Raw genomic sequence first — 144,179 nt, 5'->3', positions numbered from 1 at the left:
AATTCAATTCCCGCAACCACATGAAGGCTCACAACCATCTGTACAGCTACAGTGTACTCATATACATAAAAATAAGTAAATACATCTTTTAAAAAAACTCATTTAAAAAATTGTGAAAATCTGTAACAGGTGGAGACCCTGGCCTGCAGATGTATTCAATCTGACAGGCTGTTGAGAAAGCTCTCTGACCTGGAAGGTTCCAGGCGCCCTCCAGTGGTCAGATACAACAGCCCTACCAGAGTCTCCAGGACTTGACAGGGAAACCTTGGCTCTGCACCTGGCAAAAGTGTGTTTCCCAGGAAGAAGGAGCTGCAACATAGAAATTTGGGAGATGGCCTGCCAAAGAGCCTTCAGGGCAGAGAGTCAGGTGGAGGGTGATCAATACAGTAGTTCTTGATCTGGGCCCAGGACCGGGGCCACATCCTTTACTTTACCAGACACAACCACCAAAAAGAACCTTCTCAGTTGTTTTTAGTTCAGTGTTTCCCGTTCCTTCTACAGTGCTGCTCTTCCCACAAGGGTAAGACAGTAAGCACCCACGAGAGGTTAGCTGCTCTCTGTGCAAGGATGAGCCCACCTCACGTGCTCTTCCCTGAGCCCGCTGCTCTCTCACCTTGTCGCAGAAGACCTTTATCTGGCAGTAGGCCCGGTGAACCGGCTTGTTGCTGCGGTTGTTATAGCTGTATGTGTCGATTTGAATGTTGAGTGGCAAGCCCTTCACACCCTTCTGAGAAGAGAAATCTGTGCTCAAGCAGTTCACAGAGATGAAGACCTGTGAAGAAGAGAAGGCTCCGTGAGGGGCAACTCCAGCAGCTGGCCAGGCCCGGCCTTGCAAATGCTGACATGACAGACACTTGAGACTCTCCTGAAAGCCGCCATTTAGAGGCAGCGAAGGACTCTTCTAGAGAGCAGTGAGTACAGGTGTGCAGCAGGAGAAGGAGCATGCAAGCTCTGTTTACTCTCAGGGTGGCTCTTGGGTATCAGCCAGGACAGTGGACAATGTGGCTGTCATGGCTGGTGTCATTTTCCTGGGACACCGTAAAATGTCTCTTGGCTGCTGGGGACAACTCTGGAACTACCTGTACCTCTGGTGTCACCTTTTAGGATAGTCTGTAGCAGCCTGTGTACTTTTAAAACAAAAGCTGGTGTCTCCTAATCTATAGCTTGACTATAAAATTCCAGCAGAGTTCCCTTGCAGTACAGCCCACTTATACTAAAATGCCTTCATTTCTCTCTCTTGGAGGTATCTGGTTATAGAATCACATTGGGCCAAGTCCTCAGAGAATAATTTAATTCCAGTGATGTCTAAGACATTTTTTTCTGGGTAGCCTTTCATAATTTAACTGTAATCTGGATTCACCACATGTTTGGGTAGCCACTGCACTTGGCAAAGTTTTTCACAGGCTTTAATTATTATGCTGACCTACTGAACAGTCACAAAACACTACCACATTCCTCACTGAAGGAGACGCCACAGAGATGTGGTTGAAACATATAGAAGCCATGAAGACAATGTGCTGGGTTGGGAAGCCTTTATAGAAGGGAGAAGACAGTAACTGAGTAGGCCATCAGTGGCCACACTTCCACCAGGCAGTCACAGGGCACCCCAGAGAGCAGCGGACAGGTACTGAGGTACCTGTTTGTTTCCTTTCACCAACATCTGAAGGACCACTGACCCACACAGACAATTTTTATAGACTATGTCACTAAGCCCAGCGGGGTCGGTGGCCCTTGAGCCACAGACGAGATTCTCTTTTTTGAAGAGGAGGCTGGAGGGTGGCCCACCTAGCCCCACCCCCTGTCCTGTCTCCCATATGTTCAGTCACCCCATGTTCACTGTCTAGTGGGCTTCCTCTAAGGGTTAAGCAAATGGAGACACCCAGTAGGTGCGACACAGCAAACTGTTACTCAGTGCAGACGGTGCAGCTTGTGTGGTTGGTGAACACGCTCCACGCCCCACTTTCATGGTTCTGTGCTTGAAGATGTCTAGCATGCTCAGTGCTTTTGATTTCCCAGGCCACTGTGGGCCTGGAATTTATGTATGGACACCATACAGTAAATAGTATGTGAATCAGGTTTTTGTTTTTTAAATGGGGAGTTTCAGAGATTCAAGACCCTTGTATCCAATGACCAGGACTCCTTCCAATGACCAGGCCCCACCAGTCAAGAGCATCAGCCCTTGGTTGTAAATGGGTATGTGGTGGGGCCTGTGTGGCTCTACGGGGGGATCGAATGGAAGAGAAGCTGGACAGAGAGAGAATTAGCCCGACTGTAACAAAGAGCCAGTTCTAGGCTATATGGGTACATACTCGTGTAAGCGGAGAAAGACCGGACATCCTAAATAGACAGGGAAATGTCCAATTACAGATCTGAAGATCACCCCTATCTTATTCTCTCACCAACTCTCCCCAGATCTTTCTCACCATCCCTAGGCACTGTGGGTCCCCTCTCTGCTGATCTGACCCTGCCAGCTTCTTTACTGATCTGCTCAGGTCCTCCCCAGGTCTGCAAGGGTCCCATCGGATCCTGTCCTCCATGTAAAGCTTGTCTCTTCAGACAGGCTCAGGCAGATGCCACACACGTGCTCCGGAATGGGACCAGGCTGGGCTCGGTTGGTACGCGCTACCGAGCTATCCCTATGTCTTCCAGAAGAGGGCACTATTTCCACATTTGAAGCTCCAGAACTGCTAGGGCTGCCCCAGGCAGGAGGAGCTCATTCAGGGCTTTCCAACCACGGTGAAGCAATCGCTCACTTCCATAACCACCCTATCCCACAGACTGTATCCTCTGATTGGAGATCTGGATGGAGGGTGCCCAGGTGTGCCCCTTTCTCTAGACTGTTCACACCCAGGCACTGTGGTATCTTGCTTCTAAATACTTTCCTAATCATTTCCAGTAAATAAACAAAATTACTTGACTTTAAAAAAAAAAAAAGAGGGCTGGAGAGATGGCTCAGTGGTTAAGAACACTCACTGCTCTTCCAGAGGTCCTGAGTTCAATTCCCAGCAACCACATGGTGGCTCACAACGGGATCCAATGACCTCTTCTGGTATGTCTGAAGACAGTGTACTCATATACATAACATAAATAAATAATTATTTTTTAACGCGCGCGCGCGCCTGTGTGTGTGTGTGTGTGTGTGTGTGTGTGTGTGTACATCTCAGGTGTTATCCTTTGAAATACCATCGAGTACCTTTCAGACAGGACTTCCATCGGCCTGAAGCTCAGCAATTAGGCTAGACAGGATGGCCAGGGAAGGCCAGGCACCTCTCGTTTCTGCTTCCCCAGCACTGGGATGACAAAGGCACACAACCACACCCAGCTTTTTCCATGGGTGCAGGAGGCCAAACTCAGGTACTCGTTCTTGCAAGGCAAGCATTTACTGACTGAGTCACTTTCCCGGCCCCTGCTTTCATTTTTTTTTAAAAAAAGACTTAAGTCTAGATACGCAAGCAGGAAGTGGCTCACGGGATTTCTGAACTGCTTTGCAGAAAGATCTGTGCTTTGACTTGATGCCTTCTTGTACATATTTAAAAGAATGTTTTATATTAATCTGAAAATATGCACGTGAGAGACAGCAGACAGTCTATAGAACAGGGGCCATTGAGATGGTTCGTCAGGTGAAGAGAGGGCCTCACTAGGCTTGGTGACCTGGGTCACACAGTGAAAGGTGAGACCTCTGACCTCCACAAACATGCTGTGACATACACACACACACACACACACACACACACACACACGAGAGACAGAGAACTCTGAAAGGGGAAAAATAAAACTAATAAGAAAACAAGTTTTAAAAGAACTTTGTAAGCATTAGAAGTCATTTACTAAACCACTGTACATTTTACCTTCCGGTCAGATGGAAAATCTAAGCCTCTGTCATTCTGGGCCACGTGGCACAATTCCCAACTCAAAAATGGCTGCCTGGGAAAGTACACTCTAGCTCACCAATTCCAGGAAGTCTCTGACCCAAAGAGCCATTCCCCTGGCAAGAGGATTTCACAGTAATCCAACCCAAATCTGCCCTCCCCTTGATCCCCCGCTTCAAGTCGGGCTCAAAGCAGGAGCAGATGCCAGGATCAGCCTGAGTGCAGCGCCTGAGGGGAGTGCTGCCTCACACCCTCGCTCCATGCCTCATTCGGAAGCATCTGCTTTCTCATTATGAAAGGGCTTCCCAACTTAGAAGGCTTCAGAAGTTATCAGGAAGGCTGACTCCTCCTAACTGGGCCTCCTCCATCAGATGGACACAGACACACCAGTGAGTGGGGCCAAGGGAACAGATGCACACGGTGTGAAGGACAGCAAAGACCTCCAAGAAAGCAGCATGGCTCTTACGACAGCTCACGCAGTAGCATCGTGGAAGAATACACTGGACCGTCATGGGCATCCTGGGCTAAGCCAAGTGGTACCCATGCTAGTTTAGGCATTCACCAAAGGCTAGCAAGAAGGGCAGCTTCTCCCCTACCCTCTCCTTTCTTCTGGGCAGGGTAAGGTGCTCGACAGAGGCAGATTTGATCCGAAAATCAAAGCAACCAAGTGTTCCACAGCTCTGCCCAGTAACTAGCACTGTAACCTGGGACCCTGCTGTCACATGACCAGCCAAGGCAGAAGAGCTCTTGCCCCCTGTGATAGTCTCTGTCCACAGTGGATGAGGAGGGTGAGCCCCAAACCTTACTGCCATTACTGCAGATAAAATGATTTGAGTAATTCAGGTACCAGCCTAGCAGCACTCAGGAAAACCTGAATTTGGTTCACAACTAAAACCTGGGCGTGACATCGTGGACTGTAAGCCCAGTGCTGAGGACGCAGAGCCAAGGGGATACTTGGAGTTTGCCCATCCTTACCAACCGAGATGAGAGTTGGTGAGCTCCAGATTCAGGGAGAGACTGTGTCAAGATTTATGGTGGAAAGTGATAGAGGGCGAAGCCCAGTATCAACCTCTGGCTTCCACACACATGAGCACACATGTACACATAAACACACACACACACACACACACACACACACACACACAGAAATACATAAACATACATACATTTACCAGTCTACTTCCTATAAATACTGTTCCTTTAAAGGATGTAACCTCATTCAACGTGGCCTGGGGACTTGCTAGACAGAGCACTCTTGCCTCCTTCCTCCTCCCCACTGTCCACAAAAGCCCTGGGAGCCTCTCTCTCCAACACTGCTTTACGCCACAGCCATGTCGGACCGCTCATGTCCCCAAACCCACAGTGACAGGCCATGTGGCTGGGGATTTGGGACACCTCAGCTTGGGTGGTTCAGACACCAAAACCATCTTCAGGTGTTCCAGTTGGTGCTCACATGCCCAACCAGGATGATGCTACCCTGTAAAGGGACTGGTCTCCTACATGCCAGCACGCTTCAGTGCACCAAAGGTCTCCTTCAGCTTCAAAGCTTGAAGATTATAAAACCTGTCTTAACACGGGGTTTCTCCCGTGAAGAGTTCAGCCCCTCTTGCATGAATTTTTAATTGAAAAAGCATTTTGCACAGGCACTGACCTATGAAGTAGGAATATCCACTATCCACAGATCCTGCTATTCCATGAGGTCATATCCGTCCTCAGGTACTCAAAGTTGTTAAGAAATTTTCTCAGGATTAACAGCTCGGTGTGAACCCCACGTGCTCTAGTTGCGACTCTGCTGTATGGTACGTGACCTTTTGAGATCACACCTCAGTCACCTCTGGGAGACGTAAGTAGTTTGTTTTTGTTTTGATCTGTTGTTTGTTTAGATAGGGACTTTCTGTGTAGCCTTGGCTGTCCCGGAACTCACTCTGTAGATCAGGTTGGTTTCCATCTCAGAGATGCATCTGCCTCCCAAGTGCTGGCATTAGAGGTGTGCAACACCACTGCCCAGGCAAAATATGTTGGTTTGGGGTTTTTGTTTTTTCACTTATTTGGGGATTCAACCCAGAGCCTTCTGCACAAGAGTGAAGGGTTTTACCATTGAGCTACAGTCCCAGCCCTTGCATATGTTTTTAATAAAAGAGAAGACATAGAGTGTGTGCTTTCATAGGTCAACATTTCCACTTTCAATAAGCTATCCAGTCTGGGCTTGAGAGGTATCGCAGAGTCGTGGAGCCACGCCAACTCTCTGTCAGTCTAGCTATACTCAAAGGGCTGAGGGAGAACTGAAGGAAAAGATCAACCCTAGCTGTCTCTACGCTTAAGGAAGTGGCAAGACAGCCATACACATAAAGGAATTTAGAAAGCGATCGAGTCCACATGCTGAGTGAGACCAAGGCAACCAAATCTGTATAAAATAAGCTGCATCCAAGAGTTCTTCTGAGGCAGACAAATTCCCTCTGTTGATATGATCACCAAAGTCTCTTACAGAAGCCATCAGAGGGATAAAGAGTGAGATGGATAGCTACACACCCAGTGTCTCCTCCACAAAACAAGAGTGGATGCACCTGAGCGCGAGCAAGCACACACACACACTCATGCACGCACGTACCACTTCCAGTTCTGCTACTGCTAAGTTCTTCAAACAGACTGACTAACACGTTCCCTTCAGCAGAGTGTTGGGGTGGGGGATGTCTCTGCGTACTGAGGTGGGGATGTCTCTGCTATGGAAGGAACCTGCGATGCTAACTTTTCTGTTTCTACACTTCCTTGCGACTTCTCCTGAGGAAAAAGTATGATGTTATTCAACTAATCAAAACATTAATCACAAAAGATTGCAACTAAAGTTCCCACCCAAAATAGTTATAAGAGAAAAAAGAAACCTAACCACAAAAATCAACTACCAAACAGGCCAAAGATGTTCTGCAAGATTCTTTTTAAACATCCAGGCCATTTTTTTCTAGGACAGTTCCTCATTCCTGGCCGAGAATTCATGCACTCAGAATATTTCAGAAAGATTTCAATTGGTTGTAAAATGCAGCTTGAAAGCAAGGGATGTATGTTAGCTGAGGGTTTCATGTGTGTCCTCTTTATATCCTGAACTGCTGTATAAGGATTCTCCCAGAAGCATCTTGTGAGCCTCATGACACTGTTCGCAGGGCTGGCTGCTCCTCCCATGTCTATCCTCAAAGGAAGGGGAACAGAAGAGACACAAGGAGGCAGAACACTCAGTCAGAAATGACTGCCCAGGAACAAAGTAGAAGAGATGAAGAATTAAGTTTGTAAGTGTCTGACTAGTCCAGGTCAGAAGGACTGTGAGAGCAAGCCTGGTGTCCAGACCTGGTACGTGTCAGAAGACACCAGGTGTGTTATGTGGAAGGGGAGGACAGAGGCCGCCAGTGATGTGGGGCCAGAGGCAGCACAGTGACTCTCCCAGGCCACTTGAACCTCATCCTGGGAAGAGCTTGTCTCTCTGCAAGGTCTGATGGCATACATCTCTTACCTGGGCTCTGAGGATGGAACACAGGCCCTCACACTTGCAGAGCAAATGCTATACCCACTGTGCTGGTCAGTTTTTGTCAATTTGATACCAACCTAAACTACGTGGGGAGGGTGAACCTCACCTGAGGAATGGCCTCCAGCAAGGCTTGTGAGCAAGTTGGAGGCCATTTTCTTAACGACTAGCTGATGCAGGAGGGCCCAGCCCACAGTGGGTGGCATCATCCCTAGGCAGGTAGCTGAACAAACCAGAGGAATAAGCCAGTAACCACTGTTCCTCTATGGGCTCTGCTTCGGTTCCTACCATGGTTTCTCTCGATGGTAGACTGTAACCTATAGATGAAATAAACCCTTTCTTCCCCACTTTGCTTTTGGTCATAATGTTTCTCAACAGCAACAGAACTTGAACTAGGTCACCAAGTATACCATCTTTTCAGCTCTGGACTTTTCTTAATAATTGTGCTGGCTAGTTTTATGTCAACCTGGTATAAGCCAGAGTTACCTGAAAGAAGGGAACCTCAACTGAGAAAATGCCTCCACATAAGGCTGAAAGGCATTTTTTAAATTAGTGATTGACGGGGGAGGGCCCGGCTCATTATGGGTAGGGAATCTTCCTAGGCTTGTGGTCCTGGATCCTATAAGAAAGTAGGCTGAGCAAGCCACTGGATACAAGACAGTAAGCAGCACCCTTCCATGGCCTCTGCATCAGCTTCTGCCTCCAGGTTCTCGCCCTGCTTGAGTTCCTGTCCTGACTTCCTTCAGTGATGGACTACAGTGTGGAAGTATGAGTCAGATAAACCCTTTCCTCCTCAGCTTGCTTTTGGCCATGGTGTTTCAGCCCCACGATAGAAACCCTAAGACTAATTTAGGACAGGTTACCCCATACCCCACCACAGTGCAATTACAGACAGGCTAAGGAATACAGCTCTCCCCATCTCCAATGTGATCTTGAAGTTGCAGAAGACAAGTCCACCATTGTTTCTCCATCCCCTATGCCTGCTGGGCCCCCATGTTAGCTCCCTCTTCAGACTAGGCTCAGTTGTCTCCTTCCCACCTAAACTCACAACAGGTACTCAGAAAGGTAAAGTCCAATTCAAATACGCTTTGCTGGAATATTCAGCAGCCAATGAATCACTGGCTGAAAACGCATCTTCCTTGGAACTCCTAAGAACATGGTGCTTGGCCTTGCTGATGCCAGACCCAAGAACACGGTTTTGGCTTTGCTGATGATCCATAGTCTGGAGAATGCCATTGCTTCAAGCCAGGCTGCCTGATCCGGTATGTCTGTCCCCTCCCGGAGCTGCACAGCTGAGTGACTGGCCAACTGACCATACAGTTAGGGAAGTGAGCTTTTTGCGATAGGGCCTCTCAAGCCAGTTCTTCTGCCTTAGTAGCAAAGCATTGACAATGTGTGTAGAATTCCCTGGAAGGACATTAGAAACGAGTCATACCTGTCTAGGGAAGTTCAGGGGTAAACCAATGGCGCTCTGCCCTTACACTCTGCCTGACTTGGGGGAAAGGCTTGGTTTCAGAGCTGAGAGCCCCTGGCTTACTTGTTACCTATGCATAAAGATGCACTTAAAAAGCTCTGACTGCCTGATACACATCACAAGAAAGACTCCAATGGAGGGGAAAGGACAGAGATAAGTAAGGGGTACAACTGGGGAAGATGCTTAGGTAAGGTTACCATGGTAACTGAAGCAGCCTGACATTCTCCATATGCACTGATCCTCAATGTCTCCCTTCCCATGGATGCCACACACTACCCATGGTGCCTGGCTCTCATAATCTCACTAGAGACAGAGATGGCAAAGCCCTATTAGGGCCCAGCTCCCAGGACTCCAGAGCCAGACCATTCCTAGCCCCTCATGGAGAGCCACCTGTGTAAACCTGGAGACGTGGGAGGGTAAGGGGAAACAGACACCTACACAGAAGATGGAGCCGAAGGTCACCTTGATCATGAGGCATGAATTAAAGGTCTCCCAGTTTCAAACCAAGCAGATTGTCTGTGCCAAATTCCTACTTGTTGCAAACGAGCTGCAGGACTTAGCTGATGGCCACATGGCTCCAGGAGACACAGAGACAGCCATCTTGGATACAATCCCAGTGGCCTCTGGGACTCTCCTTTGTTTTTATTTTTATGTATCAAAATTCAACTTAGTCAAATACAGATAATATCTATAAGCTACTTTCTAGAATGTAATCTATCTTCTAAAAGGAAAGTAGAAACTATAGGATAAATTCAAGTTTAATCACCCAAATCAGTACAAAGGTCTTTCTAAGTAGCTCTTCATGGGGAGAAATTGTCCAACAGATGAAATGAAAACGTTGGTAATATTTCCCCCTCATTTCCAATAGCACTAACTAGACAGAGTAAAATCACCATTTTTTTTTTCCTAGTATATGTCAAAGAGGCTAAGTACCTGAATTGAAGCTGATAGTGTAAGATTTTAAACTGTAAATCAAGATCCAGTTCTTGGCCAAATGTCTAATTAGTAGGGATCATTTATTGGGCTTTACACAGCCCTCCCCCAACCTCCACCAGAACAAACAAATAAACCTGCCCTGTCCCCCCACCCCCACCCCGTGCACCTCCTCTCCCTGGCACCCCACTTCACGTGCAGTTAATGAGTGTATGGAGCCGAGACAGTATCGAGACTGAGTCACCCACTCGGCAGCATTTAGTTCCATTTCTGATGCTCCAGATAATCTAGGTGCGTCACACTTGCTCCCTGCTCTGGTGGGAGGTGACTATGCTGTCCTAAAGACACTACAACTACAAGAACACTGTCACCAGGAACTGCCAACTGCTCCAAGGGCTTGAAGGGCGCAGCTGAGCATTTTGGTAACTTCTCAGACTATCAAATGACCATCAAAAGAAAAGAGCCGACCCGGCAGGAAGGGGTGGGGCGGGCAGGGACGTGGGAGGAGAAAAAGTACTGACTCGCAGGCTTCCCACGGCCAGGAGGGGCGTTCCCTGAAGGGGAAACAAGCTCGAGTCAGCACGCTGTTGCCACAGCCGCTTCCCACACCGCCCACACAGCGTCTCGGTTTCTGTGCCATGCAGAGAGCCAGGGGAAAAGTCACCGAGATAAAAGGGAGGCACGGAGGAGAAAACCCTTGGAGGGACCTACCTGCTCCCCTTCCCTCTGTTGTGCTCCACGGCCCAGACTTGGTGAACCTAAGGACACTTGGCAGATGCAGTGATTTGGCACTTGCTGTCCCAAAGAAGCAGAATGTGTGCTCAGAACTATGCAGAATTGGATGGGGGCGTGACTAAAGACAAACACAGACCACATTCCATCCCACGGTACAGAACAGGACAGGTGAGAGAGCACATGGGTCACAAAGGAGACTCAGCAGCAAGTTGACTGCCAACCAAAAGTTCTGGAAGCACGAGAAGGGCTGAAGGCGAAGTCTGTGGACTAACAGAGGGGTCAAGTCCTCATCTGCTTAACAAAAGGCTGGGGAGACCTGTGGCTTCCATTTATAAGAACCCCTGACTCTAAGGCCTCACACCGCCTCCAAATATCTACTCCACAGCAGGCCAGAGCCACAGCTGTTCTGCTCTGTTTTAAAAGTAGCAAAGATACAAAAAACAAAACAAAAAAACAAAACAAAACAAAACAAACCTAAAAAACAAAACTAAACAGGCATGGCAAAGCCAACTGAAAGACAGAGCAAGCCACAGATGGGATTTTCAGGAAGGAACACGAGAAGGAGGGTTAGGGTGACAAGCTGTCAAATGAGAAGTCTCCACAGAGGAGCTCATTGTTTCCTGGGAGTGGCAGAATGGAGGAAGGGTAAAAATTTGCTCCACTCCCCACCCCCCCAAAGAAAACACCTAACTCAAGCAACAACACCAACAGTGGCTAAACAGGCATGGGTGCCTGAAACTCCTTCCACAGGACGCAGGTTTCACTACTAAAGCGAGGCTTTCTTCAGCTGCCAAGTGTCTCCCTGGCAGTCAGAGACACCTTCAGCTGGCCCTCACCCTGAGGCACATGCTGAATAAATGCTCGCTATTGTTACCTGTGGGCTCTAAAGACCTGCCACGATTTGGTGTGTTTCAGTTTACTGCTTAAGACTCTGCAGAGTGTACACACCTTGGAACATTGGTGCAACAAAGCCGCAAAGACCTAGTGTTTAAAGATGCCTCACAGAGGAGTCACCCTTGCGCTAGTAACCAGAGCAGCAGCCGCCTCAAGGGAATGGGCTGTGTTTCTAACACCGCTCTGCTCTCAGACGCCTCACTCCATAGAGGCATGTGGCTCTTTGTTTGTTGGACATACTTTTAAATTTTTTACTTTAGTGTTTTGTTATATGTACATACGTTTATATGTATGTATTTATTTATTTTTGTTTTTTTCAAGACAGGGTTTCTCTGTGTTACTCTGGCTGTCCTGGAACTCATCCTATAGACTAGGTTGGCCTTGAACACACAGATCTGCCTGCCTCTGCCTCTAAAGGTATGACCACACCTGGCTGCCGGGTTTTATTTTTATTTATTTACTGTGTGAGGCTGTTGGTGTGTGCCAGGGAGGGAAGGATGAATTGTGTCCTGCTCTGTCAACACCCTGTCTTATTCCTTTGAGATAGGGAGCTCTCCCAAATCTGGAGCTAGCCCAGCAACAGGCAAGCCCAGCAATGGGCAAGCCCAGCAGTCCTCCTGCCTGTTGCTCAGACCTAGTGTTACAGGTGTGCACAGCCACACAAGGCTTTTACTGTGGTACCTGGGGTGTGAACTCAGATCCTCAGGCCCTTTACCCACTCAGCCATTTCCTCACCCCAAAATATGTACCTTTAAACTGCATATGTGAAAACCCTTGTCCATGAACATCAAGCAGATGGCTACCCTGAGTGCTGCTGGGAGCAGAAGGCTAGGCATGTATAGATAACCCAGTACAATCTAGTTAGCTACAGACTTGGCCTAGACTCAAAGTCGCCTCTGTGATGTAATATTAGGAATATTTATTATTTAGTGTATGTATGTGGGGTTGGGGGAGGTCAAAGGAGAGAGTGTGGGGGCCTGTTCTCTCCCTCCACCTCGTGGATCCAGGTAACTGATCCAAACTGTCAGGCTCTGCAACAAGCAATTTGCCTGCTGAGCCACCATGTTGGCCCATGGCCTTTCAGTTTCACAGTAACAGTGTTTCCTGACCAGGCCTAGGCAGCCCAGTTGGTTCACTTGTAATTGCAATTAGATGATGAGCGAGGGACTTAAGTTTTAAAGACTTAAGTTTTAAGTCCCTTGCCCATCATCTAATTGCAATTACAAGCACAACATTTGACTCATTTCTCTCTTCCCTCCCGCCCTCCCATTCACGCTGGAAATAAGTTGTGAAACAAACCAAACCTGTCCCAGCTTAATACAAACAAACATGGCACCGCCTGATTTTAATGGCACCCCATGGATGTTTCACTAGAAAGGAATCCTTTTAAATGCAAGCAATGTGTTCAGTCCCTTTAAAGACATTAACAAACAACCAAACAACCACGCTTACAATGAATCCCAAACACTATGCTTAGACAAAAAAAAAAAAAAAAAAGAATGAAAGAAAGAAAGAAAGAAAGAAAGAAAGAAAGAAAAGAAAACCAAATGGCCATTAAACTCATAAGCCCTGCATCCCACAAGCACACGCAAAACATCCCAAGTTCAAGTTACCAGAGTGGCTACACCCCTTTTACAGCCTCCAGCCTTGATGGCCCCGCCCCAGGAACTCCACTTGCTCTTGCTAAGCCAAGGAGACAAAAGGAAAGATGCCACTCCACCTAAATACAAGAACCCTCATGGTGAAGTTTCTGGGACCTAAAAGTAGGCGTCAACGTTCTAATCCTTTTTCTTTTGTAACGTGAGCCTTTCCATGACAGAAACCTGTGTTCCATAACAACCGTCCAGATCCCTTCCCAGAGCGGCTGGACTATCACAGCATACAGTCCAACCCTACAGCTCTTACATGGATAGGATGCCGTGCCTCTGTCTGTCCTTGCCCCTGCCCTAGCTCCTCAGCCTAAGGCCCTGCATGGAAGGCAAGAAATGGGAGGAAGTGAACTAGAAAGAGATAAAAAGTGTGTTGCCACTGGTGTGTCACACACAGAGAAGGATCACAGCATGGAAAGATGCAATTCCATTGGTGAGCGAGCAGCCTGGTCACATACCGAGACTACACAGCCTCCTGCTAGAGGTCTGACAGCAAAGCACCAGGGGCTTTGCAGCCTTAAGCCATGGGAGACACAACACACAAAGCACACCAGGCTCTCTGCAAGCATTTCCCTGGTATGGCCCACTCCAGGAGCATGGCCCATGCTTGACTGACTTCTTCCTGTGCCATTCTGGTTGTCATCAGAGCCACTCCCCAGCTGCTGCTAGATAACCTTCCTTGGTGCTGTCCAGAATCTCTAAACTCCCGGGCAATAGCTCTTTGGTTTATAATTTCCACTCCTCTGCAGCAGATTATCATCTAATATAAACTCTTTGTTTAGCAGCTAAAGTGTTTTTCTAGAGTAATTTCTCTGCAATGCTGTCCTATCGGCAATAAGAGCTTCAAACAATACCCGGCCCAGAGTGTTTGCTATCCAGCTCAGGGTCGAGCACTGGTCTCGCAGGTGCCTGGTTTCACCAAGCTGCACACAGGCTCCGAAGCAGGTTAAGCACCTGTATGGTGTATGGTGTACGGTTCTGGGTGGGGCGTGAGCAGGGCAAGGCACACCAGCACAGCACTGCCCGGGACAGTCACCCAAACAGTTTGGTTCTCCCGCTAACTTCTCTTCCCACTATTCCTTTTTAGATCTCTAGGTTTCTCCTGCTTCCTAATCAAATCTCAATGCTGCTGTAAATGTAAACCCGTAATTAAGGCTTATGAGCCAAAACAGATAAGAGTAGATGCTAAGCCAGGAGCTCCAGCAGAACCACAATTCTTCCCTCCAGTTAGGACTACTGCAGAAGAGAGACCCTGATTGGAAATGTCAGCCTCCACATTCCACGTGTAAAGTAAGGTGCACAGTCTCCCTCGACAGGGCGATGCTATCCTTAAGATCTTAGGCTACTCCACAGATGTCCATTTACCACGTGACCTATGTGAGCTGCAGTCCTAGTGATGTAACCTGGAACCCCAGAACTGGAGTTAGAAGTCTGCAGCTAGCCATGTTAGTAGCCTCAGTCACTAGCTGGATGAAGTCTGGCTCCTGCAGGGTGGAAGGAACCTGCCTGCACAAGGGGACTGTCCATGCAGGCGAGCATGCCATGTACCCACCTTGTTCTACACTTGAACTTTACCGCCTGTCCTCTCTTCTCTGGGTGAGAGCCCCCTCGTATCTTACCCTATAAATCCTACGTTAGCGTCTTGCCTATCTTTTCAGGTCCAAATGCAGGTGCTGCCTCTTCCTGTCGAACTTATACTCAGCAGCCCAGCTTGGTTACATGGTGTTCAGGAAGAAATTGGGGCTCCTACCTCCTGGAAAATCAATGGCTGAATTGTAACCTGTCTGTAGACTTCTGAGCCTCTAAAAGATGCCCAGCTGCCAATGAATGTCTGCACTACACAGCTGGCCTGGGACTTGCTATGTAAACCAGTCTGGCTTCCAACTCAAAAGGTTTACCTGTCTCAGCCTCCTGAATGCTGGGATAAAAGGAAGGTATGTACTACCACACCCGGACGTTCCTAGTTTTCAAAGTAACTTCTCTTTCTGCTGCTCCTTTAAACATGGACAGCTCTCCCCTCGATGCTTCCTTCCGTGGCTCCAGCAGTCCCTGCTTGCACCCATGACCTGCATGTGCAGAGGCGCCAGTGTGAGTTGAGTCCAGGCTGGAGCAGTGTTTTCCCAAGCACTGCATGAGCCATGAGCCAAGACATTCGTGATTTGCCTTTGTTTGTTCTCAAAACAGTGACATCAAAGTGAGAGGCAGAAGCCTATATATAGGAGCGTACATAGGTATAGGACCCAAGAGGGTACTGGGTGACACTTCTGGATTTACTCATACTGGTATGCCACAGAGTATAAGTGTTACCATTAGAAATCAGAGCAAAAGAGTTCCACACATTGTCCAGCAAAATGGATGTCTGTGGGAGAGAATCAGAAATTAACATATTGCTGGGTTAGGGTATAGCTTGCCTAGCATGAAACCCTGGGTTTAATCCTTAGCACTACTAAGAAAACAATGAATTAATTAAAAAACCAAGTGAGAACAAGAAAGGGAGCCACTTAGGACGGTAGATACTTGCATAAAATAAGTAAGTAAACAAAACACCCGACTGTACAGGATTCTGCACGAACACCTACTCACTCTAGTTACCTCGAGGCATTAATTACTTTAAGCTTGAAAACAGAGGAAGGGACTTGGCTGGGGAAAGCTAAGAATCTGCTTGCTGAATCCCAACCCAGGCTTAGAACTGAGGTCTGGTGTCAGCTTCAAAAGGGAGTAGCTTCATTAAGAAATGGCACACCACCATGTCCAGGGAGTAGGAGAGGGCTGAGTGTGGGTTCTGAATTGTGTGCAGGAGGGCGCCACTCTGCCTGCCTCCCTGTTTTAAGTAGACTGAAGACTCTCCTCGGAGAGTATTTGTCTCTGGTGTAAGTACCTGTCAGCCTGCAGCACACAGCCCGCTGTCCCTGTTTTCTCAGCCCTGTTACTCCTACCCTCGAGAGTGACACATCATACAAACAAAGCACCCTGCCCATATGCAGGTCCTTCCAGCCAAGAGCTCCCAGACTCCGACAAGTGCTTATTAATCCTGGCCACACCCAACAGACAGCAGAACTGGCCCCGTCCGCCTTTTGCTTTTTCAGTGGTAGCAAAGGTGCAAAACAAAAACAACAACAAAAACAAAAACAAAAAAACAACAACAAAAAAACCTACAACCAACCAAACCAAAAGCACAAAAGCCAAAACTGAGCTAGGGCCTTCCATAGGTCTCACACGAGTCAGAACAGAGTGCTTAGCGCTTTACCAGTAGCTAACCGCGTCACTCCCCGGCTTTCCAGTGTGAAGCAGGAAGCAACTCTCAGGGGCCTGAGACCAGAAGCACCCAGAGAGCATGGCCATCTCCTCTAACAGGGCTTCTTAGAAGCCATGTGCTAAGTCCTATTGCAGTTTTAAATTTCCACACAACTGAGACAAACATTCAGGAAGTGGCAGCAGCCCCTCTAAAACTTCACCTGGTACCCAGCTCTGGATGGAGCAGCTAGCTGACGATTGCATGGAGTGGTGTGGGCTGGCAGGAGAACTGTCACAGCATTGGCGCTTCCTATAGACTGTCTCCTGTAGTGGAAGCGTGTGATTGTGCCTAAGATACAACCATCATGGACAGGAGACAGAACAAACTTCATTCACCTGACTCTCAAGAACCTCTCAGTATTTGATATCTCTCTCTCTTCCTCCCCCTCTCTCCCACCTCCCCCTTCCCTCCCCTCCCCCTCCCTCTCCCCCTCTTTCTTTTTTTGAGATAGGTTCCTACTATGTAGTTCTGGCTGGCCTGAAACTCTCTATGTAGAGGAGACTGACTTGGGACTCATAGTGATCCCCCTGCCTCTGCCCCATGAGAACTAGGATTAAAGGTGTGTACCACCGCTGACTGGCAAAACTCTAAAAATTTTAATGAAGAGAATGGAGAGACCACTGTGGGAAGGGAGTTGCAACTTAAGAATACCCTTGCTTGTCCCTACAGGGGTCGGAAAGTCCCAGAGAATCATGCAAGTGACCCTCTGAATCTGACACCTCGTGCACTGCACGAGGGAAAAGCAACTTCTATTGCTGTTTGGTAACTGCTTGCAACGTGGATTTAGCCTCTGTGCAGGAACCTGCCTGGCTGGAGGGATGCTGTGGCACTAATCCGTCCGTCATCCGTGCAGGAGGGAGGGGAAGGTGCAGATGCTACTGTGCAGATGAGGAAGTAAAGGCAGATAGATGAATGAGGGCCTGGGTGGGACTGGGGATCAGACAGGAGGCACTGGCAGGTGACAGCTCAGCCTGGAGGGTTCACATGTGTGTTGAGGGATGACAAGAAGCAGCTTTGGAGGAGGGTGGGACCTGAGAGGAGAGTTGCATAACATCTAGGAGGGAAAGAAAGGTAGAACTGCGAAGCAGATCGGCTGTGAAATCTTGAAGCTCCTCCCAGTTTTTAGACAGCTGGAAGGGGCGAGACACACCCTGGACGTTATGACATACCTTTGCCTCATCATTGATGTCCCACGTGAAGGAAATGGCGTTATAAGCTATCTCCTCAATGTTGCTGATAGTGTTGAAGCTTTCTTTGTAGTCAGCTATGTGAACAACCAACAAGAAAAAGAAAGTCATGATGGTTAGTTTCAGGGTGAGCTCGTGGCAGGTCTACAAATACTCAGTTCTCTACATCATCCTACGGATGACTTAAGTGAGGATTTTGCTGGAATGAAGGAAGTTGAAAAATAAAGGAGGAAAAAAAATAAATAATCACAAAAATCTTAAGTTGAGGCAAGCTTAGATAGAGTTAATTCCGTATCGCTGGGTCAACATTAGGAAGTTTTAGTCTAAAAAGTTTAATCAATGGTCCCAATATCTCAAAACGTGTCTATGGAACCAAGACAAGAACTCGGTTCTTCTAAGCTGGGTGGGGAGGCACAACTTTATAATCCAGAAATTTGGAGGCCGAAGCAGTTAGAATTTGCTGTGAATTAAATGATAGCATGGCTATGGAGTAAGTTTGAGCCCAGCCTGTGCTAGACGGAAAGATTTTGTCACAACAAATTCAGCTCTTCTTATTCTTACAAAAAAGAGAGCCCGAAAGTTTAAAAAGCCACCTGGGATGAAGGTGATGGTGGTGGGTAAGACTGGAAACCGACCAGAAGGGAACAGAGGTGCTGTAGAGTTGTACCCTGGGCATCCATCACTGGGCTATTGCAGATCAACAGGATGAGCAAGCTAGCTCAGGGTATAGCTGAGAAGGGATTTCTTTTGGTCCATTTGGAAATCTCTTTGTCATTATCTCTACATAAAAGCCAGGTAATGAGCTAAAGAAGACATTATGCCTCTCAAAATGTGCAGACTGGGTGGGGAATGGAGCTCTGTGTGCTTGCCTGCCATGTGGGAAGTCCTGGGTTCCACCCCTGGAACAGCAGAGAAGGCCGAAACGTAGGCTGAAAGTGGGACACTCTTATGCTAGCTGGCTAATGTTCCTGGCTACAGAGTCACATGGCAAACCTCTGCCTGGGCACGGGCCCCGTGGAGGAAGTAAGGACAGAGCCCTGATTCCAAGAGCCACAGGACACTGCCTGGAACACATCTGAGGCTGGCATCAAAACTCAAATGCTTTCGGCAGGAAGTTCATTATTGCCAAAAGTAATTGGTTTTGGCAAGCTGGGCACTGGCGCCTGGTGGGCTTCTGGGCCACTCACCAATGTCAATGCACCTCTGTTTGGCCGTGTGCTGACGGGAGTGCCAGTACTTCCAGTGTCTCAGCTGGTCTTCTCTGCTTTTGTCTTCAGCAAAAACCACCATGATCACACTCTGGGAATGAGAAGGAGGTACAGCATAAGGACCCCAGCGGGCGAGCAGCTTCAGGGAAAGACCCTTGTTGTTAGATCACAGAGTTAAGGCTTAAAGCAAGGCTGTGGGGGACTCGGGAGATTGCACAGTGGGTAAGGACCCTTGCTGCTCTCCCAAAGGACCCGAGGAACCCAGTGGCCTCCAAGGACATCAGTACTCATGCTCAAACACTCAGAGACACAGGAAGAAAAGTAAGAATAATCCTTAAAAACAAAGCACGCAGCACAGCCTGGCACTTTCCCGCCTTTATTCAGTTACAAACACCTGGACCGAGCAGGGCCGGGAGTCACGTGACAAGGCTGTCTGGAGGACAGAGTCAGGCGTGGAACTTACTCGAACTTTGCTGATAGGGTGGTGAATCCCTTCATTGCTGCTTCCTTCCTTTAAGGTGACAGGATAGAACTGGCCTTTATTCAGGTATGTCATAGTGCTGTCCCCTTGCTTCTGCCGCAGTGACTTGGAGGCTTCCAGGGTATACTCAAAGTTGTTCCTAGAGGACCAAGAAGCAACAGGTCTGGCCTAGTCTTTTGGAAACTTCCTGGACACTTTAGGGCAGTCCTAAAGTGCTATGGTGTGTGTGTGGGTTGGGGGGGGGTGTCCTGAGACAGGAGACCACCAGCAAAACATCCACCTGCTTGTGCCACATCAGAAGTAGCACTTGCCCCGTCTCCTGCCCCGGGTCCATCCCCCCCCCCCACACACAATCACTTGATAAGCAGGATCCTAAACCCAAGGGCCTAGTGACTGGAACCTCAGTGGGCTACAAAATACTGATTACAAGTTCTGATATAATATTATCAATTAGACATCTGGACACTTGGGCTATAAGAATGATATCAGGAACTGGGCAGGCGGTGGAAGGGACCTCATGGGGCTTGTTGCCAATCTGGAATCTGTGGAGCCAAGGCTGCAAACAGGGACTGAGAGTCCTGATCCAGCCATTTAGCTGCCAACACACTCTTGTTGTGTCGGCCTGCATGCACTCTGTCTCTACGCAGGCCCTCCCCAACTGCCTATGTTCCCTGTTACTTTACACAGCCACTCAGAGCCTGCCTACCCTGGAGACTGGCCAATTATACCCACTTGCTTATGCCTTATCTGTGGACCCCTTTTCATTATGACATCAAAGCTGGATAGTCAAAAACCTATGGAGAGGCCACAGAATCTAAAATAATTACTATCTGACATGTCATTGAGAAGCCTGCCAGCTTTATCACAAACCCTAATGCTTGTGAGTCTGTGAATCGTGTACTTTGGGACATGCTTATAAAGGAAGTCTAAACACATCAAATGAAAAAATGGAATCCTGGACTTTAAAAAAAAACTTGAGTTGTTTTTTTTATTTCTCATGAACCTAGAAAGTGCTCCTATTTCCAGAGTATGGTGCAATTTTACAAAGCTAAAACCAAGTTGCCAGGTCAAGGGAAAAATTTACATTTGTTTATTTGATCATTAACAAGGACAATAAAGTTCTCTGTCCACTACATTTACCCCTGTCAGCTATGTGCACGTTTTTGGGAGCAGAAGGGTCCACAGCGATCTAACTTAGTCTCCACCCCTCCCTTCAGATTCCGTCCCTCAACGCCACAGAAGGGAACCAAGGAAGGAAGAAGTATCAACCAACACCAGGAGCTGAGGAGAGCGAAAACCAGAAGCCCAAGCTGAATCACCACATCCAGTGTCCCCTGCCCAAGACAAGGCTACAGCTGGCGGAGTCACAGGAGGGCGAAAGCGCACCAAAGCCACCTCAGATTTGTCAAGACCGATACACCAAAGAGAGAAATGACCAGAGATGCCGAAAATCCAAAAGTCAAACAAAAAGACAACTATTACCCAGAAACATTGTCAAAGACATAGTCCTCTGAATTCATGCCCGGCATCCGAAGGCTGAGTTCCGAGGGGAAGAAAACCTGAAATATCAACCAAGTGAGCCTGGAGCATTTAACTATCGCCATGGTTACTAATGTCCGGGGGGCTCATTTCTAAACAAAAATCCTAAATCTATTTTAAAAAATTAAATTAAAAACAAAGTAATTATCAGCCAGGCAGTGGTGGCACATGCCTTTAATCTCAGCACTCAGGAGGCAGAGGCAGGAAGATCTCTGTGAGTTTGACACCAGCCTGGTCCATATAGTGAGTTCTAGAACAGCCAGGGCCTATGTAGACAAAACTCTGTCTTAAAGAACAAAACAAAACAAAACCCATAAATAAATAAATAAATAAATAAATAAACAAACAAACAAATAAATGAAAAAAATAGATAAAATAAAAAGTAAATGTCTAATTTTACATACTATTCATCTGTATCTACACACACACACACACACACACACACACACACACACACACACACACACACACACACTCCGGAGATGCACTCTTTCTCTTTCCTTATCTTTCCCATATCACATGTTGGGAGTCTAGAATCTGCAGCCAAAATACAAGGGCCATGAGTCAAGTCTGCACGAGGACTGGACAAGCCTGCTACCCTTCCTGGGGAGTGTCGGTTTCTACACCTAAAGGACTCTGCAATGCATTAAGTACGGCTTCCAACACCCTACGTGCATGACCAGACCCTTAGAGCTCTGCAGAACTCATCTGTAAAGTCTACAGGGTAGATGTGCCAAGGACCACCTCTCGATCCGATTCTGGATCACGCCACTAATCGGGCAGCACCCAGCAGGCACATGACAGAGCTGCCACGTTAGCTAGCTCCAGGAGCTTGCCTGGGTCTAAGATGAAAGCTGAAGAAAAACTATGAGGATGCACTGGAGTCAGTGGAAGATTACGCACGGGCTCCGTTTTTCTCTCTCTCCCCTGCAAATCTCTTAGCAGAAACCATAATTGTTAACTCAGCTGTTGGTAAGATTACCCATGTGCCCTTGATGATAATTTTTGGATTTGTAGGTTTAGCTTACAAATTATACCTACAGGCCTTTCTCTTAAAAAAAAAATCTTTTATTCCTGGTCCACTCATTCTGGGCTAAGTTTCAAGCTTACATAACCAGGAAAAGGTGGAACTCAATACTTAGACAAACATGCCGCTGTCTTAGGAAGATGTTTTTGTCTTTTGTACCTCCTGAACGCCCTCCTTGAAGGTCTCGGAGAAGGTGGAGTCTGGAGTCCTCCGCTGAGCATTGGGGGGCTGAGTGCCAGAGCTGAACTGATCAGTGCTGAGGCTCCGGTCAAAAACCACCACACGTTCGGTGGGCTCAGAGTGGTACACGGCTGGTGGGATTCCCACAGCAAAGCCGTGCGGCTGGATTTCTGTCTTGATGGAGTGGGTAGGCATGGTTGCTATGGAGACAGTGACTGTTGTATCGGGAGCTGTCAGATGGCCTCTCTTATCAATGCCCAGCTGGTTGCTATGGGGGAGGACGATGTTGAAGGGCACGTTTTTCAGCACTTGCACCCTGTTTTCTCCAGCAGAAATGAGGGGCTGCTCCGTCACATTTGGTATGCTGTTTCTTCAGGAAAGAAGAAAGGACATTGTAGTTTCAACCTTGATGATACGGTTGAGCAGATCTTGGGGCTCAAACCCAGGGCTTTATACATACTCAGCATATGCTCTAGGATAGATAAACCCACACCCTGATGATCTGGGCTCCCCACAATAGCAATACACTTGACAGAAGTCAACTAGGTAGAAAATGGAGTATGGGCTCATTCCTGGTCAAGACATCAGTCAAGCAAACCCAAAAGCAAAAGCTTTTCATGCTCTGAAATGCGGGGACCCAGAGCTCTCCTCCAGGACTCCTCCCAGCCCCTGACACAGATCCTCGTATTTTATTATAAACCTGAAATTTTAAGTGCAACTCATCAGTTGGATTAGAACCACAGATCCTGGAGCAAGATCATCTGAGTTCAAATTTTGCGTCAGCTTGAGCAAGCTATTTTGTCTCTCAGGACTCCATTCTAATCTATGAAAAGGAAAAACAATTGGTCCCTGCTTGCATTTCTGTTGCTCTGATAAAACATGACAACCAAAAGTAGCGTGGAGGAGGAGAGGCCCACAGGTCACACAGTTCATCATCAAGGAGAACCATGTCAGGAACTCAAGGAACCCATGGAGGAACACTGCTTACTGGCCTGCTTCCACTCACCCAGCTACCTTTCTTATATAGCCCAGGTCTGCCTGCCTAAGGATGGCACCACCCACAGTGGGCTGAGCCCTCCTACATCAATCAACTACCAGCTAAATGCCTGCCCTAGAAACATGCCAGTAGGCCACTCTGCTGGAGGCAATTCCTCAGCTGAGTTTCCCTCTGCCTAGGAAGGTTTGTCTAGGTTTGCATCAAGCTGACAAAAACTAACCAGTGCAGTAGGTGTCTGTCCTCTCAGATGGGTGCTGAGGATGGAATTTGGGGAACAACACGCACCACACAAGTAAGCATCACTTTCTAATAGAGATACTGTCGTTCCTAAGGAAAACTCATTATCATACTTTATCAATAGATGTTTTATAGAAAACGAATTGTGGTTTAATATTTGGGTAATATGCATGATTAGTTTTAAAAATATTCATTATTATTTTGCGTGTGTTTGTGTATACCTTTGCGTACACATGTGTGTACTTGCATATGTGTGTGTGTACATGCACATGCACAAGTGTGATGTATGTGGCAGCCCACTGAGGTCAGAAGGCAAGTCTGTGGAGAGTGCTATCCTTTTCCCTTTAGCTGGGTCTCACAGAAAGAACCCAGGCTAGCATGGCCTTTACCTGCTCTGCTGTCTCCCCAGCCCCAAATGTGGAGGCTCTTTAAACATTTGTTTGCTTTGTCTCTTTTCCCTGATACTGGGATGGAATCCAGAGCCTTATCCATGCTTAGAAGTGTTCTATCACCAAACTTCTGTGGTCCTCGACTGTGTTTCTAAAGGCCCCTGAAATATTACAAACCGAAGGAACATAAAGGAACAAAACAATGGTGGTTTTACCCATCTCAAGATCAGCAAAACTTATTCAAACCCTGAACTGTAAATCCACTCCTTCTGATTGATCCTAATGAAAATGTCAGGAAGCTGAGTCAGGAGGACTCGAAGCCCCAGGACAACCAGGACAACTTGGGACAAAGAACCAAAGGTTTCACTGAGGCTCTGTCATTGTAAAAGACTAGACATGGCTGCAAAAATAAGTACATTTTGAGTCTGTTTCAGGACACTCCAGCAAAAGGACATAAAATAAAATATGAAATAATTTGACTGTTAAGAAAGAGAGAAAAAGCCGGGCATGGTGGCGCATGCCTTTAATCCCAGCACTTGGGAGGCAGAGGCAGGTGGATTTCTGAGTTCGAGGCCAGCCTGGTCTACAGAGTGAGTTCCAGGACAGTCAGGGCTACACAGAGAAACCCTGTCTCGAAAACCAAAAAGAAAAAAAAAAGAAAGAGAGAAAAATTTCAACGGTACAGCTGTTGAGCCTGGCAATGCATATATGCTGGTGTCTACCATTTCTCCTATTTTTTGTGCTTGAGAAGATTCATAATAAAAAGTAAAGAAATAGATAAAATCTATAAGCCACGGGCCAAAAATAATTATTAAGATTTAAATAACAATATGGAAAATATTTATGAAACAAATTAAGTGGAATAGATGCATACTTCCAAAAACTATCTGCAATTGACTACAACCACAGTAAAGAGATGATTGTCCGGAATGTGGAATATGAATCGTCACTCACTCCTTACGTCAGTTTCTGTCATTCTCCCCAACCCAAGACGGAGTCTAGCTACATAGCTCAGGCTGGCCTTGAACTCCTGCTTCAGACTCCCTCGGATTACAGGTACAGGCTACCATGCCTGGCTGTTTTAGTCTTCATTACTAATAGGACATGGGTCAATTTGGGGCTGGCGAGATGGTTCAGTGGGTAAAGGTGCTTGCCCCCAAGACTGACGACTTGTGTTCCATGCCTGGAAGCCACTTAGTGGCAAGGGGGACCTTCCTGTAAGCGATTCTCTGACTATTGCATGTGCACCTTGGTATGCACAAACAGATTTATGCTCACAAATAAAATGAGTGTAAAATGTGCCTTTTAAAAACATTTCACAGCCATACGGTTGAGTCTTAATTAATGTATGAAAGCTGTGACCTAAATATTTAAAAGGCGCCTTCAAGAGGAGTTCAGACATTAATTCCTTGAGTTTTTAACTAAGACAACTATTCCAGAGCCCCTGGCACTTCACTTCTCTTGTTTTTTGCAGATCTGGGATTGAACCTAGCACCCTGCTTCGCACGGGCAACTGCTCCGTCATCAAGCTGCACGCCAAGCCTTGCTTTGTCTCCAACAGGCTCCCCCAAGAGTCCAGGCTAGAACTCCTGAGCCTCCTGCTTCTACCTCCCAGGTGCTGCGGTTACAGGCATGTGCCACCACACCCAGGTGGTTTTGTTTTGTTTTGTTTTGTTTTGAAGATACATCCCTGGTCTCATCTCCTGTTAGAGGGTCTCAATGCAGATGAGCAAACACTCCAGGCTTTTATTAAAACCTCCCTCCGGACCAGTAGAGGTTGGTGCTCATGTTTTCTGGGAAGGGGAACACAGACTAAATAAACATAACTTCTCAGAGGCAAATCAGCAACAGAATCTGACCCTGAGGTGACAGAGGTCCCTCTACGGTCTCACCCACCAGGAGCTTCCCGGGTCTGCTTGGCAAAGCCCTGCCTCTTCACTTGTCATCACCTGTCTGCTGCTGTGCTGCTGTAGGGAGCACTCACCTTTTGCTGTGCTCTGGCTCTGGGTGCTCTCCCTCGGGCTTTACGGCTGATGACCGGCGCTCTCTGGGGACCTAAAGTGTCAACATCAATGAGAGGGACTCAGTCCTTATTCAGGGGAGAAGCCTTCTTCACCTGAAGAAGAAACCTTTCATTTCTCAGGATGCTCTTTGGTTCACTCATCTCCTGACTACCTGCTGAGCCCTGGGCAACATCTGCCCTCAAGGAGCCAACAGTCTGATCACCACAGCAACCGGTAAAGAGCAACTGCCAAATAGACTTGTGGGATCACAAACTTACTTTATAGTGGGAGTAAAGATTTCTTTCTTCTTTAAAATTTAAGGTATGTATTTTGGTTTTTTCATGTATGAATGTTTGGCCTGTACCTATGTCTGTATACCACATGTGTGAATGGTGCCCAGGGTCAGAAGAATGCATCGGATACCCTGGAACTGCAGTTAGAGATGGCTTTGAGTCACCATGTGGGTGCTGGGAACTGAACCAGGGTCCTCTGAAAGAGCAGCCAATGCTCCTAAATGCTGGGCCATCTCTCTGGCTCCATTCCACTCCTTGTCTGACTCCCCTTTTCTTTGCCCCAGAGCTGAAAAGCTGGAAAAATGACACTGGTACACCGTGACATTAACCCAGCTGAGACATGGTCCAAACAGGCACACACGTATTGCTGAGATGTGTACAGTGTTTTGCCATGCAAGAATTCTTTCATATTTCACCATTAACAACAAAATAAAGATGGCTCATTGGTTAAGAGTGCACAATGCCCTTGCACAGGAGTTTGGGACCTGACACTCACAGTAGGCAGCTCACAACTCTAGCTCCAGGGAATCCAACTTCTTCCAGTTTCTGTACTCATGTACAGAAACGTGCCTATACATCCTCATATGCATACACATAACTAAAATTACATAGACCTTTGTTAAAAAAGATAACACCAAGTACTCTTGGATTGACTAGCAATCTGTTTAAAGCACTGCTAGTTATCAAGTAATAACAACTGATGCCTAGGACCAACCAGTTCAAATGGCCATCCCTGGGCGTCTGCTGCTGGACAACGCCAAAGAGAAGGTGAACGCAGGCCACACCCCAGCACTGGTCTGTGGCTGAAACCCTAACTGAATGCATCCGAGCCGCTGGGCTTGAGAGTCAAAAGTGACACACAGGCTGGCCTTACATCCTATGCCCAGTATGATACAGGTCACCAGTGAGTGGCAACTGAATTACTAGAATTCCATTAAGAACCATCAGGCAGAACGGTATAAAAAACCCACACATGGTGCACTTGAGAGTGAAGGCTAATTCAGCTGTCTAGCAACAGGCAAGAAAATGTATTCTGCGGGCTGGAGAGATGGCTCAGTGGTTAAGAGCACTGACTGCTCTTCCAAAGGTCCTGAGTTCAATTCCCAGCAGCCACATGGTGACTCACAACCATCTGTAACGGGATCTGATGCCCTCTTCAGGTGTGTGTCTGAAGACAGCAACAGTGTACTCATATAAATAAAATAAATCTTTAGAAAAAAGAAAATGTATTCTGATCTTAGAACCAGGTCCCAGAATTGCAAAAGTGTGTGTTTCCCCCAGCGGCTCCCAAGGCTTTGTAAAAGCAGCTACAGAAAAGGCGGTCACACTGATCACTCAGAAGGGGAGAGCACAGGTCAGTCAGCAACAACCCTTCCCATGACACCCGAAACCAAGTCTGTTAAAATACTCAAACTGGGGGAGACAGGCTACTACCTCCTTTTATTAGCAGCGTCTCCTTCAGCGAGGGCCAGAGCAGCTGTTTAAAAACCACCCTTTGATTCTATGATCGTAGATGCTCAGCTTTGAACCACCAAAAGCCGGGGGACTCGTTAAACTATTTATAGTCACTAGAGAAGCAAGCATCCTGACATTCCACCAGCAAATGACTGTTTTATAGGCTGCTGAATCAGGTGCGTCTGAGCATGGCGTTCGCAGCTGTAAAGAGCCCGCAGCCTACCTTGTAGTAGTCATAGAGCAGGCCCAGCGCAGCCGCGCTGTCTTCGTCTCCGTTGATGCTCATCATCGCTTTGGTTGCCGCAGTGAGAGGGTTTTCCAGGAACGACTTCCAGGCTTCATCCTCACTGGTATAGGAGCGCCGCTGTGGGTAGAGGGCTTCATTCTGAAGTACCAGCACGGGCCTTTTGCTTCAGAGGAAGAAATTAAAAAGTTAAATCCATACTTCCTACAGCCAGACAGCTTAGAAGCTGTATAAAAACAAAACCCATAAAACCAAAAAAAAAAAAAAAAAAAACCAAAACAACAAAAACCAACACCCAAAACCAAGCTAAATAAACAGTTCTTTGACATTCCTCTAAAATAGGACACACGGCCCTGTGCCAGAGCAACTGCTTAGCATGAGCAAAGCACTGGGCTCCATCTCCTGTATCAGAGTCAATTAAATACCAACAGCTTCTGAAGGTCTGTCTGAAGGAAACGCAATAAAGTTAGTGAAATGGCGTCCACACTCCTCTTAAAGATAATTTTGGAATAAATACAAAAACATTCAGAAAATTCAGATTTGGTTTACAAAACACTTTTTCTAAAGGCGTATTTTAAATCACCCTGTGTCACGATAGCTACATCAGTAGCCTTAGCTTTAGTAAGTCAGATGAAGACAGGCTCAGAAGGCAAGGCAGAAGGAAGCCCCCCCCCCCCCCCCCCCCCGTCAGAAACACTGAGATAATACTACCTGTCAAAATCCAAAACTAGTCCCAAGAAGACACGGGGCTATTTACATATTTATAACAGCACATACGGGATACAGCGAGGCATGGATACAGTTTAATCACACTCAAGCAGGCTGCGACATGTGACTTCCCCCTTCCCCAGCCAGGGCCATGTCTTTAAACAGCTCCTTCCGAGAAACAGGGGCAGGAGGAAGGGACGGAAAGCAAAAGGGAGATTTCACTTAATCCTTCAGGGTATATGAGAAAGTTAGAAGACTTCTGTTACCAGCAGAAGGAGACTGGAATGTAGCCAACGGGGCCTATAAATCAGTAAAGCCGCCTAATCTTCTGGCATGGGAGTGAACTGCTCATCTTAGAGATAAACACTCAGCCTACAACAGACGAAGGCACAGGATGAAAATCGGCCTTTAAGAAAAACAGTGGACAGTTAGGATTTTAAAATCTTTACATGGGCCCAGGGAAGATGGCTCAGAGGTAAAGGCACTTGCTCATGAGTCTGATGGCCTGAGGGTCCATCCCTGGGACCTACATAGTGGAAGAAGAGAACAGATCCCTTCAAGTTGTTCTCTGATTCTTAAAGACACACACACACACACACAGAGAGAGCAAATTAATCACTTAAAAGTCTTCATTGGCTGGTAAGATAGTTCAGCTGATAAAGGTATCTGAGTTAAATTTTTAAAACCCACATGGTTGATAGAAAGGCCTTGCTACAAGTTGTCCTCTGATGTGTGTGTGTGTGTGTGTGTGTGTGTGTGTGTGTGTGTGTGTGTGAGAGAGAGAGAGAGAGAGAGAGAGAGAGAGAGAGAGAGAGAGAGAGGGAGAGAGGGAGAGGGAGGGAGAGGGAGGGAGGGAGAATATGTTGGGAGGGTGAAGGGAGTGCCAACACCAACTCATAAAATAAAATAAATAAAATGTAAAAAACCTTTACTAGGCTTTAGGATTAGAGGGCCTGGCTAAGGTGTTGTGCACGTGACTTCTCTGCTCTGGGTGAGGGGGCTTCCTGGGCTTAATCTCCAGTGCTCCCTTCCCCCCAAAATAAATACAATCTTTATTAGTTTTTCACACCAGGCAAGGACCATTTCACATTAACAGCGCAGTTTGTGGGAAAAATCCAGAAAACGAATGGTGAATTTAGTGGCGCTTTACAGAAGGTTTAATTTAAATAATCCAAGCAAAGTCTACTGATTCCAGAACCTGGAAATGTCAACAGTCTCAACAACTGTCCAGCCGGTACTGTTTAATAAGTCAATAGAAAGAAAAAACGGAACATTGACTTCAGCAAGACGAGGCAGTACTTTTGTGTGTGTGAGGGAACAAGAACGGAGGTGTCTGGAACTTATCTGAATTATGGCTGTCCTGGCCCAGGTCTCGTTGCAACACACGAATGAAATATGTAAATGGCCTGGAGGTGACCTACCTTTTCTAAAAGTGAGTGGAGAAAGTCTGATTATCTTCTCAAGTAATCAACAAAGGTTAGGGCTTGGCAGTCACCCAAATCCTTCAAAAACAGATATAGGTTTAGAAGAAGAAAAAAAAGGACATCTTTGAAAAGGGGAGGAAAAAAGACGAGTCTGAGGGCTTACATCTGGAAGCAGCTTATTATTTTGAAACATAAAAAGAATCAAGAAGGCTTATCTTTATAAATCTCAAGTTTTATCCGAAGAAAGCAATACACAACCTAGCATTCCCCGCAAGCAAGCCTTTGGGTCCTGAGGCCGATAGAGATGGCGGTTCCGGTTCCGTGGTGAGAGTCTCTGGTGTACTGCTGAGCTATTATTAATAGTCTAATAGCCACTTCCAGAAGACTCTGACAGCAGTTGGCTCGCTCAACAGTCGTAATGCTAGTTTTTCAAGCTTCCCTTCTCCCATCCCATCCAACATTGGTACAAGCATCAGAAAATAAATATTTTCCAAGTGGCTTTATGTCTGCAATTACCCTGAAGGCATTTTATATTTCCAAAGTATGCCTAAGGCCAAGAGGCTGGCACTGGGACTTTTGCCTAGTCAGTAAGTAGAGAAATAAACACATGAACAATTGCAGCCCACTTCTTCAAGAAGAGCAAGTTGTTGCTCCGGCCCTGAAGGTTCATGGGTGTTTTCAAATGAGCCTCAGACCTTCAAGAGTTATAGGTCAGGATTCTAAAAGGAAAGCCGAGCACTACCTGAACTTCATTTTCTACAAGACAAGATTAATCTCTTACTGATTCCACACTCAGCTAACCTTCATCAGAAAACAAGCATGAGAAAAATCCACCCTTAACAAGTTAACTATGAAACCAATTCTTCACTCCAGATTTACTGAGCCGAGATAAGACAGACTTGATCTTTCAGAACATCTTCATATTTATAGAAAAGTTGCGAGTAAAATCGAGAACTGCCCCCACACAAGTCCTGCCAACGTCTGATCACATCTTACATCATCACTGAACATTTCTCGCTGCTTTCTTATGTCCCAAACTCTAAAAAGCAATCCCGATTCGACAGTGGTCTCTAACTTTATCACCCTGCGTGCAGTTTCTTCCTCTTGATATTCCCAAACGGCAAAAATAGTCTTCTGTAATTACCATCGGTGATGCAAGGGCCCAAGAACACCCACAGCAGATTTCTCACACAGCAGCCGGAGTGAAGAAAACGCGCGGGCAGCGGACACTTCAACCTTCCCCTAGATCTCTCGCTCCGGCAGCTCCGCAGGTGACAGGAGGCTGCCCAGGGTCCACCCGTCCCCACCGGTCCATGAGCGCGGGGCCCGGGAGCCCGGGAGCCCTTAGACGACAGGCCGAGTGTCCCCCCCCACCCCCTAGCCTCGCCCCACCCAGCCTGTCCTCCCAGCTCCCGGAACCCGCGCCGTCGCCGCGGCAGGTGCGGTGGCCCCCGGGCCCTGGCCGGACTCGCGCCCGCGCCTCACTCACTTGTCGTACTCCTGTGTCATCGCGCTCGCTCGCCGCTGCCGGGCCGCAGAACTGGACTTTCGGGTTGGGACAGTACACCCGATCCGGGGGGAGGAGGCGGCGGCGGGCGGCGCGCGGCGGCAGGCGGTGGGTCCGGAGCGGCGGCCCCGACGGGTTGGGTTCGCTTTTCTCGCTCTGAGCCGGCTCGGCGCGGGCTGCGCGCACTGGGCGCTGGGCTCGGCCTCCCATTGGCTGGCGGAGCTCCGGCCCAAGGCGGAGCTTCTGGAACTGGGAGGAGGGAGCTCCTCCTGATTGGTGAGATGGAGCTCTGGGGAGGAGCCTGGGGGCGGACCGGAGGGCGGGGGCCACGCGGTGCTCGGCGGTGCTCAGCGGCGCTGGGGAGCTTGCGCGCGGCTGGCCCCGGTGGCGCCGGCCGGTAGTGCCGCCGGCGCCGAGAGGCTTCGGCGCACACCCGCGTGGGCGCGTTTCACCTTCCAGTTCTCTCTCGCGGTCAGTTCTCCGGCCCCAAGGCCTCTGCCTGGGAAATACCTAGGGAATTTCTTTGCAGCTGTGCAGGTTTGGAGGTTTCCTTCTGGTTCATCTCTCAGTGCCCACCATGTGACAGTCGCCAATCTGCACAGCCTCTTAATAACCCACGTTTCCCCGGCCAGCGGTCCCTGTTTATTGGGCACCTATCAAGTGTCAAAAGCATCACTCTAAGACACCTTCCCAAGCCCCAGAGGTCCCCACCAGCCTCCTGAGGGCATCTGAACTTGCTTGGCTCTTCATCTGCCCAGCGCTATATTTGGACTTTAGCATCCTCAACCCCTACCTACTACCTGTGTGGTCTTTCTGTTTGGCCAGCTCCAGATTGGCTTCCACTTTTTCCTCCCATATCCTAACCCCTTTTTAAACCATTTTCCTATGGGTCGGTTTCTTTAACCTCAGCCTCAGGCCTACAACAGTAGAGACAGGGACCTAGACAGAGAGGACAAGGCAGAGACAGAGCAGGCAAATTTTCCTGCCTCCTAGAGCGTCCTACTTTGAGAGTCACGGTGACTCCTTTGGTGTGCGGAGAGAGATGGCACTCTTTGCAGGTGGATGGGGAAAGTAGAGTGGAGCTCTCTGGGTTTAAAGATGTAGATGGCGAGGGGGTGGGCATAAGGGTGAAGGCACAGCTATAGACCGTGATAGAGGAGACACGAGTGTGTCCACTGAGGAGCTAGGAAAGCAGTGTGGCCAGAGAGTAACTGGGCACTGGTGCAAACTGTAGAGCCCCGCGGGTTTCTGTAAGGCCTTAAGTGAGGAAGCTTTGAAGGACTTGCGGTAGGGCATAGACAGACTTCACTCGTGTTTTCAAATAATCTGGTCACTGAATGGTAGGGAATCAGCAGGAGGCAATTTCAAAAGAGACAAGCAAAAGATAAATAGTAGCCAGAAGCATGACCCGGGGTGATGGGACACTGAGAAGGGTTTGAATTCTAGATGCCTCTGTGTTCAAACGAACAGGATTCTCTGAGACCCAAAGGGCAGGTTAGAGAGCACCTCTGACAGATGGTGTGCAGACAATCCCAGGACTCAGGAGTTGAGGCAGGAGGCTCTCCAGTTCCAGGCCAGGCCCAAAGTGAAACTTTGACAACAGCAACCAAAGTCATTCTTGTTCAGAACGACCAGAGGTTTCAGCTGAGCAGCTGGATAGAGTGACTGCTGCCTCTGAGATGGCGAGGGACAGCAGACATAGCAGTTTATAAGTGGGCAAGGGTCCTGTTTAGGATGTGCTAAGTTTAAAATTCATTTTCCTTCTGAGTACATGAGTCACGCAGATGGATACTAGACTGGAGTTCCAGTGGGAGATCTGGACCAAAAATTGACCTCTGGGCAAGATCATCCTGAGGGAAGAATTCAAAGCCTTGAAATGGCTGAAGCCCTAAGGCAGGGAGGAGCCCCTGGGTCCTGGAGCCTCCAACATCAAAGGCTCAGAGGGAGAAGAGCCAGGAGAGCAGAGAGGGCAGTCAGGTGAGCTGGGAGGCCACTGAGAGATGATGGACCAGGGAGACAGGTGTGTTCTTGCTAAGGGCTGACCATGCCTTTGTCCTGTGCTAGCTGCCTCTCACCTCCCAACCCTGTGTTCTCAGTTCTCTGAGGTGCTAGCGCTCTAGTCAGTAACCACAGACATGATGCTCAGAGCGGTTTCCAGCCTCTGTGCTCAGCCCTGGGGCAACTCTGGGGCCTGGGGCCTGTTCTTTCTTTACTTGATAGTTTCAAATTTAAGAAAATTATATATGTATGCATACACACATAAGCACAAATGCACACCAACACAGACATGTCTCCATACTCTTGCCAGGGTGGCCCTTCCTAAAACACCATCCTATGTCATCCCCAATAAAGCCTTCCCTTCCCAAGTCAGCTGATATCCTGGAGGTTGGCAGACACCACTTTGCTCAGACACCACAGACTTGGGAGCACTTCCACACCCCTATCTGGCCTTCCCGAGCCTTGGCCCAGTGAGCCATCCACAATGCTGACAGCATAGTTCCAGCACGTTTACCATGCCCTGTTTGCCATGTCTGAGATCTTATGTGAGCTTTCCCAGAGAAGGCATTGTTTTGTCAGTGCTGGGTCCCCAGCACTGGTGTGTATATGAAAAATTTCCTGGAGACAGTTATCAAATGGCACAGTTTTCTGTAGGCCCCCAAGACCCTGGATTTGTCTCATTGGCCTATCTGTAGGGCTAAGTTAAATGACCCTCTAGTATTGAGGACATCCAGGAGCAAGTGTCTGACATATGGTAGGTGACAAATATACAGGTCTAATGAAGACAGGCTAAGCCATAAAATCAGAAACAGAACAGGAAGGTCCACTGGTATTAGATCATAGCTATAGTAATTTAAAATATAGGCCTTAGGTATGGTGGTATACAGATGTAGTTCCAGCACTTGGGGGGTGGAAGCAGTTGTTCTTATCTAGATAGAGTCTCAGGCCAACCTGGACTACAGGAAACCCTGTAACAAAACAAACACTGAAAAAAAATAGGTCTTGTAAGTAAACTTCAAGATAGTTTTATTTTGTTTATTTCTAATGTACTCTGAAATTCAAGTCCACATCTGTGAGCTGTTAGCATTATGTCTTTATTTTTATTATAAATTATTTACTCGTAGGTATTGGGGGTTCATGTGGGAGCACGAACTGCAGCATGTGTGTGTCGATGAAAGGACAACTCGTGGGAGTCAGTTCTCTCCTCCCATCATAGGGGCTCCAGGGATCGAATTCAGGTCCTCAGGTTTGGTGACAAGCTCCCATACCCACTGTGCCATCCTGAAGGCCCTTATTTATACATTAACATTATTTCTAATCATAGAAAGTAATACATACAGTTCAAGATAAATAAACTAAAGAAACAAGTAAGGAAGGGAAGAAAGACATTTAAGCAATAGAGAAGAGCTAGGGTTCAAACAGGCTGTTTCACCCACCATCCCCAATGTCCTGAGAGAATGGTAACTATTGTGTGTATAGTTCCAGATTTCTCTATGTGATTGCAAGCATATGTCTTAGCATTTTGCTAAGACAACTTATCACTTCTTACGGTTTCCAATTTTCATGTCGTTGTGGTGAAATCTGTATTTCTTTGATTTGGTGTGTGTCAGAGGCTAGTGGTGAGTAGTGAGTTTTCTCTGAGCTTTTCACAATCACAAACATTCACAATAAACATCCTCCCGAGCACATTTTTGTATGCTAGGCCAAGTATGGTCATAGGATGGATTCCTAGAATTGGAGTTGCAATTTTAAAATTAACGTTCTTACTCTTTTATGTCTGCGTGTGTGTGTGTGTGTGTGTGTGTGTGTGTGTGTTTGTGTACACGAGCACAGATGCTAAGGTACATGCATGGCGATCAGCCGACATTATGAAGTTAGTTCTCTCCTTCTGCCTTTATTTGGGTTCCAGGGATGAAACTCAGGTTTGCAGGCCTGTGCAGCAAGCTCCTCCCGCCATTGATCTAGCTGACAGCAGCCCACAGGTGGACTGTTTTAGATCTTTACAGACTTTACTGTTTCTTAGTTACGAGTAGAGCTTATCTTTTAGGAGGGCCTTCTTAAACTTAAGAATGGGATAGCGCTGTTGGTTTCTGCTTTGTTTTTCTGAGATAGAATCTGGTGGTTGTATGGCCCTGACTGGTCTCAGTCTTTCCCGCCTCAGGCTTCTGAGTAGCTGAGTCCAGGCATGTAGCAGTACACCCAGCTGCCTCCTTCTAGTTATTTATTTTGTGGGAATGTGCTTGTTGCTTTTTGCTCTTTTTGGCTTTTTGTTTTTGTTTTTTGGGACTCACTTTGTAGATCAGGCTGACCTCGAACTCACAGAGATCTGCCTGCCTCTGCCTCCCCAGTGCTGAGATCAAAGGCGTGTGCCACCACTACCCTAATGTGGCTTGATTTTTTTTTTTAGGCAGGGTCTCATTGTATACCCCTTAAACTCATGTTTCTCCTGTCATAGGCTCCTCAGGAGCTGGGGTTATGGAAATGTCACAGCACACCCAGTCAATGGCACTGTTTTGAAAAGAAGATTGTGTCCTAAGCATGGGTGTCAGAGTAGGGGACTCCACTGGACCTCTCCCAACTCAGTGCAGATTGTATGGTAACAACAAAGTCTGAAAACACTGCGTCACGGTTGGCTGCACATTGAGAGGGTCTTGGCACACATGTTCCTCCTGGCTAGTGGTTTGCTCACAACACAGTTTCTTTTCTCTGGGCCTCAGTAAAAGAAAACTCTTGGACAGGTCATGTGTCCCATCCCTGTGTCCCAGGGCTATAAGATTGGCTGCTGCGACCAGAAGCACCCTGGCTATTGCAGTTCCTTTCCCATCTGCCCCCAACATGCTTCTTAATTGATACCCCAGTTGAAAGCTTCCAGCACACTGTATTCTTATTACTGTGTCCTCTGGGCATGTGTTGAGTTTTAGCATCTTTTCCTGGCTTTAAAGGCCAACTTGCTATGCCACTAGAATTACTCCCAGGGTTCTGCTCACTGTCCCTCATTAGAGATCACAGCTCAGGCTGCTCTGCACTCTCATAAGTTCAGTTCCACACGACTATGAGAGACCAGGATTCAAATCCTAGGTCAGCATCTCCTTCTGTCTTGAGCAGGCTGCACCCTCATGGTCCTCAGTCTCCATTTGGAACGTGAGGGAAGTAGTTTTGAGTGTTGTGGGTTAACTGGAATGATGGATTTCGAGAATTCCCCACAGTGGAGGCTGTGTGTGAGAGAGTGTGACATCAGTGCAGAAGTGAGGCTATTTGGGAGAAGGAAGTGATCCAGAGAGGGGACAGTAGGGGGGAGCTGGCATTGAAGGAAAGCCGAGTGACACAATGTATGAGAAGGTTACAATGAAGCCCGCACTTGCTTTAAACATCAATAAAGATACAGTTAATCTTAAAAATCTCACATTGCCTGACACATGGGCATTTAAAGATGGTTTCTATCTCCTCTAAAGATCCTGAGCCGGCTGGAGTGTAGCACAATAGTAGAGCTTGCCCAGAAAGTGCCAGGGCTGGCATTCAGTCTCCCGAGTACTCTCTCTGCACTCCAACAACACAAACATTGTAAGAGCAGGAACCTATGGACTTAGTCCTTGGGAATGCCACCCTTTGCCTCTGAAGGCCATTTGCGGGGTTCACTGCCTTCAGTGATTTTAGGCCAGATGGAAAGGCAGGTAAGGAAGGGACAGCTCAAGCGGCCCAATAAGAATGGCAGAGCCTCTGTGCCAGATCTCTACCTGCCCCACCCAGCTCACCGTCTCAGACCTCTGCCAGCCAGAGATGAAGGACTTTCCACTCCGGGGAGCAGGGTGTGGGAGGCAACGGAGTTTGACTTTCCCCACCTTCTCTAGCTTGAGATGTAGGAAGCTGCTTAACCTTTGAGTCCCCTGTGAGCAACCAGGCCACAATCACTATTATTATTAAAGTTTCAAAAGAAAAATATCACAAATTGCACATTGTGGGGTATGCCTGTAGTCCTACCACGTCAAAGGCTGGGGCAGGAGGTTTAGCAGGTCAGTGCTAGTATGAGCAGTACAGTAAGACCCTCACAAAGAAAACGAAAGAAAAGTTAGATGTCCTGTACAGTTTCAGGCACTTAATGAATATCAAACTTACAGCCTTCTGGAATTTTCCTTATAGCACAAGCTATTTAGAGGACAAAAACTTTATCTCATTTTTTTTAAACTGTTAAGCATATTAACATCAGTGGTCATTGTTATTCAGGATGGTAATGACATTGGTCCTCCTTGGGGAGTATCAAGTGTCCCCAATCAGACACACCCAAGAACCTCAGAGCCTTAAAGCTGTTGGAGGTAGTTTGAGGCCATCTCTCATAGATGGAGAATTCGATGTAGAGAGATAATTAGTTTCAGAGTCTCAAAGCTGGAAAGTGCGAGGTGTGTACTTCAGCATCTTGTTCCCAACAACACATGTTCTAAGGTTTTGATGTTTCTGCCTGAGATTCCAAGATTAACCCATGTCCCCCATCGTAGAGCTGTCTGGACATGTTCAACATGGAAGAGCTGCAGCTGGTACTTTCTGGTGACAGTATCTGGCTCTGTGGTTGTCCAAGCAGTCTCAAACCTTGAGACCACTCACTCAAGGCTTGTATTCAGTTTTGTCATCCGTCTGCTCTACTTTCAAATGTGACAGTTGTCGTGAGCATGCTTGCTGGAGGCTTGCTCCCTTCCCCCAACTCGCCTGCCATTGCCAGGTCTACTAATCTTGGGTGAGTCTCGTCAGGTACCTGGGACTTCATCCAGACTCCAGTCACCCAAGCAGTCAGCTGTGCTCCTGTTTGTGAATGGAGAAGTGGCTCCGTGGGATAGGGTGTCACCCGCTTACTGGCAACTACAAGAACGAGGATACCTCACATTCTTTTGTTGTGGCTTCGCTGTCAATTGATCATCCCAGCAAGGGCTCAGCAGTTGCAACATAACTACCAGAAAGCCCTAGGCTCAGAAGCACAGGCCTGAACCTCCAGAAAGCCCTCTGACCTGTGACTAACAGTGAATGGGTGTAGCCATCAGATGCGGTGGCACTTGAAGAAAGCTCCCAGATGGGGTCTGAGAGGCCAAACCATGCTTGCTGGTTCACACAGCCACATTTACTTCTTGAAGTAGTAGCCCTAGTAATAACTAGTGGTCAGAGATACAAAATACCTAACCGTGTCATGTTTGATTGACGTCCCTGGGAGGCCTGCCCTTTTCTAAGGGGAACAGAGGAGGGGTAGATGGGGAGGGAAGGGGGTGGGAGGGAGAGGGACTGGGTGGAGAGGAGGAGAGGAGGGGAAACTGCAGCAATATATGAGAGAATAGATTAATGAAAACAAAACCTACATAGCTATTTAAAATCGTTGGAGCGGGCTGGTGAGATGGCTCAGTGGGTAAGAGCACCCAACTGCTCTTCCGAAGGTCCAGAGTTCAAATCCCAGCAACCACATGGTGGCTCACAACCATCCGTAACGAGATCTGACTCCCTCTTCTGGAGTGTCTGAAGACAGCTACAGTGTACTTACAGAGCATCACATACATCTTTGTACGAGGGGCAGGGGGACAACCTTGCTTTGTAGGTGGAGAACAAGCAAGGGCCAAATGAGTCAGATGGCTCAAATGGCTCAAAGTTCATGCGTCAGTGACTCAGTTCTTACAGTGACTGCCCTGCACTGACCATTTCCATTGCTTGAAAATCACAAGTATTTGCTTTCAGTTTTATATGTCCTCTCTGGATCATGACTCTCAGCCCAGTGTCTGGGATACTGAGTGACATCTGTTGATGCTAATTGGAGTAGAGAACTACAGACTGGAGAGGGAGGGAGATGTAGGACATTTGGCAATAGACATCAGCGAGGAGAAGCCTGTTTGAGGAACTTTGTGAAGGCTGACTGGGAGCAGACAGTGCTTGGTCGGACTGAAGTGTGAGCACATGTTGTTCTACTGCTTTGGATCAGGGAGCTCGCCCGGCAATGCTCAGCTTAGATATGCTTTAATCCTCTTTAACAATATTCAATCATTTTATCAGTACTGATGTTTTGCAGGTATGTCTGTGCACCACTTGTATGCCTGGTACCCACAGGGGCTAGAAGAGGCTGTCTGGTCCTCTAGAGCTGGAGTTACATATAGTTGTGAGCAGCCATGTGGGTGCTAGGAATCGAACCCAGGTCCTCTGGAAGAGCAGCCACACTCTTAATCAGTAGAGTCCATTTTGACTTAAATGTGTGGTGGGTCCTTGGTGTCTACCTTTGAAGCTACCTGCATTCTTAGGAGTTCTAAGTTTCTCAGCCCAGAGTCTCCTGGGCCCTCAGAGCCAGCCGTGGGGATAACATGCTGAGCTGGCCTGTCTGGTTTGTGGCACTGGACTTATGTGTGCGCAGCTGACCTGACCCTCACTCTCCAGTTGCTCTGTATAGAGCGCCATATACTGCACAAATGTCATTTATTCATTGACCGCTTGTGTGTTCTGAGAACAAGGAGCTCTCCCCGGGGAGCTGAGGTGGGGAAGGCTGGCTAGAGATGACATCTAGGCAGGGTTTTCAGGGAGGAAACGTATTCTTCTGGGAGAGGACAATCCTGACAGAAACTCTAGCCCCGGCAAGAGCCTAGGGCGATGAGATGTCACGGCTTGCCTGAGCTGAGCAAGCACGTGAGGCAGGAGAGGAAAGCGGTACAGGAGCCATGGTCCAGTGACAAGCCACTGGGTCTCTAGACAGCAAGGAGCCATCAGAAGATCTGGAGCCCCAGAGTGCTAGTAAATCTATTTTTGGAAAATTGCTGGCTGAGGTATGATAAGTGCCTGAAGAGACAGGAGGTTTTGCAATCCCCCTTGAAGAGTGGTAGAGTGTCTATCTGCGCTGGGCAGTGACACTGTGGGGCTGTGTTAAGACAGGATGGAGACTGGACAAGGTCATTTCCCCCTAGAGAGCCCTGTAGCTGGTAGATGCTCCAACTATGTAATGATGAAAGGGGGCTAACTGCTCCTCACCCCCAGTCACTGCAGGGTACTTGGCTTGTTTAATGAACAGACTCATCTGTGTCCTTCCAAGTATTGGTTTGGAGTCACTCAGCTCTTTAAGATTAGATGGGGGAAACTGGTATTGCTTTCATGGCCATCAAATAGCTGTCTCCCAGCAGGAAGATGGAGCAGGGAAGGCTAGAGTTTGAGCTACATGTAGGAGGCAGGGGACACCTCTGAGGGAGACCAGGTTTGGGGTGAAGGTGGGTGAGGTCCTGAGTATTTCTGTAGATAGAGGCCAGTGTTCTCATCCACACCACCCCCAGATGAGAAAGGCAGCTCTGTGAGTAAATGCAGCCCAAGGACTCTGGAGCCAGGCTGCCTGTGATCAGATCTTGGTTCTTTGGCTTCCTGTTTGATCCTAAGCAGTCAATGAACTCAGTGTCTCAATAGCCCCACTCGTAAAATACAGGGAGCCACGTCACCATAGTTAAGAGGCTGAGCATAAAATAATGTGGTGCCATGTCAGAATAGGTACAAGGCCGAGCAGTCTCACAAGCCGGGCCTTGGAACGCTAAGTGGGAGACAGCTATTTGATGGCCATGAAAGCAATACCGGTTTCCCCCATCTAATCTTAAAGAGCTGAGTGATTCCAAACCAATACTTGGAAGGACACAGATGAGTCTGTTCATTAAACAAGCCAAGTGCCCTGCAGTGACTGGGGGGGGTGAGGAGCGGTTAGCCCCCTTTCATCATTACATAGTTGGAGCATCTACCAGCTACAGGGCTCTCTAGGGGGGAATGACCTTGTCCAGGAGGACACAGGCAAGCAGACAACGCTAAACGCGCCAAGCAGGATGTACTGTAAGTACTGAGTAAATCAAAGACAGGAGTGTTCAGGTGCCAAGAGAAAAGGCCCAGGAGCAAAGTCAGGGATGAGGGGACAATGTGAGGCCCCAGGGGAGGTGGCCACCTACAGGTCCTGAGAAGGCAGAGACATACAGGGCATTGCAGGGGCCACACTCTATCCTACCTGCTAGGTGAGCAGCAGGACTGGGACTCTGGGGAGAGTTCTCTGTGTCCCCTTTCACGAATTCAGGGCTGCACTGTGGGAAGCATATCAGCTAGAGGATAGGGGCCATTAGAACTAAGCCACACTGGGCATGGAGGGAGAGGACAGTCTGCTCCAACAGACAGAGGCCTTTCCAGAAAGACTTTTCTTCTGATATGAATTTCTCTCTTTCTTTCTTTCCTTCCTTTCTTTCTTTCTCTTTCTTTCTTTCTTTTCTTTCTTTCTTTCTCTCTCTTTCTTTCTTTCTTTTTCTTCCTTCCTTCCTTCCTTCCTTCCTTCCTTCCTTCCTTCCTTCCTTCCTTCCTTCCTTCCTTCCTTCCTTCCTTCCTTTCTCTCTCTCTCTCTCTCTCTCTCTCTCTCTCTCTCTCTCTCTCTCTCTCTCTCTCTCTCTCTCTCTTTCTTTCTTTCTTTCTTTCTTTCTTTCTTTCTTTCTTTCTTTCTTTCTATATATCCTATTTTGTTCTCAGAAATCCAAGAGGCAACCAATACTGAAGGTCACAGGGTCAAGCAGTTTACTAACAGGCAGGAGTTCTTATTTATTTATTTATTTATTTATTAAGATTTACTTTATGTATATAAATACACTGTCACTGCCTTAACCCACACCAGAAGAGGGCATCAGATCCCATTACAGATGGTTGTGAGCTGTCATGTGGTTGCTGGGGATTGAACTCAGGACCTTTAGAAGGTCAGTTAGTACTCTTAACTGCTAAGCCATCTCTCCAGCCCACTGGTGTGAATTTCTAAGAAGAGAAAACTACAAACATCTTCCACTCTCCTCCTGCTTCTAGCATTGGGGTTAGTTTTCTTCCTAGGATTTCGGAATCTCTCTTCCCTGCCCCCACCCAACCCCCTCTCTGGTGTATGTAGCCAGGCAAGTCGGTGAGCCCCGGGAACCACCTGCCTAGCATTAGGGTCACAGCAGGCTAGGCTTTCCCCTGGAGGCTGGGGATCCAAACTCAGGTTCTGGACTTTATGCAGCAGGCACTCCCACTACCCAGCCGTATCCCCAGCCCAATCCCGGGAGCTTCTGCATTAAGAGGCTATCTTTTCCACTTTATATGATGCTTAGTTGCATAATGCAGTTAATGTGAGCAACTGTGTGGTGGTAACATGAGTGACCGTTTGGTTTTTAAAGTCCCTGGGGAGTACTCCCAAGCCACCCAGTTCCCTGCAAAGATTCCTAAGGCATGCACTGATTGATCCAGAAGGAAATGCCCTAGAAGAGCAAATGGCCAGTGAGCCAAACACAGGCTGTTCATTTCCTGAGTCTTCTTGGCCACTGGTGTTAGCAGGTCAACCTGGCACTCAACAAGGGCAGCAAACAATCAAACACACAGTAAGAACTCCATGAGTGTGTTTTGTGAGAGACTGAACTGTGTGAGTTTACTCAGCTTTCAAGAACGCAGAGGCATTTTAAGTTAAACAAACAAGCAAACAACCCCAAAACTAAACAACCTCATCAGCTACTTGGAATTAGCATCTCCACTATTAACTACTACAACATTCAAGTACCTCGTGTAACTTTTACAGCAGCCATGCTTAGGAACTCTGCTCAGAGTCTTCTGGGAGATCTGGGTGCAGAGCCCCTTCCTAGTGTCTTTCTGTGTCTACACAGTTGAATACGTGCCAGTGTATGGGGCTGCAGTGTAGGGCTAAGAACTATAGACATTCTACAGGGGAACTCACCATCTGTTGGCTGCCAGGAGGCAGGGGCTAGGTCCTGGCCTCTCCTCCTCCATTTCAGCTTTTGGAGTGGTTCCTCTACTATGTGTCAATGGCAAGCAGGCTCGTTGACTGCCCTCAAAAGCTGCCCTTCGAGGATGAGGCTCCTCACCCACCTGAGCCAGCACTGCAGTCCCAGAGAATGCCCACTGTTCTGTGCATGAAAGCCAGCACTGTAGGAAGGCATTCTTTTTTTTAAGGGCAATACCAAGCCTCCAACTACAGAGGAACACATGTATTTCAGAGTGGGGAGGTTATTAGTAGATAGCGGAATGCCGGATTCTGCAGAGGAAGTGTCTGAGTTGTCCCAGTGCACATGGGAACTAAAATGGTCAGAATCCATTGGTGAGATTGAAACGCAGGAGAGTTAGGGTCTTTGCTGCATGGTAGCTTGCTCACATCATCGGCTTTGAAATCTTTACATCTCTGAGGCTGAGTGAATTGGTTCCTTAGGTGTTGGGACAACACATGCCGCTCCGGACCCCAAGCCCCTGTGCCCAAGGGTCAGTGCACTTGATTGTGAGGTGAGGAGGCCCAGTGGCCATTTTGGGTCTCACTCCTATTTACTAGGTCAGAGCTGAGGACTGTCACAGCCCAATCGATGGAAGCTGAACTCACTTCTCTGAGTGATGAAAACATGACGAGATCTTAAGAAATCTAAGACCAAACAAAAGAAAACTCCAGAATGTCCTTCATGAACAGGGAACAAAGACTCACTAACAAACTGTTAGCGTATTAGCTATGCTTCTAATGTCCAGCTTGCTTAGGAAGCCCAGGAGGATTGCGTTGTGGCTCCCCTGGGCTACATATCAAAATGTTGTCTTAAACAAATCTAAAAACACATTTTCCAAAAATTAGACAATGTATAAAACAGATGCTTGATTAGGGCCAAGTGAGGGGTACCCTAGGAATGAAAGGTTGATTCAACATTTGAAATTCAGTCAGTGTAAACTTCTACATTAACTAACTATAATGAGACCATGGGATTCCCCTCAGAGATGCCAAAAAGCATTTGTTTACAAAAGACACGACTCATTACTGATTGCCAAATCCAAACCTGAAACTCAGCAAATGCAAAACAAATTTACTCAGGCATTTGTTGATATTTTCTCCAAAGCTTCTTGTGACAAACACAGGATGAAACCCCAGTTCTTACCATGGGTTGGATGGCATACCCCCCTCTTCTGTCCTGTCGGTTGTACTCTCTTCCCTCCTGTTACTCCAGAATGACCTTTCCTGCGAACTCAACCTGTTCCCTTCATGCTAGTTGGTATCTGTTCAGACGTTACCTCCCTGGAAGGTCCTCTTCTGTCATGCTTTGTAGAGTATGTCTTCTTATCATGGTCACCCCCCCACCCCCTGCCCCGTTTCCTGCTTGATTTAATTCCCCATAAAACATACTGACTTTCTATCAGCTCCCAACTAGATCACATGACCCTTAAAGCAGGCAGGTTGCTTGGTGCAGGTTGCTTGGTACCTCTGATGCCTAGATCTCGACCAGAACATGACAGCTCTCAGTGTGCATTGAGAAAATGGACTCTGAGCAGGAAGGGCGGCTTCTCAATACCCTCCCCAGGTGCTACACTTCTCTAAAACCCCCGCCAGTCCCCTATGAGGGACAGCACTTCATGTTCTTTCGGCTTGGCCTCTGGAATTTCCTTAGTCTTTGCCTATTGCTCTGCAAGCACCTTTGCTAGGTTAAATAAACTGTTCCTTTGCCCATAGCACGCTCAGCGTGTCACCCAGTTGCTGTGTGCGTGGGAATGCTGCTCACCTTCTTCCTGCCTTCTAGTTTGAGATATACTTAGAAGGTTTTCCCCAACCCCTGGGTCATTGAGGCATCCATACTGTTTCCTCAGCATACTTACACATGATTATGTTGTTTAGACCTTTGGTCAATCTGGGACTAAGTTTATAAAGAGTAAGGAATAATCTAAGAAAGTAAATTCAAAGCCAATCACTGGTGCATGCTTATACTCCCAGATTCAAGATGGAGAGGCATTGAGGCCAGCCTGGGCTACAATAGTGAGTTCCAGGCTAACCTGAGCGCATTCCCAGTTCTAGCCTGAACTAGACAGCTAGTTTTTATCTTGGAAAGAGAAAGTGTAAAAACAAAGTTTAACTTTAAAATACAATGAATGCAAGTTTCCAGGTGTCATTTACTTGTGTATTACTTATTTTAATTTTCTGAAAAAATTATTTATGAAAATAATTCAAAGCATTTCTTACAATGCATATAAAGACACATGCCAAAGTGTATGCCTGTTCAACAGTAGACTTCACACAGTTGACACCTTGTCCTGAGAACGCCTGTCAAAGCCCCTCTCTGGTTCTCAGTGTCTTCTTCCTTTCTTGGATCCTGAGCTCTTTTTTGATTCGTTGTATTTTTTTTCAAAAAGTTTCTTTTCAAGTAAGCTCACTTCTTCATGGAGAGCAGAGGTCTTTATTCTCAGTAAGAAGGAGAAGATGTTTAGTATAAACTGGTAACTCAAAGAAAAATTTGATTCTTCGTAAGTTGTCACATGTTTACAATAGCTAGAATGGAAAGAGAAAAAGGCACATTATCTTTAAATGGTAATTTAGAAGCACTGGCAGCTCTCACTGCACCCCGGATCCCCTCACCAGTAGATGCAGCAGCTTTAAACAGAATTATGAGTTAGAGGGAATGTGGAGACTCTGCTGAATCTCCTTATTGTACAAAGAGAAAATTGTTCACATTGTCCACGATCACTGAGCAGAGGGCCCACTGTATCCATCTCCATTTCTGAAATGCTTGAACTAGCCCATGCCGACTCTAAAGACAGGTAAACACCAAACACTTGGAGCACTGTGATCCATGTTATATGTGTGGTCCTAAATTCTGGCGTTTATTATTTTAGATTTATTTCATAACTGTTTTGCCTTCATTTATGTATGTGTATCACATGCATACCTGATGCCCATGGAAGTCAGAAGAGAACATTGGATCCCCTGGGGCTGGAGTTATAGGTGGTTATGAGCTATCAAGTGGGTGCTATAGACAGAATCTGGGTCCTCTGCAAGAGCAACAGGTGCCCTTAACCATTGAGCCATCTCTCCAACCCTGGTGGTTTTGTTTGTTTGTTTGTTGTTTTTTAGGAATGAAAAATCCCACAGTCACCACTTACACTAAACAAGCATAATTCCTAATTACACTTAAACGTATGTCCTTATGCCCACAGGTGAGTGTACTCCTCCTCCTCCTCTTCCACCTTCTCCTCCTCCTCCTCTTCCTCCTCCTCCTCCTCCTCATCATCATTAAGGAAATTTCTCTTTGCAACAGATGGAGACTATTACAGAAAGTCACAACCAATCAAACTGCAGAGGTGTGGAGCCCAGTCCTAATGGACATATCCACAAGGCACTCTGACGCCTGAGGCTCAGGGCACATAGCAGAGGAGGACAGGGATTGGAGGAAGCAGAGGACCAGGATTTTGCTGTGACACTGTATCTCCTAATGTCAGAAGTGACACACATAATGCCTCACACACATGGCTGCCTAAACCAGAACTGAACAAGGACAATGACAACAGAGATGCCTAAGCGGACAGGGAACCCATGAGGCCTCAGGCAGCTGAGGAAGGGGAGAGTAGACTTCCCCAAGGAAAAGCCTGAGCACTGCTTATTCAACAGCAAATGGTCAGCTCTGAAAACACACAACAAATAATATTATACAGACTGAGCAGGGTCTATTTATTTAAGTATTATGACAAATGTATGTATACACATGCATGTAAGCAACAATTAATGGAAAAAGAAACAAGATAGTGCATTTGAAAGAGACCAAGAGGTATATGGAAGGGTTTGGAGGGAAGAAAGGAAGATGGGAAATGGTGTAATTATATTATAACCTCAAAAAGGAAGAGAAAGGACCTCTTCAGCCTGAGTTGGAGATTTTATCACACCTCAGGCTTTTGGAGTTTTAAAAACATGCGTACCTTTTGCAGAACTTCTGGGTACTGAGCCAATACAGGGAGTTCTTGGTTATCATGGACTGGCCTTTCATTATCAGGAGTCCCTGGAGGCTGTGTCCATGGAAACAAGGGCTATCAGTGCCTTCTTCAGTCCAGTTGAACTGAAAACTTGAAGGGGCCTGCTTTTCAACCACGGGTGATGAACCAACCAGGGCACTAAATTGTTTTTGAAGATTCTCCACCATTTCTGGAGATGGAGGGAAGAGAAAAATGTTACTGCACAAGGAAAGCCAGCAGTCACGGGAATGGATTGCTTTAGGGGGGACACTCCGGGGCCTCCTCCCTCCCTTAGCCTCCTGAGTGCACACACACACAGCTGGTTTCCTAACTGCAGGAACATACGTCAGAGCATTAGGTGAGGCTGGAGCTGCAGGAGGGGCTCAGACAGTTACTTAACGAGGGCTTCCTGACAGAGCTCTCACAGTCACGGAAACAGGACCTTGGTCTTGCAGGGAAACTGAGCTCTCTATGAAGGAGCAGGCAAGTTTCCAGGACTTTTATGTGACTTCCCCTTTGGCAGGAGATATACTCGAGAGCATCCCCAGGGAGTGGAAAGTATGTGCATGCCCTTGCTTTTCCTGTGGACATGGTTGGCACTCCCAACAGTGCTGCTACATGGCACAGAAATGAAACCATCAGACTCACTTCTTCTCTTATATGCGACGGACTTATCGATGTGTGAACGGTAGAGTGGCCTTTTGGTTTTCCAAGCATACCTGTACAAGGCAGAACAGAGGTGAAGCAGAGTGAGAAGCAGGTGCTCAGAGCTCTGAGACAGGCAGGACCTGACACTCAGCAGCTCTGGGTGCTTGTCTACACTCTCTCAGTACTTCTGCTCCAGAAGGAAACACCCAGAGAGAGCAGAGCATCAGTGTGCCCCTCCTAGGAGTCAAGGACCCTTTAGGAGCCATTATCCAGAACACAGCAGAGAAGGCTGCCATCACCGTGTGGCACTCCTTTGCTCTTTACTCTCATTGCTGTTTCTCTTTGCCGCAAACGCTGATAACTGAGGGCTGTGCCCTCTGATTCTAGAAACCCATACAAAATAGAAGGTGAGTACCTGTCTCTCTGGTACCCAATGCCTGGAAACCACCCTCTTCCTGCTGAAAATAAGAAGGAAAGATCCAGATTCTAGCAAGACAGACCTAAGAATCTGATCTTTTGAGAGAGGGCCAGTTAGGCATGTTCACTGCAGAGGGGGTGCTGGGATGATCTGGTCCACAGGGTACCCCCCTCCCACTCCCCACCAAAGGTTAAGTGCTATCTGGCTTCCTGCGATTGACTGGTGACCATTTCTGGTCCAGGCAGCCATCAGTACTGCCCAGCAGAGGATGCCACTGTGGAACAACATAATTCGATGTTTTCAAAGCTCATTTCTATTCTCCTGCACTTCCTTAAATAGGAGCCTTCCAGAAACCACAGTAAAAAAAAAATAATCCACCTTCTTGATCCAGGCTACTAAAAAATGAGTAATAAAGACAGCATGGTGCAGAAGAAGACACTGAGTCAGAGGATCTGCTCAACTTCTGCATGTGTTCAGCAGCCTGAGTGACTATGAAGGTCCTGGAACTGTCTCTGTCTCCTTTATCCTCTCTAGGGCACACAGTAGGCATTCAACTTAAGGGTTTTTGTTGTTGTTGTTGTTTGTTTATCTTTGTAGAATTACATCATTTTAATGCCTCTATGCCTCTCATAAGATGTGGGGTCAAGGTTTTCCCATTCATGTTTACATTCCTCAATACCCACTATGGCTATATATTCTTTTTTCTTCTCATTAGTTTACTTATTCATTTACTTCGCACCCTGATCACAGCCCTCCTCCGAGGCCCCCCTCACTCGTCCCTCCCCCATCTTCTCTCTCCTTCATCTCTGAGAAGAGGGACCCCTGCTCCCCCGGTACAAACAATCTTGGCACCTCAAGTACATCCTCTCCCACTGAGGCCAGACAAGGTGGCCAGTCCAGTTAGGGGAACAGATCCACGGGCAGGCAATAGAGTCAGGGTAAGCCAAGTCAGTTGTTGGGGGACCCACATGACTACCAAGGTGAACATCTGCTACATATGTGCCGAGGGCCTAGGACTGGCCCTTGTATGCTCTTTGGCTGGTGGCTCAGTCTCTGGGGTCCCCAAGGATCCAGGTTAATTGACTCTGTTGGTCTTCTTTTAGAGTCCCTGTCCTCTCTAGGTTCCTTGTTAATAATAGATGGGATGGCACACAGTAGGCATTCAACTTAAGTATTCATTAATAATGGACTAGATGAATACATGAGCCAACAAACACATTTAGCATCTGTGCCCTGTTTCCTGCTCTTACAGGGCAGTTATGAGGACTAATTTACATCGTATTTGTGAGGCTTGCAATAGTGGTGACACATGCCTTTTATTCCAGTACTCGGAATGCAGAGACAAGTGCCAGGCCAGCCAGAGCTACATGGTGAGACTATATCTTTTTTTTTTTTCCGAGACAGGGTTTTTCTGTGTAGCCCTGGCTGTCCTAGAACTCACTTTGTAGACCAGGCTGGCCTCGAACTCAGAAATCCGCCTGCCTCTGCCTCCCAAATCCTGGGATTAAAGGCCATCATCTAAAAAAAAAAAAAAAAAAAATACAGTTGTGCTGCTCTGTGCTGCAGAGAGTGGTGGTACAGCCTGAGCTACACAGTGAACTGAGGCCAGCAAGGCCTACATAAGATTCTGTCGTAACAAGAGAAGCAACCACCACATAATATTAGACAAACTGTGCAGTCACTGAGATATGACACATCTAGTGTCAGGCAAAGGGCCTGGCTCTCAGGTAGTAACATGATTTAGTAACAAATGATCACTTCAACCAATTTAAGAACAGAGATTTTTCCTCAAACATTAAAAAATTCAAATTGGTACACTTGTGATTATATAGGAGATGTTAATATTTTTTACTTTGAATTTCACAGTGATTTAAAATGTTAAGAACAGAAAATTCTCTCTTTGAAGGCTAGATGCCCCAGTGTAGGGGGATGCTAGGCAGGGGGAGTGGGAGTAGGTGGGTGGGTGAGGGAACACCCTCATAGAAGCAGGAGGAGGGGACAGGGGGTTCTCAGAGGGGAAACCAGGAAAGGGGATAACACTTGAAATGTAAATAAAGAAAATAAAAAAAGAGAAAGAAACTGACTTTCTGAGTAAGATTTGATTTCAAACAACAATAAAATTAAGATAAAATAAAATTAAGATCCTACAAAAAAAAGAACAGAAAATTCTTTAGGCATCAGAAGTAGACATATAGTCAATATTACATAAGACTGTCTTCCTGAAATTATGTGTAAACTAAATTTAGGTAAATTATACCACACTTAAAACATCAATGAGGTTGTCATTTAGATCTGTGGTGAATTTTTAAAATTATATTTTAATTATTATTTTTTATTTAAATTAACTTTTAAAAATTATCATTTATTTTCTTAAAAGTGTCCTGTCTAGACACGTCCTCAGAGATGCCCACGGTTAAGCTTTCCTTGGGAATGACAGGTCTGGACAGGTGTTTCTTGTGCACTGATGGCCACCACAATCGAGGAGCATCCCCAGGTCACACCCCAAGAAGGTGCTTTGGGGATTGAGGTTTGCAGTGTTCCAGCTGTTTGGACAGTCTCCTGAAACGCAGTCTTCTCCAGATGTTTGTCTCCCTCTGCCTGCTTTTCACAGTACACAAAGGTTCTCAAACAGACACACCACAAAGGCCTTGGGGCTCTAGCTAGACCCTAGCTAGATGCTCCCCTCTTTTTGACATGGTTTGTTTCACTGACTGAAAAGAGAATCAAGGTATAATTTACATATAATGAAACCTCTTTCTGGACACTTCCAATTAGCATTCACACACAGCTGTGTAATCAGCATTGTGACTAATACACAGAACAGTCCCATCATTCCAAAAGCCAGGCCCTTTGTAGTCAGTCTCCTCCACACCCTTGATCTTGGGCAACCATGGTCTTTATCCTCTAAGCTTGGCCACTGGAGAATGTTATATAAATAGACACACACACGATGCAAGGAGTCACACTGCTGGCTGTATCAGAGGGCTTTGCTTTATGCTGCTCAGTGGGCTGCATGGCATGGATATGCCAGCAATTTATCTCGTCACTAGCAAAAGTCACTACAAACATTCCTATATGGATTTCTACAGGAGCAAACATTTTTATTTCACTTGAACTTTTCTTTCTTTAAAATTTTTTTATTAGACATTTCCTTTATTTATATTTCAAATGTTATCCCCTTTCCTAGTTTCCCCTCTGAAAACCCCCTATCCCCTCTCCCTTCCCCCTGGTCCCAAACCCACCCACTCCCACTTCCCGGCCCTGGCATTCCCCTATAACCTTCACAGGACCAAGGGCCTCTCCTCCCATTGATGACCGACTAGGCCATCCTCTGATACAATTATAGCTAGAGCCACAAGTTCCACCATGTGTTTTCTTTGATTGGTGGTATAGTTCTGAGGAGCTCTGGGGTACTGGTGAGTTCGTATTGATGTTCCTCCTTGAACTTTTCAAAGTAGCTGTACCATTTCATACTCCTATACTTAGCAGGAGCGACTGCAGCCTGAAAGCAGAGCCCTTCTAATTAAGGTAGCTGTCTCTTGTGTATCCTGCACATCTTTAGCTTTTTTCATTTGAAAACTTGACTTGTTTTCCTATTTTTATTCTTTATATTTTATACATAAAAATTTTTCATCAGATATTCAGTAGATCTGCAATCTCTCTCTCTCCCCCCCGCCCCGTTTCATTTTTTCTTAGGTACCTTTGGAGAAATCCTTACTTCTAAAGTCCAATTTACCAATTTTTCTTTTATCGATCATGCTTTAAATTTTATATCAAAGAATTTTTTAGCTAACCCAAAAGATCAGCAGGCCTTTTCTTTTATCTTTCATCTTTCCTCCCTCTCTTCGTGTGTGGTGTGTGGTGTGTGTGTGCGTGTGTAGGCCAAAAGTCAATCTTAGGGGCCATTTCACCTTGCTTTTGAGGCAGGGTCTCTCATGGGGACCCAGAGCTTGCTGATTAGGTTAGACTGGGCAGCCAGCAAGCCCTAGGGATCCTCCTGTCTCTGTCTCCCCAGTGCTGGGATTCCAGATGTCTATCACCATATCTGGCTTTTACATGGGTGCTGGGGATTAGAACTCATGTCCTAATGCTTGCTAGCTGTGCCATCTCCCACAACCCAGCAATGAGGTTTTCTACATGTGCTTTTAAATTTTATCCAGGTTCTTCCCAACCCCAGTGATAAACTGTCAGCCATCGAGGCAGCCTACTAAGCTGTTTTTTATACTATTGTTTTTACTAGTATTTTTCAAATTCTCATGTAATGTAGTATGCTTAACTGCAGAAAATGTGTTAATGATCATCTGACAGCCCAAAAGATGATGCCTAGAGTAATAGGGAGGCTTGGGTTCTATTCCAAGTAAAATAAATAAACTAAGATAGATAGATAGATAGTTAGTTAGTTAGATTAAAAAACCTTTAAAAAGGAAGGCAGAAAATAAAAGTTTATGTGAAAATGGGTTGGCATAGATTACACCAAGAAGCAGGTGTTCAGCATGCCTAGGAATGCTGTGCCCACACATCAGGTGTCAGTGAGTGACATCAGTTATATGGCAGCCACCACTGCCTGTGTGTATTAACACTGTGTAGAGGATGGCTTTGGTACAGGATCCTATAGATAACCTCTTCCCTAGGTCTAATGTCTCTCTGGAAAATGAATTTTTATAAATAGACTAATTCCCTTTTGCTGCTAAATATTCCCCTAAAGTAGCTAATGTCAGTACTTTTAGATATGCAACTGACTCTCTCTCACGCTGCAGCAATGAACTGGGAGTGTCTGAAACGTAAGGTGGTGACCTGCTGGGGCAAGTCAAGGAGTCTGCACAGCATGGCCCTCAGGATCAGCAAAGTCGCCCAGCTGACACCACAGAAAGAGGGTGACTCCCCAAGTGCCCAGGACAAGCCTTACTCATCTATCTATAGAACAGGAGGACCCAACAAAGAAGAGGAATCATGCCGGCCCTGGGAATCAGCGAGCTGTCAGAGCACACTCCACACCCTGTCCTCCTGTCATGACCTGAGCCCACCTACCTGTCAGAATGCATTCTCCCCACCGCTCCATGCTCAGAGCCTGCCTAGCAAAAACCTGTCATTCCTCCTTTTGCAAGGAACTTTTTCTTCATGGTGCTTTATCTGCCTTTGATCACATTTCTCTGACGTTTAAGGGAAAAATAAATGCTTTACCTTGAAACTTGAAAATGGTTTCTTAATAGTCTATGAGGGCCAGCCATCTCTGATTTGCTCAGCAGGGAACTAAAGTGACTTACCATTTCAAACAACGTTAGAAACTTCCTTTTCTCAAACGATATAAAATGACTTGATTATATCAGTATTAGTGTAAATTTATATAAACGGATGTTGGTTTTCCTTCTGTCTTGTGGGACTCAGAGTTTTAATTGAAATGAATCTGTGCTGGAGATCAGTGGAGAGGGGCTCCCTATTAAATAGATAATGCTTAGAAATTTATCAATGAACTGAATTTAAGCTGGGGTAAGCAGGTGATGTCACAGAGTGGGTCTGTGAGGACGGAGACCTCATACTTCTGTCCCTAAAGCAACACTCTTCCTGCTGCACAGTATGGCCCTAGCCCTGAGCTGTGCTCCAGGAACAAGTGCTGAGGGTAATGGGGATAAATGCCCACTGTCTGTCCTCCTCTGGTTTTCTCAGAGGTCACTGGTTTTGGAAAACCTTCCAATCACACATGCCACAGGAGAACACTTATAATCTCTGCAATACTGGGACACACACATGGCAAAGGACCGGGTTTGAGAAAAAACATGGGGGAGAATAGTGCACACAATAGTGCACACACAGGCAAGGCTCACACAGATTGTACAGACCTAATGTCAAGTACAGTATGGTACCTAGGCTAGATCCTAGAGCAGAGAGAGGTCAGAAAAAGAAAAAAACGGGGAAATCTAAAAGCAAATGTGTTTAATTAGGAGTGATGTAAGACAGTAAGGAGCGGGGTTGGAGGAGGATATATGAGGTCCTGAGCTGGAATCCCAGCCCCAGGGCAAAAACTAACTAGAATGTACAGGACCAACATTTCTAGAAAAAGGTCACATGCTGCCAAGCACACACTGACGGATGTGGAGCTGAGGACACAGCAGGGCACAGAGGACAGAGGACATACCTGGCCCTCGCTTCTTCCCATTTTCGTCTTTTCTCATCAAAAGTTTTCTTCATAACTTGGTACCATTTTCTGAAATCAAACTGGGGCGTGTCTGAAAGAAATGAAATCCATGCTCAGTAGTGGAATCCATCACATCAAAGCAACAGCCATCATTCACGTCTGAGTTTATTCCTAAACAGAACATTTCTATGACGGCTCTTGAAAAGAGGAGCAGAACCGCCCTCTCTCTCTGCTGTAAGGCGCGACAATGTTGTGGCCCCACAAGACTGTCTTGAAACTGTCTTTTTACACATTTCTCCTCAGCTTTGAAGGCTTTACTGCCTCCCGGAGAAGAGATCACACACTTTGCTAGCTGCTGCACAACCGTCCTGTCCTTCCCCATCCCACACCCAGCATACACAGCCCAGTCCTGGTAGTACTCCAGCACACTTAGGCATTGTGTTGATAAGCGTGTGGAGTGGTGCTATGGTGCATGAATCCCATTCTCCTCAGGACCTATTTCTGTTCTTCCTACTCTTAATTCAGAGATTCTGCCCATGAGAACAAAAGAGGACTGAGTGGACAGCTGAAGTGTGTTCGAGACATAGGCTAGAGAGACAACAGACCAAGGCATGGCAGTATAAACAGGATTACTGTCCATTATCCTCTCATAAGAATGGCCTCTTTAGTGTCTAATTACAAATCTTTTCCAATGGCCCATATAACCAAATGTCACAGCCCTGTAGGCCACACAGCCAGTGAGTGGGGGAACTAGCCAGAGAACTGTGAAGGCAGTGGACAGCTAACAGTTAAATCAACTCTGGGTTCTATGACCCCCATTCTCTTGACATCACCTCTAGCATTCAAGGAACATCAGAAGCATCTAGTTCAATCCTATGTAGTGTTCCTGTAAGCATAGGATAGTAAGAAGTGCTCAACTTCACATATATTAGGGAAAATATATGTTATGAAAAACATAAATGAACTGAGAACATTAAACTCAAACTCCTAAAACTAATGAACAAAAATCCTTCTACAAACAGAGCTACATCTGGATGTAAGAACTCACATAGACACAAAACTGCATTAAGTTATTCTTGGGCCAGCAATGCTTTTCCGTATCAGATAAAAAACAAATATGAACTAAACTGTAGCAAACAGATTCTAAGCCAGCTACTTGAGAGCCTGAAGCAGGAGGACCTTAAGTCAAGTACAAAGTGACACACACCAACCTGGACAATTTACTGTTCTTGTCTTTTAAAAAAAAAAGCAAAAAGAATTGAGGATATAGCTCAGTGGAAGAGAGCTGGTGAAGCCATGCATGAAGCCCTGTATCCAATACATAGTAACTGTCTGTTTACAAAGTGTTTGCCAGATAACCATCTCAGAGTTTACAAACACAGGCGGTCCAGCAAGGACACATATGCTTAGGCCATTACTTATAATCCCATGGGCTAAATATCCAGTAGAGTCTAGACAGCAGCAACGATGGCAGGCTGTGGAAGGGGGAGCTGGTGTGTAGTGAGTGGGTGTGGAGCACAGGAGAATAAAGAGGCACTTGCTAAGTCTGAAGGGTTGTGGGATACGAAACACGAGCACTCCATGTAGAGGGGCCAGCACAGGCAGCCACAGAAACCACGCTGTTGTGGAAGTTCCTGCTCTAGTCTGCCTCGTGAGTAGCGATCGTGGAACAACAGCAAGAGAACATATGGGTCTTGACCACAGACGTCACCCAAGTTTCTTGGCAGCCACAGACACTACATTTAGATCTACAGACAGAACAGTAAACATGCACAGCCCTGTGCATGTACAGACACATGTATACATGACTGCTCATCTTCCCTCTACACCAACTACCTTTTAATCCATCATTTACAACCACTTTGAATCTGACTAATAAAAAAATCCAAGTACCTTCTCTGTGTTGTTCGTTGTACGCTTCAGCAAGATCTGAGTAAGACCTGGAGGGACAACACACAGGCAACTTCATTAGATGTCATGTGTCCGGGCAGTGGTGGCGCACGCCTTTAATCCCAATACTCGGGAGGCGGAGGCAGGCGGATTTCTGAGTTCGAGGCCAGCCTGGTCTACAGAGTGAGTTACAGGACAGCCAGGGGAACACAGAGAAACCCCGTCTCAAAAAACAAAAAACAAACAAACAAAACAAAAAATCAGAAGCAGGCATGATCAAGAGGTGGAGAGTGCTCTCTGGAAAGCCCTATGGCTATAGCACAGCAGACCCCACATCCTGCTGTGAAAGCACAGGGCTCCTGCACTCTCAACAGCTGGCAAAAGCAAACTGGAGTCAGTGCAATAACAAGTCACCTGCCACTGACTTACCATTCCAGCTTGTCATCCAGCAAAAACAGCAGCTTCAACACAACCACAATGACAGCCATAGCCTGCACATCATATTTAACTGTCCTTTTCGTTTTAGCTATAGGATCAAACGTCAGAAAATCCACTTCCCCAATTCCAGTCAACTTTACTACTTGACAGGTTAAAGTGTGCATTTCATCTGTTGAAAAACAAAACAGTTAAACACAAACGAGGCCACAGTAATATACATATTTACAAGCTATCTTTACACATCTGCTTTGTTTGTAAGACAGGGTCTCGATATAGCCCATATTGGCCTTGAACTCATGACTCTCATGCCGCAGCCTCTGGTGTGGAGGCTGAGATTACAGGGTTGCAACACATTACCCAGGAACCTTTTATTTAAAACATGATGTCATGCATGAACTTTGGGAGCATTTTTGAATAAAACAATACTTTAAAAAATGAGGCCAGTGTGGAAATAGCAATGGGCAAAATCTTGGCAAGGCCTACTTGACACCCTAAAACATGTATGTGCGATACACAGTTGGGTCTCATGCAGACAGGCACACACCAGCTTTGTGCTGCCCCATACATGTTCCTCATCTGTGTCTCTACAAGGCACACTCACCTCCTTACAAGGTCAACCTTCTCCAGGAACTTGGAGAACTCTGATGGCTGAGAGCTCTTGGTTAGATGCTTTGCTTTCCCAAAGAAGTTCTGCATTCAGCATAGGCTGCGCCTGCAGCTCAGAGGCTGAGTAACGTGAGCTTGGGGACCTGAAACCCTAGGCCCTGTATTCAGGCTTCTCAGCAGCAGCCACATGATTAGCCACACAGCTTCAGCCTCTTCACCTTTCTTCCTTTAAGGACAGGATTTTTTTCTGTCTAGCTTAGGCTTGCCTCAAACTCATGATCCTCCTGCCTCAGCCTCTTGAGGTTTGGTATAATTATAGGCATGAGCTCCTTTACCTAGCAATATTGTCCTTTCTTGTTATGAGAGAACAGAGTGAGATAAAATAAGGTTATACAGAAGTATACTTTGAAAACTCTAAGTTATTAAACAAATTCCTCAGTGGCCTACATAGAAGAGGTGCAGCACAGCCTCCTCTAACAGAACGGACAGACACCACACGGGTCTCATCCACAGATCTCTTTCCTTCCAGGGAGCGCACTGTGCAGGAAAAAGCAGATTGTGGAGTCCTGTCACTTGGACCAGCTCCATGTGACCTCAGAGGTGTTACACTAAAGTATGAGCTAGCACAGTGACTTCTTGATGGTTATGAACATTACATGAACGAACCTGCCTAAAGCACTCAGGCCAGCGTTGACTGACACCCGTCCAATCTGGCCTCTCCACTCCCGAGTATCCTTGTCTCCCTCCCTCTGGTCATAAGGTGTAATCAGTCACCTCAGGCTCCTGATGGCATGAACCCATTAAAACTTTTAGCTCCCATCTCCAACAGGTTTCAAATGTTCCCAAAGCCTGCAGTGTTCCTTGCCTCTATTTACACAGCTCTTTGGTCCCTTCACCTCAACAGTTCTTTCCCCATTTCGCATCACAAGCTTCTCTTGGTTGGTTCTTAGGTCACAGGTCATAGCTGTACCAATAGTTTCTAAGGAGACCTGTGTAACACCAGCAGGCTTTCCCAGTCAGACCTGCCTCCATGCTAAGGAAGCTCCACCAGAACTCCTAAGTGAATGGCTGGTTTGTAATGTGAATCCCAACAAGCAAGGATTGTCACTATCTTGGTTTATACTGCTTTTCCTCACCTAGGAACTATACTATACTAGAAACTCAACAGAGGCCATCTACATCAGAGTCAGGCAAGGGGAAATGACATGCATTGTGATAACTCAGCAATAGTCACTCTAAGACTGAGCATGGGGACTGACACCTATAGTCTCAGCACTCGGCAGAGGCAGAGGCAGAGGCAGAGGCAGAGGCAGAGGCAGAGGCAGAGGCAAGGATCTCCACGAGTTCAAGGCCAGCCTGGTCTATATAGTGAGCTTGCAGGCTACACAGACATACCCTGAGTCAACATTCTCCCTCCACAAAGAAAATACAAACCAAACCAAACTATCAGGCAGACAATAAAAGTCCTAGGCTTCTTGTATTTCTAGTTCAGTATGAAATTCAGGACTGGCTCGTGTCACAGGCTGTACCAGGATTACCTGACACGTGTGCTCTGCATGAAGTGGCTAAGGCTCTCATCACAGTCCTCACTGCCCTAAAAAGCTCACTGTGTTATCTACACTGTTCTCCGTGGCTTGGGAAACTGGAATGTTACCAGGCTTCAAGTACCATGTGAGGAGCCTCCAGGACTGCTGTAGTTGTTCTGAATCAGGTCTCCTTGCTACCTTAGTCTGGTCTTGAACTCTGGGTCTTCCTCCTCCACTCTCAAAGGTTGACATCAACTTTGGCTGATAATTTTGTTCTTAATTAGAAGCCATTATGCAGTACTAATGTTCTCAGGTGGACAGAGCAGCTTTCCCATGCATGTCATCAAAAGCCCATACTGAGACAGTCTGCCTGCACTTAGTCAAGTTGCCACAGAAGCCACGGAAGTTCTCCCAAGCATAAATCACACAAAGATAGAAATTTGTTTTTGAGCAGTGTCCTTTTAACTGTGTTATATGGTGTGAATTACTTTAAGAAAGCATTTGATCTAAGTTCCTGTTACTATGAACTCCTTCAGGTGGCTTAGGCAGTCTGCAGCTGAAAGAAAGGCCCCACTGGTCTGCTAGCATAACTTTGCAGCCAAGCCTCCTCCCCACGCACCCCACAGCTCACCAGGGAGATTGACCTCCAGTAAGTATTTCATACACAAGGTGTTGGGATGGAGGTAGCAGTCTTCCGTTATGTCTGGGAAACGAGGCAAATCTAAAAATATGGCAAGTTCAATCATGTTTTTATAGATGTCTTCATAGTCAGGCCAAGACTGAAATTTTAAAAAGACAGAGTAAGATAGTAATCTTTGCAATATTAATTATTTAATCATTTTCTTAAAATTATTTTAAAGATATTTTCTGACTTAAAAGTGTATGTTGAGGAGGGGGGTGGCTAGAGAGATGGTTCAGCAGTTAAGAGCATTTGCTGCTCTAGCAGAAGGCCAATGACCAGTTCTCAGCACCTGCTTCAGGTGACTCCACTCTGAGAGAGCCAACACCCTCTTCTGGTCTCCATGGGCACCTGCACGTACAGGCACATATAATCAATCTTTTATTAAAAGCAGTATGTGGGTTGGTAAGATGGCACAGTGGGTACAAGTGCTTGCTACCAAGCCTGATGCCTGAGTTCAACCCCTGGGACCCTCCTGATGGAGGGAAAGAACTGGCCTTGGTAAGTTGTCCTATGTGGGCCACATATGCCATATAACATGTGCACTGTGACACCTGTACCTCCCCTACAAGATATACAAACAACTGGAATAAAAGTACTATACAATTATAAGGTTGAGTATGGCAGCACACACCCTTAACCTCAGCATATCCCTGTGAACTCAAGGCCAACTTGGTCTACACAGCAAGCTCCAGGCCAGCCAAGGCTACACAGTGAGATCCAGTCACATGAAAAAAGGATTGCGTATTCATTAAATAAAATTTAGAATACCGAGAAAAATGTTAAAGATCCTTATTATTCAAAGTTGGTAATTTTATTGATCGTTATCTTACATGCATTGGTATTTTGCCTTTACATGTCTGTGTGAGGATGTTGGATCACCTGGATCTGGCGTTATAGACAGTTGTGAGCCGCCATGTAGGTCCTGAAACTGAACCCGGGTCTTCTGAAAGAGGAGCTAGAGTTCTTAACCGCTAAGCCATCTCTCCAGCCCTCAAATTTGGTAATTTTAAACACTAGTGATACTAAGTTTATATGCCACATAGTTCTGCTTGGCTTGTCAAGTTCATCCTAGTCTTGCTCATGATCTAGTGAAATCATTACTTCTTGCCTTTGACCTGGAGGAAGATAAAGCTGAGACTCATCTATTGGGTGAAATACAATTCAGGGACAGAGTGTTGTCCAGCTTTAGCAAGACTGTAGTGCAATTCTCAGTATCACAAATCAATCAATCAATCTATCTATCAATCAATCAGTTCAAGTCACAGTGTTCTCACAACTGCTCTAACACACAACCGTCTGCCCTTTTCTCTTGTGCTTTCCCATTCATCACACGGGTGCAGCCCGTGCTAACCTACTATCTGTGCTTCTGTGAGTGAGAGAGGCAATGCCAGCTCTAATTCTACAAGCTAAAACTCTGCAGCTCAGCTTCATACTAACGCCTCCACAGAGAGGCATAAACAATCCTGTTTGAAACTTTAGTCTGCAGTTTCTTGAGAACACACTCTGCCCTTGTTTTGTTGTTGTTTTTCATATAATTTGTCCACATGAAGCTTATGAACATGCTTAGTGATATGAACAAGTATTTTCTGGGATTTCAGGAAATACCAGGCTTTCATTAAGGTGGGGACCCTGCTAAGCTGTTCTTGACAAAAATGTTGCAAGCCTGTTGAGATGCACATACTGGGAATGCCTGCCAGGGATGAGACATGAGTGGATCTGGGTATATATATTTGTTTTTGTTTTTTTTAAAATATGTTTTATTTAGTTCAATGGCCAGGCTCTTCTAAGCCTTCCCTGGCTATTGCACCCTTCTTTTCACTCCCAGGTCAGCACACTAAATTTGTCTTTAATTTTAGTTGCTCAGTCACTTTTAGTCCCAGCTCAGCACCCCAAATTTGCCCTCATCTTAGTTATGTTTCTAACCTCTCCTCTCGCCTTCTACCCCAGGCCCAGTCAGAGAAGTGGCAAATGGACTAGATGTCACAAGGCTGATGGCTTCCTCGCTGGTAAGAGGCTGGATCTGGTGTCTTACAATGCAGCGTGAATCAGCAATGAGACACATACTCTACAGGCAACAATGTGAGTTTTCAACTATTTTCAAAGAAAGATGTCAGATGTAAGAAAAGGACTCAAGAGTCTGGGCCTAGTCTTATGTGTAGCTAAGTCAGGACAGTGTTACTCCATGGTGGGCTGGCATGGCTGGAGGAAGGGAGCCGCTGTGCTGGACCCACTCTATGACACGTGCATTTCCTCAAGCTACCTCAGCAAAAACAAAAGGGGAGGAGGTGAAGACACTACCAGCTAAGCAAACTGCTTCACACAGAACTGCTTAGTAGATCAGCTTCATGAGAGAAACTAAAGACGGGATTCAAAAGAAATGTACAAACCCCTGTGGGGTGGGAAGACGCCTGGCCTACCTGCTGCTCTGAATGAGGCCCGCCCAGCATTTCCAAGCAGGCGCTAAACTGCTTCCTCTTTTTTTGGCGGGGAGGGGCACATGTTCTTTCACTGAGCAACCCCTCCAGCTCCAGCATCCCACTTTTAGGGGGCTAACCATTAGAAACTTCTCCCTTGGTTAAAGAAACTCGCTCTCCACTTTGAGCTCACAGTGCCTCGGAGTTGTCAGACAGCCTGTACCTTTCACACCTTCTAAATGTGTGAGCGCGCCCAGGAGCCAACTGAGGGAATTAGGATTTCTTTATGAAATTTCGTGTTGTTAAATTCAGCTCTCCCCCAGATGGAGAGGGTGGGTGCTTCCTTACAAGGGCTCGGGAGTCAGGGTGCAGGGCGCGGCTATGCGCTCATTTCTATACTGCATGCCTATGCTGAGTGTGCTTCTCATGAAGCTACAGTCTTTGTATTGTATTTATTTTAACATGATTATCATTTAATGTGTTATCAACATATAATTAATCCACAGCTGGGGAATACAAAGGGTACTACTGTCAATTCCAAGTGGCAATGTGTTCTTTTAAAATCCTTTTAATGTTCAGGTAAAATAATTCTACTTATATGCTAAAATACTATTAACTGTATTCTAATTTGCCAATTTAAAAGAGGAAAAAAGAAAGGAAAACAAATTCTCATTCATCTTTGGAAGGAAAGTGACTATTTCCTCAGAAAAATAATAATTCATTTTGAATTCTGTTTCTCTCTGCAGAGCCTGGAGTGTCTTTGAAGTTAAGACAATTTTAGCATGGCTGACAGGATTTACGGCAGCCCTAATCCTTTTAAATAAGGCAAGGAGGAGACATACGTGAATACTTCTTACATGCAAGCAAACACTAGAGCAGTACATGTCCCCTTAGAAAAATAATCACCTCACTCAAAAAAGTGATTTAATAGATGACAAATTCCTGACAAACAGGTTGTTAATGAGCAGCAATTTGGTAGGCTAGTAGGACTAAGTATGTTTTCAAAACCGCCACACAGAGAGCTGAGCTGTCAGTCTCAACAGCTGGCCATGAGTTGGCCACCATCTTTTCAAATATGAACCGAGGAGAAAATAAACACACAGAATGTTAAGCTATTTATTTATACTAAAATTCAGATTTTAAATTTATCTAGCTGGGTGGTGGTGGCGCACGCCTTTAATCCCAGCACTTGGGAGGCAGAGGCAGGCGGATTTCTGATTTTCTGAGGCCAGACTGGTCTACAGAGTAAGTTCCAGGACAGCCAGGGCTATACAGAGAAACCCTGTCTCGAAAAACAAAAACAAAAACAACAACAACAAAAAATTTATCTAATCTCAATCTGGCATTTTAGATTTTGCTTTTAAAATTTCCTATTTAAGTATTTTCCTTGGCCTTTGGGTTTGCTTTGCAGCTCAAGGTGGCCTTCCTTCATTATGTATCCCAGGCTGACTTCAAACTTGTGATCCTCTTGCCTCTACCTCCCAAGGTAGGTGTTAGGATTACAGGTGTGAGCTAGCACTCTTGAGTAATATTATTTTTAGACAGAGCCAACTTTTAAATTTATGAATTACCCAAAATGTTTTTAAAGATGACTAAAGGATATTTGATGTCATGCCATTTTTTAAAAAAACAGTCTTCCATCATTGCTATATATTTAAATTATAACTATATTTCAGCAACATTTAAGTTTGATTATAAAACTAGTATGCAATCATAAATTTCAGCAATACAGAATGCTATACTGAAGACAACTGCAGCAAATCCACAAAAGTCAGGCGTGACGTGTACAAACTTAATCTCAATGCTCAGCAGGCAGAGACAAGCCCATTTCTGTGAGGTCAGAGCCAACCTCATCTACACAATTCCATTCCAGCCAGGGCTACAGTGAGACACTGCACACACACACACACACACACACACACACACACACACACACACACACAAAATGAGAAGTCATGACTCAGATGTGAAGGGCTTCTCTTTCAGCCATGGTGGGCACACCCAAGTTTGTAACACTGGGCTTTCACACCAACAGCTTGTTTTTTTTCTAATGGACAGTTCTCCTGTGTCCCAGAGAAACTGTCATCTCCCTCTCTCACATGCTATCTGCTAACAATACTTCTTGCTTAGATTATAACAGTAATGACAATTTAAAAAAACCAACATGTATAAAATGTATACCACTCAACAGTTACCCAGATCTTATGTTAGCAGTCGAAGCATACTTCAGTAGAGACATGAAACCAATTGCTAGCTATGTGACACCAAGATATGGGTCTTCCTTCCCATGAGACCAGAAGAGTAGTTGCAGACTCTGGTCAGTGCATCTGATTATTATTCAGTGAGCCCAGAGTAGGACGAAGTGTTTTCCTTCAGTGCCTCAGATGGGATAAAGACTTTTGTCACCATTGACCCTCGTTCCTGTTCCACAGGAGGCATCAACGAGACAGGGTTTGGTAGTACCTCTAAAGCTTGAGTAGGGTACCCCATAGCCCCACTGACAGTGGGTAAGCCTGTTTGAGGGCCAGCACTGCTCCATAGCGTGGTTTAGAAGAGGGCCGAGAAACGCTTTTGCCTTGGTCCTACTGCCTTCAGTCCATCGAGGGGAGGCAGCCTCTGATAGCCACAAGATTTAAGGCTCAGATAGCCAGCACATAATCCCCGAGAACACCCAGGTGAGATCACCTGCACAACACAACCAAGGGAAGGATCCCAAACGAGGTGTCGGTGTGTGCAGCGTGTTCTCACTGACGAGCAGATCATGGGATGGACTGACACAGCAGAAGCTTCGGGGGCCCATCACTCAGAGCTTTCTTGTTTAGTAAGGCGCAGAGGCATTTTGCTTCCCACTGACCCTTGGGTTACCTGCTGATTCTCAACTACTAACCTCAAACTCTATATGGCTCAGTGTGGAATACAATAATGCAGAGATAAGACTCCTAGGCTCTGTGCAAAGTAACACTTCTACCAGAATCACCAGCAAGATGCTCATTACCGAGGCGTCTGCTTAGATCTCATAGCCAGATTTTCTGATTCAGTCTGGGTCTGAGAAGACACGGGCTAAACAACGACTCCAGAACTTATTGTATCTTTTTTTTTTGAGACAGTGTCTCTCACTAAATAATGCAAGTTGTCCCAAAACTTGTTATGTAGCCCAGGCTGGCTCAGATCTCGAAATTCCTCTGCCTCATCCTTCTGAGTAACTGGTGTATGCCATATCTCATACATCTTAAAGTGTGAGATGCTCTAATGGGTTTGTGGAGTCTCCATGGATCCCTAGAGAGCACATATGCCAGTGGCAGGAGGAAGCAAAAGTAACAGGCAGAGCCCAGTGGCTTCCCATTCTGTTTTCCTTCTGGGATGGCAGAAACCCTCAGTTGGTTTTACTGTCCAAGCTTGAGAAACACACACACATACCGGTGATGTTTTAAGATGTGGGAGGCCAGGAACAGAAGCCATCACCTGGCTCCTTATGCTGTCTAGCAGTAGTGATTCCCAAGGGAGGAGTGGGACCGAGGGGCTGAGCACACCTGTAATCACCACACTTACCTTCATCTCCCCCAGGTGAACTTCAAGCTGTCAGATTATTACTCTAACAAGATTGCACAAGCATGCTCCAGGGACACAGGTGACTTACTGAGTGGCATGGTGAACAGATCTAGAGGAAGGTTTGGACACTCGAAGTGTATTACACTTGATCCACTAAGTCCTTCATTTGGTGGTGCTTATGCAGTGACTGACAGCTCTGGAGAGTCTTTTTCTTCCCTCAACCAAGAGAGACCTAGTTTCACAAAGGGTGTAAGATCGCTCCAAGGCAAAATGAATCATTGTGGCAGAGTGCCACTCAGTGGGTTTGGCTGAACCGGCATTACATCTTTTCTCTCTGCTTGTTTGGAGGGAAGAAAGAATGCTGCTTATCAGTATTCAGACCGTGTGTTTGTATTTCAGAAGGACTTTCTGGTGGCTTCTTTATCCACACTTGCTGAGTCTAGTGAGCAATGTCGAGATGGCTGAATCTTGAGAGGAAGCTTTAGAATGACTGCGAAGGACTATGGCTGTCTATTAGTCTATTAGTGTCTATTTATAAATATACGAAAGAATCATGGCCCAAAAGGTAGGCCATTCATCAGCTGAACTGTATCTAGTGGAGACCAGTGTGGCTAGGTCCTATGATTTGGTTCCACTGACAGCTTGACTGTCGGGTGGACAGAGTGCTCCAAAGGAGATTAGGTATTCAGCCTAACTATCAGAAAACCTGAAAGATTTTTGCTAGAAGCAAATGGTGCTTCAGAATCAGCACCACTGCCCAGAACTTTAAGTGAAAAACGAACCAAGAAAGATGTAGACAAGTTATCTTCAAGTTAATTAAGTAAATAGACACAGCTTGAAGGCTGCCAGCTTGGAGCTGGAGTCACAACTTGGAAAAGAAGATGAAGGGAGGTAACGAAGCTTAATATGCACACTGTCTGCTGCCCTCAAGTCAGACACTGAAACTCTCTTGGCCTGCCTGCAAGAAAGCAACCCACTCACCACTCTCAGGATCCCACTTCATTCCTACATCTAGGTGGATTTCTTCAAACCTACTGTTCCTTGGCAGAGGCTCCTCCCTCAGAGCTAATAGAACATCTAATGGAAGGAAGCAGTTCCCATCAGATAAAGATTTAAAAAGGATTTCTAAAGCCTTTTGGGGGGGGGGAGTGTTCTTGGTTTTCTTAAGGCGTGCTAAACCTTCTGAAATAACAAAAATAGAACAAAACACAGAAGAAAAACAGTCCCCAGGAGCCCACACAAACTCCAGTGACATTATCTTCATGGCCATCTCTGAGCACAATCGCACCTTTTGTCACTGCTGGTGGAGGTACAGCTGCTGGAGAAGCCAAGACTTTGTGGGGAGAGCTAAGACATGGGAAGGGGGAGAAAATGCTTCCTTTGTTAGTGAAAAGCCATTTCCATTGAAAAGTTTCAACACACTCTAGTGGAGTGAATGCACTTTTGTGAGCAAAGGCAGAGCACACGGGGAAGGAAAGCAGCCCGTCCATTAAGTCCAAAGCAGCCAGATCTCCCTTCTCCTGGAGAAATAAAGGCCACTCCTCCACCCTATACAGATGTGACACAGGACTTCTAGAATAGCACAGATCCACTTAATTACAACTGAAGAAATCACTCAATTAATATGTTTTGTAAAAGACCACAAGGCTATAATAAATTGTTCCAGCATGCATTTTAAAACAGTGCTTGGGAAAGCATTTTAATTGAATTTCACAAATATTCCAGTGAGTTTATTTCCCTTCATGAAGCAATGCTTTAGGACAGGCGAGGACAAGCTGGAGTTTCTGTTACACAACATCAGGCTCCTGTGATAAAGCAGATTACAATACCCCGTCAGAGCTGACTTCCTGCTCGGCTATTAAAGAGGTGCAGGCCACACCCTGCCTACTGTTGTTATGAAGCTAAAATTCAGCTAAGAAGACGCTGGCGGGCTCTGGATGCACCTGTGAATATAAATTTATTACAAGACTTTTGTCCCAAGAAAACTGACAAGGAGTAACATTATCACAATAAAAGGCAAAGCACTGTAATGTATTCTTTATAGAGAAAGGATAAAATGAATTGCACATATATTATGATTCATAAAAGAGCTCACCAGCCAATTTTATACTGCTAGAATTATCTTAATGGTTACACATTTACTGTGTAGTAACAAAAGGTACTTCCTATGTTCATCGGGTCATGGTGGCGAATGCGATACATATACGGAGTACAGCCTGGGTCCACCCCAGGGAGGGGTGGAGGGGTGGGCGAGAGCTTTTCAGAAACATTTGTACAGGCAGATCTAAGCCCTGTGAGCAAATTCAAATTAGGAGCTAAGGACCAAGGAGGACTTGCCATGGCAGAAGCTGGTGACTTGGGGACAGCCTCTGGACCGCGCTGACTGTTGTTGGACCTGTATTCCAATGTCACAGCCTCATACTATAAGAAACTGAGAACTGGTGTCCAGCAGAGCAGGTGGTACCCTCTTGGGACTGACTCTGGAAGAGCTGAGTGACTACTGTTTGCAGCAGATTCATGCCTGCTGATATCAAGTGCAAAGCAAGTTTCTACTCTCTTCCCTAGGTAGTGCAGGGAGGAGAACCTTGGGCTGAGCATGCTGGGTACTAGGGTGTAGTAGGTCAGGATCAAACTAAATCACAGGTAATCCACATGAAATCACCAGTTTCATTTGGCAGGGAGGTATGGCTCTCCCAAAAGCAATATAAATGTCCCCCCAGAGACGCCCTTTTTGAGCACTGCTGGTGAGGAGAACACACTACCTGATAAGATGATTTATCTCACAATGATACTGACACGCCCAGGATTCTTACTGTTAAATACACCAGCTTATAAATGGAGGCTATATCCCAAAGGTATTTCCTAACCAAACTTAATGGAATTCTTTTTTTTAACTAAATAATACTATTTAATGGTTTAACTTCTGGTATATCACACAATGATTACATCAGAAGCAGTCTAGAAATTTCTGGTTTGTGTGGAAAAACAAAAACTTGAGCAAATCAATTTGAACTCTCCCAAAAGTAGTGTTTAAATATACTTTGTTTCATATCCATCTCTCATCATTTAATCAACCACACAACTGAGCCTGTCTATGCACACAGTTCTTGAGACTGAGTCAGCAAAACACAGTCCCAACTCACATGGGATTTATGCCCCACAGCTGGAGATGTAAGACATAGAAACAGCCTTGTACCATAAACTGCCATTGAGTCTTCTCTTTTAGAAATTTCACTTAGCATCCTCTAGCTGCCTTTAAACCTTTAGAGATGCAGAAGAATACATTTTATATATTAGCACATTAGGCGTAAGATAGAAAAGTGAACACCCAAGAACCTACTGTGTGCTCAGGAACTAGGACATCATCACTAGGGATGTGTCCAGTGCGCACCTTTCCTACCAAGCCCTCTGTCTGCTGGAGGCAGTCTCCTAGTATTCTGAGTTTGAACCACCAATAACTTATACTAACAAAATGGGATCCCTTTACAGACTTCCCAGAATCTTGCTTTCTAAACTCATCATGTTTCTTAGATTCACACACGTTCCTTGTAGCTACAGTCTATTCATTCCTACATTTGTTTAATGTAGTCAATACAAACTTAACATACTTTATCAATTTTCCTGCTGCAGATGTATAGATATCTTTTAGTTTAAGGTTTTTTTTTTTTTGTTTTGTTTTGTTTTTTTTTTTTTTTTTAGCTAGCTGACTTCTTTAGCTTTTTCTCCCCAAACAAAAAGCTAATATATTAACAGAAAACTACTTGAATTATGGCACATCTATATGACATAGTTCTAAAGAGAATAAAAATTTGTAAGCAAATTGCAGCATGGAACAGAATATTCTTAGTCTTAAGAAAAGTGTACTTAAGTACTTAGGGGCAAGAAACCATGGCTGTAACTTCCCTCAGTGAGTCAGAAGTAGAATTATAAGGCCGGGCGTGGTGGTGCACCCCTTTAATCCCAGCACTTGGGAGGCAGAGGCAGGTGAATTTCTGAGTTGGAGGCCAGCCTGGTCTACAGAGTGAGTTCCAGGATAGCCAGGGCTACATAGAGAAACCCTATTTCGAAAACCAAAACCAAAACCAAAAAACAACAACAGCAACAACAACAACAACAAAAAACAGAAGTAGAATTATGTGGCTACACAGGCAGACAGAGACAACCAGTACTTCCAAAGAGTACAAAATGTTAACAAAGATGAATTTGAGTAAAGGTCAGAAAATGGGTGTTCTTTGGATTGTTTTTAGGATTATGGTTTTTCCTATAAATCTAAATCATTCCTAAAAGATTGCTTATTTTCAAAAGCTCTCCAAGAGGGCCAGAGAGATGTGTCAGAGGGCAAAGGAACTTGCCACCAAGTCTGATAAGCTCAGCATGACCCTTTTCTCAATAAGAGAAAAGGAGAGAACTAACTCTTGCAATTTGCCCTCTGACCAACCCCCAAATAAATAAATGTAATGAAACTGTATTAAGGGAAAAGGCTCAGCACTGGAGACAGCTCTGTGGTGAAGAGCACTGGCTGCTCTTGCAGATCCCAGCACCCACACGGCAGCTCACAATCATCTGTAGTTTCAGTTCCAGGAAGTACTAGATTTTTCTTCCATTCTTTTCCTTTTGAGATAGGGTTTTTCTGTGCAGTTCTGGTTGTTCTGGGACTCATTATGTAGACCAGGCTGACCTCAAACTAGAGATCCCACCTGCTTCTGCTTCCTAAGTGCTGGGATCAAAGGCATGCACCACCACTGTCCCGCCTATGGTACTAGGTTTGAAGGCATGAAAGATGCAAGATTGAGGGGCTCATGGAGAGCAGCTGAGGCTGGCTCTGTGTAGCAGGATCAGGTTCCTGCAACGAGGCTTTGAGAGGCCAATGGTGATAGTGAAGCTGAAGCCTTAGATGTCTTACAAAGCTGAAAGACTGGGCTACCAAGGTTCCTTGAAGCCCAGAAGACAAACCCCAGATGCTACACACGGAGCTATGGGATGGGATATTTGCTGGATTTTGGTTTTCTTTTTATCTGATGTGTCCCTGATGTCCTAATTATTCACTCTTGGAATAAGAATACTATCCTGTGTCATCATATATTGGAAGTATGTAAATTGTTTTTAATTTTTCAGGGGCCCATAGTTTAGAGATTTTAGACTTTTAAAGTTGGGCTACATTTACATTCTATTTAAAATGAGACTTTGGGGACAAGATGTGGAAGGTTATGGCTTAAAAGTGATGTTTGGTATGTCAAATTGACAAGAAATGGAGTGTGATGGGTAACTTCAATAGTCAACTTTTATTTCTTTAACACAAAAACCGGGGAAGGAGTCTCAGTGAGAGACTACATTGACTTGACCTATAGGCATGTCTATTAGAGACTGTCTTAAGTTAAGTAATGTGGGAAGACTCAGTCAGTCCACTGTGGGTGGAACCATTCCCTAGGCAAAAGGTCCCGCACTGTATAAGAGTAGAGAAGTCCAGCTGAGTACACCTAAGTAAATAAGCAAGTAGCATGCATGCATTCATTTCCTCATTTCCCAATTACAGACGTAACGTTAAGAACTGCTTCAAGCTCCTGTCACTGTGGCTTCCCCACAATGGCAGACTATACCCTGAAAATGTAAGCCAAACTAAATACCCTTTCCTCTAAATTAGTTATTAGTATATTTTATCAAGCAACACAGATGAAATGAAAACAAACACATTCAGCTTTAAGAGAAAGAAAATTCAACTATTCATGATAATACAAGTCCAGAATATATTACACTTAGTAAAATAAGTCACAGAAAGCCAAATATCTTACTTGCATGTTGTAATTTTAAGAAGTTACACTCACAGAAGATGGGAGTAGTATGATAATTACCAGAAGCTAGGTACTGAGAAAAAGAGAAACAGGGAACTGTAGGTCACAAGATGGACTTCATAAATGTATACAATCATGATTATCAATTAAAATACTAATGAAGAAAGAAAGCATAGCTGATAGAGAGGCTTATAAAACAAGTATTCTGCATATCCAAAACCATAGCCTCCAAACCACACCCCACTTAAGGAAAAATTTTCTAGGTAAGTGTTCTACCATTCAGCTGAAACATTGCAGGGGGATGTCTTGATTATGAAAAGATAGTACTAGTGATGGTACTCAGGAATACAATTAGGATTTTAAATCTAAGAATGAGTAAGCATTGAGATGCCTGCAGGCATCCAGGAAAGAAGTGTTCAGCATCTGAACACTGACTCCATTTTGTACGTATAGAACCTAACATTGGAACACTCCTGTTTCTGCCCTAGGAGATTAATTACTCTATGTAGTAATCTTTTACAAAAAACAACAGAAAAATGGAAGGAATATGCAAAGGAGTTTTCAGTGAGGGACAACAGAAAAGTGGAAGGAATATGCAAAGGAGTTTTCAGTGAGGGACAACAGGCTGCACTGAGCTAGAACCCTGAGCAAAGAACCCAAGGAAGCCAACGTACTGCTAGAGCAGTGTCCACCAACACCACGAGGAACTGGGGTACAGCAGCCCTATGGTCTGGTGTAGCCAGGTGTCAGCAGTAGATTCCCGGAAGTTAGATGGCTGTAGTTCACAGGCAGAGTCCAGAGAGGATAAAGCTGCGTGGAGAGAAAGCTCAGGGAGCTGTACAAGGAAGTGGGGCCCAGATGTACCTGTATGTAATGCTAGCTAGCACTAGGGGAGATGAGGCAGGAGGAATGCTTTGAGTTCAAGGCCTGCCTAGGATATAAGTGTGAGGAATCTGCTAAAATGAACAGCAATGAAGCACCAGAAGACCCACAAGGTCTAGACCAAACCATTAGCATGGTAAAAATATAAACACAGACCTAAAAACCAAACCCAACTAAACAGTAAAAGCAGAGATCTGTCAAGTGCAGTGCCGATCTGCAGAAACAAACCAGAGAAAGACAAGCTCGGTCACTGGGCACAGCACAGCTAAGCATAGGCTTTGTGTTTGAATTTTAGCACCAGGTGGGAAAATGGAAAACAATGAAAGCAAAAGGGTTGATATTGATTTGGTTTGATTTTGAGACTGACCTTGGGCTGATGGCCTCAACTCTTGATCTTCCTGCCTTAGCCTCCCAAATTATGGGATTATAGGCACATACTACCATTCTCGACAGTATCCATACACACCCCCCCAAAAGAAGAAAAAACTGTTTTTAAAAAGAAAACTGAAAATCTTGTCAATAAACATTTTGTTAGACAAAGAAATAAACAGAGGGAAGCCTCAAATAAAACAGGAGACAAAAAGAAGACATTTTAACGGACCCCAGAGAAATACAAGCAGCATTGGGGACTCTCATGAACAACTACTCCAGGAAGCATTAGGACAGCGGTTCTCAGTCTTACTAACACTGAGACCCTTTAATACTTGTGTTATGGAGACCACCCCCAACAACCAAAAAAAATGTTTTCATTGCTACTTTACTCTGTAATGTTGCTGTTATTAGTTATAATGTAAATATCTGATATGCAGATGGTCTTAGGCGGCCTCCCAAAGGGGATGAGCCCCATAGGTTGAGAACCACTGCATTAGGAACTCTTGTGTACAAACAACTGCTTGCCAACAGATTAGAAGACCTAGAAGGAATGGTCCACTCCTGGACTAACATGCTCCCAAGGTTGCAGGGTTAAGTAACCGACAACCTAATAAGACATGGAAACAGTAATAAACATCAGTAATAAACATTCTTCTAATTATAATATACCCAGGACTGGGAAGTTTCACTGTTGTAGTTTACCAAACTTTTAACTAACTTTAATTACTCTCCAACCATTTCAAAAAATTGAAAGGAGGAAAATTCTATGAGGACAGCATTTCCTGACACCAAAACCTGACAAGATGAGAAGAACAAAGAGAAAGTTATAGGTCAGTGTCACTAATGAGCAGATAAGATTCTCAACAAAGCACTGCTCAAATTTGACATCTACTGAACACGACTCTCAAAACATCAGAGAAACACAAATCAAAATACCTAGTCTCTTTTATTCCAATAAATAATTAATATTGTCATTAATACACACACACAAAACCAACAAAAAGTGCAAGGATGGGGGTAGGTGGGGCCCCTTATACACTACTGGTGGGAGTGTAAATTAGTGCAGCCATTGTGGAAGGCAATGGAGGTTCCTAAAGAACAAAAACAAAAAGCCAACCAGCACTCCTCGTTTTACTCCCCACACTCTCTATACAATTACGTGTTAGTTATTAATCTCTCTCATAAGCACATGCAATATCCCATTAGGACATTCAGTGCATTCTATCACTGTGCTCTCTTCACATTCGCTGCTCCTATCACCCTCCCATCATCTCGGTCACTCCTCAAATAGAACCCTTTATACTTGTGTGCCTGGGCGTGTGCGTGTGCGTGTGCGTGTGCGTGTGTGTGTGTGTGTGGTATTTAAATCTATTGTCTACACATGGGGAATTGACTTAATAATTGATCTGAAAGGGCCGAGCCGAGCCTATTGTTGATGGAGTCACCCCTGGGCAGATGGTCCCGGATAGTATAAGAGAGCAAACTGAGCAAGCCAGTAAGCAGTATCCCTCCATGGCCTCTGAATTGGCTCCTGCCTCCTGGTTCCTGCCCTGACATCTCTCCCTGATGGGCTGTGCTGTAGAACTGTAAACTGAAATAAAAACCCTTTCCTCCCAAAGTTGCTTTGGTCATGGCATTTTATCATAGCAATAGAAACCTAGGGGTAGGAGAGGTGGCTCAGTGCAGCATGAGCACCCGAGTTCAGATCCCTGGCACCCACATAAATGCCAGGGTACATATCTGTAATCCCAGCCCCACTCCTGGAAGTAGGTACCAGGAAATAAGACAGGACCTTGAGCTTGCTGGACAGCTAGCCTAACTAAACTAGAAAGCCCTAGATTCAGTGAGAGACTCTTCCTCTCAAAAGCGAGTGAGTGAGTTAGAGAGAAAGAAAGGGGGCAGTAGGAGGAAGAGGCAGAGAGGGTGGGTTTCTCCACAGATCATAATTTGTAGGTTAGTTTCCATGTCAGAAAATATGACAAGTGGGCTCATGTGATCACTCAGTTCTCCTCACACTAGAGTTTCCCATGAATCTATGATAAAGATGCTGGCATCAGTCCTGGACTACGATTTGGTTGGGGAGTCAGCAACAGAACATCTTCAGGCACTGGCAGAATGGACACGCAGTCACACTGGCCTTCCAGGAAAGCCAAATATATAATGACACAGAGACACACATTAGGACAAGGCAGTAGGTTTCTGGCTGGTTTAGCAGGACATTTTAATAAAGCTCAGGTGACTACCAGAAACAACTTTTCAGCCACTAAGTCTAAAGTTAAACAGTTCGAATCGAGTATTTTTTCAAAGCAAGCTTCTTCTTATGAGATGATTTCGGGTACCTTTACTACTCCAAAAGGCAAACCCAGAAAGCCAGAGTTTTGCTCAGTGTATGTGGGATGCCATTTAAGACGTATAAAAACAGTGGACGGTGAGATAGCTCAGCGGGGAAGAGCATGTGCTGTAAGCACAAGGGTCTGAGTTTAAGTCCCCAGCACCCAGGTGAAATTCAGGCATGGCTGCGTGTGCTTAAAGCCCCAGCATCAGTAGGTGAGGACAGGTGGACCATCTGGCCTAGCCAAAACTACAAGCTTCAGTTTCATTGAGAGACCCTGCCTCAGTATAATTAGGCACAGAACAATAGTAGAAGACACTTTTGGCCTCTTCATAAGTGTACATGGGTGTAGGTACCTACACACATATGCACGCACAAGTGTACACATTTATACACATCTGTGCACATACCACACCTAACACATGTACTGAAATATAAAATACCAAGTTGGAGTGCAGGTCAGTTCCAAAATTAGAGCTTGGGTTTTTATTCTCCCAAACTGAAACAAGACTTCCAGGATGGTGTTTCCTTGCTGGTATCATCCCTGTTGGGCTGTTCTCCAACATTCTGACACGTTAGCTGAGGCCTAGAGTGCTTGCTGGAGCGCAGCATCCTCTGTCTTTCAGACCAATGACCTTACCCACGGCAAGAGACACTAACTTGCCTTATCAGGAAGAAGCCCACCTCAGGTGGCTGCTCTGGCTAGCAGGCCTGGCCTCAGGCCAGAAATGGAACAGCTCCCATTCCAACTACCAGCCTGCGAGGACTTCCAGCTTACTCCTCTATCGTAGGCCTTTGGTTTCTAGTGCCACCTCTGCCTCGGTCGGGGTTGAGATTGGTTTCAATGGCCATCTTGGAGCTCCCTTTTACCTCAGCATCCTATCTCTACCTCCTCCTCTCTGTTCTCTCACCGATACTCATGGACTCCTACAGTCTCCAAACTACAGCCTGCCTTGGCCAGCCTACACTCTGTTCAGAGTAAGAGCGCAGGCCAGTTATCTAAGCACTGTCACAGATGAAACTATAAAGCAGACACTAATAATGCATGACCCCGAGAGGCCCCTTGGTCTTGCAAACTTCATATGCCCCAGTATAGGGGAATGCCAGGGCCAAGAAGTGGGAGTGGGTGGGTAGGGGAGCAGGGTAGGGGGAGGGCATAGGGAACTTTCGGGATAGCATTTGAAATGTAAATAAAGAAAATATATAATAATAAAAAAAAAGAAATCATGTGCTTGAGAGACAATGAAGAAATGGAGCAGTTTTCCTGGAGCAAGGACCTGCTAAGAGGATTTTTATTTTTAAAATAAAAATCAGACTGTGGATTTTTATTTTTATTTTTTTAAATACTTCTGATCTGCGGTTAGCTAAATATATAGCTATGGAAACTTCCATTGGTGCCTCTTTCCAGTGTCTGTGGACTTTGTCAGGCAGCTAAGACAAACAAAATGCATTAAAAGATAGCCTTGGTTGTCATTTTGGTGAGAAAGTAGAATCAATCACCTTTGCTACTCTGAATGCCTAAACTAACATCTGATTACTTTCCCCAAATTGAAAGTTTTCAATAGTCTGCCACTGCCTAAAGAAAATAAAACAGGCTGCTCATCTAAAAAAACAAAAAAACAAAAAACAAAACAAAACAAATCACATGACCCCTACTTCATGGGATTGGCATGAATAATCAGCTATAAAGATTTCAAGCCAGGGCTGCCTGAAACATAACGACTTCTACTATTATTATTGCCTTTTGTTTTCTCCATGTCAAGCGAGAGCTGCAGACACACTCTGCTTCTGTGGATGTTCACCATCACAAGTACACACACATGTGGACCACAGTCTTTCCTGGCATGATGGAAAAGGCAAGTAAAGAGTAAAGATGGCATCCTTGGACTGAGCCCACCTCCAAGCTTGCTTTTTGCTCACTAAGGTTTTAGGGACTGCTGCTCACAAAGTTGGTTGGACTTGAAGGTGTAGACACTGAGCCGAGGAGTGTCGCATGCTACACAAATCTCTCACAGCCCCTCAACTTGGTGCAGAAAGCTTCGAGGATTTAATGACCTGAGATGTCAGTCACACGTCATGGCCTGCTTATTTATTTGTCTTTCTAGTCATAAACAGCCATCTGGTTCAATGCTTCAAATCAGTACCTCACAAAAATATAACAAGATCAGTGTCTTCTACAACCTTGATGAAAACTAAAAATAAATCTACAAAAACAAACAAAACAGCCAAGAAACCAAAGTGGCAACAACTTCAGAAATGAAAGTAAGGTATTCAAGGATTTTTATTTAAATATAACGTTTTAGATCATAAGTATGATTTTGCATTTAGTTATTTATTGTGTGTGTGCGCGCGCGGGTGGCACAAGCCCATGTATAGTCAGAGGGCAGCTTGAGGGCCTGGTTCTCCCCTTGTGTCCTGTGGGTTTTGGGGACTGAACCCAGGTTGTAAAGCTTAGTGAAAGGCTCCTTTACCCAATAGGCAATCTCACTAGCTCCAGTGTGACTTTTGTAGCAACAATAAATTTTCATCCTACTATTAGAACTATCCAAAGATAACAAATACTAATAAAAGACACTCAAAGTCAATCTACTTAAAACATGGAGGCCAACTAACACTCATGTGCACACACTCACACACAGACACAAACATACAATTTAAAATAATAAAAATAATTTTTAAAAGATGGAGACCAAAACTTTACAGGTAAATAGTAAGGAGATATGGCTAAGGGTACATATAAATGAGTTAGTCTTATTTTGAACAAATTTTTAAGTTGCAATTTTACTTATCAAAGAATGAATGAAACACTGACTTTCTTTTTTGGAATTATTTTTTCTAGCAAAAAAAATTGTACAACACAATATGACATCCTTCCCACTGCCACTGACTTAGCAGTATTTGTTAGGAAGAAGACAAACAGCAAGCTCTCTGTGCACCCATGCACACCTACACACGCCCACACATGCATGCACACACACACTAGAGAAATAAGAGAGGATCACTTTACAAACTACTCAGGGGCTCTAGTGGCTTGCCAGGGGATGCTCCGAATCCTTTGACATTCAAATTGTCTTTTTGAAAGCCTCTGAGCTCCCCCCCATCAATGAATTTCTCTTTTTCCATTATAAACTATAGTAATCTCTGGGCATATATTCCAAAATCCTTAATGGATGTCTGAAACCTCCCAGATAGTACCAGTCCTATTTGTATTACCTTCTCTCATATACATACACACATCCATGAGATGGTTTAATTAAAAAATTAGCACAGTAAGAGATCAGTAACTAATAACAGCAACCCAGAGGAACCAAAGTGGCAGGGGCTGAAGATGGCAGGTGCACTAGTTAAAAGTACAGGAGACCTGAGTTGGATTCCCAGAACCCACATAGGGTAGTTCACAATCACCTGTAAGTGCAGTTCCAGGGGATTCAATGCTTCTGGACTCCTCAGAGAGAACCACTCATATGCAAATACCCTATCCCTCATATGTAATTCAAATAATAAATCCTTTTTAGTGATATAAATGGGTCAGCCTTTCCATTTAAAGGTAGCACTTCATAGCTGCTCCTAGACACATCTGAATTGCTGACGTCACCATGCCTGTATCTTATGGCCATTATTAAGTCCATTAGTGCTTACAGAATCTAGGCACTGTGACTGATCCTGGATAGTCAGTCTGCCTGTATCTTATGGCCATTATTAAGTCCATTAGTGCTTACAGAATCTAGGCACTGTGACTGATCCTGGATAGTCAGTCTGATAACAAACGGCTGCCAAGTGATGAGTGGGCAGGTCATATGCTAGGCGCTCAGGCCGCACAGGATGACTCACGCCCTGGCAGCAGTACACAGGACGACCATCCTATCACTCAAAACTCAAAACACACGATGCTTCATTCCATTTCTCAAATTTTTTGAGTTAACTTTTGAATTTTTCATCTAATATTTTTGTGCTGTGGCTGACTGCAGGTAACTAAAACCCTGGGTTAGAGGGGTTGGAACACTACAGTCCTGCTACACCCTGATTTGGCAATGAACTGCAATCAGTTCCCCTGATTAATTTCAGAGAAAGGTGAAATACTGGGACTTTTTCAAAATGTTGTCTGTATGTTGTCAACACACTGACAGGCCAGCAAACTTTTACATCACAGGGCATCTGAATGGAAATGATTTTTAAAATGTGAGACCAAAGCGGGGGAAGATCCTCCCCATTATGTACTACCAAACAACGATTACACAGGCAGCCTCTTACCTACCGCAGAACAAAGCAAGTGTTTTCTAAGAGGATTAACTGAGGGGAAAAAAATTCTTACAATTATTTGGTCCTAATCTTTTTTATTTCTTTTGCCTTAAATTCTATTTCCAAAGAAGGGAATCCACCTACCTTTGAAAGATTGAACAATAAAAGAAAAACAACAAAGATAGATGGATGACTGACTGACCGACAGACAGACAAGTAGATGTGATAGCATTTAACTTTTGGTATAAGACATCCAACTTTCTAACTGATGTCAATGTCTCTTACCCACAGTGACATCATTAGGACATTTGCTCAGATTCTGGGCTGTCCGCTTAGTAACTACGGTTCATCTGCTTGATTCATCAGCAGTCAGTCTCAGGTAAGTAGGATGTGGACTTTCTCTGAACATCCCCTATGGAATTTTCTATTTCACTTGCCCCCTGCTTCTCTCCAGCAATGAAGTTAATAGGCACAGCCACATTCTGGTAGCACCGTCCTACCAGCTGGATCAAGGTCAGGTGACAGGTAGGAGAAACCTCAAGTAAAAGTGCTCCACACTCATTGTTTGCACCCAAAGTTCTGCAGAGTTTTCTGTTACTGTTGTATGTTTTTGTTTTTTATAAGTAATATTTCTCAATGCACTGCTCACTTTGGTCAATTTTACTCAAGACCCATGTTCTTGGAAGTTTTGTACTCTGCTGTCCAATAGTGGGTTTTGAAAGGAAAGATCTGGAACCTCTTTAGCTGTCTTTTTCTACGACGACTGAGAAGCTGTCGTGGCACAGAAGACTTCTGATGTGGGAGATGTAGTCCAGGCCAAGGTCTAGTGATTTGCTCATTATATAAGGCTGTAGAAAACTTACAATGATTTAGCCTTAATTTCACATCGTATAAAGAGTACTGTCTTTATTAAGTTGCCACAAGTACTACTAGAAACCACTGGCATGTATTCCACAGATATCTCTAAAGTAGATACAGTGCCATTGCCACAGAAGCCACAAAAGCTTAGAACAATAATTCCTTAAGTGGGAAATGGAAGAAAATATTTAATATTAATATTTAGTATATCTACAACCATCTAGTGAAGACCAAGGAGAAGCCTTTGAGTACTCTAATACAGATACACAGTTGAAGGACAGAAGCATTTCCACTAGGAACAGATCTAGAGAAAGAGAAAGGAGTCAGGCATATGGTACATGACTGTAATCTCAGCACTTAGCATGCTGGGGCAGAGGGATGGTGAGTTCAAGGCCAGCTTGGGTGACACAATGAGACCCTGTTTCAGAAAGGAGAGAAATTAACGTAAGTACAAAACTTAAGCTAGCACCTCCTGACACAAGGTGATGAGTTTCTTCTCTCCTACAAGGCCATCCTGTGTGCAAGCAGGGACAGAACCACAACTTTCAGAACCATCATATGAGCAAATTAAAAAAAAAGAATACATCTACCCATCATTAAATTACAACTAGGGGAAACTAGATTTTAGACATGTTTGAAAACTGCAGAATCAAATACTGCACCAGAGAACATAGAAACAACTGTAATGCTGACATGTTAGTCACTGCAATGCACAAAAGAATATAACCTACCTCTATAGCAAAGATGCCTTTGTCACGACCATACACTTTCATCTCTTCTGGAAAAAGCTTAAAAGCATTTATGTACGGAATATGATCCTCTTCAACAAACCTGCATTTTTTCAGAAAAAACATCTCAATGAAAGCTGTACACTTGTTCTGAGTAAACTCTTTCTGAAAATCTACCCCCTTCACAAGGGAAGGAAGAATAAGCTCAGTAAATTCTACTCCCTATATTTTAAAGGCTACTGTCCCCAGCACCCATGAAGAAGACCAGACAGCTGACTGTCTACAGATACCTTAACTCTAATCAATGCACTGTGTCTGAGGAGTGTAGATCTGCCAGCTCACCAGCAGGCCCCACAGCCTTCCTTCCATGTATGCCTAGCTCCTGCTCACCCGGTGAATCCCTTCTTCAGGGAGCTCTTCTTTGGGCCCTGTTTCCTCGTCTCCCTTCTGTCTTCAGGACCAGCCCAGTGCATGCTGGCTGATGAACAAACTATTAAGGTTTTCATCCCAATGCTTTTTACACAATAAGAGGTCAAACATTTGGAGTCAAATGTTAAATCTGAAGAAAACTCCAAATGTTAAAAATGAACTAAAACATGTATTTATACCTCATTCACAATTAAATAAAGGTTAGGGTACGGCACCATCAGCACTAGTGGGGAAGCCGCAGTGAAGCAAACAGGTCAAATTCCTGTTCCCACAGATCTTGTGTTTTAGCTAGAAGAAGGTGAGGGCAGCCAGTCAATATACTACAGTATGCTAAGAAAACAAAGCAGAGAAAGAAATAAAAGAGACAATGTAGGACAGGGTCTCCTGCATAAATTCCTAAACAAAGTATCAAGAGAAATAAGCACATCTTTAATCCCAGCACTCGGGAGGCAGAGGCAGGCGGATTTCTGAGTTTGAGGCCAGCCTGGTCTACAGAGTGAGTTCCAGGACAGCCAGGGCTACAAAGAGAAACCCTGTCTTGAAAAAACAAAACAAAACAACAACAACAAAACAAAAAAGAAAGAGAAAAAGAAAAAGAAAAAGAAAAAGAAAAAGAAAAAGAAAAGGAAAAAGAAAAAGAAAAAGAAAAAGAAAGAAAAAGCCAGTTGGGAGTAAGTACCCAGAATGCACCGCCTGGACCTCCACTGTCACCAGCTTCCTAGAAAAGGAAGCACTGACCTAAATTTAATTTCAAAATTAAAATGTGATTCTTCTAACTTTTAGTCTATTGAAACTTGAGAATTAAATATTCAAAGTAAAAATAGATGAAAACCTCTCCCAGCTGGGTTTTCATTGATTGCTTTAGGTTGCATAAAGTATCTATGCATAGTAAACTATATATTGATTTAATATTATTATATACATGATATCATATATACCTATCATTCAAAACATCTAGACTTCCAAATGCTAACATGTGCATCATTTATTTATTCCTTGATATATACACACACATATTATATGTATTTAAAATAAATGTGAGAATACATGCTCGAAGCAGGCCTAGTGCTTGAAGTGAGAAATTAGCAAGAGAGGGAGAGTTGGCCCACCCGCACCCTATCAATTCAGGCAGACAGGACATTAGGATCATGCCCACATGGGCTGCCTGAGAGGCTCATTCAGTGCTGCTGAAGCAGACGTAAGAAAGAGACCTGAGTCTGGGGACACAGAGATGCACCCAGAGCAGGTCTTGAGGTATGTAGAGCTTTAACCATGCCATAGTTTACAGCACTGTGCCAACCATTTCTCAAAGTCTGCTTACTTTCAAATTTGAAATTTCTTTTAGAAAACCTTTCGCCTCAACAATGGATGGCAGCTCATTCAAAATTCTAACACACTACTGCCTTTAGTGGGCATTATCAGCAGCCTGTCTGGATCAATCCAGGAAGTTGCTGAAAAGGAACTGGCACAAGAAAAAAGCATCCCTCGCCTGCCCAACAAAGACTTCAGCAGCGTCTCCTGGAAACACTCTATGCTCACAATGTTACTGCAGTTTTTGGAAGCTTTGATTTGAGACAATTAGAATTTAACAAGCTGGCTCTTGGTTGTAGACCATTAAAGCAACACCACATGTTAGAGCTGTGTGCTCTGTGGATCCTTCTTGTCCCATTTATCCTTTCCATTTCAGCACAGCTTCATCCAAGCCTCTTGCCTGTCTCCCTTCCCTCCACAAAACACCATCTCCACAGAGCTGCCTGGGTGACCCTTTAGGGTCAGATGGTCGCTCCTGCTATAGTCTCCCTGACACTTACAATAGCACTTAAAACTCAAAGTCCTAATGGGCTCACAGCATTTTTGAGGGATAAAATATCAAAGTGACAGTTGCATATTTTTGTGGATATTCTGAAAAACCACTGAATCACATTTTACTTTCTGTTTTGTTTTGTTTTGTTATGTGAGATAGTCTCACTGTGTTGCCCTGGCAGGCCTGGAACACATTTTGCACTTCTGCCTGCCTCTGTCTCCTAAGTGCAGAGGATTAAAGGTCTGCACCACCACCCCTGGTGCAAATTATATATATCTTTCTAAGGATTTATTTTATACGTTTGCCTGCACATCTGTATATATAATCCATCTGCGCCTAGTGCTCATGGAGTCTAGAAGAGAGTGCTGATCCCTTGGAACAGGACTTACAGGCAGTTCTGAGATACCATGGACTTGCTGGGAACTGAATTCAGAGTCTCTTAAAGAGCAGGAAGTGCCCCTAATTACTGAGCCATATCTCAGCCCTAAGGAACTTCATAATATTACTGATTGAGACTTCTATCATATGTAAATTATACCTCAGTATTTCTAAGTTAAGGGAATGAGAGGACTGGAGGTGAAAACAACTAAAGTTTATTATGCACACATATCAAAGTGTTAAAGAAGTTTTGAAGGGAAAAAGCCCTGCCCCTTGCATGGCTTACAAACTCACCTCTAACCTGCTCACTTCTCAGTCCTCCCCTCCCATCAGCCTCTTCCTCCAGGACCACTATTTGTTTTCTGTGCCTTGATCACAGAGCCCACTTCTGCTTCGATGCCCCACTCTCCCTGGAATGCTGGGATACTCACAGGTTGGGTTGGCCGCTCTGTCATTCCAAGTGCAGCTCAGATCCCTTTCTGTGCAGTCAGGCTCCACCCCAGTAGCCTAATTCAGCCTTCTGCTCTGCACTTGCGTGGCTCATCACTCTCTCCTTTACTCACAGTCACCTGTCCCCCCTCAGGAAAGTGGACACTTGACTTGCATGCTTCCCAAGTTATCTCAAGCCTCTAAACTCTAGAACATTATGCAAGTACAGCAGCTACTCAACAAATATTTGTCCAAGAAATGTTGGCTGTTGTTACTTTCTGCTGTTACTGCTAGCAGGGGAGGGTCCATTAAAGTAAATGTGAAAGGATAAGAAGAATTAATCCTAAAGTCTATGGATGCTGCTCTGAAGATAAATGAGGAAACAGCAATTTACCATCAACTATAACATACGTAGGGCTAGGTGAGGCATCACACACCTTTAATCCCAGCGCTGGAGGCAGAGTCAGGGAGATCTCTGAGAAGAAGCCAGAGTGAGGAGAGTAACACTATCTTAGAGAGAGAGAAAAAAAAGAATAGAAAAGAAAGGAAAGGATGAATGGATGGACGGACATATATTCCAGCCAAGCTAGCCATGTCTCCCTGCAGACCAAAGTTCCTTAGCTTCTAGCAGCAGCTCAGACTGCAATGGAGAGCCTCCCAGAGGGCAATTTAGCAGAGATCAACAGGCCCTAGCCCAGGTCTGATTTCTGCAGTCCCCAGACAATGCTGGGGCTGCTAGTCAAGAGGAGACTAGTTGAGGATCTGACTTGGAGCTCGTTCTGGGGGAAAAACAGAGCAGCCCCTTCTCCTACTACCTGACCCAAGTGACTGAGCTCTGTCCCCAGTTTGTACACCCAAGGAGCATGATGGGTTACAGTCCTCCAGCTAGCTAGATCTAATCTCCTTGAAGGCATTTTACAATTCCCTGTGTGGGAGAGGAGGGCCAGAGGAAGAGCAGGGTGAGCAAGGGAGGTTGAAGACTGGGACTGTCTATTCCACCCACACAGTGTTTTCCCTGAGAAGAACTTCTCTCATTTGTTAAATTTCTAGGACAGTTCTGTTGCCCACTCAGACTGCCCTGGGACGACTGGCTCCTTGACCCAGCTCTGAAGACACAATCAGGTTCTCATGATTAGGGATCTTTTTGAAAGACCCTCTGGTTATCAGCAGGAAGATGGAAAGGAATGACAAGTCTGCAGACAGTGAGAGATCAGTGAGCAATCAATCAATCCAGGTGAGGTGAGGTGAGGTGAGGTGAGGTGAGGTGAGGTGAGGTGAGGCACAGAGGGAAGAACAGGTTACAGAGTTGTGTTAGAAATGTTAAGGGCTAGGACGCAATGACTGGCTGTATATATAGAGTGAGGAGAGTCCAGAAGATGCTCTAGGTTTTCTGACACCACTAGGGTCCATAGCATGTGCTAAGGACCCTGAAGGAGAGCAGGATCAAGGAGACAGATGGTGAGGCACTTTTTAGTCATATGAATTTGACTATAAAAGGCATCAAGTAGTCATGACCATGGGCAGCTCTACAGATGAATATATGGGTCTGGCCCTTAGCAGACAAGCCTAGGCTGGTGATATAGAGCGGGGAGTCATCAGCACAGAGATAATAATTAGTCTTGGGAGAAGATGATGTCATCTAGTGAGGGCACAAAGCAAGGCAAGGTTCAACTGAGTAAAGTTTGCTGATTCACGAGTGGTCTATGTGCAGCTGCTCACACCTGAGAACAGCTTTCTTATTTGGTTAATACGGCAAAATCAAAGGCACTACCATCATTTACTAGGGGCAGCCTATTTAACAGAAGGACAAGTGCCAATGACTACAACAGTGGCGGTGAGGATGGAGACGACATCCTGACTCGCCAGAGCACTAATGATGCTGCATTCACTGCTCTAAGTGCTCACACAGTGCCGGTGGCCCAAGCAGTTACAACCCTAAGGGGCCATTACTATTATAAACCCATTTTACCTGGAAGGAAGCAGAAACAGCGAAACAGTTACAGGTTTCTTTAATGTCATGTGCTGTGCAAATGAATTGGCAGAACCAGAAAGAAGTCTAGCTTCAAACGTGAGTCCTTGTAAGTACTCCATATACTGATTAAATTCAATTTATTATTTAGAACACACATAAAGGAAGAGGGAAAATAACATTTTTTGGTCTGCCTAGTAACTGACTGATTCTTACACATTCAACTCATTAGTTATAAAACCCTGTCCATTGGAGCTGGCTTTAGCTCAAGTGTCTACTTCCTTAGGCCAGTCTTTTTGTCTAAAATTCTGTAGACTACTTTGAAATATGTAAATACCTACTACTGTGTAACAGGGCCTTTCTATAGTTTTGATATCAACTTGTCCTAACAAACACAGGCTGCCTATAATTTAGTCTTTACAGCAGCAATGAATGGTTTTATATAACCACTAATGGCCATTTTGTTAGTAAAAAGATTCCCTGTTCAACTTTTCTTAGATATATATTTAAGATGTCGACACAGGAATATTAATGTCATTTTTCTCTTTAAAGTATTTTATTCATGTTAGATAATTAACTTTCTAATATTTCATGTGAGATAAACAGTATAATTTCCACTCTATTAGTAAAAACTCAAATTATTAGACTTAAGGAGAACTAACTTTAAGAATTAGAACCCAAGCTACATGCAACAATTTCTCATCATTGTCAGTTTGACTGGATTTGTTATCACCTAAGAGACATACACCTCAGGCATGTCTAGAGAAATGTTTCCAGAGAGGTTTAACTATGGTAAGATCCACCCTGAATACAGATGACTCTAACCTATAGGCTGAGTCCTAGACTGAATATAAAAGAGGAACTAATATAAAGCAGCAGCAGCCCTTTCCTCTCCTTCCTGGTCTGATGTGAGCAAGACGACCACGACGACCACGACGACCACCACCACCGACATGGTGGTCTGAATCCCCTTAAACCACAACCCAACGCAAATCTTTCTTCTTTTAAGTTAGTTGGTTTGTCAGGTTCGTAGTCAGAATAATGAGAAAGCAGCCCATGTACTACCTAAGTTTTCCAGGCCTTTCCTCATTTTAGGCTTTCTTATAAAATTAAAAATATCCAAAGGATGTTCCTAAATTCACACAGATAATCAGGAAAAAACAATCAGGAAGTAAGTTCAGCTTACCTCAAAAGGTCTGAAACTGTAATTGTTTCCCTCTGCCAGAGCAAGGAGAGAGAGCAGAGAGCAAGTGTCCTGGGCACCGTCATCTTCACAAGCCCCTTCTCCTTCCGCTCGGAGTACTCCACTCCATCAACAGAGCCAGAGCAGACAGACGCTGCGTATTCAGAAACGCAGTGAAAGGTTTTAAAATGAGGAACAAAACAACGGCCAGATTCACATTGTGTCTACACTCTAGTTAGGGTTATCTGTGGGAGTAGGGTGGAATGAGATTTTTAAAAGAGATGTAAATTTTTACATAGTGAACACAAGCTACTTTTAAAAATAAAAGGTCAAACAATCAGAGGGAAAATTCCAAAGGGCTTGGATGAGGTAGCACTCCATCCCCCACCCAGCCTCCAGGTGTCCTCTAGCAGACGCTATAGCCAAGCTTACAGACTCTACAGAGACCTACCTCACTTTCTGTGCCACTCCCCTAGGCCTGGGGAAATAACAATGACCTGTGTTTCACCTCTCCTGTAATTTACACTCTACTAAGCCATAAACAACCATCATGGTAGACAGAGAAAAGTGTTATCCAGAAAAACAGCAATGCAAGGGGCATCCAAAGGTTTCTAGAAAGGGGGCAAGATGGCTCTTTTGAGCAGGTGATCAGAAAGACCTCTTTAAGAAGGTGTTATCTGAGCAGAAAGCTGACAAATTCTACCTTGAGGGGAAATCCCAGCATGCCAACAGGAGTGAGGATGAGCACATGTGAGTGTGTGTGAGTGTGAGTGTGTGTCTGTGTTTGTATGTGTGTCTGTACGTGTATATGTGTGTGTTTATCTGTGTCTATGTGTGTGTGTATGTGTCTCTGTGTATATATCTGTGTGTGTATGGGGGGGGGTGTGTGTGACACACACATACATAGAGCTCAAAGGACAACTTTCAGGAGGCAGATTCTCTCTCTCCACCATGTGGGTCCTAGGGATTGAACTTGAATCAGAGTTTGTGGCAAGTGCCTTAGTCTGCTAAGCCATCCTGCCAGCCCCATGGTGGCAACTTTAGAACTACTGTCCCAAATCAGAAATCAAGATATAATACTAAATGAAGGCTGAAAACATTTGTGAGAATGGTAGACGACTTAACTCTCTCTCTCTCTCTCTCTCTCTCTCTCTCTCTCTCTCTCTCTCTCTCCCCCTCCCTCCCTCCCTCCCTCCCTCCCTCCCTTTGCAATATTTTATAACATGGAGAACTATTTGAATTATATGTACTTAAAATCTTGCCTTTCAGCTAGGCATTGTGGCACACAGTGGTGGCCCTTGCCTTTAATACCAGCACCTGAGAACCAGAGCTAGGCAGACCTCTGTGAGTTCAAGTCCAGCCTGGTCTACAGAATGAGTTCCAGGACACTCAGGGCTGTTACAAAGAGAAACCTTGTCTTAGACAACAAAACAAAACAAACCCCTTGCCTTTCTCTCTACATATGCAAATAAACAGCTTTCTGAATGCCGCCTATGGCAGTAATAATTATTTCTGAGTGGGATGGTATCTGGTTTATCTTCCTTGTAACAGCACTTTATAGGTTTTGTTTTGTTTTTTTTTTTTTTGTTTTGTTTTCAAGACAGGGTTTCTCTGTATAGCCTTGGCTGTCCTGGAACTCACTCTGTAGACCAGGCTGGCCTGGAACTCAGAAATCAGCCTGCCTCTGCCTCCCAAGTGCTGGGAGTAAAGGTGTGTGCCACCACACCCGGCAGCACTTTATAGTTTTAGAGTTGTATCCATAATTTAGTGTAAAAACTAAAAGAAAGCTCCAGAAATCATCATTTTAAAAAAAGATTTGTTTTTTATTTTCATACATGCGTGTTTGTATGTGTGTGTGCACCACCTGTGTGTTCCTCAGCATAGGCCAGAGAGGAAACCAGATACCCTAGAACTGGAGTTCTAGCCAGTTGTGAGCTGTCATGTGCATGCTGAGAACTAAGCCCAGATCCTATGGAAGAGCAGCCAGTGACTGTCACACATGTGTACTCTCCTATACACACAATAAATAAATAAGTACGTTTTAGAAGGTGCTAAGTAAACTGTTTCTCCGTTTTACCTGACTTTGGGGATCCTTTGGTGACAGGGAAAGGCTTTGGAATCTGAGGGTCAGATTGGAACTCTGCTTCACTTTCAAGGGGGCATGTGGTATCACTTAGCAGCTCAAGATCACTGCCCAAGTCCGAGGACTGCACACTGTCTTCTAATACCTGTTCATAAGATAACAGAACCAGAAATTACTGCTGGAGTTGAAAAGTTAACTTCTGTGACCCTAAACAGCTACTGCTTGTCAGTGCATCTGAGAGTCCTTTCTGCGGAATTGTTCCCATCAGCAATGCTTCCTGGAGAGGGACTGCAAACAAGGCTAAGTGAGGAAACAAGTCACACACACACACACACTCATCTCCTTCTTCCAAGTGTACCTCTCTTGTAGGGTAAGGACCCTCACAATGAAAGCACCAATGTCATTTTGGATCCACCATGCTGGCTACTTTCTACCACATCTACCTGGGGAATTTTAACTTTGTATCTTGTGGCTTCATTTCTTTTGCCCAGACCGCCTTTTATCTTGTTTTGTTTGTTTGTTTGTTTGTTTTGTTTTTTCTAACACCACTATGCTGCATTTCCAACCACTCTTCTTCCTGACTTCTCTGCATAGCACTTTTTGTGTATAACCAGTACCTGACAAGGATGTACTATTTCATACCACTGCTTGCTGTCACGTGTCAACTAATGAAATGGTAGTCAGTGTCTCTAGACTAGTCCGGGGACTGGCTACTTAAAGCTCACATGGCCACAAGGAACTGATATCACTCATAGTCCTATGACCTCATCTCTGCAGATCAAGAAACATGACCTTATTATAAGGCAATCAAACTCATGTTCTGAAGAAACATACAGAACACAGAAGAAAAGAATCCAGAATGAAACTAAATGCCCTTGCCATGGGCCTCATGAGGCAAGGTGCATCACAAAGCCGGCCAAGAAGCATTCACTCAGAAAACCTGAAGCAATCGGAAGAGAACTTCCACAGATTCCTGCAGGCACCCTCCTGCCACTGTTCTGCCACAGACTCTGTCCTGGTCACTTCTTCTGGGCTATGTGATCTCCCACTGAAACCCAACTTCCCCATTTGTACACTCCCCTCCAATCACTCATTTCTACTGCAGCAGTCTGTCAATAGCAGGTACACTCTCATCTCTCCCACTTAAACACAACTTTTCCTTCACCACAGGTACCACCCAATTTTTCTGAATGTCTTTGAAGCAAAATGCCTTGAGGAAGTGAAGAGATGTTGTCTTTGATCTGTCTGCCTTGTACCCCATTCCAGTTCAGCTCCACTGCTTGTCTGATCAGTCTCAGTCCTCTCTCCTCTCTCTCCTTAACCTAGCAGCAGCATCACTGGATGCCACTGTCCTCATATGAAATTCTGTCCCCTTGGCTTCCAGACAGACATCCCTCCTCTCAGCTGTCCTGACTTCACACCAACACGGTAACCATGGGAAAGCCCAGAGCTCAGGTTTTTGGTCCTCTTCTGTGTCTACCTTTTCATTACATCCAATAAACTTGGGGTTTAAATCATAGGTACTGTATTTAACTTCTATGATGTACCTACCCCACATTCTAAAACCCCTGAAATCCAGGTGAATCTTAGAATCATTGGCAGTTTAATTCACAGCATTCTTTTTGTTTTTTTGGTTTTTGGTTTTTGTTTTTGTTTTTTGTTTTTTTTTTTTTCAGGACAGGGTTTCTCTGTGTAGCCCTGGCTGTCCTGGAACTCACTCTGTAGACCAGGCTGACCTCGAACTCAGAAATCCGCCTGCCTCTGCCTCCCAAGTACTAGGATTAAAGGCGTGCGCCACTCTTAAGGGAACTTAAAATGTTGGTGTATCTTGGTGTGCTGGCTAATTCTGGTTAACTTCACATAAGTTAGAATCATTTGGGAAGAAAGAAATTCAGCTCAGAAAATGCCCCACAAGATTGGCTTGTGAGTAAGCACACGTGGTGTCACTTAAAAATTAATGCTACAGAGGGCCCTGCCCATTGTGGGTGGTGCTATCCCTGGGCTGATGGCCCTGGGATGATAGGAAAGTAGGCTGGAAGACTTCATGGATGCCTCCCTTTTCCCTTTCGGCTGCTGCCGTGCCAGGCTGAGCAGACACAGGTGAAATGCTCCAAAACCAAGACTGGAGCTGCACCCATCACTGATGTGGTACAATCAGGACACTGCAAAGTCCTGGGGAAGAGAATGCTCCCTCAGCAGCCTGCCATCCTAAAGGCTGAGGAAAAGATGAAGGGTGCTGGGGCTGCCTGGTGGTAGAAGCCACACAGGGAGGTTCACCATTTTCCATGTAAAACAACAATAACAAATTAGGCTGAGCAAGCCAGAACCAGCAAGTTAGTAGTAACTGCTCCACAGTCTCTGCTGTTCTTGCCTCCAAGTTCTTAGCCTGACTTAACTTCAATGACACACTGTGATGTGGAAGTATAAGCGAAATAAGCCCTTTCCTCCTAAGTTGCTTATGGTCATGATGTTTTATCACACAGTAATGAAGACACCTGGTTAGAAGCTGTAGTTCAGAGGTAGAATGCTTGCCTAATGTGCCTGAAGTCTGGATTTGAAGATTTCATGGCTATCATGCACACTGGCAGTTTCAAATTCCCATCTTTCCCACTGTGGACTTGTCTGTCTCACTGCATATGTGACATTTCCTCTTGATGTCTAACAGCTGTCTCAAACTTAACATATCCCAACCCAACCCCTGGTCTCACCTGCCCTTTCGGATTATGGCAGTTCTTTCCTCGATACTTAGGCTGAGAACCCTGCAGTCATCCTTGACTTCTGCCCCACCCCCCACCCCCACCCCACATCTAGAGCGTCAGGAAGTCCCTCTGGATCTATCTCCAAAGCCCTTCTATACCCTACCACTCACCCTCTCCTGTGTGCTGCTGGGCCACGGCCACGGCCACGGCCACTCACCTAATGGAGGCTTGGACAGTGGTCCCAGCGAGTCCTGAAGTTCAGTATTTTTTCTCTTCCACCTCATGCTAATCTCACTTCCCAAAACCCTTCACCTCACTGGGAAGTCCTCCATAGCCAGTCTGGATTATATAACATCCTTCCCAACACCCTATTATACACATTTGATTGCTTGTTCTAGAATCAATAGTTATCCATAGCTCAAAAGTTATAGGTTAGGATGCAGATACTGACCTCTCTACTTGGAAAAGATCTAAAGTTCTAAAGCCACATTTGGAGAGTTACTGAGGTACATTCATTCTGAGGGTGGAATCTGTGGTCCGGAACTGCTTGGCAAGTTCTGTTTGTAAGTGACACCCCAAACCCATTTCTAATTTAAAATGTACTTTTTTTCTCCCTTTCAAAAAAAAAAAAAGAGTATTTCTATGCTGGTGTGACAGAAATGATGTGATTTACCAATGGGCTTCCAGTTTCATTTCTTACTCACCAAGATTTAATGTGATACTGTCCACCAGGTGTTTTCTCATACCAACAAAACTTTTGTCTGTAAGTTTTTAGTTAGCCTAGGACTAAAGTGTCATAGAAAACCCCAGTTTTTCATTCCTGTTTTCTACATACCAGACAGCATCCCAGTGCAAAAAGACAACCAGAGATGCCAAGTATGAGATTTGAAGGTCATGTTCTTACTACTCTGAATAATTCCTTTTTCCCTTTTAAGAGCTACCATAAAACCACAGAGCACATAGTTTGTCTCCGTGACAAGCATGTGGCTCCTATTCCCAGACAGGCCAGTGTTCTGTGTGCGGCTCTGAGGCCCTTCCTTTGCTCACCTCTGTACCCTATTCCTTTCATCTTGACCTGGGTTTCTGAGTCCTGGCTCACTGACCTCTGCATACAGACTTATGAGGACCTTACCAAACAAGGAAATGCCGGACCATCTCCCAAGTTTCTAGCAAATGTGAGTCACACAGACTCAGAATCTCATCTTAGTCCTGGAGGGTAGCTACCACTCATCGGACAAATCTCAGCAGCAGAACTGTCCTTTAAGTAAAAAGTACCAAAGAGCCTTTCAGAAGCAATTCAGAACAAACTGCTCAGAGATAGGGCTCAGGTGAGCACCCAGGCTGACCTGCCTTCACTTCACCAAGCTCTGAGATGGGACAGCAAGGGGCAGATAGTGAGATGCCAGGTAAAGTGAGTTGGAGGGCCAAGTGAAGGAATGACACATGCAGGGCATGGGGATGCAGCTCAGTTGCTAGAATGCTTGCCTAGCATGCACAAAGCCCTGGCTTGGATCTTCTGAATGTAAACATAAAATTATGTCTGTCAGTCTGGTACTTGTGAGGCAAGCCAAGGTCATCCTAGACTACACAGCAAGGCTGGCCTGGGATACATAAGACCCTGTCTCAAAATAAAACAAGGTGAGTGGTGACATGTGCCTGTAATCACAGCACGTGAGAGACAGAAGCAGTGTGAATCTCTGTGAGTTTAAGGCTAGCCAGGGAGAAATAACCAGGTCATGTCTCAAAAAACAGTCATCACCATCATCATAACAGGAATAGAATATGCAAAAAAAAAAATCTAGCAATAAAAAAATGACAAGCAAATGCCACAAACTAAACAGCCAAATAACAGAAGTCCCTCAAGAGCCCTCTTCTAGGCCAGGTAGGGAGCTCAGAGGCACTCAGCTTTCCCAACATATGAGTTTGACCCCAATGCTGCAAAACAAGTAAGAAATTCCTTAAATTATCTATATAAAATGCATGAGCTGGGCTTGGTGGCTGTAATCCTACCACTTGAAAGGCTGTGGCAGGAAGATTATCAAGAGTCCAAAGCCAGCCTAGACTATAAAGTTAAAGACCCTGCCTCAAAAGACCAAAACCAAAATGACAAAAACTTCCAAAAGGAAAATGTGATGGTTTGTATATGCTTAGCCCAGGAAGTGACACTATTTTGGGGTGTGGCCTTGTTGGAGTAGGTGTGGCCCTGTTGGAGTAGGTGTGTCACAGTGGGTGTGGGCTATAAGACCCTCATCCTAGCTACCTGGAAGTCAGTATTCTGCTAGGAGTCTTCAGATGAAGATGTAGACTAACAGCTCCACCTGCACCATGTCTGCCTAGATTCGGCCATGTTCCTGCCTTGATGATAATGGACTGAACCTCTGAACCTGAAGCCAGACCCAATGAAATGTTGTCCTTTATAAGAAGTGCCTTGATCATGGTGTCTGTTCACAGCAGTAAAACCCTAACTAAGACAGAAGATAACTTTTATGTTACAACTAGTTTAATAAATGGCCACAATTCACTGTAAAGTCTAGATCATTCTGGATTGCACCAGGAGCCTCCTCCCTGAAAATCTACAGGCAAGCACCACAGTCAAACTCAAGCAGTCACGAAAAAAACGCCTTTGTCTTTCTGCCACACAAAGTGAATTTTAGTGTCTCATGTCAGGGTCCAGGGCTCACCTTGGCTTTCCTTCCACTTGTACGAACTGGGTTTTTACAATAGGCCTGTTTGCTCTTCTGAAGGTAGCGCTTCCAAAAATTGTGTAAGACTTCATTCTAAGAAGGAAGGAAACAAGTGATGGTGACATCCACACAGGCACATGTACCACACAAGCTCTCACACTCTATAGATGGCCCGGATCTAAATGCCTTCTTACCTGTTTCTCCTTACCAGGGACATGGGAAAACCCAATAAATAACATTCCATTTTGTTTTTCAGTGCTGGGGATTAAACACAGACCTCAAGACATACTTCTACTCTTAGAGTTAGGGGAGGGTCCACTCAATCTCACTTTTCAGACGATGATAGCTAACATCTAGCTTCTTACCTTTAGTTCTGGGCTTACTCCGAGGGTCTCCAGGGCTTTTGCTTGGTGATAAAGTATGCACTGGAAACCTTCACACACATACCAATCCCAGCCTTTCTCTAAAGGACAAATAACAGGCTTTAGACACACATATTCCTAACTTACTATGATGCTCCTACATAATGCAATCTCTGTGGACATGGGCCTGAAGACTTCTATTTTGGTACCTCAAATAGTTTTCTTGTATGTACACGTGTACACTTTATGTATACATGTATGTTTTGTGTGTGTGTGCACTCTGTGTCTATTTGCTGTATACACTGTGTGTATATATGTACATTTTATGGATGTATTTGTACATGCTGTGTATGTGTACATGCTTTAGTTTTTGTTTTGTTTCGCTTTTTAATAAGGTCCCACTATGTGACTGTGTGCAGCGGGGAACTTGCTATGCAGATTAGGTGGCCTCAGATTTGTATCTGTCTCCCTAACTATGTTTCCAACTCCTACGTGCTGAAAGCATAGGCATCCATTACTATACTCAACCATGAATAGCTTCTTTCTCTTTTTAAAGATTTATTTATTTACTTATGTATATGAGTGTTTTATTTGCGTATATGCCTGCATGACAGAAGAGGACATCAGATACTCCTATAGATGGTTGTGAGCCACCATGTGTGTACTGGTTGGCTTTATGTGTCAACTTGACACAAATTAGTCATAGGAGAGAAAAGACCCTAAGTTGAGAAAATGCCTCTATGATATCTAGCTGTAGGGGTGGCATTTTCTCAATTAGTGATCAGTGAGGAAGGGACCAGCCCATTGTGGGTACCATCTCTGGGCTGGTGGTCCTGAGTTCTATAAGCAAGCAGACTGAGCAAGTCAGGGAAGCAAGCCAGTAAGCAACACCCTTCCCTTGGCCTTTGGACAAACTTCTGCCTCTAGGTCCCAGCAGACTTAAGTTCCTGCCTGGCTTCCTTCAATAACGTACTATAATCTGGAAGTATAAGCCAAATAAACCCTTTTCTCCCCAACTGGATTTCTGGTCATGGTGTTTTATCGCAACAATAGAAACCTTAAGACAATGTTGTTGCTAGGAAATGAACTCAGGACCTCTGGAAGAGCAGCCAGTACTCTTAACCACTGAAACATCTCTCCAGCCTGAGAGTTTCTATCTGCATATTGTTTTTTCCAATCAGATGTATTTGTGTAAAAATGCTAAAGTTAAGCATTTTGTTATTATACTCAGTTTTTTAAATTATCTATGATTGTTCTGAAATGTTATCATAAAAGGCAGAAAACTGCCTATTTGGCATGTTTAAAAATAGGTGAAATGTATGTTTGTTTGAGATTTTTATTTTTGTTTTTGTTTTGTTTTAGTTTTGAGATAGTGTCTCACTATGTCACCCAGGTTGTCCTGTAAATCAATACATAGACCAGGCTGGCATGGAACTCACAGAGATCTATCTACCTAGACCTCCTAATGCTGGAATTAAAGGCTTTGCCACCGTACCCAGTGAGATTTAAGGTTTTTTAATGTGTATTTCACAGTGCTCAAAGCATATGTGGAAATACATGGTCACTGCATCCACCAGTTTTCTGTTCCATTTCAACACATATTTTGGTTGATGAATACTCAAATGTCAAGATAAATAAATAATTTCTAGTGGTCAGGAAAGGGCAATCCACACATTCAAGAAAACAGACTCACAATGGCACTCTGCTTTTGTGAAAATGGCTCTGGGTTAGAAACTGAAAATAAGAAATCTGATACATACCAGTGCCTAGGTACAAGATGTATCCTAAGTATTTGTGTGTTGTGTTGTGTGCAGTGTTTGTGCATATGTAAGTGGGTTGCATGTGGCTACGTGTGTGTAGGGGGTGTAGATCTGTGATCAATGACAGGGTCTTCCTTGATCATGCTGAATCTTTTAAAAATTACTATTACTTCATTTCATGTATATGGGTGTTCTGCCTGTATGCATGTATATATGTACCACATACAGAAGCCTGGTGCCCTTCCTTGAAGAAAGCATCGAATCCCCTGGATCTCAAATTATCGACAGTTGTAAGCCATCATGTGGGTGCTGGGAACTGAATGAAGATCCCAGAAAAGCAAGTGCTCTTCACTGCTGACCATCTCTCCAGCCCTTCCACCTTTATTTTTTTTTTTAAGTACACTGTAGCTATCTTCAGACACACTAGAAGAGGGCATCAGATCCCATCACTGATGGTTGTGAGCCACCATGTGGTTGCTGGGAATTGAACTCAGGACCTCTGGAAAAACAGTCAGTGCTCTTATCCACTGAGCCATCTCTCCAGCCCCAACCTTTATTTTTTTTTAATGGGGTTTCTCAGTGACTTTGAAACTTGTGGATTTAGCTAGGATGGCTGAGGATCTACCTGTATCTATTCCTTCCAATACTGAGGTTATAAGAAGCATGCCATAATTAGAAGCTTTTACGTATGTGTTGGGGCTCTGACCTCCAGTCCTTGTACATTAGGTACATCACTGATGGAGACATCTTCCCAGCCCCTAAATATTTTAAATGGACTTATTCTTCTGAGCCTCACAACTCTAACAGATAATAAAGAAATTGCCAGAGCAGTCAGAATTATATGTTTAGCTATGGTTAACAACCAATTTGAGACAATGTTATAGTGGGTGAAGACCCTTGTATTTTACCTGCCATGGCCAGACAATCACAGAAATTCATTCAAAAGCATGCTATCAAAATTCCTCACACATGGTTTCTGAAGTCTGTTATTGACTCCCACGTAGCTTGTCTGCACCCTGTGAAGACTCCAACTCCTTACACTTACCAGAATATCAGGGCTTCCTGTCCCCATTGACTAACCAATCCTTCCTGGGCAGAGTCTCAAATATAACAAGAAGCCTATAATTTCTGATGCATGCAGAGGCTAAGAGGAGTAAACCCTCCGAGTGGTACACATGCACAAGGTTCCCACACACTGTCATACAAATGTAGAAACTGACAATGTTGCATTTTACACTCTCTGTACTCTCCTATGTATATACCAATGGTGTCACTGTTTTCCTTCACAGGTGACAATGCCATGACTCTGGCATTGACTAGGAGACACCACTTAATGCAGCATCCAAGGTTCTGTAGACATTAAGCGTGAACTACACATTTTAACTATTTACATATCTGGGTTACAATTAATCGTGTGTTACTCTAATAAAACTGAATAAAAACCAACCAGGTTTTAGCCTGTAAAGAGTGACTACTGGGCTGGAGAGATGGACAGTTCAGTAACCTGGGTTTGGTTCCCAGCATCTACATAATAGGTCACAACCATCTGTAACACAGTCCCCTGGCCTCTAAGGGTAGCCGCATAGACATGGTACAGACATACATGTACACAAATACCTACATACATAAACATAAAATAATCATTTCTTTTAAAGTTACTATTAAAGGCTAAACAGAAATCTGTGTTAGTATTTTGAGCATTCCCTGTTATTTATCTAAGAATGTCAATGTATTTCACATACATATTTCATGTATGTCCTTATGTGTATATTCATACACATGTATACACACATATTTGTATGTATATTTTCACAGCTACCTTTTGTAGAACTCTTTACTATCACCATTAGGTCAGTGGTTTCCAACTTGAGAATCTATCTGGTCCTAGTTACTCACAAAAAGACAAAAATGCCAGCCAGATATTTCCAGATCCTTCTCAATAATGGCACACTGTAAGGAGTCAATGGATCAGTACTCTCTATAGCTATTTTAAAGAAAGATAACCTTTCCTATTCTCAAAAGGTTCAAACGTCAACGTGGGAAAGTGTTCTAAACTGAATATGGTGTTGACCTAGCCCACTCTGAGACGCACTCAGCTGAACCATTTCAGAAAATCACATCACTATTCATGGCACAGCACAGGACACAGGCCAGGTACAGACAGCTAACACTCACTACCTTCTGCAGAACAGCCGCCCCTGAAAGAAGAGTAGCTTATGGACAACATATACTTCAACACATTGCTCCCACATTTACCCCAGCAGCAACTTGACTTTAAGAACTTGGATTTTCTGTCATTTTGACTGGAATTTATTTAAATTCACTCTGTGCCCTCACATCATGAAAGGAAGTGTGAGGGAGCCTCGCCACCGTGGGGCATCTGTGCTCACCATGCTTGCTTCTCTGTCTCAGCCCCCTGTTGATGGAGTTGATCTTGGTGTTGGGGATATCTGCAGCGCTCACCACTTCCTCAGATCGCTGCAGGAAACACAGACAGGCCATGAGGAGGAAATCGCTGTACCCTGAAGCACACCTTCCAAGTACACACTGGGAAGTGTCCAGGAACCAACCTGAAAGTGACTGGACAGATGACTGGGAAAACATACTATGACAGTTAATCTTTATGCTACTTTTTCATTCAAAAAGACTTTGGTTCCTAAAAGAGCCAGTTACACAGTTAAACAAACAAATAAACCTTTACTTTAAACTATGCAATTATATTGCAATTAAATTTGAATTTAAAAAGCTGGGCATGCTGGTGTATGACTTTAATCCAGCATTTGGGAGGCAGAAATAGTCAGATTTTTGAGTTTGAGGCTTGCCTGGTCTACAGAGCAAGTTCCAGGACAGCCGGGGTGCACAGTGAAACCCTGTCTTGAAAACAATAACAAAACAAAACAAAAATATATTAAAAGATAACTTCTATTTAATGTTTAAAAAATAATGGGAATCAAACAAGACCAAAAATAAAATACTCATTTTTTATCCATGCAAAATACACTTTAACATGACAACAACTTATGGTAAGAGATAGAAGCACATGCCCTAATCCTAACACTTAGGAGGTGAAAGCAGGAAGATCAAGAGTTTGAGGCCAGCCTGTGCTACATGGACCCTCCCTCAAAGCAAACAAAGACAACAAAAACAAGCAACTCCCTGAGTCCCTGCCACCCAGGGAGGCTCAGCCTCCTTCAGCTTGGCTGTGTGAACATTAATTCAGAAAGGATTTTCATTTACAAAAGTAATGGGTGTGGGGAGCATGCCTTTAATCCCAGCACTAGGGAGTCAGAGGCAGGGCCAGCCTGATCTACACAGTGTGTTCCAGGCCAGACAGCATTACAAAGTAAAACCCCTATCTGAAAAAAAATAAATCAATAAAAGCACTTTTTATTTCTAATAAAAAGAACTTTAAAATGGTAATGGTACCATTCATAACAAACTGATCAGTACCAACAGCTATCAAAGGCAATTATCTCACACTGACTTTCTTGCAACCAAAAACAAAATACTGAGTCTTATTTCTGGAGAAAAATAAAAAATTTAAAATAATGAATAATATTAATATATTTTTCTAAATTTAAAGATTGAGAATGAAGCTTATCTTAATTTTTTTGGGGGGGGGGTTCCAGATAGCCTGGGAAAGCCCTTGCCCTTTAAGCGCTAGAGTTCTAGGCCCTACTACCCCTTGCAGAGTAAGTCTCATAAGAATAAAAGGTACAAGATGAGGAGTACCCCAGCAACCTAAGATGCCCAAATCCTAGTCCAATCCCCAAGAGCCAGCCTGGGCTGCATGAGACCAATCTCAAAGATAGTAAGAGACATGCCTCTGACTATAGGATTTCTGGGTGCAGATATTGTTATCAAAGCACTATGATATACGGAAGAGGCTATAGTGAGAAGATAAGACATGCCAAAATAACACTGAAGTTATCTAGAAAAGATAACTGTCAGAGGTGAAAGGGGCTTTACACTTGAACTATGTAAGACATAGAACAACAAAAAACTAGAAGGCTAACACCGCCATGGTTAGATCGTGGAATATTCACATACTTAATAGAAAGCTGTGACACTTTGAACCACACAGTAGAAACCACCAAGACAAATACTCAGTAGTACTCGCAAGCATCCCTATCCCTTTCCATACACTGAAAAACAAAAGACTGGACGAGAGCTGCTGAGTGTAGACTGAGAGTGTCGGTGACTTGGGCTTCCACATAGTTTTCAATCTCCTTCAATGAGCATGCACTGTTCTTACAAAATCTATTAAACTCACATAATTTAAGCCCATACTAGTATTAAATACTTAAGGATTTTCAAAAAAAATATATGTCATCTAAACTGGCCAGATTAAGGACCTTAAGTTCTTTTTCCTGACTAAAACACACCAGGAAAAAAGCCTTCCACACAGAAGGCTTTGCTGGGATTGTACACAGTGCCAAGAGCTTGAAGAATCACACACAGTGCACTGAGGGGAGAGGAGAGAAGCAGACCGTCAGGAGAGCTGTATCGCAGCCTCCACCTGTCCCAGGCTACTGACTCACTGGTCATTCTTCACCCACTGAACTTCAACAGCACCACACTACACAACTCCAGGAAGCACAGCTGAACACTATTCTGTGTGCTGAACATGCCTGGGTTAGTGTAAAGCCAAGAGTAACAATTGAAGTTGTATAACTTCCCTCGGGTTTGCCTATTGTGTGGAGGGCAGCTTCTCAGGGTCACAGCCTTTTACAAAAACACATTGGGACCAGGGCTGTAGTTAATAGGACACTTGTCCAGCACACAGAATGTACTAGATCATGCCCCTGAACAGTAGGAAAAGAAAAAAAAATGTCATACACCTTCAAGAACTGTACATCCTCACTCCCTTGGGTTGAGACTCTTAAATATAGAGCTTAGTAGTAATATTATATTTGTTTCAAACTAAAAATGATGGTAATTGACTTAATCAGACCAAACCAAGAAACATCAAAGATAAAGATAAAAGAAGTCATTAGTTACGGCTATTCAATGCCTATAAAAATAGTGCCCTGACTCCATCTGCAAATGGAGACTCCCCCATTATGACATCCCACTCCTTCACTATGTTTACATTTGAACCACACTATAAAATTAACACTGACTAAACCACTGGAGCTTCAGTGAGCATCAAAGCACAGGATAAACTGCATACATTTCAAGTGTAATCTGATGCATTTGTGTACATGAGCATTTATATATCTCGATGGGACATGTCTGCACTGCCATGATCAAGGAGATCACTGCTCCCTCATTGCCCAGTGTTTTAGTTAAGTATATATCTGGGCAATATCCTGTCTGACTAACGAGGAAGCAAACAAGCACCTGAGCTATAGACTAAAGAAGCCACCTCAAAGGAACACCCTGTGTGGGGCAGGAGGGACAGCTCAGGGCCGAGAGCATGCCCAGGTCTTGCAGAAGACCTTTGGGTTCCATCACAACCATCCCAAACCCAGCTCCCCCTGCTGGACTCCATAGACGCCTACACTCACACGCACATGCACATACCCATACATATACATACCTTTTAAAAAGCAAAGTGCTTTGTGAAACTGAGTCATCTGCTAAATTAGCTATGTGTCTTAAGGTGGCTTTTGTTGTTGTTTTACATCTTCTGCGCAGATTTTGAGTTGTCTGAGGTGGGAAGGCACGTCAGTCCCTATCATGCTCTACGTTGGGGCACAGTCTCTCTTCCACCCCAGCTAGCCCTTCTGAATAAGTGCTGAAAGCAGTGCTTATTCCTTCTTGGCTCTGCACTTCCAGCAAATCCTTCCCTATGAAAAACAGTCATGGCACGTTTAGCTAGTCCAGCATCAGGCTGTCCACACTCTGTTACTGGCCTAAAGGTATGCTCACCAGACCAGGACCTAGAACTTTCAGGGTGGAGATGGCCCCGAACACCATGACTACACAATACAGAGTGACAATCTTTAGTTTAAGAAACAGGCATGATGGGGTTAGAAGACTCAGATTCAAGTCTTGTCCCAAGTCTTTGTACTCCTGTGGCATTAGCCACAAACTCAACTGTGTCAGGTGTGGTGGTGTCAGGTGTGGTGGTGCGTGGCTTGGATCCTAGCTCTCTTGGATCTCTAAGTGGGAGCCCAGTCTGGTCTCCATAGTCAGACTCTGTCTTAAAACAACAACAACAACAAAAACCACTAATGACTCCTGAGCCCTGCTTACTCTCTCTGGGCATACTGTTGTATCTCACAGGTTGTTGTGAAGCAGAAATTACATACTGGATGAGAAAGTACTTGGTAGGTTGTGAGGAACTACACAAAGATACATGGTAAGGAAGCCTGGTTCCAATATGCCCAACAGTCCCCCTGCATTCTAACACTCCATCCTCCAAATCTCTAAGCTGGTACAACACATTAAAAACTAATAAAAATATCCTTCAAGTATAATGTTAAATACTTCATGTTGGGCATGGTGACACATGCCTTTAATCCCAGCATTCAGGAGGCAAAGGTAAGCAGATCTCTGTGAGTTCTAGGCTGGCCTGCTCTACAAAGCAAGTTCCAGGACACCGAGGCTGTTATATAGAGAAAACCTGTCTCAAAAACACCAAAACCAAGCAACCAACCAACCAACCAAACAAACAAAAAACAACAACAAAAAACTTCCATATGCATATAGTGTAAATGAAACATTCATTTATAAATGTGACTCAACGTAACTTTAGAAGTTCATCACCAATCTAGTTTGCAAATTTCTTAATCTAAGACTGTGCTCTTAAAGCCTGTTTCTATTCTTGGAATTCAGCCATTGAGTGAGTGATACCGATGCACTGTTTAGGAGTCAGGCCACATACCACCCGGAAACTTCAATTTTGAGAACATAATCAAGTTCGTGAATGGCACATTACTTACATCTGTGACATTGTGGCAGGAAGTACAGTAATATTTGCCTTCATCGGTAAGGCCCCAGGAGACAGCAGCACACTGAGAACAGCGGTCTCTGAACGCTTTCTGTGGAAGATAGAAATCTGTTATTGTCGGGCCAACACACTGCACCATGGTTCTGAACTCTACTTCCAGTGTTCCTGGCAATTTCATCCCCCCAAATTAAAAAACAATCAAACTAAAAATACACAGACAGTATCTATAAATAAGGAGAATTTAGTCTCTCTCTCTTTTTTTTAAGATTTGTTTATTATTATAAATAAGTACACTGTTGCTGTCTTCAGATGCACCAGAAGAGGGCGTCAGATCTCATTAGGGATGGTTGTGAGCCACAATGTGGTTACTGGGAATTGAACTCAAGACCTTTGGAAGAGCAGTCAGTGCTCTTACTGGCTGAGTCATCTTGCCAGCCTGAGTCTCGTCTCTTTAGTAGCATGAAATGCAGTAACTATTCCATAAAACTACTGAAATATACAGAGTGAGAACAAAGAAAGAAAGGTGGACAGGGCTAGATTGGAAACAAAGATATAGGTAAACTCTCTGGGAGAGCTGAGGGAGAAAAGGATGACCCACCGTATGGATGATCAAAGCAAACAAAGATTGAAAACACTGTTGACTTTTTCTTTGGGGCACTGAGGCAGATGTGTCGAGTTTTGATTTATTCATCCAACCATATAAAGGGTATCAACTGTATGAGTACCAAACGTTTAACTGGGTGCTTAGGGGTTCTACTGGAAGCAAAAGGAGCATATGGTCCACTTATGGTCTATATGGATTATAATTTTAGGTTTATCAATGTATTATATAGACATTATTACATTTGTCATGGATACAGATAGTATCTACTGTCTACCTTGAGTCCCTCTATCATTATTCTGTCAGTGCACACACAGAGAACTGGTTCCTAATTCTTTGGTGTTTGACTTATGGGTCAGCTACTGAATACACCCATCATGTTCACAGTGCATGCAAAGTGCAGCAGCTTCCTAACCACTCTTACAGTGAGGTGTGGGCACGTGTGCTGGATAGTTTTGTGTCAGCTTGACACAAACTGAAGATATCTGAGATGAGGGAAGCTCAATTAAGAAAAATACCTCCATACCATCAGGTGGCAGGTAGGCCAGTAAGGCACTTTCTTAATCAGTGATTGATGAGGGAGGGTCCATCCCATTGTGGGTGGTGTCACCTCTGGGCTGGTAGCTCTAGGTTTTACAGAACCTGGTAAGCTGACCAAATCATGAGGAGTAAGCCAGTAAGCAGCACCCCTCCATGGCCTCTGCATCAGTTCCTGCCTCCAAGTTCCTGCCCTGTTCTTTAGATGATGAACAATCATATAGAAGTGTTAGCCCTTTTCTCCCCAGCTTGCTTTTTTGGTCATGGTGTTTCATCGCTGCAATAGAAACCCTAAGATAGCAAGCACATTAGAACGTCCTCGGCAAGAGTCTGGTGTCCGTACCCTAGACAGGCTGACAGGGATTACTTGGAGGCAACCCAAGTTCCAGGTCCTGCTCTTCCTCACGCGCAACCAGCATCAAAGGGAGCTTTGCTGGGTGGTCTCCTCCAAGGAGCCACGGGGGTGGCCAACCCACAAGCCCACAGTTTCATCCTCTTTCTGGCCCACGGCCCCTCTGAACAAACACTCCACCCAATCCCACCCGCAACCTCCCAGAGCGGACAAGCAGCCAGGTTCCGGGGCCCAAGTGGCCACCGCCCCTTCGCTCCGCCCCCTATGCGGGTCACCGCCCCGAGCCGACGCCTGCCCTGGGCGCTGCTCCTCCTCCTCCTGGCTATCCCTGGCCCATTGAGTTAGGGAACGCGAGTGGGAGCTGCACGCGTTCCTCTAGGTCCTTACCACCTCCTCCACATCCATCGAGGCTCCGCTGCAGACACCGTTACCCAAACAGCAAGCGCCGCTTCCGGGAGAGACGGGGAGAGCGCTCCGGTCGGAAACACAGCCTCTGCCTTTGCGTTCCAGGAGTCTTCTGTGCTGCCCTTGTGGGACTCAAGACCCAGGTTTCTGGCAGGCAGTACAGGACCAGGACCAGGCCCCAGTGACAGAGCTCAGACCTACGAGGATTTTCTGTGGTTTTGTTTTTGTGGCTCTGGCTTTCCCGGAACTCAGCTCAGGAGACTACACTGGCCTTGAACCCCACCTGCCTCTGCTTCCTGAGAGCTGGGATTAAAGGCGTGTGCCATGACTTCCGGCTTCTGGGTTTTACAAAATGTGTTCTCAGTGTTTGAACACAGGTTGTTGAACTAGAACTGGTTGTCTATTTGAAATTTTTTTTAACTTCCCAGATCCTAGGAACCAAACCCTCCTAGTGCATGCTCGCCAAGAACTCCACACCACTGAACATCCCCAGACCAAGATTTCTAGTCATAACTCTATTTCTTTCTTGTACCTTCACCTCCTCCTGTGTAAAAAATATATGTTTGCCTATGAATATAATTATGTCTCGTTTAATAAATTCTTAATACATTTATCTCTTGTTCCCTCGTTGAACACACTAATCCCCTGCTTCATTCCATAAACTAAAGTTGTTTTAGATTTTCCTGTGAACAAAATAAGTCTCCACCTTTGTGAACATTTATATCTGTTTATTTAATTGTTTTTGCTTATTTGTTTCCAGACAGGGTTTGTCTGAGTAGTCCTGTCTGTGTTGGAACTCACTTTGTAGATCAGGCTGGCCTTGAAGTCAGAGACATGTGTTTGCCTTTGCCTCCTGAGTGCTGGGATTAAAGGCCTGTGCCACCAGAGCCTGACATTTGTTTTAGATACTAAAAATTCTTTCCAGGGGCAGTAGAGAAGAGCTGAGATGGATTTCAGATGATAAGGTCCCCAGCAGGGTAGGCTGGGATATGTCAAGGATCCTGCAGCACTCTGGAGAACAAAGGAAACTCTTGATATTATAGATGTTAGAGGGAAAGGATCTCCAAGCCCAGAGGAGAGGGGGTCTCTGCAATTTGCAAATTAATGAAGGTACTAAAAATAAAGGGTCATAATTTAGAAAGCTAAACCTATTTTGCCTCCTCCCACCTTGGGACTACTACGTGCTAGGAGTTTAGTAGTTTACAGAGGTACTAAATAAAGTGAGGCTAATTGACTTTAATATCAATACTATGGTAGGAAGAGACAAAAATAAGAAAATCATGGGTTTGGAGAGATGGTTCAGCAGCTAAGAGAGCACTGGCATCTCTTGTAAGATTTCAGTTTGATTCCCAGCACCCACATGGCAGCTCACAACTATCTGTACTCTAGTTCCTGGGGATCAGGTGCCATTATCTACTGACGTGGGTACCAGGCACAGACATGGTGTACACATACATGCAGGCAAAACATTTACACACATAAAATAAAAATGAAATAGGGAAGAATAAGGAAGACATGTTAAATGCAGTGAGAGGGGTGGTCTGGAAAGGTCTCACTGAAGAAGGATCTTTAATGCAGATACACATTTTTTGTTTGAGAATCTGTTTTATGAAAAACCCTAAGCCAGTACATTTAAATTTTCTTTCCAAACAGGGTTGCTCCGTGTAGTCTGGGCTGTACTGGAACTCAACCTGTAGACCAGGCTGAACTCAGAGATCTGCCTGCTTCTGCCTCCCAAATGATTACAGGCTTGTGCCACCACTGTCTGCCTACATTTGAATGTTTCAAAGGAAGCTACTTTTTTTCTTTAAGAAAACAACATTAGCCAGGCGGTGGTGGCACACACCTTTAATCGCAGCACTTGGGAGGCAGAGGCAGGCGGATTTCTGAGTTCGAGGTCAGCCTGGTCTACAAAGTGAGTTCCAGGACAGCCAGGCTACACAGAGAAACCCTGTCTCAAAAAAAAAAAAAAAAAACCCAGAAAAGAAAAAAGAAAACAACATTATTTAAAAATATACAAGAAGAAATAGAAAAATCTGAATAATCTGATAGCTACTTCAGAAATTGTCTTAGGGCTGTGACGTCACTCAGTGGCAGTGTGCTTGCCTATCATGTGGAAGACCATGAGCTCAAGCTCTGAGACTGGAAATAAATGAATAATAGAAACATCAGCAAGACAAAGAAAAGACAAAAAGTGTTGACACTCCTCTGCTCAGGAACGGACTTACAGAACCAGAATTCTATATGAATCAATAATGAACAGTTAAAAATGGGCAAGAGACAAGACAGTAGAGTATGGTAGTGCTGCAGGTCTTTTTTTTTTTTTTAAAGTTTTTTTAATTAGGTATTTTCTTCATTTACATTTCCAATGCTATCCCAAAAGTGCCCCCATACCTCCCCCTCCGCATCCTGCTTCTTGGCCCTGGCGTTCCCCTGCACTGAGGCATATAAAGTTTGCAAGTCCAATGGGCCTCTCTTTCCAATGGTGGCTGACTAGGCCATCTTCTGATACATATGCAGCTAGAAACAGGAGCTCTGGGGGACAATAATAGTGGGAGACTTCAACACACCACTTTCATCAATGAACAAATCATAGAAACAGAAACTAAACAGGGACACAGTGAAACTAACAGAAGTTATGAAACAAATGGATTTAACAGATATCTACAGAACATTTTATCCTAAAACAAAAGGTAATGCTGCAGCTCTTAATCACAGCTCCTCTGGAGGTTGGGGCAGGAGGATCATAAGTTCAAGGCCAGCCTGGGCAACTTAGCAAAATCAAAGTAAAAACAGAGCTACAGAGGGTAGATGTAGCTCAGTTGGTGGATCATTTCCCAAGCAAGCACAAAGCCTTCCATTTAGTCCCCATCTCTGTGTAAAACAAGATATGATGCCATACATACATACATACATACATACATACATACATACTTGAAATCACAGCACTCAGGAGGCTGAGGCAGGAGGATCATGAGTTTGAGGGTTACCTAGGCTACATAATGACACCTTGCCTCAAAAAAGGAGAACAAAATGCACATGGGGAAGAGCAGTGATGGAGAGAGAGGGGTAAGTTCTGGATATAAGCAAAAGGCAAACCTGGTAGGTTGGGTGAGAGAAGAGTTAAGATGGTCTGGACCTGTCAGCATCTGACCTGCTGTGAGAAGATGGTTAGCCTTTACTGAGGCAGAAAGTCTTCAGCATCCACACACAGTACAGTGGAGGAGAAAGCAGGATTTCGTTTGGGTGTATGTCTTAGTGGTTCTTGTCCCATGTTCATGTGGGGACTCTGAATACCACGCTGAGTAGGTGAGTTGGATATTCAGGGGAAGAGGCACCACCGTGGGTATGAATTTGAGGATAAAGACTGGAGGATATCACTAGGGTAGGGGTATCCAGACAGGAAAAGGTCTGAGAGAGAATGTCCTTGATGCAGAAGGAAAACCAGCAGCATGAGTATCCTGGAAGCCAGCAGTGTCCCTGAGGAAGAGCCACCACCCTCAGCAGATGCTCTTGAGACCTGCAGTCAGGGGAAGATGGGATCTCCTTCCCATCTACTGGATGACGGATGGATCTAGCCACAAGGGTCAGTAGGGAGTAAAGTAATGTGCTGGCTAATCTCCATTGGCAGCTTGACTGGATTGAGAAATGGTTGGGAGACCAGTGAGACACATGTCTTCGAATGTCTGTTTCCAGAGATGACTAACATGTGTGATAGCAACGGAGTGAGGAAAGACCCTCATGAATGTAGGCAGCTCCATCTTAATAAGCTAGGGACCTGGAGGGATCTGAAGTGGGAGGAGGGAGCTCCCAGCTCCCACAAACTCCATCATCCTTCTCTGCAAATCCTTCTTGCTGCTGTCATTACCAAAGGACATCAGACCCCGTCTGCTTCAACTTTTCAACATGATTCATACCAGCAGGCCTTTAGGGAGCCTGCAGGCTTTTAACCTTACACTTGGGCTGCATCTTTGAGCCCCTTGTTCTGAAGCTTCCAGCTTCTTAGATACAGAAGCCATGAGGTTATCAGGGTCCTGATGTGCAGACAACCATTGCTGAATCACCCAGCTTCCAATGAGCACTAAGGGTGCCCAACCTTCTGACACTGCAGCTTGACACTGTCATCTACAAAGTTTACACTCAAGAGCTGAACAATCAAGTTACCAGAAAAAAAAATCCACAACTATAAGCTGATTCAATACATCCTGTATTAGGCCTCCACCATTGTGGGCTGTACACCTGACAAACTTTCTCACCTTATATTTCTATAAGACTTCCACAACCAAACTATTTCTGATGGAGAGACAGAAGCAAAACTGGTCTCATTCTCTAATTGACTAGAATGAAAACTCAAAACAAAATCAGGGCTAACTCCAAGACAAGACACTGGAGTAGAGCTACACTTACTCTCAGGATTCATGTACACGGCTGTCCGTGCTGAATCACGATCATCCATCCTAGCAAATGGCTGCCAAAGTACTCATGTCTGGAGACATGAGCATGCTTAAGTGCAGGAACAAACTGGCTAGATTAGTAATAAATCCGTAGAACTTTTTGAACTGCTAAAACACACACACACATCCTCATAATGTTTTAAATAAGCTCACAATTTTTTGTTGAGCTTCATCCATACGAATTTGTGTGAGCTACATTTGACCCACAGACCATGAATTGTACATGCCTGTAAGCTGATTCAACACATCTCCTATCATATGTCTGTGTGTGTGTTGTATTCTATCAGTGTGTGTGTGTGTGTGTGTGTGTGTGTGTGTGTGTGTGTGTGTGTGTTGTATTCTATCAGTTCTGTTGCTCTAGAAAAACCTGAGTACTGAAACCAGCTTCAGTGGAGAGTTGGGGATGAAAGTCTTTAAGAATGTGTTTTAGGAGCGGAAGAGGGAAGTGAGTCGGACCAGGCTAGGCTCGCTAAAGGAGAGGCACCGCAGAGGGGCAGGCCCCCGTCGCGTCGCGATCCGGGATGCCGAAGAACACGGTGTCGTCGGCCCGCTTCCGGAAGGTGGACGTGGACGAATATGAGGAGAACAAGTTCGTGGACGAGGAGGACGGCGGCGATGGCCAGGCCGGGCCCGACGAGGGCGAGGTGGACTCGTGCCTACCGCAAGGAAACATGACAGCTGCTCTGAAATCCCCCCCACCCCCCACTATTAACACAAAGAGCCAGGCAGTGAAGGACTGTGCTGGCAGCTACGTCTTGAAGGTGCTTATCTCTTTTAAAGCTAATGATATTGAAAAGGCAGTTCAGTCTCTGGACAAGAACGGTGTGGACCTCCTAATGAAGTGTATTTATAAAGGCTCTGAGAGCCCATCTGACAACAGCAGTGCTGTGTTGCTGCAGTGGCATGAAAAGGCACTTGCTGAGGGAGGAGTGGGGTCCATCGTTCGCGTTTTGACTGCAAGGAAAACCGTGCAGTCCAGCTGGAACTGGACACCACTGGACACCGTTCACAGGAGTGGGAGTTGCTGGTACAAAGACCAAAACAACCAAATGGCACCGCTGCCCTGTGGGTAGCATCTGTCTCTCTCAGCTTTGCCTTCTTGCTTTCGTTTTCATATCTGTAAAGAAGAAAATTACAGTTTCCTTTAATGAAAATTGAAATAATGCGGAGAAAATTTTGTCTCAGTGGAGGTGTTTGATTCTTTCATAATCATGTCAATAATATGTATCCCATTCTGTAATTTATATTCAAGCTTGATTGTGCAGTTTCTAACTCTGTTGACTGGTTTAAGGGTTTTACTTTATTTTTAACCAATACTGAGAAATGTGATCAAAGTTGAGGCCAGTTTCCTAACTCATTGCTGGTCAGGAAGTGATCTTTATTTTTAAAAATGAGAGACTGGCAGCTATTAACATTGCAAAACTGGACCACACTTCCCTTATTTAAGCAAAATGTGTTTCCAGAGCAAGTAGTGGGTGAGCCCCACTACCAGTTTCCAGCTTTCTTTCCGCTTGCCTCCAGATGATGCTATAAGTGTAAGTGTGCTACTTCCTGTTAGCATCCAATTTTCATGGCCTCTCAATCTCTTTGTGGTGACCCAGGGTCCGGAGCAAGGAGTCTTACTCTATATAAATGTATTTACACAATATAAGCGCCTCTTTGGCACAAACATCCCATTTCCTTCTGGTAATAAGGCTGCCTGGGGAAACAGTCCCAAGTCAGAGACAGGCCTCCAGCAGCCTCTGGATGAAATACTTTCATCAGAAATAAAGTAGCTGCCTTAGCCATTACACAGGTGTTCACTGGAACATTTCCTATGATTTCCCGAGGACGTCTTCAGTGCTCTTCAGGTAATGGGGATCTCAGAAGATTTGGTTCTGATCCAAAGACACAGTCTGTGTTTCAGCTCAGTGTTTTTTGTTTTGTTTTCAAGACAGGGTTTCTCTGTATAGCCCTGGCTGTCCTGGAACTCACTCTGTAGACCAGGCTGGCCTTGAACTTAGAAATTCGCCTGCCTCTGCCTCCCAAAGTGCTGGGATTAAAGGCGTGCACCACCACGCCCGGCTAGCTCAGTGTTTTTTAAGAAAGAAAAATGCCACATAGTAAAAGAAAAAAAGTGTTTACTTCTTTGGACAAACCAAACTGATTCTCAAAAAATGACTGGTGCTTGTAAAAAGTTATTACAAAGTAGTTCCGAAACCAACCACCTGAATGTGCGTGGCCAAGGGGTAATCAGCCTGCTTGTCTTTCCCTAAGATGCCAACTCCAGAGTCACTGACTGAGGTGAGAACCAGCACAGAAACTCTATAAACTGCTGTTTTTGATACCTGCTTTTTTTTTTTTTTTTTTTTTTTCTTGGTTTTTCGAGACAGGGTTTCTCTGCATAGCCCTGGATGTTCTGGAACTCACTTTGTAGACCAGGCTGGCCTCGAACTCAGAAATCTGCTTGCCTCTGCCTCCCAAGTGCTGGGATTAAAGGTGTGCGCCACCACGCCTGGCTGATACCTGATTTTTTTGTTTTGTTTTGTTTTGTTTTGTAAAATTATGATAAACTTCAGAAAATAAAATGTCAGTGTTGAATAAAAAAAAAAAGAATGTGTTTTAAAAACACAATCCCACACATTGTTCTCTGACTGGCACACACATGACATGACAGTTATATGTGTGCACACTTACACACTAGATAGATATCTAGATAGATATCTAGATAGATAGATAGATAGATAGATAGATAGATAGATAGATAGATAGATAGACAGACTGACTGATGTAATTGTGAAGATCTGCTGGGGGCTAGAGAGACCGCTCAGTGGCTGAGAGGCTACAGTGCTCTTGCAGGAACCCTAGTTTGGTTCCTACATGGGGGAGCTCACAGTGACACTGCCCAGTTCCAGGGGATTTTTGCTGTCTCCCAGCCTCTGTGAGTGTCTTCACTCACATGCCCGTACCCACGTACAAATACAAACACATAATTTTCTTAAGAAGAAAAATAAAATCTATAAAACTAGAGAAAACCAATTCAAAGGAGAAAATACTTGTAAAAAGGGAGAGATCACAGGTATAAAATGTATGAGAGAAGAGAGAATTGAATAAGAAATACTGCAAACGACTATCAGCATTAAGTATGCCCCGACTTCTGCTGCTCTCTTTCCTAAGTCTTTCCTTTGTCCCAGATGGAGGGATTCAGTGTTTCAAAAGTATCCTCCAGGACTTATTCTACTTGAAGTTCTAAGTCATCCCATGCGTACTTCTCACTTAGAAAGAAAGTGGGTAACTCAGCTCATCTGTGGGCCTCGCAGATCTCTGGATTATTTTGGATTATTTTGCCTTCAGCCTCCCAAAGCCTTCTATTGGGAAAATGGAGTCTTTATGTGGACATTCACAATTTCATCAAAGATGATGGCAATGACCCGAATATAAATGCATACTCTGTGTGTATAAAATAAGAAGCCTGCCTGCAACAGGATGTGTCCCTCTGCCTTCAACTTCCACTGGTAAATCTGGCTGGTGAGGGAGACAGGGGAGTGAGTCTCACCCAGAGCTCTGCTGACATCTCTTCCAGAATGCTTTTACTTTTATAATTAAATCAGTAACTCCTTCAATAGTTACACAAATATAAATGTACCACAAAACATTGTTTTTAAATTCTTCATTACATGAAAAAAATTATCTGGGGTGGGGGTTGGGAGTGCCTGCCATGGCACGCCCGTGAAGGTCGAAGGACAACTCTGTAGGAGTCAGCTCTCATCTTCCACACTGTGGTTCCTGAGATCAAACTCAGGTCAGCAGGACCCTGAGCTATCTCTCCAGGCCCCACACATTTACTGTCTGGAATATACTCTCCTTGGTGCATATTATCATTAGATGCTTACCACAGAAAGTTTTCTGCATTTCATTATTGAAACTGAATCTTTAATCAGGAGTAAAAATTAGGAGCATTAATATTTTTATCCACCTCTTTAGTAAATCTTCAAAGAGCCTATGTGATCTAATCTAAAAGTTGTTTCTTTGGAATTCTCATCAGTATTTTCTAGGTCTTTCCACAGCATTTGTCATTTGGCATCTCGGCCATGTTTTTTATGGGATGAATGATAGGAGCCAGTCAAGTATGAAATGTCACTTTGATGAGTGTAAATGCTGTGACCATGTAGCAGGATGTGTCCTTAGGATGACAGGGAGCAGGGCATGAAGAGAGGTTTACACAGTTGTCAGTAAGACAATTCTAAAGATGGGTCTGGGGATGGTGAGATAGCTCGGTGGTTAAGAGCACCGACTGCTCTTCTGAAGGTCCCGAGTTCAAATCCCAGCAACCACATGGTAGCTCACAACCATCTGTAACAAGATCTAACGCCCTCTTCCGGAGGGTCTGAAGACAGCTATAGGGTACTCACATATAATAAATAAATAAATCTTAAAAAAATGGGCCCATTGAGCAGAAATGGGGATGGTATGAGAGCCTCATAAGAATAAAGGAGAAGGGCTGGAGAAAGAGCTCTGTGGGTAAAGTGATTGCTATGTAAGTGTGAAGCTTGGGCTCATGGCAGCACACACTTCATCCAGCACTGGAGGTACAAAAATGAATGAAACCTAGACGCTTTCTGACCAGCCAGCCAGTCTAGTCTGAATGGGGAACTCTGGGTTCAGTGAAAGGCCCTGTCTGGCAAAAATAAGGTAGAGAGCAAGAGAGAAAAGACTCAACATTCATACACACACACACACAAACACACACACACTCGCACACATACATGCATACACCCCACACACATAAACATACACACAAAGAATAAGGGGAAACCAAGCATAGTGGTACATAAATACAATCTAGCACATGGAAAGCAGAAAAATTACAAGTTTGGGGCCAACCTGAGCTACACATAGCAAACTTGAGGCCAGCCTGGTTTCATAGTGAAACACTAACTAAAAAGTAAAAAAAATTGAAGAGCAATAAAGAGCAGGAAAGAGAGGAGGAGGAGAAGAGGAAGGGGGAAAGAAATAAACAGATTTTAGGAAAATAAAAAGGCCTTGAGGCACAACCCAGGTGGAGTGTTTGAGAAACTGAAGAAACCATTGAGGCCTGAGGACAGTGGGTAAGAGGCAGCCTTGTGGGATTAGAGGGATGGGCAAGACCGAACTGCTGATGATCTTCTTGGCCTGCAGGCCTGAGATTTAGCCAGGATTTACAGTCAACCTGGTTGTTTGTTTGCTAAAGGTCTTTGTGCTTGGCCCCCATCTCGGGTTCTCAGCAAGGAAGGGAGGGAGAAGGAACTCACCGAGGATCAGCCATGTTGTGTAACTAGTCACGGCTCCCCTAGATCACACCCACTCTGGGCCTGTATGTGCAGTTAGCAACTTTCTCCAGGCTTTGTCCTAGAGCCAGAAAGGAACAAGGAAAGCAGACCTTCAGACACTTGGGATTAGTTGGGATATTCAGTTAGACAGGTACTACTTTTCTACAAGGTAAGCTTCACATAAATTCATATTTTGTGCTAGTTGAGGGTATTAGATCCCTTGGAGCTGGAGTTACAGAGAGTTGTCATACACACCCAGACCATACACAGACACAGACACAGGCACAGGCACAGACACAGGCACAGGCACAGGCACAGGCACAGGCACAGGCACAGGCACAGGCACAGGCACAGGCACAGGCACAGGCACAGGCACAGGCACAGGCACAGGCACAGACAGACACAGGCACAGGCACAGACAGACACAGACAGACACAGGCACAGGCACAGGCACAGGCACAGACACAGTCACAGGCACAGACAGACACAGGCACAGGCACAGGCACAGGCACAGGCACAGGCACAGGCACAGGCACAGGCACAGGCACAGGCACAGACACAGACACACACACAGACAGACACCGACAGACACAGACAGACACAGACAGAGACACAGACACCGGCACAGGCACAGGCACAGACACAGACAGACACACAGACACAGACAGACACAGACACAGACAGACACAGACAGACACAGACACAGACAGACACAGACAGACACACACACAGACACACACACACACACCACACACACACACACATACACACAAACACACATACACACAAACACACACACATACATACACACCAATCATGGATGCTGGGAACCAAACTTGGAGCCCCTGGAAGAGTCACAGGCGCAAACTACTGAACCATTGCTTTAAACCCTGATGACTCTATTTTTGAGGTGGCGCCAGCATTGGAGTGCATGCAGAGGTGAGAACGGAAAAAACAAGACCAAAATTGGTATGCTGGGGTAAAGGTGGAGTCCATCACCATGATGGCTGTCAGCACAGATGCAGGGTGAAAATCAAGATCTGAGTCACACTGAACATGTCTACAAGAGGTGATACTGAACAGCAAGTTAGGAATGGGAAAGTGCACTGGCAAGCCGTTCTGGGCCATGTGTGGAGTACTTAAATCCATAGGGGAAATGAGGACAGCTAAGAAATGAGAGTAGACAGCAAACGAGAGAAGGGAATTGAAGGACTAGGGGGTAGAAGATATTATATTCTCAGAAGTCTGGCCAAACAGGATGATCCAGCAAAGATGGTAGAGGAGGAGGGGAAGGGGGAGGAGGAGGAGACCCAAGATTATGAAGTCCAGAATCACCAAACGCAGAGGAATTTGAGCAAATTTGGCACAGGATTTACAAGAGGAGTTTAAGATGAGGAGAGGGATAGAAAGTTTTCATAGAGAGGTTTGGAGGCAAGATAGGAGGAGGAAAAGATTGATTGCTGGCTTCATGCAAGTCTGGGGGTGGGGCAAGGAAGGAAGAACTGTGTAGTACAGAAGGGAGCCATAGGTAGGGGTCAAGAGATGTTGAAAACTACACAGTGTTTTGTGCACTAAGGTAAATGAAATGTTAGTCCTATAGAAGAGGAAGATGACATCACGTACTTAAGTGGGTGAGAGGGACAGATCTGACCCCTGATGAGGCCACCTTGAGGGGAGGGGCTGTATTATCTCAAGTGACCAGGTCATTGGAATTCAGTGAATGTGACCACTCTGCAGCAGACTGGGGCCCCAGACTACCCATGTGGCCATTTGGGTCAATGCCACCCTCTACTTCCTTTTTATCCAGGAGGCTGCCAACATCAGAGAGCTTGCAGCTTGGGACAGCTTGGCTAAACAGAGTTTAGGCTCTGTTGAGTACAAAGGGTGCCAACTATGTATCCAGGAATCCTGGCCCCAACATGTCCCTGCTAGTTTATGACTGAGATGAGCTTCTCAAGTCCCTCCACTGAGTCTCACTTTCCCTCTGCATTATGGGAATGATACATTTACCATTGCCTCATGAGATGGCAAGGTATAGCTGGGATAGTGTCTATTCCAGACTTGAAGGATGGGATACAAACATCATTGTCATTGTTGTTGGTGTACTGTATAATCCCTCATTTATGCTACAAAACATTGCAGGGTGTGCATGTTAAGGAGCGCCTCCCCATGCCACTCCTCTCTGTGGGCTTAATTTTCACAACTAGCCTACTTTTTTCAAGATAAGGAACAAGTCCTGGCTCCTTGCAAAAGCTTTCCAGTTTCATCGCTGACATAAATGTATCTGCTTCAAGATCACCAGTTAAAAGGAATGTGAAGACATATTATTATCTTCAAAGCTTTCTTGGGAACTTATTAAATGTTAATCACAAAGCACAGGGATATTTCAGAGAGCAAACAGCAGCCTTGATCCTTCTCATACAGAGCCTTCTTCTCAGATACCCTCAAAATTCCTGCTGGAGAGAAGAAAGCACTGAGTATCTTTCCGTAAGTAGATTCTCCAATTGTTCAAAGGTCTGCTTTTGTGGCTTGGTCTGCCCACTGTTGGCTGAACCCCTCTGTAGTTTGCATAGGCTTGGAGAAAAAGAAGAGCGAGGGAATATTTCCTAGGTATTTATTTTATACATCAAACATTAGATCCATTACTCAGATAATCTCATAACTAAGCTAGAATATAATCATCGTCTGCTCACAGAAGGGGAAACTGAGGCTTGGAAGGTCAATCAGGTCACATGGCAGGCAAGAAGCCAGTTCTTTCCCAGCCTTCCTGCTGGGGGAAGTAATTGCCTCCAAATGTCTCTTTAGTGAATGAGTAGCATGAAGCAAGCCTGCTGGATACAAACCCACTCTGTCTAAGGACATCAACAGGTATTAAAGGCATACTTACAACTCAACAGAAGCAAAGCAACCTTCTAAGATCCACTTGAGGCACTCTGGAGTTGCCCCAAACTTCTGAGTGATAAGATAACTGGCAAATTGCAGAACCTGTCCAGGACTGGTTTGTGCATTTATAGTCTCAAGGCAAGCATGGTCTTTGTCCTGCCTCCATACAGGAGGAGGGAGAATGAGCAGACATCATGGCTCGGGCCACAGGCACGAAGGGCCTGAAGAGAGAACTCTGGCTTCTGATCATTCTGTATTCAGGACAGAATACCTATGTTAGAAACCTTATACAGAATAAAAACGTGGAGCTTTTTGTCCAAGGAATGTGTAGGCATGCCAAGGTGTATATACATAGGCTAATTGCTAAGCATGAAAGGTGTGGTAAAGGTTTTGGCCACTGCCTAGGAGAGTCCAAATTCAAGACAATGAGGAAAAGATGTTCCCAGGGTTTTTGTGTTTTTTTGGTTTTTTTTTTTTTTGGTCTCAAAAATCATTACAAAACAACAAAAGAGTATAATAAACACAAAGCCAGGCCTGTGTAATCCCATCTACTCAGACGCCTGAGACAGTTGGATTGATTACAACTTAGTAAGACCCAGGACCTGTGAGCCTGGATAATGTAGTGAGAACCTGTCTCAAAGCAAAACAAGGTTGATGTGTACTTTAGTGAGAGAATACATAACACCATATACATACAGGTCCTGTGGCTAACAAAACAACAAAAGCCATAAAAACAAGCTTTACTTGAGACTAGCTAGGGTGGTTCGGATGTGAAATGTCCCCCACAGACTCATGTTTGAACACTTGGTCCCCCAGTAGGTGGCACTGTTGGGGAAGGTGCTGGAACTTTAAGGGTAGAACTTTGTTAGAGGAAGTGAATCATAAGGGCGGGCCTTCAGGTTTGACAGCCTAACCCTACTTCCTTCTGTCTTTCTGTTTCCTGACTGTGGTAGCAGTGTGAACAGCCGCTACCTTGCACCCTGCCACCATGCCTTTCCCACTGTGATGCGTTGTATTTCTTCTTAAACTGTAAGCCAAGATAAACCCATCATGTTATTCTTGCTGGGCACTTGGCCCCAAAAGAGAGAAAAATCCCTAATGCACTAGTAAATGTCACAGCCCTTCCATACTAAATGTGAAGCTCTTGTGTTGCTAGGATTTTCTTTTCACATTTATTTGTGTTCATGTGTTTGTATGTGTGTATACCATTGTATCCCTGTGGAGGTCAGAGGACAATTTACTGGATTCATGTCTTTCTTTCCAGCATGTGGGCTCTGGGATTGAACTCAGGTCATCAAGTTTGGCAGCAAAAACCTTTACACGATGAACTAACTGAACAGTCATAGAAGGATAACTTTTTAAAAAGCAGGGGTTTGGAGGATGCACAGGGTAGGCAAGAAGATAGCTCAGTTAAGAGCACCTGCTGCTCTTGCACCACACACTACCTCACAACCATCTGTGACTCCAATTCCAGGGATTCCAACACCCTCTTCTCACCTCTGAGGAAACTAGATACACACATGGTATACATGCACAGATGCAGGCAAAACACTCCTACACATAAATTAAAAAAAAACTGAAACAAAAATAAAAACAGAAGGGAAAGGGCTGGGGAGATGGCTCAGGGGCTAAAAAGTTCTCAGTGAGTATGAGGATGGGAGCCCAGAGCCCAGAACCCATGGAACACATTGGGCAGGGTCCTCTGCATAGTTATAGCCCAGCACCAAAGTATGATTGTTGGAGCTTTCTAGTGGCCATATTTGCAGCCAGAAAATTTGAACTCCAGATGTTGTAATAAAATAAGTAAAAAAAATACCTGAGTTTGAACCCCCAGCACCTACATGGAAAGTTGGGCATGGCTGCCCATATCTATAACCCTGGAGCTGATGAGGTAGAGACAAAGGAATCCAGGACTGGATAGGAAGCCAGCACAGCTGAAATAGTAAATGTCCAGTTCAGTGAGAGACCCAGTCTGTTCTAGGCAATGAGACAGAGCTACATAGGAAAATAGCCAATGTCCTCCCTGGCCTCTGCATGCACACAGGCAGATATGTTCACATGCATGTGCACACATCTGCAAGCACATACATGCACACACACACACACACACACAGATTTTATCTCTATATCTATGATCTGCTGCAGGTTAATTATCAAAAAGCATGAGATAAGAGTTAAGACTCATTTTTGTTTGACAGCCAACCAACCTCTCCAGCACTTTTCTTGAGACTTATCTTTTTATCTTTTCCCACACTCCATTGTGTCGGTGCCTTGGTGAAAACCAATTGACCATGAGGCTGTGAGTCTATTTCTGGCTTTTCTCTTTTGTTCCAGGCACCTTTATGCTATCCTTTGCCTAGATACCAAACCACCTAGGTCTCGATGAACTTCATAGTAGGTCTTGATTCACACAGCCCTACTGAGACCTTGAATGTCACTGCTAACTCAGCAGATGACCTTGGGGAAGGAGACTTGGCATTTTAACCACCACAAAGGCTTTTACATCCAGGAGTACAGCCTATGTCACCATTTCTATTCATTTTTCTCAGTAATGATCATAGTGTTGAGAATAGAACTAAGCGACATTTTTGTTGGATTTGTCTCAGCTTCCCATTTCTTTCTGTGTGAAAGAAGCTGAGGCAGAGAGACAGCAAAGAGTGATACACAGATAGTTCTCTTCCTGTTCCCAAAGTTGAGCAAACCAGAATTGGTTAATTGGGAATTGCGGTTAGCTGAACTTCAGTTAAGTAAGAGTCGGCTGCATTCGGTAGCCACAGAAATAGCCCAGATCATGTCACACCCTGATGTTCAAAAACCTTCATTGGGAAATAATTATGGGATGTGGACAAAGAATAGAGTATCAATTTACAAAGGGAAAAAATTGGAAGCCACTGAGCAGAGGAGGTTGATTAAGAGAAGGGTGCCAGAGACTCACAGCACAGTCCAGAGAGTGACCTTGTGCAATGGCGGCTTTTAGAATGGGGTCAGACTGTCGGACAAGTCCAGACAGGCATTACAGCTCCACTCATGTTCTGATCACACTAGCTCTATTCTTATCTCTTTTCAATGTTACAGTTCCTGGTAGGATTTAAAAAAAATAAAAAAGCAAAAACAAAAATCAAAACAAAAAAACCAAAAAACAAAAACAAAAAAAACAACCCAAGACAACAAAACAACAACAGCCCCAGAGTAAAGAAAATGTCGTAAAACTATTATTGGGGCCAGTGAGATGAGTCAGTAGGTAAAAGTGTTTACTACGCAAGCCTGATGCCCCACGTTCAGTTCCCAGAGACCATCGCAGAAGACTGACTCCAGAAATCATCATCTGGCTTGCATACAAGAGCCATGGCATGTAAGTGGCTACATATGCACAGACATGACTGCATACATGCTACACACACACACACACACACACACACACAAATACACAGAATACAATAAAAATTTCTTTTAAAAATTAAAAACTATTACTGCAAAATTATCTTAATGACTAATGAAGCTGACAATGGGATTAGTAAACAATGCGTGTTTTTATGACTCTGGGAGAAACAAGGGGAAAGGAAATGCTTGAGCAGAAACACCTGAAAGGCTCCCTAAGCACCATTGCATCAATAGAAAGGAGTCGTGGCCACTGGACTGTGAAGTATTTCCACATGTTTGTTATATAGATCTCTTACAAACATACACAACAGGACATATTCTCTAATGAGAAGAATAAAACCAGAAATGTTCTGGCTGTTGCAGGCTCCTCACCATATGATATAACTTGTCTCTCTGACTCATCCTTAACCCTCAGTTCATGATAGGGTCACAGGTTCTAGCTTTAAAGAATTACTCACTGTATCCTGAATCCCCTCGAGTTTTCTTGTCTAACACTGGTCCAGAATCCTCTAATCCTGCACCATCACTCTCTATTGGATTTCAACCACTCAAAATCCATGATAAAATGTAAGTTAAAGCAAAAATCCATATTTAAATTAAAGAGAGACTGTGTCCTCAACACACACACACACACACACACACACACACACACACACTATAGAGGAAAACCTTGGAAGGAAGAACAGGAGTAAGTTATGGAAATTGTACCGAGTGTGAAAAGGGGGGTGTTTATTCTGTTTTTACGTGTTAGTGTACTTATGTACACAAGCACACATGAATGTAAAGTCAGAGGACAACTTGTGGGCATTGGCTCTTCCCTTCCTTCATGCAGGTTCCAGGAACTGAACTCAGATTGTCAGGCTGAGCTGCAAGAGGCTTTCCTTGCTGAGCCACTTTGCTGGCCCCATGCTTGTCCCCCATTTTATTATAATTTCCAAATCATCTGTCATGACATGTTAATATAGAAGGAGGAGGAGGAGGAGGAGGAAGAGGAGGAGGAGGAAGAAGAAGAAGAGGAGGAGGAGGAGGAGGAGGAGGAGGAGGAGGAGGAGGAGGAGAAGAAGAAGAAGAAGAAGAAGAAGAAGAAGAAGAAGAAGAAGAAGAAGAAGAAGAAGAAGAAGAAGAAGAAGAAGAAGAAGAAGAAGAAGGGAAAAACGCTATGCCTTTAAACACCTATGTCTCTTGCAAATACTTTCTTTTTTTAAAAAAAATATGATTTTTTTTGTCTTGTTTCTAGATTTCTGGCCTGCGTGTCATATCTGTTTCATTATATCTGTAGGTTTCACGAAATAGTACAAAGAACTGAATCTGGAGTGAGAAAACCGGGTTGATGCTGGCCTCCCCTCTCATTGGTCTTCTAATCCTCAGGAGGTTGTAGAGAGGGTGGATATTTAAGATGTATTTGCCTTTTGCTTTTAATAGTAAAGTATTGTTTAGAGGATGCCACCTGGCCCCACACTGCTGACACATGGCTCCTGATTTCACATTTATTTATTTATTTGTGTGTGTATGTCTGTGTGTCTGTGTGTCTGTGTGTCTGTGTGTCTGTGTGTCTGTGTGTCTGTGTGTCTGTGTGCCTGTATGAGTTTATATATGCATGGAGGTTGCTTAGAGGCCACAAGAGGGCATCCAGACCCCTAGAACTGGTGTTATGGGCAGTTATGAGCAGCCACGTGAGTGCCAGGAACTGAACTCAAGTCCTCTGCAAGAACATTAAGCATTCATAACTGCTGAACCATCTCTCTAGCTCTAGCTACTCATTAAAACCTACTGTGAGCTGTGTGTGGCTGTATACACATTAGCACTTAGGATCCTGAAGCCAGAGGTTCTCCAAACCAAGGCTAGCCTGGGCTACATAGTGAACTGTGTATCTATTTCTTCCATATTAACACATTCTGTTAAGGCTCAGAAGATAAAGGACCCAAGTCTCAGGAAGCTCCTGAAAGTTACAAGAGTCACAAAGCCCTTCCCCAGTGCTATATAATCAGTAATAGTTGCAGAGAAGAGGAGACTCATTAACCAACATGAAACTGGGGACAAAGATTTCTGTGTTGTCACTCAAACTAGAGTGGGCTCTTTGGTGATGCAGCTTCCTTGAGTCATCCCTGCTTCTGAAGAAATTTCTCCCCCACAATCTCACAAGAAACCCCAGTAAACTCACTGGTTCACTAAGGTAGACCTGGGTGGAATTATTCTTTTGGTCTCTCATTAGTGCATTATCTGGGAATAAATAGACAATTGTTCATCTCTCCCCAGGAAAAGTCATACAACAAAGAGTCACACACTCACACACACACACACACGATCTGGGGATCAGCATGATGACTTGGTGGGTAAAAGCTCTTGCTGTCTGACAATACAAGTCTGATAATGTAAGCTTGATTCCTAGACCCACAAAGATGCAAAAGAGAATGAACTCCAAAGCTGTCCTCTGACCTTCACTCCCACACCATGGCATACTGACTAACATACAAGACATAGCACACCACTAATAAATATAATAAAAAACTTAAAACTCTACAGTCATTCTATAAACAGTGTAAGTGTGAGTGTGCACACGTGCACACGCATGCACGGGAGCGTCACATGTACACCTGTAAGTCAAAATGTCACTTATAGATCTCGGACTTATCAGAGGCCTGAGCTCCAGTGAACCTAGAACTCTCACATTGCTAGATTTTCCTTTGCTGTTCCCACGACTTGGGGCTTCTTGAAAGCAACAATCAATGCCCATGGTCACAACCTTGAGGTGCTCTTCAGTCTTATTAAAGACAGAAAATTATAGACCAGAGAGACATACTGGAGACAGCTCAAGAGCCCCAGGCCAGGTCCTTATCCATAAAAGCAACATGTGTCCAGAGCAGAGTAGATAGTTGAGTCTGCCAGTCCCTGCTTTTACTATCTAAGTGGACTCCAAGAAACAAAAAGACACTTAGATGTGACTGTCACTCCTAAGAGGGGACCCTAGAGACCCAGGAGGGAAACCACATGCCTACTGCATGTAATAGTGACAGTATAAGAGTTTACCCAGTGCAGGGAAGGTCATCTGGGATAGTTCAGGGAGCTGAATGTTCACTTTTTCTATTATCCAGCAACACAGTTGAGCTCCTAAACATTTGTAAATCTTGATTGTGTGCAAAGACCTAGGGAAACCTTCTGTGAGGTCCAACCCCTAGTCCTAGAAGAGGATCTCCCAGAATGAACAAATATATCCTATATGTGTAGGAGGCTCTCAAGGACAAGGCCTCTGTGCTGTCCCTCTTGTGTTTGTCTCCAGCAAAGCTACTCACTCCATCTGTCCAAGCTCAGGCTCACCACAATGCTGACACTGTTGGGTTGCTGACAGAGCTGAGCAAGAAAATGGAAGGAAAGTTCATTGTAAATGTGATAGACTCAGCGATAATAATATACAATATTAATAGGGTTATAAGCTCTCAGTAATAATACACAATATTAATAGGGTTGCAAGCTCTTTAAGGCACCAAAGCTAGGGGCCTCTAAGTTTAAGACATATAATCCCAGAACTGTAATGTTGAACTGAATCTGAAACACAAACCAAGAACACCATTGGCCAATACTTAGGAAACTAAAAATTGAACTCTTACATGGTTTACAACCCCACTCCTGTGCATATTTCCAAAGGGAATCATGCCAGTGTGTTAGAGGACCTCTACCCTTTTCATGGTCATTGAAGTACTACTCATAATGACCAAAGTATGGATACAGTCTAATTAGTCTGTCCATTGGAGAGTGGACAAAGGAAAGACATCAGGTATTCACAATGGAATAGTATCCAGCTATGGATCCAACTAACCGAATCCAGCATGAATGGACCTGGAGAGTCTTATGGTTAGTGAATAAGCCAGGCTTAGAAGCACAGATCTACATGATCCCATGTATGTGGATTTAAAATAAGTTCTTCCATAGATGCTGAGGGTAAATGGTAGTTGCCACCATTGGGCTGTGTGCCTCTGAGACAGTTCTTTCATTACTTTATGCCTCAATTTCTCCATCCACAGTGTAGGCACACTGGACGGGACTCTACCTCCAAAAGTGCGTGTGCATGCACGCTGATACCCATGGAGCCAGAATGGGCCATGAAAGCCTTTGGAGCTGGAGTTATAAGTGTTTGTGAGCTTCCTCATGTGGGTACTGTGAACCAAACTCTGGTCCTCTGCTAAAGCAATAAGTACTCTTAACTGCAGAGCCTTCTCTTCAGTCCCAGTTATCAGATATTTGGATGTCAATAACATCCTAGGCTTAAAGTGAACGGAGCTGTTAGGTAAGGTGGCATGTTCCTCTCATCCCAGCTCTCAGAAGCTAAGGCAAGGCATTGTGAGTTCAAAGCCACCCTGGGCTACAAATCAAAACTCTCCCTCACCAAAACAAAGCAAGTAAACTGAGGAGAGAAATGTTTGGGAGATCCTCTGAGGAGCCCCATCCTGGACTTTCTATGAAGCAGGGAAGTTTAGAAGTAGGCAGTTGCCAGTGTCTGCCCTCATCTGACTCAGGCCCATGTAGCTTTTCATTTTCCCATCTCTGGCTGGCCCTGGAATCTGCTCATACTATCAGCTGGACAATAGCTGGATCCTATGGGCTAGATTTATGATCTAGCCAAGGCCTCTGTCTTGTACCCAAGCACAGGAGAGCCAGGTATCAGACATCCTGAAGAAAGCTCACTGGGGTTAAAATGGGGAGAGGAGAGGTTAAGGGTTCCCTTAGTTAGGTACCTTAGTTAGGGCTACTGTCACTGATGAGACATGGAAACTAAGGCAACTTGAGGAGGAAAGGATTTATTTGGCTTACATATCACAGTTCGTTACTGAAAGAAGTCAGGGCAGAAACTCAAACAGGGCAGGAACCTGGAGGCAGAAGCTGATGCAGAGGCCACAGAGGGGTGTTGTTTACTGGCTTGTTCCTCATGGCTTACTCAACCTGCTTTTTTATAGAACCTAGAACCACCAGCCCAGTGATAGGACTACCCACAATGGGCTGGGCCCTCCCTCATCAATCACTGATTAAGAAAAATATCCTACAGCTGCATCTCATGGAGGTATCTTCTCCAGTGAGGTTCCCTCCTTTCAGATGACTCCCTGCACAGGAGTATAGGCAAATGGAATAACTTGGGCTTGAGCTGACTTCTCAGCTGAAGGTCAAACAGATACAGCGAGTAGGTGGGTACCCAGCCAAGTAGAAGTCCCAAGGAAGGCTAAGCCATGAATCTTCTGGGCTTTGTTTCTCTATCCTATGAGATGGGAGGGGGGCACAGACCCTAAATAATGGGAAACCCCTCACTGCATTAAGACTATTTGGTTCTAAAATTGCTTGCACTAGAGAAGCTTCCAGAATCTTTCCACACAATGCTCTTCCCACAATGCTACGGACCATATTTATTGTATTCACTCATTTACTCTTTATTCCCCCCTCCCCCCAGAGCCATAGGTCATCTAACTGATGGGAAAACAGGGGACAGAGAAGTTAAGCTGGCCACCCAGTTTTACATAGTCACCAGGGTTGGAATCTTTATTATTATCCTGAGTCTGGATTCTGAGCTCTTTACTCCTGACCTCCCAACTCAGGTACTGGGAGGAGTCAGCAGCAGTGACATCACTTGGTGTAGTCTAGGCTTCGCCATCAACCTCATAACCTTTCATGATCACACTTTATCCAACAGACAGAATGGAGTGGCCTCCTTTGTGTGATCTTTGACCTTACTGGACTTGACTTCCTGATCTGTCCAGGGCAAGGAGACAGGAAGATGGTTAAAGTCCTACAGGTTAGCATCCTGAACTGCTCCAGCTTGATGGTGGTTCCCCTGAGACCCAACATGGATGAAGAACAGGATCCAGATGGGCCCATGTCAAGCAGGCCCTGAAGAATTTCATGGGTATGAGCTCTAGAAACATCTACATTTCTCACATCCACGAATAACAGCAGAATGAGTAAGCTCTAAAAATAAACTTCAAATATTGGAACTAGAAGTGTTAAGAACACCGGCCCCATCCTGGGTCTTTAGTATTGCTACAGAGGACCCATGGGGGGGATCCCTCCAAACTACTAATCAGAATCAGGCCTTGTCCTGGCTTGTGTCTCAGCTACCCATGGTATTTCAGTTAAATGACATATTGCCATGTGTGGTAGCTTCCAGGATGGTCCAGTTAAAGCAGACTGAGTAGAAAATACCCTGAAGTCAATGGCTTGCCAGGAGCCTGCAGCCCTGGAGCATCAACATCCTCAGTGTTAGCAGCTGAAGGGACTTTCCCATTACTCCCTACACTGTTCATTTCCACACTGTCGAACTCTTCCCAGGAAATCACTGCTGGTAACAAAGCATATTTCAGAGTCTCTTGCTGTAACCTTGTGAACCTGCCCCAGCCTCCCGCAATCCAGTTCCTGTGGGAGGGAAACTTCCTCCACACAGTCATCCTCTGGCTCCGAGGTTCTCAGTGGCATCCTCCTCACATGCTTAGGTAGGAGAGAAGGAGACTGTAGGAGGCATACTCCTAGCTATGGTGGGTGGTTGGGCTTTCTTCCTCAGAGGTGGTTCCTGCATCCCAGGCTAGCCTGGAACTTGCTATATAGTCCATTATGACCTTAGACTTTTGTTCTTTCTGCCTCTATTTCCTGCTTGTTGGATCTGTAGTCATGGTCCACCATGTTTGGTGCCCGGCTTTACACAATGCTAAGGATCAAAGTCAAGCCTCCTTCCAAGTGTGCTTTCCTGCTGCTGTGATAAATATCACAACTGAAAGCATCTTAGGGGAGGAAAGGATTTATTTGGCTTATATTTTCAGGTCACTATTCATCACTGAGGGAAGTCAGTACAGGAACTTGGGGCAGGGATGAAGTATAAGTCTTGGAGGAATGCTGCTTCAGGCTCAGCTAGCTTTCTTAGGCAGCCCAGACATGCCTTGCTAGGGAAGTGCTGCCCACAGTGGGCTGGGCTCTCCCCACATCAAGCCATCAATCAAGACAATATCTTCCAGACAAGGCCACAAGTCTGTGTTTGATTTAGTCAATTGCTCAACTGAGGTTCCTTCCTCCCAGGTGACTTTAGGTTGGGTCAAGATGACAGTAAAACTAGCCAGCACAAGAGTCACACATTGCCAGCTGTGCTACGTCCCCAGTCCCTTATCTTTAATCCTTAAACTTGGTTCATATTAAAAATCAAAGTCTGTGAAATGTGCTCAAAATCTCCTGTAGGCTGTAAGTATACAACATATTATTTTTTTTCAAGTGGAACGTATCCACATGAATAACTATTTGTGCTAAGAAAGAGGCTGCTGTAAGAGAGGCTTACCCTCAAATCTAAGTGGATCAAGGAACTCCACATAAAACCAGAGACACTGAAACTTATAGAGGAGAAAGTGGGGAAAAGCCTTGAAGATATGGGCACAGGGGAAAAATTCCTGAACAGAACAGCAATGGCTTGTGCTGTAAGATCGAGAATTGACAAATGGGACCTAATGAAACTCCAAAGTTTCTGCAAGGCAAGAGACACCGTCAATAAGACAAAAAGACCACCAACAGATTGGGAAAGGATCTTTACCTATCCTAAATCAGATAGGGGACTAATATCCAACATATATAAAGAACTCAAGAAGGTGGACTTCAGAAAATCAAATAACCCCATTTAAAAATGGGGCTCAGAACTGAACAAAGAATTCTCACCTGAGGAATACCGAATGGCAGAGAAGCACCTGAAAAAATGTTCAACATCCTTAATCATCAGGGAAATGCAAATCAAAACAACCCTGAGATTCCACCTCACACCAGTCAGAATGGCTAAGATCAAAAATTCAGGTGACAGCAGATGCTGGCGTGGATGTGGAGAAAGAGGAACACTCCTCCATTGTTGGTGGGATTGCAGGCTTGTACAACCACTCTGGAAATCAGTCTGGCGGTTCCTCAGAAAATTGGACATAGTACTACCGGAGGATCCAGCAATACCTCTCCTGGGCATATATCCAGAAGATGCCCCAACTGGTAAGAAGGACACATGCTCCACTATGTTCATAGCAGCCTTATTTATAATAGCCAGAAGCTGGAAAGAACCCAGATGCCCCTCAACAGAGGAATGGATACAGAAAATGTGGTACATCTACACAATGGAGTACTACTCAGCTATTAAAAAGAATGAATTTATGAAATTCCTAGCCAAATGGATGGGCCTGGAGGGCATCATCCTGAGTGAGGTAACACACTCACAAAGGAACTCACACAATATGTACTCACTGATAAGTGGATATTAGCCCAAAACCTAGGATACCCAAGATATAAGATACATTTTCCTAAACACATGAAACTCAAGAAAAATGAAGACTGAAGTGTGGACACTATGCCCCTCCTTAGAAGTGGGAACAAAACACCCATGGAAGGAGTTACAGAGACAAAGTTTGGAGCTGAGATGAAAGGATGGACCATGTAGAGACTGCCATATCCAGGGATCCACCCCATAATCAGCATCCAAACGCTGACACCATTGCATACACTAGCAAGATTTTATCGAAAGGACCCAGATGTAGCTGTCTCTTGTGAGACTATGCAGGGGCCTAGCAAACACAGAAGTGGATGCTCACAGTCAGCTAATGGATGGATCACAGGGCTCCCAATGGAGGAGCTAGAGAAAGTACCCAAGGAGCTAAAGGGATCTGCAACCCTATAGGTGGAACAACCAGTATGAACTAACCAGTACCCCGGAGCTCTTGACTCTAGCTGCATATGTATCAAAAGATGGCCTAGTCGGCCATCACTGGAAAGAGAGGCCCATTGGACACACAAACTTTATATGCCCCAGTACAGGGGAATGCCAGGGCCAAAAAGGGGGAGTGGGTGGGTAGGGGATTGGGGGTGGGTGGGTATGGGGGACTTTTGGTATAGCATTGGAAATGTAAATGAGCTAAATACCTAATAAAAAATGGAAAAAAAAAAAAAAGAGAGAGGCTTACCCTCTCCAAAGGTGGCTCAGAACCCTGGCTTCTGCCATTTAGAGACTCATTTTACCCGGTTGTAAATTTTATGTAACTACAATTTTATGTAAATGGTTTGTGCTTGGCCTCTGTGATTCACCTTCGTGTTTGTGGAAGTCATATAACCTGGTAGCTTGTTTACTTTCATTGTCTCAGAGCATTCCATTCTGTGAGAGTGTTTATCCATTCTCCCATGTGGAGAAGCTGTGGCTGCTCTTGGCATTGTCTTCACCCTCTCTTGGCAGTTGTCTTTAAACCCAGGAGTGGAATCACTGAGTCAGACTGTATGCATCCATTCCCTTTAGTAGATACTGCCAAGTCTTAATATTTGTTTTTCCAAGTCTGGCCAGGACAGGTGTGGACATACATGCCTGGTATCTTAACACTTGGGAAACCGAGGCAGGACTGTGATTTTTTTTTTGGCGGCAGGAGTGGGGGAGGGTAGTTGAGAGGAATGTAACAAATAATCAGGCCGATATCAGGGGGAAAAGGGAACAAGAAGACCAGAAAGCGATTGGCAGATGACGGGAACATCCTGGAGAGATTGTGGGCCTCTGAGGGACTGCGCTTAGATGACAAGCCTTAGAGAACGCTGTAGCATGGTTAAATTCCCCATCTCTTCCTGCTGTTGATATTCATCAGCAAGAATGGGAGAAAATGATTTCTCTTACAGGTCATAAAGAGAGTACATTAAAGAACCCCATCACCATGATACAATGGGCTTGTTGCTGCTGGTTTCTTTAACATTGGATCCTTGACATAGAGAGTTTTAGTCCTGATGTCTTCACCATTGAGATAGTCCTCTGTGGGCAGCAGAGGGAACTGTGTCAATGCTCTGAATATCCCAGTCCCCTGACTTGCTCTGTCCCTTCCTGTTGCTTCTACAGAGCAGATGGCCAAAGAGGACCACTGTCCAGAACACAGATGTGTATAGTGTCCTGAGATCAAAGGAAAAGTTTCTGCTGGTCCCTGCTACAGTGGAGACAGTCTAGAATCTAACCTCAGGTGGCTACCACTGACCAACTGAAGTTCCTGCTGTATCCGTCACCTGGTGTTGTTCACATGCCCAACTGCCTTCATAAAAAGGAGAACTTCTCAGGTTCACAACCATCTGTACAGCTACAGTGTACTCTCCCACATAAAATAAATAAATCTTTAAAAAAAGAAAGAAAGAAAAAGATGATTGAGGGAACCGGGGATGTTGGTGACACATACCTTTAAACCCAGCACTCAGGAGGCACGGGCAGGTCAGTCTCTGAGTTCCAGTCCATCCTGGTCTACAAAGTGAGTTCCAGCACAACCAGGGCTGCACAGAGAAACCCTGTGTCGAAAAACAAACAAAAACAAACAAAAATTTGACTGAGAGAACTTACCTTGTAAATAAAACCAACAGTAAATGCTCAGATAAAACAACGTCTTTCTAAAAAGGCAGAGCTGGTGTGCTGATGATCTCAGAAATACCATCCATGAGCTGCAAACCCCAAGGTTAAGTCAGAAAGTTTATAGTTTCCCAATTACTGAATATACATCTGTGTATATTTCAAAGATACCATATCCTTGGAAAAAGAATAAATATAAAACTTGATATAAACTGTACAGAGTTACACATAAGAGTGTAATACCAACATTATACTCTTGTGTGAAAGAAATAAAATTTATAGAAATATCAACAGTAAAATGGCACCTAGGAAGGTTAGACTTTGAGTAGATGACAGGGCCTAAGACCAAAGCAAGTACAGACACCACTGGGGGAGGGCTGGCCCTTGTGTGGCCATCGAGGAAGGATATGGGTCAGAAAGTACTGACACTAGCAGAAGGTCATGGGCTGGCCCCCTTCAGGGAGTGGGTGATAGGCCTGGTGGCTGGGAATTGTCCCTCTCACCTCACTTCCTCATCGTGGCTGGGGCCAGGATACCCTCCCCAGGGAGGATGTAACAGTTTCTTTGCTGGTCTTTCTTAGTCCTCTTTCCTTTCCCATCCCATTTCTGGTGGGGCTAGCCCTAGGGCATCCTTGACACACAGCGAGTCATAAAGCCCTGTACTCACTGAGTCAAGGCCCATCTGTCCAGCATTGTCTACAGACCGTGCGACTCTTTCTGAACACTAGCACTGGAATGAACAAACTGACAAGAGGGAGGCAGGGACAGGGATGAGACTCTCCTATTTAGCCCAGGAGAGCAGGCAACTCACTCTGTAGCTCTGGTTGGCCTTAAACTTGTAGCTATCCTCCTGCCTTGGAATCCCAAGTGCTGGGATGATGTTTTAGCTACCGTGCCCCTTGAGTTCAGACTGATCCTGACCAATGAGAAATATGTTAATACTCAGAGCTTTAAAGGTCAAAAGCAGGGGGACAAGGTGCTGTGTCTGTCAAACACAAGGCTCCCTCAGCTTTGGGGGTGTTTCCTGGTCACTGCTCAGTGATTGTCTTCCCGAAATACCTGGATGCCCCTTTTAACTAGCTGACTCCCCCAGTCTGGTTGTTTAGCCCTAAGTGAGGGTCGAGAGTGCCACCTAGTGGTACCTCGATGGAAAGAGCCTAAGGTCTCAGCCTCTCTCCTGGCTTTAACCTACAGTCAGCCCACTCCTGATGAGTATCCCCTACCAGAAGAGACAATAGATGTGCCATACTCTTCTTCCAGGAGAAGTTTTTAGCCCTTTGAAAGGATTGTGTGGACTCAATGGATTAAGGTCTGCGTAGGTGGGAAAGTGGGGGTGGGGGAATCCTGCACCAGGAGCTGTTGGCCCAATGTAAGATGTATCAGGTCATCTGAGGCATTCTAAGAATCTGTGGGCAAAGGAGGGCCTTGGGAGACAACCTAAGTGTTGACTGAGCAGTTACAGGGACATAAGTATACTGTGTGTCACTACAGTAACGACACAGAGAATATACCTGATCTACCATGTCAGGCACTGGGTTGCTGAGAACCAGCTGAAAATGAGTGTTGGCCTGAGTGAGCCAGTAGGCTGGGATTGCTTCTAGAATCTTCTGGAAAGGAAGGCACTTGGGCCTAAGGAGATGGAAAAGTGCCTTCTGTGCTCACAGTGTGAGCCTGGCTCTCTAGCTCCTATATAAAAGCCAGGGCCAGGAGCTGTCTGTGATCCCAGCATGGGGCTGGGAGGTAGAGAGGGGCAGATCTCTGAAGTTCACTGGTCAGCTCCTCCAGGTGAATCCATGAGCTCCGGGTTCAATGAGAGACCCTGTCTCAAAACACAAGGTGGAGCATGGTTGACAGAAACACTTAATATTGACCTCTGGTCTCCATGCACACATGAACACATATGTCCATGTACACAGACACACAAATGCATATGCTCTCCCACCCCTACATAAGCACATACATTTACACAGTCACATGAGTGTGCACACATCCATGAACACATCCATACACACACACACACACACACACACACACACACACACACACACACACACACACACACACACACGTACACGCACACACACAGGTACAGGCAACCAATATATACCAGCCCTTTTCCTTGATTTCTTTCACATGACTTTCCAATTCTGGATGGTTGGAAGGAGGAAGGCAAGAGGACAGAAGGCAGAGGCTGAAGACCTGATTGGCAACCCCACCAGTTTTACACAAGGCTCAATGGATCTTCCAGGCCTTGGTGGCTCCTGAAAGACGGTCATATCAGGAGAATGGGGCCTACCATTGCTCTCACCAGGATTCCTGGCTATTTCTAGGTACCAAGCAACCTTATAGGTAACACTCAGGAAGGAGGCATCCCTGGGAAGGGAGAGCCAGGCCAGACAGTGACAATCTTTGCTTCCAGGAGAAAAACCTGCAGCTTCCCTGCACATAGTTCCTCATTAGGATAATGGCCAGGACCACTCACTGCTCTGATGTTGGGGATTGGTTCTAATGCTCTGAATTAATCTGCCTCCCACCCCCCAATTGGAAATCTATGTGTCCAACTTTGAGATTTGTGAGGGTTAGGAGCTGGGAGAGAAGAAGGAAGCAGAGATTGCCATGATGGGAAGGAAGGAAGATCAGACCTAAAGGCCCACCGACACGGGAGAATCAGAGTAAGTGGCTACAGGCCACTTCCCCAATTGGGCCTGGGGTAGCAGAGATGAAATCTAGATTCTAAAAGATGTTAACTCAGGAGTATGGGAGGGGAGTGTTTGCTAGCAGGGGAAGGTTTAGGAGCGCCCAACCATTAAGCGAGTCAGGAGCACAGAGCAGTACAACAAATTTGTTGCTAAACTCTGTTGTCCCTCCTGCCTGCTGTCTGGTGGGGGAGGAGATATGGTAGAGCTGTCTCTGTATTTGGGATGTGTGCTTCTCTTCTAGAGCTCCACATTGTTTCAAGACACCTTTGGGTCTCCATCAAGATGACTGAAGGAGGTCCCTGCTACCCCCTCCTACCCTAGTAACTAGGCAAGACCCTTTGCCTGGTCTCTGAGCCTAACTCTCAGTCCCAGGCTGGGCTCCCTTGCCTTCCCCTTCTTGATGAGATGCTTGGCACTAGGACTTGGCACTGAGTTTGGTGCCGTGCTGGGCATTCTAAGTCAGACTGAGAGAGTTTATACACAGATGTCGTGCTGAATAGTTTACTTGACACAGCTAAAATCATCTGAGAGGAGGTAACCTCAATTGAGAAAATGCCTCCATAAGTTCCAACTGTAAAGCACTCTCTTACTTAGTGATTGATGGGGGAGGGCCATGCCCATTGTAGGTGGTGCCATCCCTGGATTGGTGGTCCTGGATCTATAAGAAAGCAGGTTGAGCAAGCCCTGAGGAGCAAGCCAGTAAGCAGCCTCTGTATCAGCTCCTGCTTCCAGCATTCTGCCATTTTGAGTTTCTGGCTTCCTTTGGTGATGAACGGTGATGAGGAAGTGCAAGTCAAGTGAACCCTTACCTCCCCACATTACACTGGTCATGGCATTCCATCACAGTGACAGATGCCGAGAAACATATTCTATTAGTTAAACCAACCCTCCCCGAGGCAGCCTAAAGCCCACTTTCTCCAGAAAACCTTCCTGCCCCTTCCCTCCACTACCATCCTGACAGGGAGAGCCAGAATATCATGGGCTGCTCAGCAAGGCTACAATGACTGGCGTGTGCCAGCTAGAGGTATGTGTCTCCTGCTATGTTCGGACCCTCTCTGTAACAATAGAGTATGGGAGAATCACCTGGGGCTGCTCTCAGCTCCTGAATGCACGCCATGCCTCTTGCTTCAGGCCCAGCTGTCTGAAGCAGATGAGGGTTGTGTGAATCTGAGTCTGGAAGTTCCTTCGAGCTCAGGAGCTATATGATCCCATAGCTTCTTGCCAGTGCCCCCTCCCATGTCCCCTCTCTAGTGTGTCAAGGTAAGGGGGGTAGAGCCTGCCAGTCTGAGGTTCAGCACCCTCGGGTGATGGCTGGGCATGAGTCCTTGTTAATTACAGTACACTAGGAGGAGAACAACAAGGGAAGGTGTCAACCGGCATGTGCCTAATCCACCAGGAATGGGCCAGGTGCAAGTTCAGAGGAACTGAGGCCCGAGTGGGGAAGTAAAAGCCTCCCGGGGCTTCTCCATGCTCCCTCTAGCCAGCCCTAGGCTTCTCATCCTAAGTCAGGGGACATGGTAGTTTCCTCTGGCTTCTGTAACAAAGAGCCACAGGTGAGATGGGTTTAAACAGCACTACCCCTTATAGTTCTGAGTTCACAACTGAGGGGTCAGAAGGGACATGGCCCTTGGTGGTTGAATGGAACCCTTCATCGTCCCTCACAGCTCCTGTGGCCATCAGTCTTTGGGTGTTCCTTGGCCAGCTCTTCATCACTCCAGGTTTTGACCTCTGTCCTGTCATCCTTTCTGTGGCTTTGCCCTTTATGTGTCATTTCCTCCTGACGAGGGCACAGTCACCCCATAGGATTAGGGTACATCTGGGTGGCCTTCTCTTTCACACAAGAGTCACATTTCTTTAGAGGATAACAATGCGCCCCACAATGGGGGACAAACTGAGCTCACAAGGTATCAGGAGGCTGAGCCGAGTTCCAGTTCCTAAGCTGTAGCAGCAAGGGAGGGGCTGCTTCTATGTAAATGCTGGGGCCTGCACAGCCACAAAAGCATCTTCTGCAGGAGGACCTAATTGAGGACTGCCTGAGAGACAGATTGCTGGTGTAGACAATGCTAGCCAATCAGGAACTGCTGTTTAGAAGAGATGCTTTCTTGGGAACCAATGTGGGCACGAGTGGAGGGTATTAAAGGAGCTTGCAGCAGTGTTCAGAGAGCTTGCTGCGGTGTTTCTCACCTGCTCCCAGAATCTGTGTCATTGACTCTGCACCACCTCACCCCCAACCCCCAAGGGCAGGTAGGGTCAGGCAGTGAGCAGTCCAGGGCACAGGGAACATCTGGTGCTCACGTGGGGCTCAAACCCACAACCCTGAGATTGAGAGTCTCATGCTCTACCGACTGAGCTAGCAGGGCACAAGCTCTGTTGTAAACATATTTGTGTATTTGGATTATTCTCTATTACGTTAGTCTCTATATGACATATTGCATCTTCAATTCCTTGACTCTGTGGAGGAAGCGACTGAGTTTATCCCATAGCCAGAGCAGGAGCACAGCTCTTCAAGCTGCTTGGTCAGACTTTGTACGGGATAAGGGTAATGCAGGAAAGAGCATCATGCCCCCTCCCATACCCTCACATGTGGACAGAAAGGGTTGCTTACTTTTTTGATTGTGACTTACAACAACCAGTACCTCCAGCTCCGGGGGACCCAACAAATCTGGTCTCTGCAGGCTGTATTCACATACACACACACACACACACACACACCCCTTACTTATACTTTAAAAACAATAAAAATAAGTCTTTTTAAAAATAAAATAGAAAATTTCATTTTTCCTTGTTTACTTCTTTTTCTTTTCTTTTTGGCAAACAGATAAAATTTAGGGTAAGCTAAGCAAAGCTGTTGAGAGCTATTTGGAGACCGGCTAAGAGCTCTCACGAGGGACAGAGACTGAGGCAGAATGATCTTAGCGAATTGTCTCACTTGACAGTGGTTGGCAAGTCCATAATTTTCAAGGCAGTCTGGCAAGTGACAAGGAGGGGAGAGGGGAGCAACAGGTGACATGACTGCTTAAGCCTAAAGGTGACAGGCTGTGAAGATGGATGCTCTGAGGAGATGGATGCCCTGACCACATTTCCCATCTGTAACAGAAAGCCAGCCCTATCAGATCAGAAGCTCACTCTACTAAGAACGCCTTACCTGCAGGGAGTCCATTCCCAAGTAAGGTCACCTTCTGCTTTAAAGAGTTTCCATACACTTGATGGTCGTAAACAATGAAGTTGTTCCTCATAGTTCTGGAGGCCGAGAAATTTAGAATCAGGGTGTCTTGCATGGTGTCTTTCTGCTGTGTGCTCATATAGTGATCTTTTCAGTGTTTTTGAGATAGTTTCCTTTGTAAATTTGACTAGCTAGGAATTGACTATGTAGACCAGTCTGGTCTCAAATTTGTTCTGATCTCCCTGCCTCTGCCTCGTGAGTGCTGGGATCACAGGTCTGTACTACGATGCCCTGCTTCACAGGGCTACTGACTCCATCATAAGGGTGCCACCATCTTTAATTCTCAAAGTTCTGCCTTCAACTGTCTTTAACCTGAAGGCTGGGGTTTCAACATATAAAGGAGAAAAGCACCCACTCAAATTATAATAGGAACACAGTTTGCAGGCTAACAACAGAGATGGGCTCAGAGGAGGGAAGAAACAGGCTTGTTTACAGTCAGCCAGCCAGAGGGTCTAGAAACTTGGAAAAAACAGCTTTTGGCTTGCTGCCAGTGCAACAGACTCTTCACTTCTTCAGAGGACTGGGGTGCCATGCATGGCTAGTATCTTGAGCCCCTCTATTGTTCACATGCCTGAGGGAGCCCTTATCTGGCCTAGTTGAGCCTAGGGCCTGTCTTTTAGTCTAGACAAGGCAAGCAGAGCTTCCTTAACCACGATTCCGGTAGACAGTGTGGAAATGTTGACTCTACACTGGCAGATGGTTGAGCAGAGGGAGTGGAAGTCAATGAAAAGTGTGCCCAGCTTCCTCCCAAGTGGCTGTCCCACCTGTCAGGGTGTCAAGTGTGGTCTCCTGACCCAATTCCCGGAGACTTTTCACAGCTGGGAGCAACCAGCTACGCAGGTATGGAAGCTGCTGCCAGGTCTGGCAGGGATCCAGGAAGCCCAGGTGTTCCTGACACCTCCGGTCAAGTCCTGGGCGTGGGTCAGCCCTCTTTACCTGGAGCATTTGGAGCAGGTGTGCTCTCAGCCCTTCTGGTCCAGATGTCCATACTGGCAGAGCACAGAGAGAACTCTGCACTTGACCTCCAAAGTGCATTCTCCAGTTCAAAATCTCCTTATAGCATCCTCTCCTCTCCATCCATCTTCCCCAGGAGGAAGGGACCAAGGCCAGTCCTCTCCTTGGCTTCAGAGGGAGTCAGATACAATTTCAGGTGTGCCAGAGAAATTTGCAAGGTTTAGGATTCCCTGCCAGAACCAAGAGGATCCAGCTGGTATCTTTCTATAAACAGTGGGATGCTCTTGTACCTGGAAGCCCGGGCTGGGGCTCCCAGTGAAACACCCTCTACAACTTAGACCCCTGTCCTGTCCTTAATGGGAAGCCAGCATGGTCTTCAAAACCGCTTGCTGCCAGTGCTTCACATTGCCATTCACTGCCCTATGAGTTCAGACACAAGCTGTGCCTGGAGGTCTATGTTTGACAGGCTACAGGCCTGGGCTATCTCTAAAGAACCAGAGGCAAAAAATGTCAGCACTTCCAAGAACCTCAGATTAGGAAGCAAGGCTCACAGGCAGTAGGCCTGCACACTGGGGTCAGGAGAATGACTGCAAGTGGGTCCTCCCCTGTGCTTTCAGCTCTTGACTGTTATCAAATTGTGTTCCCCTAGGTAAGGGAGCAATTATTTGAGTGTCCTGAGATTCCTTTCTTTCCCTTTTCCTTTCCTTCTTTCCTTTCATCTTTTCTTTCTTTCAAGACAAGGTAGCCCAGGCTAACCTTACTCATAGCCTTGAATTCCCGCTTCCCAGTCTCCCCCTCCCAAGTGTCAGGACGACAGGAACACACCACAACACCCTAAAAGTCCTAGGAAAGATCTTTAACTAGGAGTTTCAATCTGAGAACAATCTAGAAAGAATAGTACTTTCTATTCATGATCATAAACCCCTAATCCGTGGGAACTGCTGGGGCTCTCGGTCTAGTTGAGCTCTGACGTCCCAACTAGGGTTGTTTTAACTATTGCAGGCTACAAAGAGAAGAACCAAGAGAAGCTGATGGCGACAGTTTCACCCCTGACAGAGAAATGGATGAGGAATCAGCCTGGAAGGAGGTTTGGAGGACTACAGGATCCCACCTGCTTGTGGTTCTTTGCCACAGCCAGCGTTTCATGGGTCTTCTTGGTCCCAAAGATATAGACCCAGGCCTCACAGCAGAATTTTCTAGGCTATGTGACCACAAGATCAACCATCCCAAGAACACTTTGGGTGCTGAGGGCGGGGATCGTATCTGACATGAAGAGGGTTGGTCGCTTAAGGGCCAGACTCTAGCAGACAGGGGCCTGGGCATCTTTAGAGAATTCTGCTGTGAGCCTGGCCTGAGCAGATTTGTGAGTCTCTAAGCAGCAAACTAGAAGCGTTCTAAAGAAACAATGACCTTAATTACACAGTACCTTTGCTCTTGGCGCTTAGTGGTCCCTGTCCCTAAATGACTGTACCAGGTTCCACCCACCCCCACCCACTGGGAGGCCCTGTCAACCAGAGCATGGCCTAGCTGGAGAGGTCAGAGCTATAGTTGGGTCCAAGCAGCCTCCAGGAAAACTCACTCCCACCCTGACAAATGCAGGTATTAGCTCCATGCCGGTGGTAAGGGAGGCGGGGTTAGGTTTCTGTGATGCTGGTCATGACTCTGTTTGGGCCCCTGAAGCTGCGCTTTGCTCCACCCTGGAACTGTTGACAGAGTGGCAAGGAAATCTAGGTCAGTAGTGGGTGAGGCCCTGCAGGTGTGACCCAGTGCCAGGAGAGAAGGCAAGGCCAGCTGGGGAGAGAGCGCCCACGCTTATGACACATTCCCCACTTCCGGGCTCTCCCAGAAACCCTTTCCCTGGAAGCTTTGCAATGGGGGATAACAGGAACTTAGGATCCCAGGTCTGGACTTAGCTCTATGCAAATGTGTCTTTACTTTACCCTGGGTCTCTGGCTCTGATTTGAGATAGTGATTTCTCTGGCTGGGAGCCCCTGTGGGCGCAGCTTCATGCTTAAAACCATTTCCTCAGAGCAGCCTGCTCAGTCATTCCTGGGGTGCCTACCTCGGTTGATGGGACCCCTAGAGAGAAGGGCCTGGGGAGTATTTGCTGAATAAAGAAAGAAATGCAAACATGAACCAAGCCCCGCAGTCTGGAAGAATCTGAAACTGTAGACCAAAACCCCTATGGCTACTATCTGTGCTGACTCTAAGAGACAGGGAGCCTCAAAATGGGACACCCCTCCATTGACTGCCTAGACCTTGGTTCTCTTAAGAAGTCCTTAGGGTTCTGCTAGAATCATGCATGGAAATCTCTTTGCTACAAGTACTCTGAAGTAATGCATGAACTAATCTATCCCTCCCTCCCTCCCTCCCATCCATCCATCCTCCCCTTGTTCCTTCCATCCTCCCTCCCCCTCCACTTCCGCCTATCCACCCATCCATCCTTCCTGTACACCTGCTATCTCTTCTGACATGCAGCAGGACCGGCTGAGGTTCGGAATACATTCCAACATTGCTAAAGTTCCCAGCCTGGGGTAGAAGTCACTCCAGTCTGGCTAGTTCAGCCAGCCTGCCCAGCACCACTGAACAGAATCTCATGGCATCCTCTACCAGGAACGGAGGCCTGATGAGCCAGCTCACACTGGGGTAGAGGGAGGGACTAGTTTTGCCCAGGATATAGCCTGGAGCTCCTGACAGCCTGAACGGGTTGTCCTATATAAAATGTCCCAACCCCCCACCCCAAGGAAAAGGCAAAGGGAATGTGCACTAAATTGGATATATTATTCTTCCCACTTTGCAGATGGGTAATCTAAGGTTAGAGAGAAAAGGTATCCTAGACCATCAAAGTCAAGATTGAACCTAGATCTCAGCCTCTAAACAGCAGGAAGGGAAGGAAGACAGGAAAGGCATAGAAAGGCAAGAAGAAAGAAGTACTCTCAGGCTCAAGTTGGAGCCTCATGGGGCCTGCAGAAGCTACCAGAGTCCTCTACTCCTTTCTCCTCTCCTCCTGGCCCACACATGCACTGGAACTAGATGCTCAAGTCACCACAAAGCCCCACTTTCTTCTGCAGAGTAGCTGTGTGTTCCTGCCCCCTAGTGGCCATATCTGGAAGTGCGTCTCCATCGGTCCCAGTACTTTACTGGGTACCCTTGGGTGTAAACCAACCCAGTTCCATCCTCATAGCGGTACATTGAAGGGAGACTGGAGCAAGTCTCGGAAGCTCAGAGCCTCCAAGGAGCCCTTGGTTCCTGCTGGGTAATGGAGTTAAGAAGGCACTATAGGGCCTATATCTGTCCAGGGAAATTGGGAATCTCAGCCGAATTTGAGGAAGGTAGACATATGGGGTGTCCTTGGAAGAAGGAAGTTTGTGAGAATATAGTTAACCTTCCTGAGACAATCTCAGGGTTTGGGGCAAGCATATAGTTCAAGGCTGACATGCTGTGTGTCTGAATATTTGAAAGTGATACATCAAACTCAAACTATGAAATAAGTATGCTCCAATCTTTTTCCTTGACAAATATATCTTCAAAGGGGACTGGAGAACCTGGTTAAGGTTTAGAGTTTGGATTCCTGGATGTTCTTCACTGTACCATAGCAATGTGGGGGATGGCCAGCTCCTATGTGTTCCCTGTCTCTTCCCATCTCTACATTGTTAGATACCAGGAGGGACATATGCATGTATGCATACATACGTATGTACATACATAATACATACATGCAGCATGCACACACACCTCCTACACTTTGCACATCAGGCACGTATACAAGCTATACTGGCTCATTCTCCATATATGCTGCCCCTAGGTCAGGAAGACAGACCCTTGGAAAAGTCTATGGAAGACCTGGGAATGGAGAGGGGGTGAGATCCTGGGAGAATACAGTCCTCTACTCGTGGGAAGGCCTCAGCAGTGAGACCCTGTCACAATTTGAGTGTATTGATGACATTAAAGCCCTGGGGCTACAGATGACTCAATAGTTAAGAGCATGTGTAATTCTTGCAGAGGACCTAGTATCAGTACCCACATGGTGGCTCACAGAGGACCTAGTATCAGTACCCACATGGTGGCTCACAATCTCCTGCAAGTCCAGTTCTAGGAGATCCAACACCCCATCTTCTGACCTCCATGCATGCGTGGCATAGACATACATGTAAGCAAAACACTCATGGGCATTAAAAATAATAATAAATATTTTTTAGCTGTGCAATGGTGGTACCTACCTTTAATGCCAGTCCTAGGAAGGCAGAGTCAGGCATATACCTGTGAGTTTGAGGCTAGCTTGGTCTACAGTGCAAGTTCCAGGATAGCCAGTGCTACACAGAGACCTCCTGTCTTGAAAAGAAAAAAAAGAATAGAGTAATTTAAAAAATGGCTAAAACTGGAGCTGGAGAGATGGCTCAGTGGTTAAGAGCACTGACTGTTCATCCAGAGGTCCTGAGTTTAATTCCCTGCAACCACATGGTGGCTCACAACCGTCTGTAATGGGATCCAATGCCCTCTTCTGGTATGGCTGAAAACAGCTACTGTGTACTTAAATAAAATAAATATGTTTTTTAAAAAATGACTAAACCCCTCATGGTATTAGATCATCCAATCCATGAACAGAAGTTGTCTTTTTTTTTTCTTTCTAAGACTGTCAGAGACCATACCGTGAGAAAAAGTTTTTCATTGTCTCCCACCCTGACAGGTCAAATGGCCTCGTGCTAGGAGCCGGTCATCACTTCCTCCTCCCTGTTCCCTTCCTGGCACTGGAGGCTGTAAAAGCTGAATTATAGTCCCCTCTTTCCTGTCTCTTCCTGACTCTCATGACTTCCAAGGACATGAGTTACGCGCTGAGCCCAGCCTGACACCCCAAGGCTGTTAAGGAGGATCTATGTTCCGGATATAAGACGCAGAGTGTCCGCCGTCTGGAGCCTGACTTCGGCCCTCATGTCAGCAGATGCCCACTTCTTTGTTCTTTGTTAAATTCCTCCTTGACCCCTCCCTATTCCCCTTGATGTATGTTTTAAAACCCGGTGTCTCAGCCTAATAAACGAAGACCTTGATAGGTGCACTCTACTTGGTCTTCGTCTTTTCTTTTCCTTCCAATCCCATTTTCTTCCAGGTTTGCAGTCCCCCTCGCACCCACGAATAACTGAATCCCATGGGTCGGGATAAAAGACTGGGTTTCTCTGTGTATCCCTGGCTGTCCTGGAACTCACTCTGTAGACCAGGCTGGCATCAAACTCAGAAATCTGCCTGCCTCTGCCTCCCAAGTGCTGGGATTAAAGGTGTGCACCACCACTGCCCTGCAAGATGTCTTTTTATTAGTTTATGTATTCACTTAATTTCCATCAATGATGTTTTTGGCTCTTCCATGTACACGTGTGTGCATGCATGTCTGTGTGCACACTCTCAGGTACATGTGTGTGCACAAGCATTTGGAGGCCACATGTCAGCTTCAAGTATCATCCTTCAGGAGCTGTTCACCTTGACTTCTGAGTCAGGGTCTCTCATAGGATCTGGCACTTGGCAGGCTGGCGAGGTTGGCTGGTTAGTGAATGCCAGGAACACTCCTGTCTCTACGTCTGCACTGGGGTTACAAATGTGTGCCACTGTGCCTGGCTCTTTATGTGGGTACTGGGCATCAAAAGCAGGTCCTTGTGCTTATCTGCAAAATTTCCCCATTTTTGTAGCTCTTGTCCTGGTGACAACTGGAGGCTCTTCATACACTCTTCTTGTGGCATGAGGTTAAAATGCCCAGATTTTTTCCCTTACAGTTTTGACCCTTGAGTCTGATGGCTTCCCACCTCCCAATTTTATGGAGGGTTTCTGTTCTATTTGACATTTTGAAATGGTGACCTACTATTGGATCCTAAAAACTTCACACCAGGGAACTCCTTTTGAGGTATCCACTGAACA

At 45.1% G+C, this 144,179-nt stretch overlaps 2 protein-coding genes and 1 pseudogene across 9 annotated transcripts in view; 1 reads left to right on the top strand and 2 right to left on the bottom strand.

Moving 5' to 3' along the window:
• Nucleotides 1-31,448, bottom strand: part of Grhl1 (grainyhead like transcription factor 1) — a 45,160-nt gene extending 13,712 nt beyond the window's left edge. The window contains exons 1-9 of one of the 6 annotated variants that reach the window (XM_006515016.4): nucleotides 31,222-31,448; nucleotides 27,580-27,766; nucleotides 25,590-25,660; nucleotides 21,962-22,346; nucleotides 20,719-20,795; nucleotides 19,219-19,375; nucleotides 18,735-18,846; nucleotides 17,530-17,624; nucleotides 614-772 (exon numbers count right to left, since the gene is read on the bottom strand). In XM_006515016.4, the coding sequence (XP_006515079.1) occupies nucleotides 614-772; nucleotides 17,530-17,624; nucleotides 18,735-18,846; nucleotides 19,219-19,375; nucleotides 20,719-20,795; nucleotides 21,962-22,346; nucleotides 25,590-25,660; nucleotides 27,580-27,766; nucleotides 31,222-31,241 (1,263 nt within the window). In that variant the 5' untranslated portion in view covers nucleotides 31,242-31,448. Of the gene's footprint in view, nucleotides 1-613; nucleotides 773-17,529; nucleotides 17,625-18,734; nucleotides 18,847-19,218; nucleotides 19,376-20,718; nucleotides 20,796-21,961; nucleotides 22,353-22,899; nucleotides 22,962-25,589; nucleotides 25,661-27,579; nucleotides 27,767-30,876; nucleotides 31,099-31,221 lie in introns of those variants that run through there. The other 5 variants (NM_001161406.1, XM_006515017.3, XM_030246622.1 and 2 more) reach the window with 5 other exon arrangements.
• Nucleotides 31,449-45,108: 13,660 nt separating this feature from the next.
• Taf1b (TATA-box binding protein associated factor, RNA polymerase I, B) lies at nucleotides 45,109-105,099 on the bottom strand. 3 transcript variants are annotated; one of them, NM_020614.2, is made up of 15 exons: nucleotides 105,031-105,099; nucleotides 103,146-103,244; nucleotides 98,646-98,733; nucleotides 94,499-94,596; nucleotides 94,131-94,226; nucleotides 88,745-88,895; nucleotides 86,671-86,821; nucleotides 80,479-80,578; nucleotides 59,262-59,409; nucleotides 56,490-56,667; nucleotides 56,064-56,110; nucleotides 54,171-54,261; nucleotides 47,620-47,690; nucleotides 46,939-47,161; nucleotides 45,109-45,517 (listed from the first exon to the last, which is right to left on the bottom strand). In NM_020614.2, the coding sequence occupies exons 1-15, from the start codon at nucleotides 105,046-105,048 to the stop codon at nucleotides 45,316-45,318; spliced, it is 1,761 nt and encodes a 586-aa protein (NP_065639.2). In that variant the 5' UTR covers nucleotides 105,049-105,099; the 3' UTR covers nucleotides 45,109-45,315. The 3 variants fall into 3 exon arrangements, 2 of the variants coding, with proteins under 2 accessions (NP_065639.2, XP_006515114.1); NR_028341.1 differs by lacking the exon at nucleotides 94,499-94,596; XM_006515051.2 differs by lacking the exons at nucleotides 86,671-86,821; nucleotides 88,745-88,895; nucleotides 94,131-94,226; ... (2 more) ...; nucleotides 103,146-103,244; nucleotides 105,031-105,099 and adding an exon at nucleotides 83,518-84,025 and having other exon boundaries at nucleotides 45,124-45,517.
• On the top strand, nucleotides 109,933-111,420 carry Gm16372 (predicted pseudogene 16372; annotated as a pseudogene).

The sequence above is a fragment of the Mus musculus genome, chromosome 12 (genome assembly GCF_000001635.26).
Source record: "Mus musculus strain C57BL/6J chromosome 12, GRCm38.p6 C57BL/6J".
NCBI classification, from domain to species: Eukaryota; Metazoa; Chordata; class Mammalia; order Rodentia; family Muridae; genus Mus; species Mus musculus.
Note: the sequence above shows the minus strand (reverse complement) of the source record. Positions and strands in the feature narration are given on the sequence as shown.

Bases quoted from the DNA above. Each gene is read 5' to 3' on its own strand.
- Taf1b (NM_020614.2), bottom strand. The intron at 98,734-103,145 runs GTAAGTAATGTG...TGTTTCCTGCAG, and splicing joins CCTGCCACAATGTCACAGAT to CGATCTGAGGAAGTGGTGAG. The intron at 80,579-86,670 runs GTAAGCTGAACT...GAAAAAATGCAG, and splicing joins ACAGTTTCAGACCTTTTGAG to GTTTGTTGAAGAGGATCATA.